Source organism: Dunckerocampus dactyliophorus, chromosome 16 (genome assembly GCF_027744805.1).
Source record: "Dunckerocampus dactyliophorus isolate RoL2022-P2 chromosome 16, RoL_Ddac_1.1, whole genome shotgun sequence".
Classification (NCBI taxonomy): domain Eukaryota; kingdom Metazoa; phylum Chordata; class Actinopteri; order Syngnathiformes; family Syngnathidae; genus Dunckerocampus; species Dunckerocampus dactyliophorus.
The window spans coordinates 2,366,831-2,477,213 of record NC_072834.1 but is presented as its reverse complement, the minus strand read 5'-3'; the positions used below and the strand labels follow the sequence as shown (position 1 = coordinate 2,477,213).

General features: G+C 41.9%; 8 protein-coding genes across 15 annotated transcripts; 6 read left to right on the top strand and 2 right to left on the bottom strand.

Annotated features, from left to right (window-relative positions):
* Positions 1-2,035: 2,035 nt before the first annotated feature.
* On the top strand, positions 2,036-7,239 carry LOC129169312 (collagenase 3-like). The gene is made up of 10 exons (XM_054755627.1): positions 2,036-2,135; positions 2,226-2,470; positions 2,553-2,701; positions 4,841-4,969; positions 5,049-5,210; positions 5,303-5,438; positions 5,514-5,647; positions 6,373-6,532; positions 6,604-6,707; positions 6,818-7,239. The coding sequence occupies exons 1-10, from the start codon at positions 2,037-2,039 to the stop codon at positions 6,925-6,927; spliced, it is 1,428 nt and encodes a 475-aa protein (XP_054611602.1). The 5' UTR covers position 2,036; the 3' UTR covers positions 6,928-7,239.
* Positions 7,240-8,883: 1,644 nt separating this feature from the next.
* Positions 8,884-23,359, top strand: LOC129169360 (uncharacterized). Its single transcript, XM_054755728.1, has 20 exons — positions 8,884-8,986; positions 9,061-9,308; positions 9,393-9,541; positions 10,893-11,021; positions 11,104-11,265; positions 11,333-11,456; positions 12,406-12,539; positions 12,616-12,775; positions 12,881-12,981; positions 13,252-13,347; positions 15,434-15,615; positions 16,724-16,977; positions 17,055-17,203; positions 17,279-17,404; positions 17,478-17,639; positions 18,946-19,102; positions 20,356-20,486; positions 20,595-20,754; positions 21,261-21,364; positions 21,444-23,359. Exons 1-20 carry the CDS (start codon positions 8,888-8,890, stop codon positions 21,545-21,547), a joined length of 2,931 nt encoding a protein of 976 aa, XP_054611703.1. The 5' UTR covers positions 8,884-8,887; the 3' UTR covers positions 21,548-23,359.
* A 2,612-nt stretch (positions 23,360-25,971) lies between these two features.
* On the bottom strand, positions 25,972-39,048 carry umodl1 (uromodulin-like 1). 2 transcript variants are annotated; one of them, XM_054755344.1, is made up of 17 exons: positions 38,907-39,048; positions 38,554-38,796; positions 38,266-38,424; positions 36,802-36,929; positions 36,542-36,722; positions 35,963-36,103; positions 35,433-35,633; positions 35,095-35,352; positions 34,538-34,650; positions 34,249-34,468; positions 32,853-32,990; positions 31,709-32,571; positions 31,453-31,613; positions 30,035-30,271; positions 28,540-28,696; positions 28,382-28,466; positions 25,972-26,470 (listed from the first exon to the last, which is right to left on the bottom strand). In XM_054755344.1, exons 1-17 carry the CDS (start codon positions 38,968-38,970, stop codon positions 26,289-26,291), a joined length of 3,531 nt encoding a protein of 1,176 aa, XP_054611319.1. In that variant the 5' UTR covers positions 38,971-39,048; the 3' UTR covers positions 25,972-26,288. The 2 variants fall into 2 exon arrangements, with proteins under 2 accessions (XP_054611319.1, XP_054611320.1); XM_054755345.1 differs by lacking the exons at positions 35,433-35,633; positions 35,963-36,103.
* Positions 39,049-41,815: 2,767 nt separating this feature from the next.
* On the top strand, positions 41,816-51,432 carry zbtb21 (zinc finger and BTB domain containing 21). Its single transcript, XM_054754770.1, has 2 exons — positions 41,816-41,964; positions 44,430-51,432. Exon 2 carries the CDS (start codon positions 44,432-44,434, stop codon positions 47,462-47,464), a length of 3,033 nt encoding a protein of 1,010 aa, XP_054610745.1. The 5' UTR covers positions 41,816-41,964; positions 44,430-44,431; the 3' UTR covers positions 47,465-51,432.
* On the bottom strand, positions 51,391-52,892 carry atg101 (autophagy related 101). Its single transcript, XM_054754773.1, has 2 exons — positions 52,262-52,892; positions 51,391-52,070 (listed from the first exon to the last, which is right to left on the bottom strand). Exons 1-2 carry the CDS (start codon positions 52,511-52,513, stop codon positions 51,666-51,668), a joined length of 657 nt encoding a protein of 218 aa, XP_054610748.1. The 5' UTR covers positions 52,514-52,892; the 3' UTR covers positions 51,391-51,665.
* LOC129168928 (C2 domain-containing protein 2) lies at positions 52,337-74,453 on the top strand. Of its 3 annotated transcripts, none has more exons than XM_054754772.1 (14): positions 52,337-53,883; positions 56,333-56,428; positions 57,652-57,771; positions 61,020-61,121; positions 61,291-61,407; positions 64,346-64,454; positions 66,735-66,843; positions 66,933-66,997; positions 67,401-67,516; positions 67,595-67,763; positions 70,037-70,278; positions 70,373-70,640; positions 71,991-72,027; positions 72,611-72,838. In XM_054754772.1, the coding sequence occupies exons 1-14, from the start codon at positions 53,599-53,601 to the stop codon at positions 72,693-72,695; spliced, it is 1,920 nt and encodes a 639-aa protein (XP_054610747.1). In that variant the 5' UTR covers positions 52,337-53,598; the 3' UTR covers positions 72,696-72,838. The 3 variants fall into 3 exon arrangements, 2 of the variants coding, with proteins under 2 accessions (XP_054610747.1, XP_054610746.1); XR_008566360.1 differs by lacking the exon at positions 71,991-72,027 and adding an exon at positions 72,981-74,453 and having other exon boundaries at positions 52,343-53,883; positions 72,611-72,898; XM_054754771.1 differs by lacking the exon at positions 71,991-72,027 and having other exon boundaries at positions 52,344-53,883; positions 72,611-74,452.
* Positions 73,908-94,463, top strand: prdm15 (PR domain containing 15). 5 transcript variants are annotated; one of them, XM_054754767.1, is made up of 24 exons: positions 73,908-73,990; positions 75,256-75,295; positions 75,381-75,474; positions 78,242-78,395; positions 78,587-78,739; positions 78,813-78,918; positions 78,995-79,048; positions 80,068-80,274; positions 81,520-81,741; positions 81,827-81,921; positions 82,016-82,103; positions 82,571-82,738; positions 84,430-84,524; positions 84,691-84,822; positions 85,584-85,727; positions 85,817-85,980; positions 86,676-86,755; positions 86,859-86,978; positions 87,499-87,630; positions 87,704-87,787; positions 88,362-88,537; positions 88,610-88,690; positions 90,160-90,381; positions 91,562-94,463. In XM_054754767.1, exons 2-24 carry the CDS (start codon positions 75,265-75,267, stop codon positions 92,096-92,098), a joined length of 3,339 nt encoding a protein of 1,112 aa, XP_054610742.1. In that variant the 5' UTR covers positions 73,908-73,990; positions 75,256-75,264; the 3' UTR covers positions 92,099-94,463. The 5 variants fall into 5 exon arrangements, with proteins under 5 accessions (XP_054610742.1, XP_054610741.1, XP_054610740.1 ...); XM_054754766.1 differs by lacking the exon at positions 73,908-73,990 and adding an exon at positions 74,626-74,760 and having other exon boundaries at positions 81,535-81,741; XM_054754765.1 differs by lacking the exon at positions 73,908-73,990 and adding an exon at positions 74,626-74,760.
* Positions 94,464-96,018: 1,555 nt separating this feature from the next.
* ripk4 (receptor-interacting serine-threonine kinase 4) lies at positions 96,019-110,158 on the top strand. The gene is made up of 8 exons (XM_054756042.1): positions 96,019-96,296; positions 102,539-102,830; positions 103,965-104,113; positions 105,246-105,295; positions 106,117-106,275; positions 106,733-106,848; positions 108,274-108,517; positions 108,605-110,158. Exons 1-8 carry the CDS (start codon positions 96,115-96,117, stop codon positions 109,798-109,800), a joined length of 2,388 nt encoding a protein of 795 aa, XP_054612017.1. The 5' UTR covers positions 96,019-96,114; the 3' UTR covers positions 109,801-110,158.
* The last annotated feature ends 225 nt before the right edge of the window (positions 110,159-110,383 follow it).

The window sequence follows — 110,383 nt, the reverse complement described above, 5'->3', positions numbered from 1 at the left end:
TGAAGACATGTGCAGCTCCACCTGTCTCGGTATGTGTTTACCTGCCTGTACGAGCATATTAGGAACCCACAGCAACAGTCCTTAGTGAATAACGGAGAACCCGCCCGTTGTGTTCTGCACCCTGATTGGCTGTAGATCATTGTCAATCAATCTCCTTTGTGCCGTTTCCTCTTGTGGTCAATAGTCGCTAGCAAACTACCTAACTGCGAGCTGCTTGCTAACTGCCAATAAGCAGTAGAAGAAGAAGAAGCAGCCAACCGGCTAAATGAATCTTTGGTTCAAGGAGTAGGACGACGGCAGGAGCAATATGTTTTCACAGGGACATAAAAACGCTACAGCCGAACGGCGCCAGGAAGAGGCACGGTCAGAGGAGTGAATACGCATGAGTCACTTAATAACTTCTTGTGTCCAACTGAGTGGATTGATCATTCAAATTTAGACAAAATTTGAACTTTGAGAGCGTTTTAAACAAGAGAGAAAAGTGTGAAAATGTTAATGCCTGTCTGAGAAAAGTGTATAAAGTTTATTGTGAAGGGTTTTACAGCATTAAAACATATAAAATAATTGCAAACAAATAAAGTTGGCTCCTTCGCAGTTTTCACTTACTGCGGGTTATTTTGGGAGCCTACCCTCGCGATAAACGAGGGAACTCTGTATTACGCTCAGTGTGTCCGTATTTGGCAAAAACTGTAAAAGCCGGAAAGGTGGAAATGCATGGCCAATGCAAGGGAGTGATTCAATGTTACGTATGTAAGACAATGTTGTCATAATGGCTTTTTTCTCCTCATAAAATATGAGTCATCTTGACCAGAACTGTTAACATTGTCACCGTGTGGAAAAGAACAAATCCTCTGCAGGCTTTTCTGGAGGCGGCTTCTGGTTGCTCAGGGCTAAAAATGTGATTCTTCCCAGGGTCTTTGTTGTCTCACTGGCAACGTCAGCAGCATGAGGAGCTAAAAGGGCCACAACATTAGGCACAGCTGCGCAAGGGCAATCAATGTGTTGATTTTGTTTGTCTTTTTTTGGTCGTTTTGGTTTCGAATGAAAATGATACAGCATGTTTATTTTGCATATAACAAAAAGACGCACTGGCTTCTTGTGTGAAATATAAACGTTCTCAAATAGTGGGGTGGGGGGGAGGTGTGAGAAGCAGGGGAGGCGTATACTAATAAAATTCTTCAAAGTGTGCGAGGTGGGGGGAGATTCTTCAAGGTGGTTTGGACAGATAAATAAAAAATACTACAGGCTCACAGTAGTATTTCAAATTGTGGAGGGGCGTGGGGGAAAAAAATTCTACCCCCTGGAAGGGCATGACAGAAAATGATTAAAAAACTTAATCAAATTAATCACAGCTTCCAAATGAATGAATCATGATTAAAGAACTTTTGCATTTATGTGCAAGATATGCACATCTTTTAACACACGGAAACCATTCAGCGTCTATGACACCATCAGCGGTCGACTCTGTCGTTCATGGCGAACTGAGACAGTCGAGCCACAAGTCTCGGCTTTTCTTTCGACCGTGGCCTCAAAATAACCCGCAATGCCGCCAGAGAAAGTTGCAAGTGCCAGCATTTGGATAAAGAAGGTGAGACACATGATCGAATTCAAGAAAGAACTCATGGCAAAACAACGAAGCTGTCGATCCCGCTGCCACATCGCAGTCTTTGTCAACAATCACGTCTTCGGTGAAGGTAAAAGAAGGTAAAAATTTCCTGTGGGAAAAATTGATTTGGTTAGCGTACGGGTTAATGACGCTAACCAAGGTTCCACTGTAATTGAGAGCCACTGCTATAAGTTCTGAATGTTTTTGTTTTGCTCTCCCGTGCAATAAAATGATGCAAACCCCTTCAGGAACATTTCAAATCTGTGTCACACAATTACGGCGTTGTTGTGCAAAACTTTGAAGTGTGTGTGAGTAATCAAGATCTGACTTCCTCTTCATCCATATTAGGGAAATTGTGTTTCTCAACCTGCGGACTTTTAGACTATATAACAGCCGACACAGAAACACAAGTTCAATACATCGGGGAAACATGGACACTCTCAACGTGTGCATTTTACTTTGCTTGGCAGCCGCAGTCGGCTGTGTGCCGACGGCCTATTTGACGCAACACGAAGGCAATTTTGCAGAGGTACGTTTTACTGCTTTGCCTCTGGAGCTCATGTTCATCTATAAATACGCAACCGATCTGTTCTTATGATAAAATTGCCTCGATTTACAGAGCTACCTGAAAAAATTCTACGACCTTCAGGAGAGCGGCCCATCGGTCAGACGGGGGATCAGTCCACTCAACCAGAAGCTGAGTGAGATGCAGAAATTCTTTGGTTTAGAAATCACAGGGACGCTGGATGATGACACCTTGGAGATGATGAAGAAGCCTCGCTGTGGCGTTCCAGACCATAAAATTTCTCGTTTCACCACTTTTGGAAACAACCTCAAGTGGGAGAAAAATAGTCTAACGTACAGGTACGTGATTTCATAATAGGACCTCGGTGACAAACTAACCAAGCATGAGCTTCATATTGTGTTTTGTTTTATTTATCTGCAGGATAGAGAACTACACACCAGACATGTCCCAGTCGGAGGTAGATGATTCCATCCAAAAAGCTCTGGACGTTTGGGCCAAAGTTACTCCTCTTCGATTCACTAGAATCTACAGCGGCACAGCAGACATCATGATCTCATTTGGTCGCCGATGTGAGTACAAAAAAAGTCTAAAATCTTGTTGGAACTTGTTTTAAACGTTCATTTATCCCTTTTATTCATCGTTTTGAGTTGTTTTCTTCATGCAAAACTAGAAGTGTAAAACTATAAAAACGTGTTTTGCGTTAACATTTTTGAGACCTGTGGCGTAACTTTGTTAGGTAGCAAAGAACTACAGAGTCAACCCCAGATGATGTCATAGACGGCAACGGAGCTGATTTCCGCTTCCTGTTTCCATGCAGCAGCAGGCTAATAGGCTGCTAACAAGGATGTTTTGTCATGAAAATACATAAAGAACACAGTTGCACTCACGTGGTTTATTAACAACACAAGACGGGCACCATATTGTAGACTAACTGGAACATGTACGCAAACCGAGACAAAATTTTGTGGTAAACTTTTGACGATAACTGAAAAACACGCTAACCGGGGTGTACGCTAAGCGAGGCCCCACTGTAATTGAATTAGGAATGAAATGACTCCTTCACAAAAGTTACCTGGTTAAGTAATTATTGCATTATTTTTTTGAAAAACCTTTGACAATCTGGCATGGAACGACGCGCTTGTGTTTTGCGTTCGGGGGTTCCGACGTCCGTGAGTGCACCTCGAAAAACACGCCACATTTCACCGTCGGTAATGGTAACGGCGTTGTCGTGTTTTAAATAGTAATTCATTAGGCTACACATTACTGGAAACGCTGAACACTGGTGACAAGCAACACAATTCATAACAGAAATAAAATACAAAGACTCAAAATAATTCAAAATAAGTCAAACCCACAACACGCTAGCTCGCCTGCAACTGCATTCCTGTGTGTAATAAAGACATGTCAGTGAATTCATGCGGTTGTTGCTCTCGCAAGTCGTTACTGAGCAGTCATCTCGCAAAATAAATAATTAATAAAGATTGGAAATATTCCACACAGTCAGGGAAACCGCAGTGAAACAGCAAAATAGAGTGTTGTGTTGGTTTTCGTGTTGGTTCCAACATTGCTGTTCCAAGTTGTGTGCAATGCTCTTCCTATCAAAGTTGTTCTAACTTGTTCTATGGGTGTTAACATCCCATATCATATCATACAGTATCGTGCTTTAGTGTCACTTGTTTTGTGAGTGGCACTCTTCATCCCTACGGCGGGATAGTTCACAGATTGTTGCCTTGTTACGTTGCCAGGTGCACATTTGAGTGACGTTTTTTTTTTGGTTTTTTTGCCAACTGCCAATGGGGTTGTTATACAATTCTTATATAACAATTATTGCTCAACACAAAAAAAAACAACAACTCCGGTGGCATGTTAGCGCAGGTAGCATCGGAAAGCTAACGGCTTTGCTTGTCTGATCTTGAGGACAAAGAGGGGAGGGGTCTTTAGCTCCGCTGATGAGGGTTGGAAAATTCCCGGAGAATCTCCCAAAGTGCTTAACGATATGTTCCAAAGTTTCGTACGTGACGATTGATGGGAATGAACTGGTCATTTGGGCTGACGTATACAGTATGAGGAGTTTTGGTCCGAAACTGTATTTTTTCCTCAGAGAATGTGCCATTTTTTCTGCAGAAAACACATCTCATTCACCATAAGTCGGTCACAATTGATAAATACCTGATATTAGGTGAAATGTACATCATACATGCACCACTGTTAGAAAGACCACAGTTTGTGTCTTTATGCTTCACTGATAATGTTGAGATTCCAGACTTTGTTCGCCCGTCCTTGAACGCACCATGGTGGTGTGCTGAAAACAAAAGTGAAACTTCTATAAAGTAAACCCTCGTTTATCGGCTAATTGGTTCCAGATCCGGCCGTGATAAGTGAATTTCCGCAAAGTAGGATTCCTTATTTATAAAGGAAATACTTTTGTAGTTAGTGCAGCCTTCTAAATACGTTTTAGCTTTGTTAGAGCCTTCTAGGCATGAACTAACACCCCTATAGCCACCTCTACTCTTGTATTACCCAGTATAGTCGACATAGTAAGAGTAAATAAGACATGAATAAGACAGGAGGGTGTCAAAAATAGAAATGTTTTGGGTGTATCGATTACTCGCCTCATTAGAAACCCGGCGAATCGTACGCATTTGGAGAGCCAATCTATTTGCTTATTGTGTTCGGCACCTCTGATGTGACGATGTTCTTGTTAACAGCACACGGTGATTTTTACCCCTTCGATGGTCCTGACGGAACTCTGGCCCATGCCTTCGCTCCATCCCCCGGCATCGGAGGAGACGCCCACTTTGATGACGACGAGACCTTCACATTCCGCTCAAATTCTGGTAAGTGTTTCCGCTTGCGTGTACATTCACATACAGCATTTGCTCAATTGATTAATTCTTCTGCCATCATGTGCTGCAGGATACGTTCTTTTCCTGGTAGCAGCCCATGAGTTTGGTCACTCCCTGGGCTTGTCCCATTCTCAAGACCCCGGTGCCCTCATGTACCCCATATACTCGTACACAAACCCAAACAGCTTTCGCCTGCCACAAGATGACGTCAACGGCATCCAATCTCTTTACGGTGTGTACCGCCTGGCTGCTTTATAGAGTCTTGGGAGTCCTGCACAGTCTTTTTCTTTTCTACCACAAATAACACCACTATTTACCAACCAGGTCAGAATCCTGATACGGATACTGATACAAATCCTGATAAGCCTCAACCCCCCACCACTCCCAATGCTTGTGACTCAAGCTTGGTGCTGGACGCTGTGGCCACCCTGCGTGGAGAGATGCTCTTCTTCAAAGACAGGTATGGCTGGAGCTGAAGAAAGCGTGTATTGCTGTACCAAAGACAGCTCTAATTCATGTTTTTGTGTGCTCGCAGGTTCTTCTGGAGAATCTATCCTCAGAGCAGGAAACCTCAGCAAAGCTTCATCACAAACCTGTGGTCCAATGCCCCCAACAGAGTCGATGCTGCTTACGAGAGCAAAGAGTCCGGGAATGTTTTCCTTTTTAAAGGTACAGTATACTGTATGTCACTGGTGTTAAACTGCCCTTAAAATCTCTTATATATAGTATAATCTTTGATGTGCCCTTAATCTCTTGACGGAACCCGTTTTCAATACATACCATCGCTGATGTGCCTTTAATCTCCCAACGGAAACTTTTTGCAATAAATGATATCATCTTTAATGTGCCTTTAATCTCCCGACTGAACCAATTTTTAATACTGTACATATCTCTGGTGCGCCCCCCATGGAACCCATTTTCAATGTATAATATCATCCATTTCTGGTGTGCCCATAATCTCATGACGGAAGCCATTTTCAGTACATAATATCATGATGTGCCTTTATTTTCCCGACAGAACCCATTTTCAATACATATCATATCTGATGTGCCCTTAATCTCCCGACGGAGCCCATCTTCACTACATAATATCATCTCTGATATGCTCTTAATCTTCAGGCGGAACCCATTTTTAAATACAGTACATATCATCTGTGATGTGCCCATAATCTCTCTACGGAACCCATTTTCAATAAATAATATCGTACCCTTCATTTCCCGACAAGCCATTTTCAATTCATAATATCATCTCTGTTGTGCGTTTCATCTCCCAACGAAACCCTTTTTCAATTCATACTGTATAATCTCCGAAGTGTCCATAATCTCCCAGTGGAACTCGTATTCAACATATCGTATCCCTGATGTGTATTCACTCAAAGCTTCTCTCCCCGCAGGTGGACGAGTGTGGGCTTTCCGAGGCTATGATCTCGTTCAAGGATATCCTAAGGCGATAACACATTTCGGTTTGCCCAAAAGTGTGAAAAAAATCGATGCAGCTCTGTACGATAAGGAATCTCGAAAGACTCTGTTCTTTGTTGGCAGATCCTACTACAGGTATGCTCTGATGGCAATGACGGCCCCTGGCTGGTTGGAAACAGGAACGTAATTGTTGTTTGTGTCTTAAGCTACGATGAGGCCAGGAAGACGATGGACGAGGGATTCCCCAAGCGTGTTTATGAGACCTTTTCTGGTCTGACCGGGAAGGTGACGGCAGCTTTCCAGTACAGAGGTGAGAAGGCAGTCCAACGTCAACCAACTTTTTTTTCGGGTCAAAACAGTTGTGTATCATTCCAATTTTGAAGTCAAACCAAATACTAAAACGAAGCCTCTGTTTCCCAGGTTTTACTTACATCTACAGCGGATCCCAAATGTTGGAGTACAGCCTAAGCACGGGGACGTTCTTCCGCGTGCTCGGGAACAACTACTTCTTGCCTTGCACTAACTTCTAACTTCTTCAGCTGATTGTATTTCTGTGAAGGACATTTTTCCAGCAATGCTGCAATTGTAAAGTGGAATACTTTCTAAGAACATCACATCACCCGAGGATGAATTATTTCATGTAGCCATAAGTTAACATATTTATCATGTGTAATATTCCTGATTGTTTTCTTTGTTAAACGGTGGATCACAGGAGATGACTTTGTACAAGCGTGTATCCCAGCCTAGCCAATTATTTATAAAGCACCTTAAACTGTATTCTATGTATATTTGCATTTACATATGCAAATATGGGACAAATAAAATATATTCATTTAAGTGTCCATTCCCTTGTTGTTGGCTCATTTTTACAAACCAAAGTGTCTCTCCATCGTTTGCTGTTCTGCGCCAATTTGGCCCAATTTTCAATCGACGTACTTTGCTGAGCCCAAGCTTTTAGGCCACCGCTATGTTGGAACTTTTTTGGGACCTCAGATTTTTGTTTCAATGTGGCCGTAGTACTCAGACATAAAAATATTCAAGAAAAAATACATTCTTTTTTTGTTGTTGTAACATTATGAGGAACCAAACAAAATAAAGTTGTCGTTTTTGGAAAATTAGCTTGCAGAAAAAATAATGTGGGAAAAAAGTCACAATATTACAAAAATAACACTTGCAAAGATTATTTAAGAAGAAAGCAAACATATTAAAAAAAAAAATCAACAGCAAAAATGGGCAAAAAGAGGGGAGTTGATACTAATAATAGGGTTTTTCACCTATATGTTTGAGGTGCCCTTAATCTCCCGACGGAAGCCATTTTCAATAGATACTATCGTCTCCGATGTGCCCTTACTTTTCCAACAGAATCCATTTTTAAATCCATAATATCCTCAGACAGAAACCATTTTTAAGAGATATCGTCGTCTTTGATGTGCCCTTAATCTTCCGAAGGAAAACATTTTTAAATACACAGCTCTGATATGCCCGTAATCTCTCGACGGAACCCATTTTCAATAAATAATATCATCTCTGATGTGCCCCGAATCTCCCGATGGAATCCATTTTCTATACATATCTCTGATTTTTTAAATATTCAAGAAAAAATACATTCTTTTTTGGGGATTTTTTAGCTGTAATATTTTGAGAAACAAAACAAAATCAAGTTGTCGTTTTTGGAAAATTACATTGCAGAAAAATAATATGGGAATAAAGTCACAATATTATGGGAATAAAGTCACAATATTACAAAAAGAAAATTAACAAAGATTATTTCAGAAGAAAGCAATAATATTTGGAAAATACAAAAAAAAGGTTTTTCACCTGCGGTATATCGCAAAGCGGAGATGCAGTTTTTCATTGAAATACACAATCATGGAAAAAATGATTAGAGCACCCTTGTTTCTTCAGTTTATTGTTCATTTTAATGACTGATACAACTAAAGGTGCCTTTGTTTGGGCAAATATAAAAATAGCTCATAAGAGTTCCATTTTTTGGCAGTACAATGCTAGCCATTCGTGTAAGAACTTAAGCGATTTTGGTTATTCTCCAGAAAACCATGGAAGTTGCCAGATATGAGCTCTTAAATGAAACTCTTATGAGCTATACTTGTTGTCATCATTATATTTGTCCAAACAAATGTTGGCATTAAAATGGATCAATAAACTGAAGAAACAAGGGATGTCTAATCATTTTTTCCATGACTGTATATGCTGTAACTTAGCATATCTCCAGGTACTGCTTTACAAAATATCAAAGGGGCAAAGGTCCTTTTATTGCCTGAATTATTGTATATTTTCTTCTCAGTATGCAGTTGCCATGCGTCACATCACGATAACATTTTGCTTGATGAGTAACCAAAGCTTGTCCTTTGGTCATCCATGACTCAAGGGCATTCTGTAGTTGCTCAACATGCTCCCCACTCCCCAGCTCCCCTCCTACTGTATATAAGAATGCCTGCCCTGCAGAGCCACACAACATTCATCAGAGCAAGCATGACATACTTCAGCCTATGCATTGTACTCCACCTGGCAGTTGCAGTGTACTGCGTTCCAGTGGCAGAGATTAGCATTCAAGATGAAAGCTTGGCAGAGGTGGGGTTGTTTTCAGTATCTTAGTCCATTTTTTTGCTGAGTGACCTCTATTACAATCAGTCAATCTTTTACAGAGTTACCTGAAGAAGTTCTTCAACCTGACGGAGGAGCGCGGCCCTCCTTCCAGACGGGGGATCAGTCCACTCAGCAAGAGGCTGAGTGAGATGCAGAGATTCTTTGGTTTACAAATCACAGGGACGCTGGATGCTGACACCTTGGTGATGATGAAGAAGCCTCGCTGTGGCGTTCCAGACAATGACTTTGCCCGTTTCTCCACTTTTGGAGGCAACCTGAAGTGGGAGAAAAACAGCCTGACATACCGGTAGATGATTTCAGCATAGGACCTCAGTGACAAACCAACGAGCAGGTGCTTCATATTCTGTGTGTTTGTTTTTTTTATCTGCAGGATAGAGAACTACACACCCGACATGTCCCAGTCGGAGGTAGATGATTCCATCCAAAAAGCTCTGGACGTTTGGGCCAAAGTTACTCCTCTTCGATTCACTAGAATCTACAGCGGCACAGCAGACATCATGATCTCATTTGGTCGCCGATGTGAGTACAAAAAAAAGTCTAAAATCTTTTTATGTATTTTATCCAGTGATCTATATTTAATACAGCATTAAAAAAAAACAGAATTCCCAAAACAGCATTCAAAAAACATCAGTCCAATGTCATTGGGCCTTCCTGTGTTAGCCCTGAGATTGGCTCTTCTCATTTCAAATCCTTCTTTTTTACATTAGAGGCGTGTTTTTCGACAACATTTTGGTTTAGCTCCAAACTGTACGGCCCGGGTGTCCGAAGTGCATCCCAGGGGCCATTTGAGGCCTTTCAACAAGAAAACTAAAAAAAAAACCAACACCAAAAACAGAGAAATCTGCAGTCATTTTACAAGAATAAAGTCAAAATATTATGAGAAAAAATTGTAATCTCACAGGAAAAAGTTGTAACTTTACGAGAATAACGTTGTAAGAAAATTAAGTTGCGGTAAAAGTTCTAATGTTACGAGAATAAAATACAAATATTACGGGAATAAAGTCACAGTTACAAAAATTTACTTTAAGAAGAAAGTTGAAATAGTTGGAACATTTTGAAAAAGCAGCTGCAAAAATTGAAAAAATACCCGTAATTTTACGAGAATCAAGTCCAAATATTAGGAGGAAAAAAAGTTGCACTTTTACCAGAATAAAGTTGTAATATTATGAGGAAAAAAACATCATTTCACGTTTTAATTGTATCATCACGTATTTATCAATCATTACCGACTTAGGGTGAACGAGATGCGGTTTCTGCGGACAAGGCGGTATATTTTCAGAGAAAACAATGAAGCAAAAATATATATTTTGGATCAAAAATCAGCAAATTTGCAGGCAGTGAATGCTGGATCGCAAATCCACTAAATAGAAAAAATGAATGTGCAAATTAGCTTTGTCCTTTATGATGCCAATTTGCGTCAACACAAAAAAGTCAGTGTTGACTACTGGCGCCTTTCCAGTTACGCGTTCAAAACTGCCGTCGCTACGTAACATTTGGCACCGAACAAAAACACTGGTGGCAAGTCAGTGCATGCGGCATCTAACAGATATTTACTTTTCTCCCCTCGAGGGAAAAGAGGTTGTTTACGCATTCCGCAAAGCATTTTGTCAGAGCGCTCGGGTCATGTTTTTGGGGTTATAGTGCGTGCAGTGCTGGGGTGCCCACACTTTTTCAGCCTGCAAGCCACTGAATGACCAAAGTCCAAAGATCTCCCTCCTACTTTAAACATAGTGGATATATACAGTATATTTATAAATAGGAGTATTTACAGTATGTACATTGTACATGTATATCAGGGGTGCACACACTTTTTCAGCATGCAAGTTACAAATCAAAATGATGTGTGACTTGATGACATTCTTGTTCACAGCGCATGGTGATTATTACCCCTTCGACGGCCCTGACGGAACTCTGGCCCACGCCTTCGCTCCAGCTCCTGGCATCGGAGGAGACGCCCACTTTGACGATGATGAGACCTTCACCTTCCGCTCAAATTCTGGTGAGTTACTCGGGTTTGGGTTTTTTGATGCCGTATTGGTGATTGAAAAGCTTTGAAAATGGAATTGTGTTTTTTGCTGCAGGATATGTTCTCTTTATGGTAGCAGCCCATGAGTTTGGTCACTCCCTGGGCTTGTCTCATTCCGATGACCCTGGTGCCCTCATGTACCCCATGTACTCGTACAGAAACCCCGACACTTTTCTTCTGCCCCGCGATGACGTCAAAGGCATCCAACATCTCTATGGTGCGTACTGACGTAACTACCTTCCTCAACCCACCGCCAAACCAACCGTAAATGATCCAACCTCCAGGTCCGAATACGGATCCGAATCAGCCTGGACCTACACCCCCCACGACTCCTGATGCATGTGACTCCACCATGGTTCTGGACGCTGTAGCCACCCTGCGTGGAGAGATGCTCTTCTTCAAAGACAGGTATCACCCAATAACAAAATGACAACGTTTCTACATCACATGACCAGTGTGTCCCGTACATTCATTTATTATTGGCGGTGCCTATTCGCCCTTGTTCACAAACACATTATAACTGCATTATAACTTTGTCACTATATTTAGAGAATATTCTGCATACCTGTCAACTCCTGGATTTTTACCTCTTCTTTCCTGGCACCTTTCCATTTTTTTCCCAGTATTTTAACATTCATGAAAAAAAATCTTCTCCGGCTCTTCTGGAGCAGCACAGCGTCCTGTAGCCACTAAAAGTAGGGATGGGTACCGAAAACTGTACTTTTATAGGCACTGACTGAATTTCGTCGGTACTACCGGGCACCGATTCACATAAAATCAAAAGGTACCGCGTTTCGGTTCGAAAGCGGTCTTCGTGGAGTGCCATGGCGCCGCTCCTAGCGCGTCCCGGTGCGTAGAAACCACCAAACAGCCATATTGGAACTAAACCAAACCATCAAAACTTCATTTTTCCATTAAAATAGACTGAAAATCAAACGTGGGAATTCAGTGAAAAGTATACAACAACAATAACAAGTCAGTAGATAGTATTACGAGTTAGCTCGCGGGCTTGTTAGCTCGTGAGCTAGCGTCCGTCTCGAGTTCCTACAGCGTAAGAGTTACAATGTGGCGTAAACAAAGAATAATAGCAGCATAAAGATGACTATAGGCGTGTCTAGAGGGCTATAATAATGTCATAAACAGGTTTTCTATGTTCTAACTGCAAAAATATTGAATTTGTATGGACATGGAACGACTGTACAACTATTTAGATGTCACTGACAATTAAAAATAATTTACTACACAGCACAAGCCCCTGGGCTTCGTAGCTATGCTGGCATTTCAGGTGGCTGATAAGGTTTGATGTGCTGAAGCACTGACTTGCGCTTTACAAATGACTCGGCTTGTGTGATCGCAGCTTCTTCTGGCGAAGCCACCCTCAGAGAAGGTCACCTCAGCAAAGTCTCATCACAAACTTTTGGCCCAACGCTCCAGCCAACATCGACGCTGCTTACGAGAGCCAGCATTCCGACAAAATCTTCATCTTCAAAGGTACATTTTATTTTTGATGTAGTAACACCAAGCCAGTCTTTTTTAGATATAATATTTTTGACTTTTCTATCCACAGGTCGTCGAGTGTGGGCTTTCTCTGGCTACAGTCTGGTCCGAGGCTATCCCAAAAAACTCAGCAGCTTTGGTCTGCCCAAAAGTGTGAGGAAAATCGATGCAGCTTTCTATGATGCGGAATCAAGAAAATCTCTGTTTTTTGTAGGTAGTTATTACTACAGGTGAGTTTGAAGTACAAATTACTAACAAGAGTAAATTAAAAAAAAGAATAACTTCTACGATTCTTTTATGAACTTCTCTCCACCTTCTTCTAATTACGTTTTTAGTTTTGATGAGGCTGTCAACAGAGTGGACAATGGGTTCCCCAAACGCATTGATCAGACCTTTTCGGGCCTGAGTCAAGTAACGGCAGCTTTCCAGTATAGAGGTGAGTAAAAAAAAAAAAACACATTTTCAACTTCGAGCGAAAAGATTGTGGTAAATTTTGACAGTTTTCCAGCCAACAAAACACACCATAAAGTTCCAAGAGGAAGTGATCAATAATACTGCAACATGGAGCTTCATCACAAGGATTGGGGATGATGGGCAAATTTTAAAAAAACAACAGTGTTTTCCTTTAAGCTGTATAGAAAATGGATGGATGGAGCAAAACAAATGCTGAAAAGTGAAATGAAAACAATGAACTTCTGGTTTCCAGGTTTTACTTACATCTACAGTGGACCCTACATGTTTGAGTACAGCTTGGGGAGCGGGAGATTGTTCCGTGTACTGAGGAACAGCTACTTCCTACGCTGCACCAACTTCTAGATCAGCTGTTTATATGTTGTATTTACATATTTATGCATGAAGAACAAGTGACAAAACTCTAAAATGTTTGTTCTCTGATGAATCCTGTTTTTAACATGAATTTTTACAAATAAAATGTGATGATTTGGATGCCGGCCTTCATTTTGGGGTGATACATCTTCAGGTTGTTCAATATCATCAGTGAGTGCATTCGTTTGCTTAGAAATGATATCACAGAGAAACATGATGTCACGCTCTGCATGACAGGCTGGAGTCTTGGTTTGCTTTTTCTCTCTTCCGCCATATAGTGTCTTATTTCTCTTTCCGGCCTGGCAATATATGCAGGACATTTTCCACCTCCCATGGTGTGTTTATGTTAGACCAAGCCGACTTTGTTATTTTGCTACTTTGCCGTTTCACACTGACTAAGCTGGGTTTTTTTTTTTTTTATAAAAGACTTCATTGAACCTCCCTGCCACCACGTCTCCTGCATTGTGGGATAACGCTCAATTGGATCAAAGCAGGACGTGACACCACCACAGTACAATTTGGCATTAACTGCCATTTTAGGCTCAGTACCTCAAATTCCAGAGGCTCAAAAGTATTCGGGCAATCGATTAACAAGAGTACAACTGAGCAGCTGTGGTCCATTCCCTTCTTACTTCAAGGCAAGTGAAGAAGTTGTTGATATCATGTCATGATATCAACAACATCACAGATGTTGGATGATCATACAAGCCCTTCCTTGGCTAAGAAAAAAAGCCTCAAACATATTGTGGAGAAGGTGTGCCTAAATCTACAATCAAGAGACCTTGAAATACAAAGAACCAGCGGTAACCTTCAAGAACAAGAAAGCCAGATTACATTTTGCAAGAAAGTCTGGAATCAAATTGTTTGGACAGATGAAACCAAGGTCGAGTTTTGTCAGAATGACAAAGAGAAACCATGGCAACCATTGAAAACCCAAGCCAAATGGCGTGGAGGTCAAAGGAGACCCCCCTTCTTGATCTGAGCAGGACAAGGACTATCGGTGGAAGCAAGAGACGGGTAGACCTCGATGCAACAAGATGTTCCTCCTTCTCCAGGAGGCCGCTCAACATTGTATGTTTTCGTACGCTCCCCTTTTTGTGTTGTTTATGTTGGTATAGTTGTTTAGATATTGGAGCTGTCACAAACGCAAAAAATGTTTGTGTCAAAGTGAAAGTTCTGCTTGAAATGTATCTTTTCACAAAAAGCAGTTTTTCTCCCTTTTCTAGTTGAGAACTGATATTTTCCTGAAACTTACCTGTGTTCTGCTGCTGATTACTAAAGAACGGAAAACGGTAGAACTTTTTTTTTCTGATGAAAGACGGGAGTCTAATCTTTCTTTTGGTAGGTTCCATGTTTATACAGCCATAGAACAAAATACTCAGTGTGCCTTGAAAGATCAGTCAAAATCGTCTAAAAATCATCTTTTGAAAAATGCCTGGGATTGAATGAGTTAATAATACACCTTTTCATTCATTCATTCATTTTCTATGCCGCTTGCCCTCACTAGGGTCACTGGGGTATACCCCAGGTGACTTTGGGAGCGAGGCAGGGTACAACCCGGACTGGTTCCGGAGTACGCGGAGAGCATGTAAACACAGAGATGCCCAAACGGAGATAGGAACCCAGATCTTCCGGATCTCCTGACTGCGTGGCCAACATGACAACCACTGGGCCCCCGTGTGGCCTCTTTGTCACCAAGACATCTAGATCTTTGCAAAATATTTTCCACAGAACCGCTTATGTAATCACACGAGCTGAAATACGTGTGTGTCAGAAAAAGACAACCCTAACAGTCGAAGGTAAACACAACCTTCTGTATTCAAAAACACGGTATTATGACCCCCTCCATCATTTTCACGCAGGTACAAGCGAGTTGAGCAATTGACCTCATTTTACCGATATTCCGTCCAAACATATCTCAGTGTTGATCTATCTGATGAGGAGTTGCATGCTCTTCCAAAGGGGGCCTGTTCCGACAACCGACGGAATGCTTCATGTCCAATCTTGCATCTTTCTCTGCTCTTAACCTCCTATCTCAAACGCTATTTCAGGAATGAACTAAGGGTGCTGCAAGCGTGCAGAGCCCAAGAGGAAGAATTTATACGTGCACCTATTCTCTATCGGCAGGACAATAATCATGGAAGGTCCACAGACTGCAAAAGTTGCGATTCTGATGGTGGCAATCGCACTCGGTGGAGCTGTGCCTGCCATCCCAGACAGCCAAGAAGAGCTCTCCAAAGCCCAGGTAACAACCCTACAACAATGCTGCGGCTGCGGCTGCTTTGGTTGACATGACGGGATTAGAGAGGGAATCAAATGGGATTCCAAGGTGTTGGTAATACACTATTATCAGCTTGCTTTTTGAGTTTTGTCTTTGCAGTGGTGATGAATTTCAGTTCATGATCCAACGCATACCACATCACGTGTCATGTTACGGCATGTATGGTGGTGAATGAACGATGACTTGTGAGGTGTATAGGTTATGGTCACTTCTCACATTCAGACAAATGCTGCAAAACTGGTTGTACAGCGCTTCACGCTGCAGATGAATAATGACCTGAACATAACGTTTGGAAAAAGACATGGAATATTCTTCACGGGCAAAGTCAGTCACACCCTGGACTGATCGCCAGCCAGTCGCAGTTCCCTCGTTATATTACAAGATTATTTTCATAAATGCTCTACTTTTTTTTTTTGTTAGAATATGACTTTTTCCTATTTATACTTTTACTTTATTCTCGTAAAATTACATATTGTGTTTTTTATTTTATTTTGTATTTCAACTTTCTTCTTGTAAATCTTCTTGTGATTATGACTTTATTCCCATAATATTTTATTATTTATCTCTCACTCTCTCACTCACTCATAATATGATGACTCTTTAGAAAAAGTCTTTTTTTCTTTAATATTTCACATTTATGCTACTAAAAATGACATCATTTTTCCTCGTAATATTACGACGTTATCTTTGTAAAATTACAACTTTTTCTTTGGTTAGATTACAACTTTTTTTCTGAACATTTTGACGTTATTCCTGTAAAATTACTGCAGGTTTTTCCGTTTTTGTTGTTGTTTTTTTTTTAAGTTTTGTGCTGAGGGGCAATTAAATAAAACAGCGGGCTGCACTTTGGACACCCCTGTCGTACAGTTTAAAGGCAACCCTATCAAATACTAAGCAAATGTATGTAAACGTTTGACTTTGAAGAAAGCAATTTAAAAAAATATTGTCTGTCTGATAATTGCAGCATTTAGCAAATAGAAATCATTTTGAGGAAATCTTTAGTCTGATTTAATTTAAGATGTTGAGAAAAAAAAAACCTTTATCGTATTGTGTTTTGGGTTTCCTCTCCTAGGATTACCTTTCCCAGTTTTTCTCTGAAGTGGGCGTGACGGCCGGTAGCGGCACGTGGCGTAGCGGCCTTGATTCCTTCACAGACACTCTCAAACTGATGCAAGAGTTTTTTGGCCTGGAGGTGACCGGAGAGCTGGACTCCAACACCAAGGAAGTGATGTCTCGCCCTCGATGCGGTTTCACAGACTTGGACAAATACAAGTACGGCCACTTTGACGGACAGCCCAAGTGGGACAAGAACGTGATCACGTACAGGTAGAACTCTTTCAAATCCCGTTTCTCCAAACAGCCGGTTGTACTCCAGTAAAGAGGCTTCTATCTGTTCTTGCCAGGATAACAGAATACACGCCGGACTTGAGTCAAACTTACGTGGATGCTGCCATTGGCAAGGCGCTAGAGGTCTACAGTGCGGTAATCCCGCTGGATTTCAAGAAGATTGACAGTGGCACGGCGGACATCATGATCAAGTTCAAGGGTCATAGTAAGGCTTCCTCCTTTTGAGAAACAGTCGTTCGCCTGGGACAGAACGCTAACTTCAATTCTCTTTCAAAACCAGATCATGGAGATTTTGCTCCCTTTGATGGTGAGGGTGGTGTCCTGGCTCACGCTTTTTCCCCCGGTGAGGGCAGAGGAGGTGACACTCATTTTGATGAAGATGAAAAGTGGACTCTAACCTCGTCAGGTGTGGCCATTATAATACTATTTATTTCTATTCTGTGAGATACCGTTTCAACATGAGCCTCCATTGTACGCAGGAGTCAACCTGTTCTTGGTGGCAGCCCATGAGTTCGGTCACGCGCTTGGATTGTCACACTCTAAGGTCAAAACAGCCCTCATGTACCCCACCTACCAGTACGCTGACACGGAGGGCTATGTGCTACCAGACGACGACAGGCAGGGAGTGCAGGCACTCTACGGTGAGAGTCAGCAGCGATGAAATCCACAAAACAACACTGCCTTTACAAATACATGCTTTACCGTTTATTTTGCGACTTTATTCTATCACCGATAGAATATGATTTACTCTATCAAAAATATATTAATACCGACCCTTCTAGACGATTTTGACTGATCTTTCAAGGCACGCAGAATATTGTGTTCTATGGCTATATAAACATGGAACCTAAAAAGAAAGATGAGACTCCCGTCTTTCATCAGGACAAAAAAATTGTTTTCACCTTTTTCCGTTCGTTAGTACTCAGCAGTAGAACATAGCTAAGTTTCAGGGAAATATCACTCCCCAGCTAGAAAAGGGAGAAAAACAGCTTTTTGCAAAAAGATACATTTCAAGCATTTTTTGCTTTTGTGACAGCTCAAGTAGCTGAACAACTATACCAACATAAACAACACAAAAAATTACAACATGTAACCTTCTGCGCGCTACACTCCTCCACGCTGTCCCACTTCCTCCTTCCTGTCATGTGTGTTTCTTACGTCCACATGATCTCTGCCGATCTCTGAGCAAATTCACTTCTGCCACCTAGTGGCCGTTTTTAGAGCTTCAACTTGCTCTGAAGGCAAATCCATTAGTGGGGAGTTGCGTCATCTCCTCTTGCGCTAAAAAAACATACAAATGTGTTGTTGGGGTTGGGCATTCGGGTTCATAAAAACATAAAAACTATGTCTTTGGTATTGAATGAGTTAATAAATCATGCAGTTTCATGGCTGAATGTGGCCTATTATTAGTCAAAATGCATCAATTAGAGATCCACAATTTTTTTTTTTCTAGCAGACACAATACCGATAACGTTCCGCTTCTCAAGACCGATACCAGTAACTTTTTTTGTATGTTTTTTTTTATTTAGAATGAACTGTAGTTAGTGCACATCTGGAGGTAAGAAGGACTGAAACATTTGGATTTGACAAACTGTACCTGTTTATTAGTCCTAATCAAATATCATGACATTACTTCTATCACAACACTACTACCAGGAGAACCAGAGTACAGAGCGGGAGGAGCCACGTGCGGTGGCCCAGCAAGGTGCACTGTATTCGGGCACATGCTTTGAGCAGCCGGTGTGCCGCCACGGAGGTCTCCGGCAAACCTTTTGCACTTTTTAAACACCACGGCACAACAAGCCCCAGGCGTCGTAGTGATGCTGGAGTTTCAGGTGGCTGATGAGGGACGGGAGGGATCACTGGTAGTATTTTGTGTATTTTATAAACGTTTTACCATAAGCAAGTTGTTTTAGCTGTGTTTTTTCTTTCATTTTCCTCTTGGAGGAGTGAGATCGTCACCTCAACCCACAGCTGCGCCACAACCAAAACCTGAACCCGAGCCTGAACCTACTTCAAAACCAGTTCCAGACAGGTGCAGCAGCAATTTTGTTTTTGATGCTGCAACCTCCATAAATAGTTACCTTTACTTCTTCAAAGACAGGTAAGTCAAAAATATTTCACAAAAACCTCTTTATGCACTCCAAGACGATTTTCAAATGGATTAATCATGATTGTCACCATGTCCCACTGTCTGAAATATGCCCATTTTTACTGTATTTTATTGAAAGAAAGGTAAATGACAGGGCAGGATTATATATTTTTGCATGTTTTAGCAGTGCCAAATTAACAGAAATTTTAAATCAAGTTAAGAGAGAGCACACATGTCTGAAAATCAATTTACACATTTACACTCGTTTCTTTAAAAGGAGAATATTAGAATCAGACTGTGTTACTGTGAGCAGTGAGGAGTTGCGTTCAAAGACACCACACCATTTAAGTTGAATTCACATGTTTTCAGTGAATTTTCTGGGATTTCCCAGCATACTTAAATGCAGCAAATTGTACTTCCGCATCAGCACCTACAGTACAAAGTGAGTCACAAGAATATCCACTTACTGCTTGTTTTTGCATTTGTGTTTATTTAGACCACAAGAGCAATTTACATCACCTAAATTACAACAATTTACATCACGTAATTTAAGGTGAATTCACATGTTTTTTTTAGTGAATTTTGTGAGCACACTGAAATACAGCAAATTGTACTTCCGCAATAAGCCTTCCGAAGTGAGTGATACGATTATCCACTGTTTGTCTTTCTGTTTATTTCGACCACACATACACGCATAATAAAGACATTGTTGTGATGTTCGGCGTGTCCATGAATGCATCTCGTGTTCGTGACAATGAGGAAGTGTCATTCCCAAGCCCAGCGGACGAGTGATGTTTCTGGGTAGGAGACAGTACAGTCTGGTTACAGTAGCTCAATTGCAGAAGGAAAAGAAAAACACTCTTAAATAACATGCAGGGCAATATGAATAAAATCTAATAAAGTAAAAAGGAATTAAGATCAACAACATTTGCATATTTACAAATATTGTGTAAAAATATAAGTAAATACAAGTAAATTTACACGTTATATGATGGAGGACAGACAGTACAGCGCAATAATGTTGTGAATGATTTTTTACAGACAGGTGAGGTATTGTAAAGCTGAAAGGCGTATGGAATGAATGTAGCGTTGACTGTGGGAACGGAACTGGAAGAGTCTGTTGTTATCACGTGTTTATAGACTATTACAGACTTAGGGTGAATGAGATGTGCTTTCTGCAGAAAAAAAATGGCCTATCTTTGGAGAGGCAAAAAAATAAAACTAAGAATTTTTGGGGGATCCACTGTCATTTCTTTATTTGCCAGCTATCTTTGGAAGAGAAGCAGCAACTGGGATGGCGTCGCCACAAGGAAAATTAATTCGATCTGGCCTGGAATCAACAAAGTCGATGCTGCTTACGAGTACAAGCGAGGCAACGTTGTCGTTTTATTTGAAGGTACGATGATCTTGTATGGATTATATGTTCTCACAGAGTCAGTTGTCAATATCATGTATGAAATAAGAGGTGGAAACCTGATATTAACTCGACCTTTTCATGACAAAGGGAACCGCTACTGGCAGGTCAGACGAAACACTGTCCTACCTGGTTATCCCAAACCTCTCAGCGACTTGGGCTTGCCTGCAGATGTCACCAAGGTCGATGCTGCCGTCCATGTAACATTTCTGGGAAGAACCCTCCTTTTTGTGAAAAACAAATACTGGAGGTGAGACCAATATGAACATAGCCACTAAAGCCTACGTCCCACTGGACTTACGACTTTTTGGCGGCGCGTTTTGTTGCGTTTGCCAAATCACTGCGTTTTTTTGCTCGTGGAGAACTTAGTTGTGGTGACCATGAAGGAGGAAGAATACCATATGAAAAAACATACGTTGGCCGTAGGGACGACATACGAAGTAAGTCTGAAGTACGTAAGTTTGTCTTGCAACCTGAAAAAAACAAGCACCCGTAGAGTTTGTTTGACGTGATAAAGATGGTTTGTGGCTCGTCCGTCCGTTTCTTGCGTTTTGTGCATGTGCGGTGATGGGAGCCGGTACGGCCGGTTGTGACCGAGGCTTAACAGCAACATTTGGTACACCTGCACAAAAAAGTGAATCAATTCAAGAGCTATCCAATAAAATGCCTGTACAAACATAAATATTGCGCAGTTTTCACTGACACTGTCAAGAAGGTACTGTAGTAATCAACCAATATGTTATATTATGCATATAGCTACAGTGAACGGCGGGGACGAATGGATCGCCGGAACCCAAAACTTATTCGCACAGAGCTCCCTGGGATTGGCTACAGAGTTGATGCTGCTTTTGAGAACAGAGGTGGGTCATGGTGAAAGAGGAAAGCCTCTGCGTCATTGTGTGTTGTTTGGATGTATGCTAGTAACGCCCCCTTTTGCAGGTTACCTGTACTTGTCGTATGGGCCGAGGCAGACGCAGTACGATTATGTCAGAAGAAGAGCGGTTGGCACTCTGAAAAACAACGACTGGATGGACTGCGATTAAATCTGAACGTATTAGCGTACGTCTACACCAGAGCTGGCCCTACCCAACGTGGCGCCCTTGGAGAGATTTTATTTGTATATGTTTTATAATGTAGCTTGAAAAGAAATTGAATGGCATTGTTTTTACCGTTGTCTTTCAGATATCATGTCACCCGGCTTACATCCCAAATAAATACAAAAAAATCTGAAAAAAACATGAATACCCTTCCCACAAAAGAAAAATCCTGTAAACAAGTGAAAAATACTAATCGGAATAATAACAATAATTCAATATATAAACTACATTTACACTACGCAATAACTATATACAAAAACAAAATAAAATAACTATACAAAAGCTATGTAAAATACCTATGTACAACTACAGTAATCCCTTGTTTATCGTGGTCAGTTGGCTCCAGAACCCAACCGTGATAAGTGAATTTCCGCAAAGTAGGATTCTTTTTTTATAGATTGAATTTTTTTATAGTTAGAGCATAGGAAAGCTGTTTACAGCCTTCTAAATACGGTTTTTAACATTATTAGACCCCTCTAGACATGAAATAAGACCCCTAAGGTCACCTTTACACTCATATTACCCAACATGGTAGACATAATGAGAGAAAATAAGACATAATGTAGGATACTACATATCATCACAACACATTCTGTACATACCCCTGGCCTACGGTTTGTTTCATTTGATATGCTTACGACACGCTCATATAGTAATAATACAAACATACTTGTACATTATAATTACACACGCACGCACACAGTTCTGACACACAACCACTAACGTGACGATGATACTACGTTGGACACCTGTACACAGGCCTTTGTCTTTGAATGCCTTACATTTGTTTTGTACTTCATTTAGCCTTTTTCATGCTTGAAAATACTTAATTTAGACCAAACATACATACAATTTGCTTAAACATGCATATCTCTTGCTAGTAATAAGCTGAAGTCAACCACAAAACAGCACTGATTTTTTAACACACACCTTCCAAAAAGTTCAACTTTTGTCTGGTCAGACCACAGAGTATATTCCCAAAGGTCTTGGAGATCATCAACGTGTTTTCTGGCAAAATTGATACGAGCCTTGATGTTTTTTTTGTTCAGCAGTGGTTTTGGTCTTGGAACTCTTCCATGCAGGCTGTTTTTGTCCAGTGTCTTTCTTATGGTGGAGTCATAAACACTGACCTTAACTGAGGCAAGTGAGGCCTGCACTGCTTTGGATGCAGTTGTGGGGTCTTTTGTGACCTCTTTGTGGATAATGACTCTCGCTGTGGTTCTCTGGAGTCCCAAAGCTTTAGAAATGGCTTCATAACCTTTTCCAAACTGATAGATGTCAATTAATTTCAGTTAAGTTATGTTGTAACAGGGGGGGAATCCCTTTTTCACACAGGACCATGTAGGTTTGGATTTTTGTTTCTCCACTAATAACATTTTCATTTAAAGACTGCATTTTGTGTTCATTTGTGTTGTCATTGACTAATATTTAAATTTGTTTGATAATCTCAAACATGTAAGTGTGACAAACATGCAAAATAATTAGAAATCGGAAAGTGAAAACACGTTTTCAAACCACTGTATATTGAACGTGAATTGTGAAGATCATGGCGCCGTTAGCAGCCGCCTATAATAATGCCTCATGGGCAGTTACACCGTAGTTACTGTTGACACCATCTCTCATCCAGTAGGTCCCAGGGGATTTTCTGTAAACGGCTTCATAAGCATGTGTAATCTTACAGTAGTTATTAGAATGACGTATAAAGCAGTGTAATGTCAGCGTCATCTGTAATAAAACCTTGCAAGTCAATGAAAACGACCTGTAGATCGTCAATGATTCTTTCACCAATAATAAAGACTTCCGTGACAATGTGTGTTTCACTCCAATCTTAACTCATCATTGCCAGATGGCAAAAATCTAACACTAGAATCCAATTTTTGACTTAGATTATTTTAGTGCACAGTTTCAGTGGCAGCAAGCATGCCCGGGGCGTCAAAAAGATTCATATTTGCGCATCAGTTCAGGACATGTGTGATGGATAGACAAACCTCTGCGGTCGTGACACCGGCGCCCCTGTACTGCTCGCATGAAGTGGATAAAACCAGAACGAGTCGTGAGGGGTTGAGTTCACTGCTGGACCTCAGCACTCAGGTTAGTTCGTGGGTAAAAACTACATCACAAATTGCTTTAAAAATAAAACAGATTTCATGTTTAATATTTTATAACATTGAATATATCACGGCGTTTACGCTCGCATGCATTTTGTCTCTGCATTGTCCCACAATTTGTTGTGACAAGACATGTCAGTTATGTAATTATGGCACGCCTGAAAAGCATGAAGACTAGTTGGCGTTCTCTTTAGGCATGAATGACTCACGTGGCACGCAATTTGGGACCACAAATGGTGAGCTTTGGCACAAAATGTACACCTTGTCAAGTATTGTTTAAAGTCTAGTGCACAACAATAGTTCTTGTGAAGCCCAATGCTCCCGCATGGGTATGCATTGTCGCCACCACTCCCCGCATCCATGAAGCAGTCATGGCATTATTTCTTCATTATTGTGGTGCTTTATACCCTTTTCTTACACTCCTCTGTTGCTGCCTTTGCAGATGCTGACACACCCTGAACTGGGCGGACCTACTGGACCCCGAAGCTGTCCCTCATTAGTCTACCCTTATAATCACCTCAGCTGCAGTTAGTTGGCACTGGACTATTTTCGATGGTAGCACGTTCAGGCAGTGTGTTTGTATATCGTCCGGCTCACATGGTAGTGCGTTTTTCTTCTTTATTATCTTTGTCTTTTTCCCACAGTGCTACCTTCAGTTTTTTGCACCATCACCCTTAGTTTTTTGGTTATTTTTCATTAAAGTACAGTATATAAAACTCCTTGAGCTGTCCTCGTCTCTGCATCCTGGGGTCCATCCACCTTTCTCTAAACCTTAGCGTGACATCATTAATTCCTCTATTCGCAAGGGACCTACAAGATAATCAACTCCAGAGAAGAAGCTCATGATGTCTATATTTTCTTGCAGCTGCAGATAGAAAAATGTGCAAAGAGCAGGAAGGAGGCAATAAACTAGAAAAAAAGAAGCAGCTGACAGTGTGGGAGAGGGAATTGCTGACTAGAAGACATCGCTGTGGACATTATGATCACTTATTAACAGAAAATTACACAGAAGATCAAAGATGCTACAGAAACTACTAATTTCCCCCCTGACTTGCTCCAAGAGGTGGTGGAAATGTTAACCCTTTCATGTGCATGAGACACGCTGAAAATCTATATGCAGGTATGTTTTATTGTAAGTGAAACCTCTCATATTAAAATGCCTATTTGACGTGACCCAGGCAGAACAAACGCCCCATATGTGAACAATTTACAATGACAGATGAACACACGACTCCTGGCCAACTAACAAAACGCGAGTCCAGACGCTCATTGAGTGATAGCGGGACGGCCAATCACACGTTAGCAAACAGCAATCACTTTATGGGCGTTCTAAAGGAAACAGCCGTTTTCCGCTTGGTCCTCGTGTCTCTCCATTTTTTTCTATAGGACAGTACAAAACTGTTTTTGGACGATAAAAACCGCAGAGGATCAAAACTGCCGTTTGAAAAAGTGCAGGTGCTTGGACGTACTGTAAAGCCCATCCCCGCTATGCAATACATTAGACAATACTGACCCATGCTGTAGAAAACAAGCACAATCAGACGGTGGGTCCTGTAAATTTAAATTACGGTGGAACCTTTGTCAGCCAGAAGGTCCGACTCTTAACCAAATCAAATTTTCTCATAAGAAACAATGTAAATCCAATTAATCAGTTGCCGAAAGCCAAAAATGTAAACACAAAACACATTTTTGTAGTTTTACAATTCTAGTTTTATATACCAATGATGAATGAAAGGGATAAATGAACATTTAAGGTTACTTTTATCTTCATTGAACACCTGTTTCTTGACGTGGCTGAAAACAGGAAGATGGTGGTGGTCGTTGATCTCGCTGCCACATTGTGTCTTTGAATAGTCACGTGTTCAATCAAGGTAAAAGTAACCTAAAATGTTCATTTATCCCTTTCAAGCATCATTTATTTGCACTTAGAATTGTTTTATGCATGTAAAACTACAACTGTAAAACTATAAAAACGTGTTTCGTGTTCACATTTTTGAGAGTTATAGACGGGGACGTTCAAAAACGTTGATGACATGTTCTTTAGCAGTCCACACTGGACGCTAGGTGTCAGTAATGTTACTGTCATGTTCAGTGAGACACACGATCACCAGACTTCATTGCCGGAACAACAGGCTTTTATTGCAGGTTTGAATTATCTCACAACAGGCACAATTATCCCTAAAAAAAACACGGCTACTGTTGCGGCCATCGCCTGCGGCAAGCTAAAATTCAACTCACTTCCTGTCCGTGACATTGGAACACATTTACAGCAACACACACGAGTACGAGTCTCATTTGGCTTATTTTTTGTTATTATGTCTACTATATTGGGTAACACCAGGTGACTGTAGGGGTGTTATTACGTGTATAGAGGGCTCTAGAATGTTTTTAAAAAAGCATTTGCAAGGTCATAAATAGACTTTCTATAATCTACAAAATATTTCACTGTACAAAACATTTTCTATATGTTCACCATCCCTCAGAATTCTGTTAGTGTTTCATATGAATGTAAAGTTTAGCTGTGAAATAATTCCTGAAGTGAAGCTTTTCAAACGGAATGAAGAACTGAAGTTGGAGGTTTAAGCCTGAAAGTCAATAGAGGTGAAGTTCTGCGGTTTGACAGTGAAGTTGTAATGTCCAATGCGATTCCTTTGATAGTAGAACAGGCAGGCGAAACCAAGGATTAAGAAGAGCACCAGAGCAACTCCAAGGCAGGATAGTCCAATGAGATGGATTTGATCATTTATATCCTCCAGAGGCACTGGTCAGAGAATTAGAAATTCAATTAATTAAAAAAAACAAGACATCATATCAGTGGTCAGTTGCAACATACAGTGGAACCTTGGTTAGCGTCATTAATTCGTTCCAGAAGGTTCCACTCTGACCAATTAATCCGTACAGTAAAACCAAAAATGTTCCAGTAGTTTGACATGCAGATAACAATTCAAAATGCATATCAATACATATAAATAACGAATGAAAAGGATAATTGAGCATTTCATGTTACTTGAAGATGTAATTTTTGATGTGACCGTTCCCAAAGACAGGATGTGATCAACACAGACACCACCTGTGTATTTTGCCATGAGTTGCTCCTTAAATTTCTCACCTCAGTAGCCCAAAATGAAACCACAGAAAGTTGCAAGTGCTGGCATTTTGATGAAAAAGGTGAGAAACACAACTGAATTCCAGAAATAATTCAAGAAAAAGGTGGTGCTCTCGCTGCCACATCTTGTCTTTGGGAACAGTCACGTCAAGATTTAATGTAAAAGTAACCTTAACAGTTCATATATCCCCTTAAAAACGTGTTTTTTTTTAACATGTTTGAGAGTCAACGGCTGATGACTAGGCATAGCTGACCTCCAGTTAGCTAGCTAATAGGATACTAACAAGGAAAGATGCTTTGCAATTAAAAACAACATTAACACAGTTGGACTTGCGCAATGTAGTAATAACATGTGAAGACGTGCACCATATTGTACGCTAATCAGAGAATGCATGCAAAATTGTGGCGGAAATAAAAAATCGTATGCAAAATGTGTGTTTTGAAGTTCGATTTATTAACATACAGTTTATAAAACTTTGCCAAAATATGGCGAATTAAAATTCAGTATAGAAAATTGCACAAAAATTCAGCGCAAATAAATCTGTTGCTTCAAAACTCAGAGACACTTCAGGTAACTTAACAATGACGCAATCGATCGTGTCTCAGAGCCGGCCAATGAGGTATGAGGTTTGTAGTCATGTGACCCAAATCTGACAAACCCGGAAGAGTATGTGTGTTTTGAAACAATGACTTTTAAACAATGAGTTTAGAGTATTTGCGCTACATTTCTTTAAATGCATTTTCATGCACGGTGGCCTAGTGGTTATCATGTTGGCCACAGAGTCAGCAGATCGGGAAGATCTGGGTTTGAATCTCCGTTGGGCATCTCTGTGTGGAGTTTGCATGTGCTCCCCGTGCGTGCGTCGGTTTACGCCGGTTTCCTCCCACATTCCAAAAACATGCATGTTAGGTTAATTGGCGGCTCGAAAATTGCCCGTAGGTATGAATGTGCGTGTGAATGGTTGTTTGTCCAGGGTGTACCCCGCCTCTTGCCTGACGTCAGCTGGGATCGCATACCCGCGACCATAGTGAGGATAAGCGGCATATAAAATGGATAGATGATGATGAAACATACACATTTGCTTATTAATTTTTAGTCATACAATCCACACTTTGACATTTAAAACATCAGTACAAATAAAGCCTATGCTTCAGAAACTCACAGAACCACTTCCGGTAAATTAAGACTGAAGCATATCGATTGTGCCTCACAGCCAGCCAATCAGGTATGAAGTGCGTCGTCACATGACACGGGTCTTACAAAAACCGGCTATCTGTGTTTTTTGAAACATCAAGTTTAGCGCTGTAGTGACGTGTGCCGTTAAGAGATGTTTCCAAAGATTAAGGCTGAAGGCTGTGCTTGTGACTTGCAATTCTCTACTAAAACGCTAGCGGGCAGTGTTTACCTGAGGGTGAGCAACCACAACTTTTGTTGACAAGCTATATAGCTGGCTGTGTAGTAGTAGTGTACAATGGCAACTGAAGCAACATCCAGGTCGTTGTTATAGATATCAGTGCAGAAGATAAAGTTGATCACCCCAACTCAACATGAAATCCTGCACTCACCCTCCTCAGACTTGAGCAAAGGCCCGCTAGAACCAAACGCTCTTCCTATGGTGTTTGAAGACCAAGCTGTTCTTTGCACACAGTCCTGAAACAACAGCGCAAGTGAAATGAGGTCTCAAACGACAAAAAAAGGCAAACTATAAATGCAAAACACTCACGGGAACGCAGGTGTCAGATCCTATCTGCATGCAAATTTGAACTTGGCAGTGCAGATATATCAAATTGACACTGACGAAGGAGAATATCCTCACAGACACGCGAGATGTACTGGAGTTCCCGTTCATCAACACGTCGGTGTACGTGTTGAGGGCACATCTGTAGAATACATGCATCTGATTAAACTATCCCATGTGGTCACTTTGCCTGTGCTATAATTAGGGATGTCCGATAATATCGGCCCACCGTTATTGCATAAAAATGCGATATCGGTAGACATCGGTATCATATTTTTTTCCCAATAATGAAAACGGATATTAAGAAGATTGACATTTTAATGTTCACATGGCCAGTATGATACCACAGTTTGTTCACATACGGTGCAAGCCCAGCTCCTTTACGCTTTCCGCAAGCTCTTGTTCCTGGCTGCTCTGACTGTCCTGAAGTCAGCTAGCTCCTCACGTCAGCCTCTGGGACGCAAGCGCTTAGCCATTCAGTGAAGCACAAATGTGAAGGTCTTGACGTTCTTGCCAGCTCGTCGATCTTGCTCAGTAGCAACTTCATGTTTCCCATGATAATAGAAGGTACCAAAGGCTTGAATCTCCACTTCTTTGCTAGCTGCTTGACTTTCATCTTAGCCCCGGCGTGGCCGCCTCGATATCAGTGGGTAGACAAGGAATCGCACCGATGCCAGACGTCGCTCTCATTGCACAAAAAAATGTGCTTGAATAAACAAACAGGGCTGCTTGAAAGGCAGCCACTCGTGGCGGCGGTGTTACTTGCATGACGTGCATACATACATAGATAGATACATAGGTAGATGGATAGATGGGAGATAAGAAAATAGAATAAGAACACATGAATATGGAACAGATCACATCAAATTTGTAGTGCACTATACATAATAGATAATAAAACATAATAATAATTATACATAATAACATAATAAGTCCAGTCCAGTCCTTCCACGACAGGAGATACAGTATGGGATGTTACACATATCGGTATCGGTTGATATCGGAATCGGAAATTGAGAGTTGGACAATATCTGCATATCGGTTATCGGCTAATTAAAAACATAATTTTGGTCCGTAAACATGAGCGCTCTGGCAGAAAAACACGCGCGGTGCGCAGCGCAAGAATCCAGTGTGGGCCTCGTGTTTGCCTGAGGAAGGATAACATCACTTCTTAGTTAACTTTTTACACTTCTTTATGTCTCCCAAGCGGCAGTGCGCCAAAGAAAAGGAAAGCCATCACCATTGAAGTGAAAATGAACATTCCTAAAAAGCTCAGAGGAGACACGGCCAGCCAATGTTGGCCCCTCTTTTGGTCCCAACCACTCTGCTAGAGGGGTCATGGGGTCCGTGCACTGTTACAAGTAGAAGAGGAGGTAAATATCCCAGAAATGTTCCCTTATTTTTGGTAAGACATTACTTGAAATGGTACGTGAGTGGTTAATGCCCAACATTCATTCATACACATTTCCACCTATCTTACCTGTTGTCTAGGAAGAAGTAGCGTTCATTGTCAGCCGGATTTGGAGTGGGGGTGGCCCAGCACGAGGAGATGACCACTTTGATCTGGTCTGCTGATGTATTCATGCTGACCTGCACCACCACAGCCTCCTCTGGTGATAAAGTGTAGTTGTAGGGTAAAGGCACAGTACCATTCAACAGCTGCACCGTCACCTGGAACAACCCGGAGCCTGTGATCACATCTTTGATCAGGTTGTACCTGGAATAGCAATGACAAATGAGACATCAAACAACTGCCCTGCAATACAAAAATAGGGTAACACTTTTCTGTATAATAAGATACACAAAATAGTAGTGAATGAGGAAAGAACCTACCTAACCCTAACCACTACTCATTAGTTACCAATTAGTTATTCATTAGTTCCTCAGTAACTAGTCTAAATTGATGTGCCTTAGTCATTAGTTCCCCGTTAGGTCTTCCGTAAGAACTGCATTTTTGTGTACCTTCTTGTAAAGTGTGACCCAAAAATAGTATTACAATATTGGTGTACAGGTTGACCATATTTTGATTACCAAAGCCAGAACCCTCGTCCTGGCAATTACATACTCAAATGATACTTGAAGTTTGAAGACTGATTTGACAATTTCAATACATTTCATGTATGCCCCCTCTGTATGCAGTTTTTTGTTATATTACAAAACTACAATCATAACCAAAGGCACAAATTCCAAAAGGGAGAACTTTCAAAAACCAGCACAAAAATCATTCCAAAAACAGAATGACACATCCTGAAGTCAAATGTTGACAAGGGAAAATGTGTCCTCAAAAGTCGAAAGAACTTGAATGGGCGTTGTGCATGATGACCCCAACTTTACAAGACTTCAACTCCGTTGCATGTTTTGCTTTTTCTTTGGCTTTTTGCAGCTTTTTGGCAACACTAATTCAAAACAAAGTCTACACTCTCGGCAGGGTCTTTGAAGGTGCATGGGAGTTTGCCCAACCAGTCCACGTGTTTCGTGGACTCGGAGAAGGCATTCAACTGTGTTCCTTGAGGAATCCTGTGGGGAGTACTGCGGGAGTATGGGGTACCAGGTCACCTAATTCAGGAGGTTCGCTCCCTGTATGAGTGATGTCAGAGCTTGATCCACTGGCTGGCTGGGATGAGAATGAGCACCTCCCTGGGGAGATGTTCAGGGCACATCCGACCTGCAGCTCGGGATCTGCCGGGAGGAGCTGGATGACGTAGCCAAGCAGAAGGAAGTCTGGGCTTCCCTGCTTAGGCTGCTGCCCCCCCGACCCGATCTCAAATAAGCAGTAGAAGATGGATGGATGGATGGACAAAACCTTTATAGCTTTGCTATGCACATCTTACAGGGAGTATTAGTAGTACAACTCGTTTGCAACAATGCAGAGTAATCATAAAAGTGAGGAAAGCATACCCCATGGAGCCAAAGTCAGGGGACATGAGCATGCTCCTCATGTACGTGCATATAATGGGAACCTCCAGGTGCAATGTGGGTGCCTCCAGTGTTCCGTTGGGTGTATTGTATGGCTCCATGGTGTTGAACAGGGTTACAGAGGCCATGTAGTAGGTGTCATTCTAAAATACAATAATAGCAGTCAGTCACTGTCATTACGTCAACCTCTTTAGCTCAGAGACAAAGCTACAGGCTGAAAACATGTCAGATAACTCACTTGGACAAAATTTGTGACACACATCATGTCATTCCACTCCACAGTCAGCTGAGCATGGCTGACATTGCCCCCGGTGTTCCTGCATTCCTGCTGGCCCAGGTACAGAGTGCTCTCCCTGATGTTGTTGTTAACTAGAAAGTCTCTAGCGACTGTCACTGTGATGCCAGTGACTTTGCAGTCCACTGAAATATCATCCAGCACTGAACTCATTATAGCATTGGTGGCTGGGTGTTCGGCAATGGCAGTTGTAGTGGTTGGCATTGAATGAGAGGTTGTTGCTGGTGCAGTAGTGGTTGTTGTTGGTAGACTGGTGGTAGTTGATTCAATGGTTGTGGGAGTTGATGCAGTAGTGCTCCTTGTTGGCGCACTGGTGGTAGTTGGTTCACTGGCTGTGGCCGTTAGTGCAATAGAATTAGATGTTGGTGTAGCGGATGTGGAAGCAATCATGGCCGATGCATTGGAGAGGGTTGTTGCTACATAAGTTGTTAGTGCAGGAGTTGTGGTCACTGAGGCAATAGAAGTGGTTGTTGGTGAAGCGGATGCGGGTGCCATTGCAGTTGTTGATTCAGTGGTGGTGATTGTCAATGCATTCATTGCTGGTGCACAAGTAGTAGTTGCCGGTGCTATGGTGGTTGTTATTGTTGGTGTATTAGTGGTATTAGTTGGTGCATTATTGGTGGCTGAGATTGCAGGGGAGGTTGCCGGTAGGATATTGACGGCAATTGCAGGAGCGTTGATTGCTGTGGTTGACTCTACAGTTGTGTCAATAGCTGGTGCTGGATCAGTTGAGGTAGTTATTTGAGATGATGTGCTAACTAGTACTAATGTGGAAGTCAATGGTAATGACGTTGTCTCCAAGGAAGCTGTACAAGACACAATGCAGTAGTTAAAAAAAGCAAAATACTTTAGATAGAACGTAATCAATCCTCTGTCAAATTCAGGTACATCTGTAGAAAAGATAATGAAAACATCATGAAAAAAAAATTCTAATGAAAATCAAATGCAACCATCAGTAAGAAACTATCCAAAAGCATATAACTATATCTGTTGGTAATCAACTAAAGAGTGACTTCATCAGAAGAAATACAGTGAATCTAATTGAAAGTGCGTGGGGGTCTAGCTCTAGCGCACAATGAGACACTACCTTGACAGGCTCTCCCAGGTCTTTGTGGATTTGTGTCCATAAATCCATCTAGACAAGTACATGAGTAGGAGCCCCAGGTGTTTGTACATGTAGCCCACTGGGAACAGTCATTTATTCCAGGAACACATTCATCAAAATCTACAAAAACAAGCAAACAAAAGTACAAAGTATTTTAATCAGGATTTACAGTACACATTTTGGTGTATGTTCTCTTATGCAGACAAATGCCAACCAAAAGGTGCTTTGGTTAGGTCTCTAGCTTGCTTGCTAGTGGCCGTCTCGACTACCTGCAGGGTAAGAGTTGTGCACTGCAGGGTAACCAATGAATAATAGGAATGTAATGGTGACTATGGTGTTCTTTTATTTGGTTCCTCTCACTGTCTACGCTTTTTGTTTCTGTTGCAAATAGTCTTACTTCCAGTGAGGCGCGGTACTGGGAGGCGCACTTGTAATGACTCGGCAATTAGTGGGACTCTTAAACACTGCAGCAACACCACAGGAGGATGCAGGATCATTACTTTCCAGTTCTACACCAAGACCTGGTCGAAGTCTGACGCCAAGACCGAGTCAGAATCCTACGCCAAGACCTAGTTGAAATCCTATGCCAAGACCTAGTTGAAGCCCTATACCAAGACCGAGTCAATGTCTTAGCCCAAGACCCAGTTGAAGTTCCAAGTTCCACACCAAGACCTAGTCGAAGTCTGACGCTAAGCGCTAATCAAAATCCTACGCCAAGACATAGTTGAAGCCCTACGCCAAGACCGAGTCAAAGTCTTAGCCCAAGACCCAGTTGAAGTTCTGCGCCTAGACCTTGTTGAAGTTCTACGCCAAGACCTAGTCAAAATCCTACACCAAGTTCTACGCCAAGACCTAGTCGACCTAGACAGCTGTGTGTTCGCTCAGGCTTGCAGTTTTCCTGTTCCAGTGCTACGTATCAGTTGTCAGTATTGTACTTGTTTTTTAATTACCCGGTTTCCTAAAGTGCCTCATGGTCCTGTCCCGGCAATCCTTTTGTTCTCCTTCTGTGGGTTTGCCATTTATTGTTGCTATTAGTGCCATCTATGGTTTTCACAGGGCTCTTTTTGCTTTTTTTTAACTTTTGTTAGTATACCCACCTTTTTGTTTTGTACTTTGTATCTGGTGATTTTTTTGGTCGCCCTACATAGACTTAAATTAAAAGACTCTTTCTTGCCATATACACTGTCTCTGACTCTGCATCCTGGGATCCAGCCTACACAAAATGTAAAAGTCGTGGTCAGAATTATCGCTGGTTGGTAGGGAATCGAATGCGCGGGCTGCAAACAAACCCCACTGTAGCCTTGTCAGGAAATGTTAATGTCCTGATGTGGACAGTCATTAATATTATTTTTGGACCGATAAAATATATCTAACATACCATTAATGCTTGTGTTGTTTTCATCCACAGTGTATAGGGAGCTGTTCATCAGGGCATAGAGCAGAGCTGTTGATGTAGTCGTGATGTCCTGGCTTGGACTGGGGCTGAAGATCATGGTAAAGTTGACCACCACGCTACCTGGAGAAAAGCTTCTAATCTCGATTCTCACTTCACTTGAATTCACCATGGCCTTCAGCTCAGGGCTGAGTGAGCGGTAAATCTGCAAGGGTGAAAATGTCGACTGTTACGGTGTTATCTTAGCATTTAAAGAAAACTTCCTCATCCACACCTCTTCTTTAAGGCTTGCAGTGAGGTTTTTGTAGGCCCGGCTGCTGGCGTTTTGCAGGTCAGGAGTGAACGCGATGTTGGTAATTCGAGCAGTGGCGTCAAGAGTTTGAGCTTCTACAGATGAAAAGAAATACAAGTAAATAATAGTTTACATTTCTTTTTAGAAAAGTGCAATGATGATCATTTGATTTTCTAGGAAATTAAAGTTCCTAAAGTGCAGCATCAATAGTTCCTTCTTGTAGCCCTGCTTCCAATCGCTACTGGACCATGCCGGCGTACTGCTTTTGTCTCATCCACTTGTCTTTGTCCTTTTCCGTATTTCCCAAACAGGAGACTTTAACGAGAGTTTTCAAGATAGCTAGCCAGATGCAAGGCTGCACTGTATTTGTCTATGGAGTAGATGCATGACTGTATCGTGAGGCAGTTATACTACCTGTCCCTCACTGAATGTGTTCCGTGTGGGAACTCTGTACGGTACAAATGCGTACACACTGAGTGTACCGTACCGAAAATACAATAAACTAAATAGTTAACTTTTGTTTTGTGATAACTGCTTACCAGTTTTTAGTGCAATATAAAGGACATCTCCTTGGCTTTCGTTTGAGTGGATCTTAACAGTGACGTTGTAGTAGACCCCAGGCTGCAGTTCCTTTATTTCCATCATGGTCTGCTCAGTCGTCCACGTGTCAATAATGTCTGACCCTTCACTGAGAACCACCAGGTAAGTCTGCTGTGTCGGGGTTAGGCTGGACCAATATACACAAAAAGAGGTCCCAGTGATGTTGGCAGACTGTAAGTTGATGATGCCAGGAAGGGCTGCAAAGGAGGAGGAAAGGAAGGATGCGTTATACTCCTGTTGCATTAGCACTGGCGGGTCCAAAACATATCTTACTGACAAATAGAGGTTGTTGGCAGAGGCGGCTCCTTAGTTGAAGTGGTTGGAGCAAAAGTTGTAGAAGGGACAGTGTGTGTGTTCCTCGGAGCGATGAAACTACGCACGGTGCTGTTGACTGTGGTCTGAAGTAAAGTTGAGTTCGCAGAAAAAGGGCAACACGCTGGGGCCTCAGTGGTGGATGACACGGTGATGTCATTTGGTGCTACAGGACAGATGTAAATATTGAAAATGTGAGTTTCTGATGCATGACTATAAATGTCAATTTTGCATATTTAAGCCATAAATGGCAGACAGATGCAGTTAGCAGGATTATAAAAAATTCCAAGAAGCTTTGCAGAGGGGAGGTACATGCCACTGATGTGCAATACCACTTTGATTTGTGCTTAGAAACTTTGACAACTATGCCAACATTGAAGGACTTGAAGGAAGCTGAGAGATTTGTCTGAAGGTGTGCGCCGCGTCGGGCAGCGTGAGCCTCATCCACCAGCCAGCGTCATCTGCCTGATTTTGATGCACATCAAACATCCTAACCTGCGCAATGAGTTCCAGGGTTGCTGGGGTCAACATCAATATAGCCTGTGCGGCAGGCGCACTGGTAGGACCCTGCTGTGTTGTTACATTGCGCCCGAGGAGAGCACTGATGAAGAGCAGGATGTGCACACTCATTCAAATCTACAATGACAAACACGAAGAGGTTAAGCTGGAATTAAAATTGCACGTGCATCCTGTTGGAATGAGCTTGCGTCGTGTTGCTGATTATTCTTTGAATGCCATCTTGTTGCAGACCACTAATTTCTTGAAAAATACTCACAATAAAATAAGACAGGTCATCCAAATGATTCTATAATTAGTAAATGTGTCTTCATGCACAATCAGTATGAATGAGTTGTGAGTAATATATAAGGGGAGGGGGGCGTATGTGTGACTAACTCAGATGTTATTTTCCACCATAGCAGGGACCATCCCAAAAAATAGATGTGGCGAGAGAAGGAAGCTGTGGTGCGACTGAGTCATATTTTCCTGAATGCTATGTTCTCTGCACAAATCACACGTTCAAACCTACACAACAGCTAAGTCATGAGCTGCCTCGCCGCTGCTTGTCCTCCTCACCTTCCACGGTCACATCCGACACCTCCTGTATGTGTTTGAGGAGGACGTGGAGCTTGGCTGTGACGTTGTGCAGTGAAAGATCAATGCAGTCTATCAGCATTGAGGTGGCAGTTCTATATGGATGCACAGGCCATGAGGAGAGGTAATAGACTGGCAGATCAGACTGCAGCGCTCCAGTTACCTGTTCGGGAATGAAGAAAGTGCATGTTAATGCAAAACTACACAACGATATTCTAATAGTGGTAGCAGGTGTGCGGTACCATTGCTTGGACTAATCTTGTGTGGTTGACAAGAGCTCCATCTTTGGATTTCAGTTTCTGGTAATCTGTCTTCACGGTCACTGTTGCATTGAAACGGCATCCACCATTCTCCACGTAATTAGCTGAACCTGAGGACAATTATATATTTTTCAAGTTTGAGTCCATACACTGACATAAAACACACACGGCTAACAAAAGTTCAAATGGGAATATATATATGTATACTATATATATATATATATATACACAGTATATAGAGTGGTGTGAAACAGTGTTCACCCCCTTCCTGATTTCTTTTTTTTTTTGTTCATCCAAGAGGTCATAAAAGAGCCCACAACAACATCCAAAGAACTGCGGGCCTCACTTGCCTCATTTAAGGTCAGTGTTCATGACTCCACCATAAGAAAGACACTGGGCAAAAATGGCCTGCATGGCAGAGTTCCAAGACCAAAACCACTGCTGAACAAAAAGAACATCAAAGCTCGTATCAATGTTGCCAGAAAATAACTTGATGATCCCAAACACCTTTGGGAAAATATTCTGTGATCTGACGAGACAAAAGTTGAACATTTTGGAAGGAGTGTGTCCCATTACATCTGGCGTAAAAGTAACACCGCATTTCAGAAAAAGAACATCCTACCAACAGTAAAATATGGCGGTGGCAGTGTGATGGTCTGAGGCTGTTTTGCTGCTTCAGGACCTGGAAGACTTGCTGTGATAAATGGAAGCATGGATTCTGCTGAAGGAGAATGTCCGGGCATCTGTTGGTGACCTCAAGCTGAAAGCAACTTGGGTTATGCAGCAGGACAATGATCCAAAACACACCAGCAAGTCCACCTCTGAATGGCTGAAGAAAAACTAAATGAAGACTTTGGAGTGGCCTAGTCAAGGTCCTGACCAGAATCCTATTGAGATGCTGTGGCATGACCGTAAAAAGGCGCTTCATGCTGGAAAACCTCCAATGTGGCTGAATGACAACAATTCTGCTAAATTCCTCCACAGCGCTGTAAGAGACTCACTGTAAGTTATCGCAAACGCTTGATTGCAGTTGTTCCTGCTAAGGGTGGCCCAACCAGTTATTAGGTTTTCCAGACAGGGACACATAGATTTGGATTTTGTTTCTCCTTTATCAATAAAAAGTTTCCTTTAAAAACTGCATTTTGTGTTGTCACTGACTTTAAATGTGTTTGATGATCTGAAACATTGAAGTGTGACAAACATGCAAAAAAATAAGAAATCAGGAAGGGAGAAACCACTTTTTCACACCACTGTGTGTATATCCTACAAATTAGCGCTAAATGATATTGTTTACAACTTGACAGCCCTACTTTTACATTTTCCACTAAAAGCAGGGGTCTACCGTAGCTACATCTCTTATGTTGCAGATATTACAATATATTTTAGCACTTTTTTGTTTTATGTATACAATAAAAGAAAGAAAAAAAACAAATACAGCATACTAACTTGCAGCGCCACTGCAGAGAAAGCGACCTGATTTCTCGCAGCATTTTTCCCAGCCTGGACAGTCTATGTCCCAGTCACAGTCATCGCCACTGGAATAAGATCCATTTGCTGCTGGGCAAGATCCAGGTTTAATTGTGAACTCCTCGCTCCGGTTTAAAGCTACAGTCAAAGAAAATAACATGTTACAAGTCACATACTTAGTAGCAACATGGAGATACTAAAAGGTCATTGTACATCAATTTGTACAATGTTCCCATCCTGAGGTGCTGTGATGTGTTGCACACGTACACAGGGCACAGTAGCTTCCAACTTGTACGTAACCATCGCAGCATCTGGTCACCGGCACTGTCACCATGCTGTATTCAGTTTGGTGAACTATTCTGTAAAGTGTCACTGGACATGTCATCCAAGAAAGCCAGCCTCCACAAGGCTTTGTCACAGTATAAGGAACCTTTCGCACGACCAGGGAACTCACAGTGCGGGTCTGATTGTACATACATAGATGGTAGCCAGATGGAGAGAGGATTTCTCCTTGAATGAAATACACAGTGTTAAGTCTCCTTTGGAGGATACCATTAGTGACAGCACAAATTATCCCTAGACATTTCTAGGTATAATATCAATTCTATGTTGAGCCATACCTGTTTGTCCGGTGCAAAGAGCCGGCAGGGCCCATAGCATTGCAGCGACGAGCATCCAAGGCATTTTGTCAGCTTTTAAGTCATTTATTTAACGGCGACATCGTAGGTGCATGTTTCTCATTAGGATTATGCCAACTCACCGTTAGGTGTACTCAAATCCTTAGGGGGTTTCTTAGCGCCCACCCCTCCCTTACCTCTCACTCAAGTATCACAAAAACACAACAGCCAGCAGGTTTTGAGTATATTGGAGTTTTATTAATCAGTGTAGTCGATTGATTTGTGCAAGAAAGGTACACTATATTTGCATATCTCATGGTACCTGTGTATTGTGCTCAAGCTTTTTTTTAGAGCTTTTTCTTATTCTAATAATAGCCGGGTCTTATTTTTATTTTTTTTTTTAGAATTGCAAAGTCTCTGCTTACAATTTTGGTAATGTTAGACAAGTAAGCATGTGTTAACACCCCGGGAGACAGTGTTGGGGAGAAACAAGTGTCCCCAAAGATGTGGTTTCCACGCAGGTAACCATGGCTACTTGCTCGACTACTGACACTAACAGCTTGCGTTCACCTTTAATGTCATGTGACATGTGACAAAACCTCCATGTGACTTTCCCATATACAGTTCAGTACATGTCATTCTAGCAAGACTTAAAATTAAACCCATAAAAACATCAGTGTCACAAATCCAATTCAAAAGGTTCATGGGCACTGTATTCTGAATCAGCATAATGATGAAACATAACAACGTTCTCTAAGATGTGCCTGATTAAACTTACTACTCTCATTAGGGCGATTTGACTTGCTGCAGCTGAAATCCGTAGTGTGTGTGGGAGGTGTGGGGATTCGAGATGGGGAAAAATTAGGTTACGGAGACGTCTTCATCAAATCAGAAGTCGACTGAAGTACAGTTTTATTATATGCAGCAAGTCATACATGAGAAAAATGAAGACTGTAAGCATTAGTCGTGGTGCAATCAGTGCAGCACCTTATTGCGTCACATGACGGTTGCCAAGTAATGCTGCTGACGGGAACAGGCCTGCAAGCGATGATAAACAAGTAACCATGTCCCCACTGATGTTATGACACAAGCCTACTGACATGTTTTTGTGACTATTAAAAAACTAAAAACTAACTTGAAACTAAGGGTGCACAATAATTATTGGACCAATAATTGATATGAGGGAATTTTGACATCGTACCAATAAATCCGATAACTTTAAAAATGCCGCAGAAAACACTCCAGTGAGGCACGATTACTCATACTGTGCGGGGGTTGAGCAAATCAAGCGCTCCAGTTTTCTGCTGCCTGTGACGTTAACGGCCTTTCGTAACCTCCCCTGAGCTCACTTGTAAACAAACGTTCACGTTTCAGACATCTTCTGTGGTAGTTGGACCAAATGCGCCTGGATGAGGGGAACAAACCCCATCGAGCACACAAAAAACCTTATCAGCCACCTGAAACACCACAGCACTACTCCGCCTGCATTGTTTGAAAAGTGCCAAAGGTTTGCCCGAGACCTCCGTGGCGTCACACCAGCTGCTCGGAGCAAGTGCCCGAATACAGCGGACCTTCCTGGGCCACGCCAGATGGCTCTTCCTGCTCTATACTCTGGTTCTCCTGATAGTAGTGATGTGGTAGTAGTAATGTCATGATATCTGATTACAACAAATCAATAGGTAAAGTGTGTCAAATCCAGATGTGCTTGAGTCCTTCTTACCTCCAGGTGTGCACAAACGCCAATTAAATCTAAATGTTAAAAAAGTAGATGTAAAAAAGGTATCTTTTATCGGTGTCATATCGGTCTTGAGAAGCAGAACATTATCGGTATCGGTTTGAAAAAAAAGATACAAGACACAAGACAACAACACGACAACTGGAAAAAAATCAGATTTGCTATTCTATAGTATTGTTTATTGTCTATTGTGCCATTACCCATCCATCTGTCTTCTAAGCCGCTTATCCTCACTAGTGCCATTATTTTTTCATTAAAAGGGGAAATTTAAATATGACGTGTTGACACAGAATAACTCCAAACCGCGGGACGCTGAAGGTACAGCCTGGGCAGTGACGTGCTGCCAGGGGTGCAGGTGAGGCTTTCCTGATCGGGAAGAAACCTAAGGGGAGGCCACCGTGAGCGTGGCTTCTCGGCTTATGCACAAGACCACTGCATCTTGAAGGGGTGTGGCGTGCATGAACTGGAAGGTGCTTGTCACTGCCGTCCTTCCACAGAGGAAAAGCCAACTGTTTTTTTTCTTCAATCAAATGCATTCAAAAGATTTTATGCTCTGCTGAATGAATACGTACCCCATGAACGTGATATAAACTGGTGGCTTCCCAGTGGGACAAAAACAAGCTCCTAACTAACCGTATTGCTTGTTTGTTTTAAAAACAAAATGGCACTGTGGTAAAAAGTCACGTTTGGAGTCCGAAGACCAGCAGCTAAGCGGATAACTCTAGCAAGCTAGCTTTAAACTTTGAAACTGTGAATGTGGAATACTAATCATTTAAGTAGTTTCCGGTTAGATTATACATATGCTATGTTTTATAGTAAGAGATAAATCATGTCGACTTGTAATTTACATGCTGAAAAAGTGTGCGCACCCCTGCCATACATGTACAACGTATGTAAATACTCATATTTATAGATATACTAAATATATACATGCACAACGTACATAAATACTCATATTATAAATATACTAAATATATTACACATTTATGTATTTATAAATATTTATATGTTTCTAGTAGGAGGTAGATCTTTGGGATTTTGACATTTTAAAAGTGTGAGCACCCCTGCAGAACTGTAATTGAAAATCATGGCGATACCACTTTAAATTAGCTCTAACGTCAGGTCCTCTCTTGGCCCCGCCTCGCACACCGTTTAGCCAATCCGAGCGCAGTGCACGTGACGAGCTTTCATTGCAATGACCTCATCCCTGGTGTGGGATGACGTCAAATTCAAGATGGATGGAATCACGACCAGTACGCAGAAATCCAAACAACACTGAATACAGTCCCTGTTGTTTGGATGAAAGAACTTAATCGCAAGGGTTGGGTAAGACGATAATTCTATTTTAAGTTGACTAAAAATGGACTAAAACATTGTTGGTAGAGTACCATCTAGGGGGAGCGTTTTTTCCCCCTTTTCCTCCCTGACGTAACTCAAAGGGGCAGTTGAGCTGTTGTAAAACCGGACCAGCTACAACCTGTTTAGCTCGGAGTTGCGCCTCGTCACACCGGGTTGTTCGCCGTCAACATTAAGACGCCAGCTCTGATAAAAACGGGTAGCGGACTTAATGTTTTGTAAGGTTTTCCTACCGACGGTGTATTCAATGGAGTCCAAAACGCGCCCAACTTTTCCCCTGGCGTCGCGCCATTCACCATTTAGCCTTTCGAGATCACAAACGTGCTGCCGCTGTCTTCAAGCATGGACGTGGTGTTTTGGTGCGATAACTTATGAATGTCGTGCGAGGCTGCGCCACGTCCCTTGAATGAGCTAATACCACAAAGCGTTACCGGACTTCCTCGTAGACGAACGACATGAGTGACGACTCATCAGTTGCTGTCTCGGGGGAGGTTAGCGGTTAGTTTTGCACGAATGAAAGGGGAACAAACTGTACCCTTGAAATGACGTGTCCAACTTGTCAACAACTTGTCTACTGCAGGAACTGCGTTCATCTCTTACATGAGAAGGAGTGCTCTTTCTCAGCCAAGTGAATGAATATATTAATTTGCGTAAACTTACATGCATGAAATGAAAGTCAACTCAAATCCAAGCAGTTGATAATATTAACACCAGTACGACGAATAGGGGTTGGGCATGGTTTAGACCAGGGGTGCTCACACTTTTTCAGCCTGCAACCTACTTTTAAAATGACCAAGTCCCAAAGATCTACCGCCTGCTATAATTAGAGATCATATTTATATTTTAGGGATGCTGCGATCAAGGTTTTATGTTGTTGATTCTGATACCGATCGGCCAATACCGACACTGATCACATGGATTTTTGTCTTTATTCGTGTGAAACGACTTTGTACCATCTGACGCAAACCTGAATTCAATCAGACCTCAAGATAACAAAATAAACTGAATAAAATGCAAAGATTATTAAATAGAAATCTGTCCTGCTTAACTTAAAATACAATAAATTCAGTGTCCAGGTTGCAGGGGTGTCCAACTCCCATCACTGTTATAGCTGTCAGCTATTTGTGTTTTATTTATGACAACTTTTAAATTGTACACAATTTTTCAAGCAGATCTCCATTCAAACAGTGTGGCCATCGTCTCTATGCTATTTTGTGCTCATTCGTCATTATATAAAGGCATGAAGTCTGAATTCAACAGAAAGCAAATATTCTTTTACCCTTTGGTGAGCTACTCAAAATCAGCTGGGGAGATATATTTTTCAAGCCACACAGAGTATTGTGTTCTATGGCTGTATAAACATGGAACCTACCAAAACAAGGATTAGACTCCCGTCTTTCATCAGGAAAAAAACAAAAGTTTGTTTCTACCTTTTTTCGTTCTTTAGTAATCAGCAATAGAACATAGGTGAGTTTTAGGAAAGTATCACTTCCCAGCCAAAGAAGGGAGAAAAGCAGCTTTTTGTGAAAAGATACAAGCATAACTTTCACTTTGATACAAATATTTTTTGCTTTTATGACAGCTCAAATATCTAAACAACTGCACCACAACATAAACAATCCCCCAAAAAAATCATTATTATTTAATTATAATTTTCACATTTGGAACTAAACTGAGTGTGTGCACACGTGCGTGTGCATGCGTTAAAATGTCTGTACAATGCGTAACCTTCTGCACGCTACACTACTCCATGCTCTCTCACTTCCACCTTGCTGTCGAGCATGTTAATACATGCAAAAGATCCATGCTGAGCTCTTATCAAATGCACTTCTGCCACCTTGTGGCCGTTTTTATGACTTAAACCGCTTGAAAAGTCACCTTTTTTATTGTGTGCGTGTGTCATCGCCTCTTGCCAAATAACGTAAAAAAACATATAAATACATCTTTGGGAGCGAGCATTTGGGTTAAAAAAAAGTATAAATATGTCTTTTGTATTGAATGAGTTCATTATGAAATAATAAACAGAGGTGTAGAAAGCACGCATTTCTGTAGTGGAGTTCTGGAAGCAAAGCCATCAAACCATGATTTTTTTTAACATAACTAGCCGCTACAAGCCGTCTAACTTTTGTTATAGATATAGGCATCTTAGAATAATAATGATGGAAGTTGCATCTCCGTGTGTCGCTTGAGACGTCAGTTCACCACTTAATGTTGGTCACGGGGGAGCAAGAGCGAAGCAGGAGAGGAGCTTAATGTCAGCCGGCTGATGTCCTACGACATCTACAAAGTGACGTTTATGCGATTCGACCCAAACTTCCTTGGCGATCCACCGGTAGCTCACGATCAACGTAATGGGCACCCCTGATGTATTACATTTGCATGTGCTTTTTTTTTTCCTTAAAAAAAACAAACATCCTTTTTGTGTCACCTTTCAGCAATGGAGAGCTTAGTGCACTACAGCAATCCTGCTCATACCCTCGCTGTGCTGGGGCTGCTCAATGAGCAGCGTCTGCGGGGCCTGATGTGCGACGTGGTCTTGGTTGTGGCGGATCAGAGGTACCAAGCCCATAAAAGTGTTCTGGCCGCCAGCAGTGAATATTTCCAGTCCCTCTTCACCAGAATGGATGACACATCGCCGAAGGTTGTAAACCTGGACTTCTGTGAGCCGGATGCCTTTGAGATAGTTCTGAATTATATTTACTCCTCCTCACTTTTTGTGGACAAAGGCAGTCTTTCAGCAATTCAAGAGCTGGGCTACAGCCTGGGAATTCCTTTCCTCACCAACATTGTGTCCACAAGGCCGCATGCGTCCTATTGCGTCTCTAGAAAAAGATTGTTTACAGAAGGGGAAGAGAATGACGCGCAGACGAGGAGTGTCATCGTGTGTCGTGTCCGGAATGACACATCCACACTCACCCATACAAACTATCAGGCAAAAACACCAGAGAGATCATCATCTCTCCTCACGGGTGAGTTGGCGGAGCCTCCATCAGAACATCAGAACTCCTGTAAGTCAGACAGAAACTCTGAACCAATCACAAGTAAATCACCTGAACTTTGTGAATCTTCTGAAAGGAGGTCCACCTATCCATACACCTCCATACTAAAAGGGAATCCATCATACAACTCTTCTATTAGGCCCCAACTGAAAACATCTGCATCCTTCGGTGATGCTGAAGTGCAGCATATTAGGCTGCCGTTTTCCTCTGACCAGGAAATGACAGAGGAGACTGGGGAACAGGAGCCTCACGATAACACCAAAGCGGCCCTTCAGGGTCACGCCTCTGAGCTGAGCCAGACCATTGACCGGAGTGGGCCACTCATAAAAAGCCTACTCCGAAGATCATTGTCCATGGACAGCCCCGTTCCGGTTTTCTCACCTACGCTGGAGCTCAAGGAGCTGCAAAATCATGAACGGTCACTTGTTAAGATGTCATCCGAGTCCGAAAGGTCCGCTCACAATGGAAACGCAAGAAAATCTCCTCTTGTTCTCAGGTCAAAGTACCCCAGCAGACGTGATGAACAAACTCAAGTAGACTCAAGAGAGCAGAGTGTGAAAGTGGAGCCCAGCAGTCCACTCGCGGACCCTCTTGATATTATCCGAATCACAGTTGGCGAAGCTTTGCCAGTCAATCTGAAAGACTTGCAGACGAATTACAATCAGTGTTCCAAGGCGAGCTTCACTCCTTTTGGAAAACGAAAGGAAAGGCCAGACAATAGACGGTACCCGTTCAAGAAGAACAAGATATTTAAGCCGCACCCCATCTCCTCTGATGAGAATGCGTCGTCGGTCGTATCTCGCAGCACCAGCGATGATCAGGAGAACAATATGGAGTCGCTCCCAAACAAGATTTTTACATGCTGGAACTGTTTCAAGGTTTTCAGGTCCAGCGCTGGACTACATCGCCATGTCAATATGTACCACAACCCCGAAAAACCGTACGCTTGTGACATCTGCCACAAGCGCTTTCACACCAACTACAAAGTGTGGACACACTGTCAAACTCAGCACGGCGTCCTGCAAAACCCAGCGTCGTCTTCCAGTTCCCCGGGGATGGACGATAGATTTCAAAAGAAACTCATAGACATTGTGCGAGATCGAGAAATAAAGAAAGCTTTACTCTGGAAGCTGAAAAGGAATAAACAAGCTTTGCAGTCTCCCACGCTAGCCAAGCAGCGATCACGGTCCAGCTTCATATGTCCTTACTGTGGGAAGGTGTTTGTGTTCCAGTCTCAGTACAGGCAGCATTTAAGGACACATCCTGCAGAGAAAGCTGACAAGGACACAGCAGGGGAGCACATCCTCTACCGGGAACAGGATGGGGTCATTCAGCAGAAGGATTCCGATAGCGGTGTTTACGCCTGTAGACTTTGTAACATGAAGTTGCCTTCACTCGTGGAGCAGGGGGATCACGAGAGAGGCTGTCGGCATTCGACTGTATGCCCGTACTGTGGCCTCAGATTTTCAAGTCCAATAGTCAAGAAAGACCACGAGGCGCACTGCAAGTACAAGAAACTGACATGCCTGGAATGCATGCGAACCTTCAAGTCCTCCTTCAGTATCTGGCGCCACCAGGTGGAGGTACACAACAACAACAACATGATGAATATTAAGGAACAGATGAATCTGAGGCAGCAAGAGCACAATGAAGGAATGCCAAGAATGCTCCAAGAGGAGCATTATACAAGTGAGCATCTTCCAACAGAGAGCAATAGTTACAATGACTCCTCAGGTACGACTATGTATGATTCCGAGGACTCTTCGTCCTTTGTGCCTGAGGACCTGAGCATGGGGCATCATGGGAAACTGGTGGTGAAGGAAGAGCCGCTAGAGGAGGCTGTGAGCGAGCGTGAAGAAATGGAGACTGGCCACACAGGACCGGAAGAACCTGGCGTCTGGCCGTGCGAGAAGTGCGGAAATCTCTTCAGCTCTCGCAAAGACCTGGAGCGCCATCAGGAGCTGCTGTGCCACATCAAGCCCTTCATTTGCCACATATGCAACAAAGCCTTCAGGACCAACTTCCGTCTTTGGAGCCACTTTCAGTCCCACATGTCAAGCGCAAGCGAGCCCCAACCTAAAGAAATGGACGGGCCCCCCCTGCCTCTGTCTCCCTCCCCGCCTGTGGCTTCTCAAAACTCCGAACGACCCTCCCCACAGGCCTCCGGGCTCACCCAGGCGACGCCAGTTGCAGTGGGCGACGAGTCCAGCAGCCCCGAACCTTCCATGTCATTGGTAAATAACACCAAGATAAGTCAACCTGAGCTGCCACCCGGCAGCCACAGCCCATTGTCAAGGTCAAACAGCATGGAAAGTACGGGCGGTGCTCAGAACTCAGACACCCTCTTTTATCACGCACCGTCTCTCTCTGCCTTGGCATTCAAGAGACAGTACGTGTGTAAACTTTGTCACAGAACCTTTAAAACAGCTTTCAGTCTCTGGAGCCATGAGCAGAGTCATGGCCACGTGTGAGCATCCCGCTGGTTCTAGCAGTGCATTTCCTTTGAGGGATCATGCGTATCGTAATCAAAAAAAAAAAAAAAGCAAGACTTTGAATGTATAGCTTACTCACTTGCCTTCAGTGTCCTATATTCAAGTGGCCATGTTGACTAGGGGTGTAAAACGTACAAAAGGACTATTAGGGACACGCTGAAACAGTCAAAATGTCACAAAGAAGTCATAATGAATGAGAATAATGTCAGAAGGTTACAAGAGAAAAGTAAAGTCTTGTAAAGTTAAAATGTTCTCATAATATTTCAGCTTTATTAAGTTTTTTTTTTTCTTTTACAGTGCAGCTCAAATAATCTAATATAAACATGAATGTGCAAACAAGTGCTAGATTATTTTTGTTGTTTTTAGAAGTGGTTTATTTTCAGTACCAAATGATAGTTGTATTAGTTGCCTAATTGTACTTGCATTTATGTGTTATAAGAGCGCAAGGTTGTGACCAATGTGACTTCAGGTGTACCACACGTGACTTTATCGAGCAAAGAAAGAGGTATTATCACATTTTTTTCCTTCGTAAGTGCTTTATTTTCGGAGGCCGCGGTTCAATTCTAGGCGAAAGCTTTTGCTGTGTTATTGTATCACATATCTTTCTTGGTGCAAGTGACTCTTCGGATAGCTACTACGCTTTGTTTTTGCCTTTTTTGTGTAAATAGGGAGATGTAGTTAAAAAAATTTGGATTGTGCAGTTGTGAGTTTAGAACTGATACATATGCCTAGGTTTCTTTTTATTATTTCTTAAATTGTAATTCATGTAACAGCAGCAGGTATTACACACATAGCATCTCAGGTTCAAAGCATTTGAGAACACTGACATAGGGGTTACATTCAGTACTGATTTGTTTTCCTTATTAGTCGGGTGATATGTTGCATTTGTACAATTTAAGTGATTTTGGTCATTGTACAAATTGGTCTCGCACAACTAAAATTGGAGGGTCTTGTTTTCTCTGTTTATGGTAGATGGCGTAGACCAAAATAAATCCAAGTGATTGTGGTATTTTGTTTTGCAGCTAGAATTGAGTCTGCAGCAAATGCATCTATAAAATGTGTTTCTATACAACTTATTATTATTTTTTTTATCTTGACTGATAAGTCACCATGGTCACAAATTGTCAAATGACAAAGGGCATCGCTCCATCCTCAGTTGCTCCTGATGCTGCCTCTGTTTTTGAATGGGAAGGTTACTTTCCTTTCATAACAACATCGTCCGTTATCATTGTATGAATACGCCGCCATTTTGAAAGTGGCGCTATTATAACGCCATACAAATTACAGTCCTGGAGATTTCTGTCTAAAATCATGGAGGAGGGGAGGAAAGTGGGCTTTATATTTCATTGATGGCTCTATGCGACTATAGGTGGTAACATCAGGATCAGCAAAGCACATGGAGGAAGAATTGTTTTAATGCGGGGGTGTTCCTTTTTGGACCGTAGTCAAATTATTCCACAGCTGTATTTTGCGGACTATTTAGAGGGAATTTTAATGTATCATTTGATTAAATTATGGCGACCCTATTAGAACTCGATGCAACAGTGGCGAGCTGGGGTGGTCTATGGGGTTAAAACTGGCGTTTTCAGGATGGAAGCACAAACACGTGTGAAGTGTACGTGTCCCAGAGTAAAGTGTGTGTCTGCGTCTGTTGTGAGTAACTCTAATCTCATTGAACCTCCTATCAATGGCACAACAAAGCTCAACCCCAATTCTCTGACATATTTGAATTTTTTTCATAAAGAAACTACTTTCCAGGATCACTAGCTGTTAGGGGTGTCACAAGATCTCACAACATTTCTCATTCACGAAAAGACTGTCCCGTGGACACGAGGCTTGGGACAATAATTAATGAATCACACAATAAATAAAAATTAGCTCAATAATCTCAATGTATCGCCATGTTCATGCGCGTCTGTTCTCATCATGTCTCGCCTCCAACAGGCAAGAAGAATCTTGTCTCGTCTCGTAGACCCAATCTCGTGTATCAACTCGTCTTGTGATATGAGTGTCTCTTGACACCCCTACTAACTATAACTGCTTTTTAAAAATAATTGGCCCAACATTGCCCATCATTGGGAAAAAAAAATTCATTATTTTTAACAAACATCATCCCCACTCTCAACAACAGAGGCGGAAACATTCTACTTTGTTTGCTAGGAGTACAAGAACAATTCATCTTAATCCCATAGAAACTCAAATACAAATCAATTTATGACCAATTTAATGGGTTTTTTTCTGGATTTTTTTTTTTTTTGTTGCGATTCTGTCTCCCTCTGTTAAACATATCATAAAAAAATGTGGAGTCAACGGGATGAAATAATATCTCCCACTGTACTTTTGCTTTTGCTTGGTCGTGAATACATTTGTATAAATTCTTGATGTTGCTACTATTTGGGAGCAGCACTGTGGCAACACGGGCTCTCTTGTGGTGTTAGATTCTTTTGAGAACTTTGCATTGTTAATAGTGCTCTTAAATTCTTTGTGAGAAACATTTTCTGTCATGTTCACAGATATGATTAGGACTGTGTACATGGAAGTGTTCTGAAGTTTTGTACCAATTTTATGGAGAAAAACACGTTTTAGTACACATGTTCTACTTGCAATAATATTTGTATCCGCAATGGTTGTTGTTATTGTTGCTTTTTTGCAGACGTTTTGTGTTTAGGTTTTTCCAAAGTTTGTGATTTTTGTCTGTTGTAAAGATCAATGTATACAGTGAGTAAAAAAAATAATAATTAAAAAAAATGTTTAATTGTATTTTATAGTTGGGGTATCAAAACATTTTGATGAAGATCACATTATGTTCATATTCTTAGGTGCTGCAATAATTCATGATTAATCAATTATTATTATTATTAATCAACCAACGTTTTATCATCCATAGATCATATGTATATTGTTGCCACTGGATTACCCATCATGCCTTGCGGGCACTTGTAAATAACAGTTAAAGGTGTGTGTTATATTTATCACTTAGTTGTTGTTTATTACCCACGTTGTAGTAGTAGTTGATTTATGTGATGTTAACTTGCTGTGGATGTGTTGTGTTATTTCGTTGCACCCTGAGTAGGTATGTCGTTCTGTTTGATGACCACCTTTACATAACTGGCCCCTTGGACAAATTTTGTGGCCCACAAGTCAAAAGGTTTGCCCACGACTGGTCTATGCCTAACCAATTACTCGATTAATCGACTAAGAAAAAAATATTTAGCTGCGGCCCTAGATCAAATGATTTTTGGTCAAAAATTGTATTTATTTTTTCCTTTCTCCAAAAATTCTGTTTCTTCCACAGAAAACACATCTCGTTCTCCCTAAATTGGTAATAATACGGGTAAAACACAAAGCATACATGCGCCACTGTTTAAAAAAAAAAAAAAATCCCACAATTTTTGCGTCACTGATGGTGTTTTTTTTAAGCATTGGCATTTCGCACTTTGTTCAGTCGTCCTTGAACTCACCATCGTTGCTGTGAGACACAAACGTGAAACTTATACAGAATATAACTTCTACATTGTGACATTTCATAGCGACAGGAAGTTAAAGGACTGAACAGAAGACGTGATTACGTTTAATTGGGAAAACGGTAAAGTGAAAATCCTGTTCCATCATATAAGATCATACTGCCCATGATTTGAATGTATGTTTTACATGTATGAGGTAATCAGGTATTTACAAGTATGAGGAAATCAATTAGGAAACTCACTTTTTAAGCACGGACATACAAGAAACATAAGAGCGGACATGAGAAAACACTTTTAAAAAAACAGCAATTGTCATGTCAGCTGGTTGAGCTGTTAATAAAAACATACATCTTGAGAGAAAGGTGGTATTTGCACTTACAACTAAGAATAAATAATTTGCAAAGCTTCTAACCGATACCCTTGTGACCGATTTATTAAAAAAAAAAAAAAAAAGTCCAGACTATCTGCTGGAAAGATGAGCGTCCTTTGAGGGGAGCTAGGCAAAAGCTGTGGCTGTGTCACTGTTCCATAAGGGAATGCCTATTCTAACATTTGTAAATAGCAGCAGCAGTTTTATCACGAAGCAAAATGTTTTCACTCCAGTGGTTTAAGCAAGAGACACCATCTACTCATCAATCAGTATTGCTGACAAGATTGGCCATAATGTAGGTGACAAGACAGCGTAGTATGAAAGCATCTGGCGTAGCAGGTTAACTTCACAGTGCCAGGGTGTCCTTTATCAGTCTCCTCATGGTGGTGCTCACAGACGTGCCCAGACAGTCAGTGATCTGGTATGTAATTTTGTACAGGTAAGGCTGCACATCTCTCAGGCTTGTGTCAAACACGTTGTCCACTTCAGACTGGGTGGGCATCTTCGGCAGGTACTCGTGGCGATTTATAACTTCGACAACATTGATCACCTTTTCGCCCAGTTTCTCACCCACTTTCTCCCGGCAGATCTGCCTTTCCTGCTCGTTCGCTAGGTTGACGACGTTGACTTTGATGCTCCACACTTCCCAGGGAATGCACTCGTCTGAAAAAGGCCAGCGGGACTTCTTCTTCTGGTAGAATTCCAGAGAAATTTGACCGATGCCATCGCTGCCAGAGTTGCTCAAAGCGTCCTGTAAACAAAATGTCATTCATATTTTTGTCAGATTTTGTTGCACTCAATCTATCTGTGGCCGTCCTACTTTATTAGTGGCGGCCGCCACAGATAAATATACAATTACAAAATAAGTTAGAAATATAAATATTTATAGCACAGTAGTAGTTCTTAAGGCACTCCTGATAATGAAACAAGGTGAAAGATTACCTTGAATTCAGACACAGCCTTTCTGATCACCCTGTCGAGTTCTTCTGAGGACACTCTGACAAAAGTGAAGTCGATGAAGTCGCAGTCGATGTCCAGGGTGCCCACGGTGCCAATCGAGTAGGTGCCTTCCTTTTTGTAGTGGAATTTCCCAGTGCTGCGGTGCAGCAAAATTGTGTGCAGCAAAGACAACATTGCTTCCTCAACCTGTCTTGCCTCCACCGTAACTTCAAGAAGCTCGGATCGACAATTCATTTCCAAGCCCGCTGTCAACCGATTAACGGCAATAACTCGAAGATGGTGGTGGTGATGGCGTCTGTTTACAAGCTAGTTAGCCACTGCTCAACGCGTCTGGTGTAGCCGCAAAGGACATGCGGGTCCAACCATTTGCGTAGTAGTATTTCAGGGATGAAACGTGTGTTGTGTGAAGACACCTATCCCTAAATTTTACAATGTAAATCGTTGTGTTTGTCTAGGACTGGTGTGTTACTAGCCGCAAGCTAGCTGGCTAAATGTTTGCTTCAAATGGGACCGGAAGGAGCAGTGATTACGTCAGTGGTACATTCTACGGCAAGTCCCGCAGTCCAAACACACCGGACAATAAACAGCCACAACAAATGTACATAAAACTTAGTTATAACGATTCCGTAGACACCCGATAGTGAGCTGAAGAGGTAACGACTCAGACTGTCACAATCGTATTTAGAAGTTTGTAGGTTATCATACGTACAAAAAAACAATCGTTGAACTGTATCTCGCGGTGCATTGTGGGAGTTACAGTTTGTGCCACATATCCTCTTCAGAAGAGTAACTTCTCGTACATTTGACTGCACATACAAACATAGTCCAGCGGCGCACTTTTCATTTTTTCGCCATGTTTTCCCGGGAACCTTCTTTCAAAATTGGAAATTATCTGGCAACTACGAACCGCGGGCTTCCGATACAATTCCTTTTTGGGGGAACTTTGTGAGCTCCCGCTGCCAGTGAGCTGGTTACGCGAGCCTCAGCAGGGATTAGCCAAATAAGCTAACGAACGATTTGAATGAAGGTGTATTATTATGCAGCCGAGTCTCACAAACTACCTTTAGATTTTCCGCAACTGTTCTGAAGAGCTGTCGTAAATTAAAGTTGGACAATTGTACACGGACTGATGTAGCTTCTGGGGGCAACATGGGCAAGGCGCATCATTTGTTTGGGGGGTTGAGGGCATTGTGGTCATTAGTTAAGACGAGTAATTGTCTCAATTGATTTATTTTAATTATATGGGTAAATCGAGACTCTGAGGATGCCAGGAACATTCTTACTGGAGTACTAGTAGTCTTTGCTTTCTTCGTCAAAACATGTCCGACGCGCAAAGTTCCAGTTCATATTTTGGTCTGGATGATCTACAGTGGCTATGTATGGTCACACTTTTTATCGCATCCCTGGTTACCCTGATACTGTATTTCGCACAGTATTTCCAACTAAGGGCAGCAGGATCGGAGAAGACGGTAGCAGAGGACAATGCGGCGAAGGAGGAAGCCGCCTCTCTGCTGGGATGGGCGCTGTCACTGAATAGCTGGAAAAGTCAGTGGAGGGGAGCATGGTGCAAAGCTTTGAATGCACAAGCGAGGGAGATATTTGGGGTAAGTCTCGTGACCGCCTTTTTACCACAATTTCATGGCCAGCAAACAAAGTAGAGGAAATTGTACCCATCAGTGTGACATTAACACATTTGCTGACATGTCATCTCTGAACCAGCAGCGCTTCATCTTGGACGGATCAAATAATACATTGTAGACATTTGTACAAAGAGTTGTCTCCAAAATTCAGCGTTTGCTCAGATATTAATGCTTAGACACGGTCAGAGACATTACAAGATGTTTATTACAATATGTGAATGCAGTTAGTATAATACATAAGCGGGAGAGTACACTTTAACAAACGTTATCCATCCATACGATTTCAATAGCGCTTGTCCTCATTAGGCTCACACACAACAAACCATTGACACCTATGGTTAATAATAAGTCAGATGAAATTAATGCACTGCACTTGACTGGCGACCAGTCCAGGGTGTACCCCGCCTCTTGCCTGAAGTCAGCTGGGATAGGCTCCAGCATACCCGCTACCCTAGTGAGGATAAGTGGCATAGAAGATGGATGGATAATACATCTGTGTCAATATAAAGGATTTATTATTGTAAAGGCAGACTTCACAAATGTAATTAATCATAGCCAATGTACTTAGAGTACAGTCATCCCTTGTTTATCACGGTTAATTGGTTCCAGACTGGTCTGTGATAAGTAAATTTCCATGAAGTAGGATTCCTTATTTATAAATGGAATATTTTTGTAGTCATCTTGCCATCTTGTAAATATGTTTTTTTTTTAAACATTATTTGAGCTGTTTTGACCTGAAATAACACCCCTATAGTCACCTTTACACTCATATTACCCAATACAGGAGACGTAGTATAGACTCTCACATGGTAGCATGTTAGTTACCATAATTCCCGAACTGAGTGCACCCGAATATAAGCCGCACTCACTAAATTTAAAGGGGAAAAATAGATTTGTACATACATAGACCGCATCTGTCTATAAGCAGCAGGTGTCCGTGTCGTAACATGGGATATCAGAAAGATGTTACACAGAAAGATTTTTTGAAACTTTTAATTAAATAAATGTTTTTTTCCAAACAGTGCGTGTAATACGACTGGCAACGCCTCGCTTTCGTTGTCGCTCTCCGTGTCACTTTCGTCTCGAGGCAAATTAGCCTTTTTAGCTTGTATTATCCTCCTCATCACGCAGTATTCCAACCTGTCGAAACCCGTTGGTGATAAGTGGATTTTTTTTTACACTCCTCCAGGCTGTCAGGATCCACTGGCAGAGTTGAGCAAAAGTTGCTGGATCCATCGTCTTTAACTTGAAAGCTGCATCATATGCATTTGTTTTGTTTGTTTTTGATGAGGGTGTGTGCATGACGCGCATGCTGGCTGTTCTGAACGTGACCATAAATTAGCTGCAGCACTGTGTAAGCCGCAGGGTTCAAAGCGTGAGAAGAAGTAGTGGCTTATTCACCGGAAATTACAGTAGTTCCTTCTTTTACCTCCAGGACTTCTTGTGGTGGCTAATGTGACATTAGTGATACATAGTGACCAGTGGAGAATACTACATATCAACGTGTCATTTCATGCGTTTTCTGATTGTCTTACATTTGTAGTTTTAGTTCATTTTGTCATTTTTATATTTGGAAAAATACAGAATTTAGGTCAAAAATACATGGAGTAATTACTGTATTTAACTACGAAACAGTATGATTTATCAATATATTTTGAAAAAACACGATAGAGTCCTCACCACATCGCGGTTCAAACATGCCCTCACTCTATCACGTTTTTTCAACAAATTATTAAAAGATTTCTGTTTTGTATTGATGGCCTAAATTAAGAATTTTCAAACATAAAAATGGCTAAAATTTAATACAGTGTCTGACTCGTGTGACATCAGCTAGCAAGAGTTGACTGTGAGCTGAGTGCTAGCAGCAGGTTAGCAGTGTAGAGAATGGCCGACAGCAGCTCCTGTGTCATGTGTGAGTCTCTCCTTAACCATAAACAGCAGCAGAAGAGTAGTATTCTACACTGGTCCCTACAGTAGATGTCATTAGTGTTACATTAATGGACAATAGCCACCAGGAAGTACGCTGTCAATGCTAACGTGTGAGTCTGTCTTATCTTATTTATGTCTAATATGGCTTATTTTCGATTATTATGTCCACTATATTGGGTAATACAAGTGTAAATGTGACTATATGGGTGTTATTTGTCGGCAATAATAATAATAATAATAATAATAATGGCATTAGAAAGTCAGAAACAGGTTTTCTATGCTCTAACTGCAAAAATATTCCATTTATTAATATTTAATCATACTTTGCGTAAATTCACTTATCGCAGTCGGGTCTGGAACCAATTAACCGTGATAAGCGAGGGATGACTGTGCTCGGTTTCTAGTTATGGTTACGCTGCTGGTTGGGCGGTAAAAAAAAAGAGTTTTGCTTATTATAAATGTTTCTTTTCTTTCACTTAATCAGAGTCCATGTCTTTTGACGTTTGATGAAAATGATCTTGAAGCATCAGAGTTTGTCGTCCGACAAGTGTTCCCCTGTGAGATGTCTGGCGGACATAAGGTATGCTGTTTTTTCCGAAACTTTCCGTAAATCTAGTCTGGTCCTGTGTTTCTCACAGGACCACAATCTATTTGCGGTGTCGGGGATGACGTAATCATTAATTTGCGTAATTAGCAGTGACGCATTTGCAAGAAGTGAGTAAAAAAACATAAAAAGCAAAGCAAATGTGAGTGTTTTCTTCTGTCGCTAAACAATCAAAAAGGAGCCGCCCGTGAGTGCTTTAGATGCAAATCAACAGTGGCACAAACAATGACTGATGGCATTTTGTTAAAAAAAAAAAAAAGTGCTTCAAAAACATGAACGAAAATCTTTGAGATGTTCCCAGCCATCTAGACTATGTGTTGTCGTATGTGCATTTAACAAACTCAAAACCACTGGGGGGAGCTTAGTCATCACCATAATATCAACCAACACACCCACTGAATGTCATGAACAGAGGCTCATTTTGACCTACCCACTGTGTCTTTATTTAAGAAGCTTACAAGGGCACAAAGATTGATAGTGACAAGGAGCGGACAGAGATGAATGCATGGGCAGCCATGTATTGTGTGTTTGCCTTTTCCCTTTTATTGTGGTTTAATAGCATACTTGGAGTCACAGACCAAAGAAAAGTCAAATAAAAGTTTGGGTTGGATTTACTCGGTTAAAGATACATTTATTTAGTGTAGGGTTGTCCATTGCGCGGCCATGCCGCCCTCGACACGTTTTAAAAATACAATTAATCCAAAAAAACTAACAACAACAACAACAAAAATGGAAAACTGTGCAGTAATTTTACAAGAATAAAGTAGAAATATTAGAATAAAGTCATTAATAAAAAAGGATTGTAACATTACGGCAAAAAAATTTAAGAACATAATGTTGTAATGCTATGAGAAAAAAAATATTAGTAAGCAAAAAAAGTAAATATTGACACTCTGAACCCAATTTGGATATTTCCATGAGGGGCGTACTCACTTTTGTTGCGGTTTGGACATTAATGGCTCTGTGTTGAGTTATTTTGAGGGTTGAGTAAATTGCCACTGTTATACAAGGTGTACCCTGACTACTTTAAGTAGTATCCAAGTAATGCAGTTTCTGTCAGTGTCATAGTTTAAGACCAAATACAATTTCCTCCATCCGAAGTTGCTTTTAATCTACATGGAATAACTGGGAGTTAAATTGAATGGAGCTTTCACAGTTGATGTGCATCCTTTCAGTGGCTTGCTGTGTTCTCCCAACAGGCTGCCTGCTGCAGCGTGGTCAGTGACAAGCTTCAGTTTACTCTCTACGCCTCCACAGCCACATCGTCATCTGCTGATCCTTGTAAATATGCAGTCTGCATATCACCACTGGAGCTGCAGGTAAATGTAGTGGATTTCACCTCCACAGCAAACGGAATGACACAGATTTGAACCATTTAGAACTGGAAAACAGAGGTGAGCCGCAGCGTCGTTGAATAGGACATGTTATTAAAAGTGACATGCCGCACAGAATTGGATCAGTGCCTTTCAGGGGCATGAGATTACATGGTTGAGGTGTCTTTCTGTGCGTGGCAAAAGACCCGAATGTCAAGCTCACAGCACTATGTAAATACAAATCTCTCATAGTAGATCCTCCGCTTTTCCAAGAGGTTACGTTCCAAGCCTTATTTTAACACTAATTTTAAGAAAAGTACAGTGGAAAAAATGTCTATTGTCTCACAAATTCACACTAAATGATATAATTGTCTACATTTTTCAGACCAATGTTATGCTAATATATAATAATGCATGATAATAAAAATACACAATAATAATGCAATATTTTCTTTAATATGTCATCTTTCACTCTGTAAAGTTGTGGAAATGGCATTAGTGACATGTATTTTGTCACAGGCAATTTGTGCTATCTGTCAAACGTTTGGAGCATTTCTTGAAATAAATTCCTTGAATCAATTTACGACTTTATTCTTGAAATCTCAGATTATTCTTTTTTAGGTCCAGTAAATATTTTATTGCAGCTGTTATTCACCTTGCTGACTGGCATTGAGCTCATGCAAGATGACATCTGGATGAGTCAGTCGCTACCAGTGGCATATTAGACAATATAAATGTGCAAATGTATAAGTTTAACCACCTCATTCAACTCAACAGCAAGGGGGGCAGTCTGCTTTTAGCTGCGCTAAGCTTTCATCCTGCATTTAGGTCCAGTGAGATTTTCTATGCAGGCTAACCCACTTGTATTAAGATTATTTTTAAACCAATAAGGTGCTTGTCACACCTCTGTGCTCCCTGAGCTCCTTGTACCATAAATACAACCTGAGCGAGTGGCCAGGAGAGCTAACGTGAGCTTTAGAGGTCGCAGGTCAGATGTTTGTTGGTGGTTGCTGTGTTTACTCTGACTGTTTCAGCCCGTTCTCAAAAGTCAGAACGCTTTTCATATCCACTAGAACTTTTGTCAGTGTTTTACGGCCATACAAACGAGAATGGTCTTGTCATGCCGAGTGCTCGTGTGAAGTGTGAAACATAAGCAGTGGCTGTTGACGGCAGAGAACACAATGATACACACAATACACAACGATTGAGGGCCTTTCAACCCTCTCTCGTACCGTGTGACCTCTTGCACGTGAGCACACCTGACACGCTTGCATAACCTCTGTTATACAAATACATAACACGCTGTTGCACGTAACACAGCAGCCTCTGTTGGACCAGCCAGTTAGGTGATGGGTGACGTGAACTCTTAAAACATTTTATAATATTATTTGATGAAGAGAAAACTTTTTTTCTTTTTTTTAAATAAAAAAAATAGGAATGCAGCTTTCATGCAGACTGGTCTGTAAGGCCGTGCAGACTGTGTTTGTCAGATCCAACTGGGCGTCCTCAGTGCTGTCTGATGTGGGTTTGTGTCTGGCATTACAACACAACCCAAAAACCTAGGCATGCTGGGACAGGCTCGCATGTTCCAGTTTTCAGTGTTCTCTTTGCTGTTCTTTTACTTCTCTCCGCTGACCTTAATTTTGAAGTACAACTTGTTTTTAGAGTCCCATTCCTCTCATACTTAGTAGACATAATAAATAAATGTGGTTTTGAGTTTGTGCTCAAATGATGAGATGTGGGTCAGTGGGATTCCTTAATCATAAATGGAATATTTTCCTAGTTAGAGCATAGAAATCTTTACGACCTTCTCAATATGTTTTAGAGCCCTTCAGACATGACATAACACCACTATTGTCACATTTGCACTCATGTTACCCAAAATAATAGTCATAATCAGAGAACAAAAGTCATTTAAGTAGGGTTGTCACGATAACAGATGTCAGTCGTCGATGCCAATACCTTTGAATTTCCACCATTCTCGATACTTCATTTCAAGATTCAAGATTCAAGATTCAAGAGAGTTTTATTGTCATGTGCATAGTAAAACAGCTCAATACTTCATTGAAAACGGTTTCAAACTGTCAAGTATTTAAGATCACTGTCCAAGAGGCAACTATACACTCAAAAAAGAACAGAAGTGGCCGATAGCCTCCTAGTATATAAAAACAAACAATACTGTGCTTACAAATATGTTCATAAATAACAATATAAACTATTTTACATGTGAAAAATAACAGTTCTTTTTGTATGGAATTTTTATATATTTACAGGCTCAACGCCACAGATGTTCTTTTTTTTTTCCTTTTCCGTTTTTGTGTTGACACCACGCTCATAGCGGGTCGTGTGGTGGGTTGCAGTGTGGGCCAGAAATGGCCCGTGGGCTGCGAGTTTGAGACCCCTGCTTCACAGAGTAAAGGGAAAAATAAAGTTTTAGTTGAAATAACACAGAAGACATAAATAAAACTCCTGGTCCTGTGCCTTGCTGTAAAATGTGTTCCTTCGGAGCAAGGGGAGCTGAGTGGGAGGAGGACAGGAAGTGACGTTGAGGGAGCCCGTGTTAGAGATTATTGTGCTTGTTGTGAGATAAATCAAACCTGCAATAAAATCCTGTTGTTCCGGCAATCGAGTCCGGTGCTTGTGTGTCTCACTGAACATTGCAGTCAAATTACTGACGCCTAGTGACCAGTGTACAATATCACATACCATCACGACGTCTTTAAATGCGTCTTCTGAATATTTGTATTTTAGTTCATTTAGACATTTTTATTCTTGAAAATGCTCAATTTAGGCAAAAGGCGGCTTAAATGTGCATGTTTTTGAGTAAAAGGCTGTATTCAACCGCATAACAGCAGGATTTATGAATGCATACAAAGCTGTGATGGAGTGAAGCTATGAAGTTTGAAGCGAGAAGTGGTTAGGGAGCAGTCAAAACAGCAAGCAGATGCTCTTGGAAATTAGTGAGAACATATTTGCACACGCTCCTGCTGGTGGTAATATGATGATGAGGTTGTCAAATAATTAAAACCTCAATTTTGCCCTTCAGCTCAACAAGTTGTGCAAAAAGTACTGAAACCGTTGGACGTGCATTCAAATGTTTAGAGAAGGTCAAATGAAGTTCACCTGTCACGGTTATGCAGCATTTAAGCTTCCTGCTGAAATTTCACCCTAACTTTTTATGACTAGCATACAATAATATAATAGCATTGTACAGTATGACATGTTATTAATATCCTCTCCTCTGTGTTCCTCAGCTTGATTTACTGATGCGGGAAGCTGACGATGAGGTCAAAGTGAGCTGGGGGGTTTCTCACCTGAAGATGGGCGTGCTGCAGGTGACACCCAGTTCATCCCAGGTATTCAAATGAACAAAATAACGTGCTGAAACGCCAGCCACAGACTGTCGCATTAGTTGAAAAATGGAAGTGATGTGGTGTGTACAGCGAGGAGGTCGTGCTTTCAGTTTGATGTAATCGACCGCTTCAAATTGCGATTTGTCTGCTCCCATTGTCTTGTCTTTATCAGGACAATGTCAGCACTTCCTGCATGGCGGCGGTGAGAGAGGAGTTGAAGCGAGTGCTGTGCGCGGCTCGTCCCTCCGTTTTACTGAGCTGCAAGCCTGCACAGGTCTCGGAGGTCAAGGTGGGTTTTCAAAGCACCTCAGAGGCTAAACCCTCTGCTTTTTTTCTGCTGCCCTTTCATTCATACCTATTTCATCTTTAGCCTCATGGTATGGTCAGATCCATTCATTTTTTTGCCTTTAAACAGTTGAAAAGAACCCCGCCCAAAGCCCCTGTTACATTTAATCAAGGCAGACACACAACTGCAACCCCAGTCCATGTATTAACCTAATGAATGCATCTCAAAATAAAGCCATATACAGTATTTGTTATTACCATGGCAACCCTGGCCCACGTTCACAGAAGACCACCAACAACGTTTGTTACTATATAGTGTAGGGCTGTCTTTGACTCAACACTTTCATAGTGGAATCAGATTTGTTAGATTTGGTCCATAGTCGAATAATCGTCAAATGTTTTTTAAGAGCAGAGCTAATGGTAATCCTGCAAAACAGATGTTATGTGCAACTTTTTCCACCTCAAAGAAAAAGGCTAAAACACTCAAGATAAACAAACATGGCAGGTGTGCAACAACAATACCAAAGACGTATTTAGACATTTTTATAATCACGAACGCCCGATGCCGACAACGTATTTATACGTCTTTGAGGGGTTTTTTTGTGCAAGAGGGGATGATGTTCTCCACTAATGAATTTCACTTCAGAGCACTTTTAAGGCATAAAAACGGCCACAAAGTGGCAGAAGTGCATTTGATGAGAGCTCGGCAGAGATCGAGTGAAAGGAAAAGTCACACATGACAGGAAGGAGGAAGTGAGTGAGCCGTGGCTGAGTGTAGCGTGCAGAAGGTTACGCAGTGTAGGGAAACTTTAATGCATGCACACACACAGTTCAGTTCCAAATGTGAAAGTTGTAAATAGTTCATGGTGTCGTAGTTGTAGATAAATTGTTATTTTAATGTAAAACAACCTCTTTTGTGTGTTGTTTTTGTTGGTACAGTATAGTTGTTGAGATATTTGAGCTGTCACAAAAGCAAAAAATATTTGTGTCGAAGTGAAATCGAAGTCGAAGTGAAATACATCAGCTGTTTTTCTCCCTTTTTTTAGTCGGGAACTGATATTTTCCTGCAACTTACTTATGTTCTACTGATGATTACTAAAGTTCGGAAAAAGGTAGACATTTTCTTTCCGATAAAAGAAGGGAGTCTGATATTTCTTTCAGTAGGTTCCATGTTTATATAGCCATAGAACACAACATTCTGTGTGCCTTGAAAGATCAGTGGGTGAAGGGCTTGAATTTTGAAAAATGGCTGGGATTGAATGAGTTAAACACACACGTCATTTTCAATTCTTCATTTGCACAATTTACAGTATAACAAAAACTGTATGCTCAGCAGTAGCCGTGGGCACCCCCGCGTAGTCAGAATCAAACAATCTTGATCACATGGTTATATGATGGCAAGATCGATATTCAAATCAGACTCCTCTGATTCCAATTGTCGACTGTTTTAAGACACCCCTAATATTGTGGCAGCCTTGAGTCACAGGAAATGGTCAGCGGGCTCTTTGGCTCGCTTTAAAGAAGTGCTCTTTATTTGAAAGCGATGAGCCAGCAACACACTCTGCCAACACAGCACAAACGGACGGGAGGTCATCAACACTGACGCCAAGCTAACTCACTGTGTGAACAAAACAAACAAGTCAACACAAACGGAACACACTGCACTACATGAACTATGCAGGTATCAAAATAACGTACACACTGAACATACAGTCGTCCCTCGCCACTTTGCGGCTTGAACGTCGCTCCTTCACTCTGTCGCGGCTTTTAAAAAATAAATGAATTGCTGTTGCGTGGTTGATGGCGTATTATCAGTCAAGTCATATGTACTATTCTGGTCACTAGGTGTCAGTAATGTTACATTGAAGACACATTACCTTCCATTACATTACCTTAACACTGCATGGAGTCAGCCATGGCATGTCTGACATGATAGAGTGGAAAATCTCCCATTCTGTGTGGAAGTGTGAGGTTTTTGGCTTCTTACTTTGTCCTTCTTCCCCACTTCGTTTGAAACCCTTTATTAAGTTTACAATAAATAAATTGGAGGCTAACCGCACAGCGACCATTAGTTACACGCACATGCGTCATGGCCAACTATGCAAATTAGAATATGATCAGTGAATTTCCACGATATAGGATTCCTTATTTATAAATTGAATATTTTCATAGAGCACAGAAAACCTGTTTACGAAATGCGGGTTTTAACATTATTAGAGCCCTCTATACATTAACAAAAACACCCCTATAGTCACCTTTACACTAGTATTACCCAACATAGTAGACCTTCATCCTCATTAGGGTGGAAGGGGTATGCTGGAGCCTGTCCCAGCTAACTTCGAGCGAGAGGCAGGGTACACCCTGGACGGGTCACCAGCCGATCGCAGGGCACATATAGACAAACAACCATTCACGCTCACATTCATACCAATGGACAATTTAGAGTCACCACTTAACCTAACATGCATGTTTTTCGAAACATGACTGTGTGGCCAACATGCTAACCACTCGGTCACCATGCGGCCCCCATAGTAGACATAATAAGAGAAAATAAGACATAATATAGACTCACACGTGTTAACATTGGGTTCCTTGTTGTTGTTCTAGTTTCTGAACAGTTCTTCCTTCTTGCATTGGAGTTCATTTAGTCATTTTTATGCTTGAAAGTGCTTAATTTAGGCCAGAAATATGTAAATTAGCTTAAATTCTTTTGCACATCTTTTGACTAATAATTGGCCCCAGTCAACCTTGAAACAGCATGCTTTGATTGATTGATATGTTTTTTTAAAAACCGTGCTAGAGCGAAGCTGCAAAATTCGAAGCTAGATGTGGCGAATGATAACTGTACTTAACTTAGCATGAAACAAAATCTCATTCTGAAATGTACTACATTAAATTAAAGCAAATTACTACAAACTTACTTGCACCAATTTGTCCTCCAGGAAACCTGCAATAGAGTGTTTTCACCCCCCAAACCTCCTCGCGCCCACGACTGGAAGCTGCTGGTGAAAAACATCCGTGTGGAGCTCAATCTACAGGAAGATGTTGCAGGTAGGATTATTTTCCCCAACAAACATAGTGGTTGTGTGTCGAGCTCAGAAACCAAACTATTTAGAATAAGAATAATGGCGAATAAAGAATAGCGCTTTTCAAGGAACACAGAGCACTTCACAATGAAGTCAACCCATTACTCATTCACTCCTCAGTCACACACTGGTGGTGATAATCTACATCTGTAGCTACAGCTTCCCTGGGGTAGTCTAGTAGTGACTGGGTAGAGAGAGTGAGGATCGTACCACCAACCTTCCGGTTTCTGGACGACATGCTCGACCTCCTGAGCCTCTGCAGCCATTTGACAAAGACTCAACAATTTACACTATATCACAGTGTCATGATGACTGACATTTACCACTTCATCCTCACTGGATCTTGCCTCCTCATAACCGTCTTTGTCAACAATCAAGTCTTCAGTCACGTTAAATTTTCCTTTATCCATTTCAGTCATTCATATGCATTTACAATAGTTTTTGGACATGTAAAACTATAAAAGAAAATGTTTTATGTTAACATTTTTGGCCGTCCGGAACAGATTAATTGGATTTGTATTATTTCTTATGAGGAAAAATTGATTCGGTTAGAGTAAGTTTGGGTTTGAATCAGACCTTCTGGAACGAATTATTGACCCTAACTGAGGTTTCACCGTATACAACACTGAACATCAAGAGTATCTGAAGGGCCATCTTTGTTTGCAACCTCCTGTTTTGCAAAACACAGAGGAACATGTAAACAAACACCCAAACATCCAATAAAAGATGACTTTTTTTTTTTTGCTGAACTTTGCAGAACAAAGCTTGTCTGTCTTGGTCACACTGGCTCACGCTGGCTGCGCTGTACCAGAACCCTCACCCACTCAGCTCTCTGTGGAAGCCTGGTCTTCCGGGAGCTGCTGTGACAAAGTCCCTGTGATTACTGTAATGACCCGCATATCACTGGAAAGCACATTATCTCGAGCTGCAGAAACCTTTGTAGTCATTTCGGTCGTTATAGAGACTTACAGTAATTTAAAAAGTACCATTGCAAATCCTATTGCCGGATACAGCGTCAATGTAAAAGGTATAAAAAAAATCAATTGGAAATGTTTAACGGGTCGCAGCGGTTTGTTGTAGAGTCTTTTTTGTTGTTGTTGTTATGTTGTTTTCGAGTGGAGATCCAACAATCGCGTATCGTGCTTATCACTGAAAACTCAACAGACGCAGCGTTAAGACTTCGTGTGGGTTAGAAGACACCGGCAGCTCCTCTGTTCTTCACAGGATTGGCTCATGGCTAGTAAATTTCCACTCTAAGCGCGCCATTATACAGCATCTCACTTTTGCCCCTTCATTCACGGGAAGTCTCCTGTAAGCATTATTGTAATTAACTCACGTATAATTCATATTCGATTAATCGACTAATCGTCATACATGTTCAAGTGCAGAGCAGGAAGTGACCACAGCAAATTTTTAGATTGTAACGGCACGTTTTATGTTCGGTCAGTTGTCAAAAGACTGTTAAATGGCATAGATGACGAAGACATCTTAAGACAGAGTGCTAATTTACTGATGTTTTCTATTACTATATTATTATCATTACCTAATTATTATACAGTTGTCTCTCGCCACATTGTGGTTTGTTGCAAAAGTATATTAATTCAGAATTCATGCTGTTTTGTGGGTGCATACAGCCTTTTATTAAGTGAAAATATGCTTACATTAAGCATTTTCAAGCATAAAAATGGCTAAATAAACAAACATACAAGTATAAGGCTTTCAGAAGACTCATTCAAAGACACTGGCACTTCTACACTGGTCACTGGTGTACTATAATGTTTGCTGAGGAATACAAACGCCGGACTTGATCACCGGAGCAACGGGCTTTCAGTGCAGGTTTGAATGATCTCACAACTGGCACAATTATCCCTAGTAAAATAAAAATCCGCAGTAAAGCTCAACTACGAATCCCCAAAGTCACTTCCTGTCCACCTGGCACTCAGCTCCCCTAGTGAAGACATTTATAGCAACACACACTAGCCTTAATTATGTCTTAAATGGCTTATTTACTCTGATTATGTCTGCTATATTGGGTAATAAAAACGTAAAGGTGACTGTAGGGGTGTTAGTTCATGTCTAGAGGGCTCTTATAATGTTAAAAACTGTATTTAGAAGGTCATAAACAGGTTTTCTATGCTCCAACTACGAAAATATACACGGAAATTCACTTATCACGGTCGGGTTTGGAACCAGTTAACCGAGATAAAGAAGGGATTACTGTATTGTGATATTTTTCTGATTGCAGGCAGCATCAACCCTGTGTGCGTCCTGCAGTTAGATGACCCTCCGCAGAAGTTTAACACGTCTGTTTTGAAGAACACAGCCAGTCCTGCCTGGGACCATCCTTTTGTTTTGTAAGTTTCACAGCAGAGCACCATAAATGCAGTCACACTCTCAAACACTGTAGTTTGTCACTTTTCCTACAATGTGTGTGTTCTTAAAGTGAACTGAATGGACGATCCAAAGAGCTCATTATCCAGTTGATGAATGATGGTAATCCGCAAGAGGGTGAGGAAGACTTTTTTTTCCCTGTTATGTTGAATCTACATTCATGGAAAAAAATGATTATAACACCCTTGTTTCTTCAGCTTATTGATCCATTGTAATGCCTGGTACAACTAAAAGTACATTAATGATGATAGCAAATATAGCTCATAAGAGTGGATTTTAAGAGCTGATATCTAGCAACTTCCATAGTTTTCTTGATAATAAGTTCCTACCTGAATAGCTATAGCGTTGTACTGCCAAAAAAATGTAACTCTTATGAGCTATTTTTGTTGTCATTGTTATATTTGTCCAAAAAAGGTACCTTTTAGTTGTATCAGGCATTAAAATGAACTAGAAGCTGAAGAAACAAGGGTGTCTAATCATTTTTTCCATGACTAAATGAACTGTTCCCTCTCATTTTCAGATAGCCTTCTGGGCCAGGTGTCGGTGCCTTTTGACCTTGTTAAGAAGCAGCCCAAGGGCCAGCAAACATTTTCCCTCATGACCAAAGATGCTGCGACTGGATCACTTACTACTGATGTAAGACCCACGTTTATTTTATCTGAGATTTTCCATCAACACTAATGTGCCATAACTGTGGGGTACTCCATTCTTCAGTTTACCTACTTGGACCCAAATGAGGTGCGGTCCTGGCAGCCCCCGACCCCGGCCTCCACCAAGCGGGTGGAGATGGACCGTACTGTCATGCCCTGTGGCACAGTGGTCACCACCATCACTGCAGTCAAGAGCAAACCGGGTCGACCACTCCCCCCTGGACTCAGCATAGGTATAGCTGCACAAAGTGATAGAAATAGTGATAGAAAGCCACACATTATAAACCATAACTAGAATGATTACCTGTTTACGTATCATTTAGATTCAGAAGCTATATTTCCCAATACGGAGGGCCACTTCACCATTCGAATTTAGCGGCTTCACTCTATTACGTTTTTTTCAGAAATATATTACTGTAAATTCCACAATTCTGCAATGACGTCAGCCTCCCTCTCAGCTCCGGGTCCTCTGGCTGCCTCTGGTGGACAGAGGCAGCAGTGTAGCGCCATCCACCATATTCTATACTGCTTGTCCTCCAATGAATTGCTCTTCTGGCAGTAATGCATTATGGGTAGATGTTAACAAAGGTGCTGTTTGTTATTTTAAACTCGTATTGGTACTTATAATGTATATTCCTAGGTATCTTTTCAGTGTTAAATTGCTGTGTGATGAGTTTAATGTTTGTGGATGACACTGTGAGTGTTTATTATTGAGTAATGACCTCCTGCAATTTTTGATGGGTTGACAAGCTCGTCGTGAGTTTTTTCAAGTTTTTTCAGAACAAATGTCTTCTAAATTTAGTGGGTACGACACTGGAATTCACAGTAATTAATAAATGATGCTGTTTCATGCTTGAATATGGGCTATTAGTAGTAAAAACATGTGCATATTGAAGCACATTTTACACATTTTTGCCCAAATTAAGCATTTTCAAGCATACAAATTGCTAAATGAACCAAAATACAGATATAAGGCATTCAGAAGATGCATTCAGAAGTGAATGATATGTAGTATTCTACACTGGTCACTCGGTGTCAGTCATTTTTCTGTAATGTTCGGTGAGACACACACATACACCGGGCTTTATCGCTGAAACAATTGGCTTTTATTGCAGGTTAGATATACTGTGTCTCAATTACAATAATCCCTAATAAAAAGCCTTAATAAAAAAGATGAGCTAACCCACGCCAAACTAAAACTCACTTCAGAACCCCTGACGTCACTTCCTGTCCTCCCACAAACACATTTGTAGCAACACACACAAGCACGAGTCTTATTTATGTCTTATTTTTTCTTATTGTGTCTACTATATAGGGTAATAACAGTGTAAAGGTGACTATAGGGGTGTTATTTCATGTCTAGATAGTTAAAAAACGTATTTATGGCATAAACCGGTTTTCGATGCTCTTACTACAAAAATATTACAGTTATAAATAAGGAAGCCTACCTTGCGGATTACTGCAGGGTTTCCCCTAGGAATTTTTGAAGCTGTGGTGGTGGGATGCGTGGGTGGTGGACTGCCGCCGTTGTGCCGTGCTGCTGCTGTGGCGGCAATTTTTTTATATATATATATTTAAATTTAGTGTCGATAATAATGTCAACGTTAGGGTAATTTTCACAGGCTTTAACAAGAAATGCATTAATTAACTTGAAATACCTTTCTGTCTTTTCTTCTTCTCCTTAACTGTCAAGTCCCAACAGGGCAGGTGATTCCGGGGCACGTTTTTATTTGAGATTTCACTTGATTTTTTATTTCAAACTAATTGTGGTCAATATGTAAATAATAGGCTTTCACATTCACAGTTTACATAAAAATAGTTGATATCATTCAATAATTCTCAATTCAGTATGGCAATAAAGATAATAACACATAATTCCTCAGTAGTTGTGTACATAACCTGGGGCTTAATGTCAGCTGACTGATGTCATATGACATCTACAAAGTGCCGTTTATGATGTGTGTGACACATCGACCCAGGCTACCTTCGCTACCCCTGATATAGCATATGTCCCTTCACACAATGTATTACTTAACATTGTTTTCACATGCAAATAACAACAGTTTTTTAAGGCGTCCCTTCTGCGCCAATTACAATTACGTGTAGCGGAAACCCTGCACTGTACACTACGCCGGCTCGTTCTTCCCCCCGCAAAATACTCTTGCATCTCATGCTGTGCGCCGCCCCAAAAAAAATGTAACTACCAGACCATACAGATTGTAACGGCTGTGTTTGGTCGGCTTGTTAACATTATTTCCTGTGCGTATAGCACCCCAACTTCGACTTTGACTTCGCCTTCACCTTCGATTTCCAATCAACATTTGCTATAAAAATTGAGTTTAGTACGGGTTTGGGTATAAGGTGGTAGCATCTGCAATACCTTCAAAAACATGTATTTTTTTTATCATGAGTAGCAAAAAAGCCACTGTGTTGTAATATTTCATTCATTTTGCACCACTCATGCTCTTAACTGAAGGATCTCATCTCAGCTGTCTTTACGTTTTAGATTCTTCACAAAAAGCACTGGCCAGCAAGCCCAAGCTTTCGGAGCGACGTGTTTCGGAGCAGACGTCTACGCTGGGAGCGACAGTCAGCAAGGTCTTGTCTTCGTCAGACACCGAGTTACTGATGCTTAACGGCACCGACCCAGTGGCTGAGGCCGCCATCAAACAACTCCACCAGTCTGCCAAGCAGAAGCTCAGGTCACCAGTGAAGAAGAGTACCATCATCATCTCTGGGATTACAAAAGTAAAGATGACCTTACTTACCAGCACTTGTACCACTTGATGATTTATCTCCAGGGCTGACTTGATTTCCATGTTGAATATGTTTATATTCCCAGACACCGCTGTCTCAGGACGATGAGCTGGCTCTGATGGCAGGCTACGCTGCTGCGATGGATGCCTCGATGTCGAATGGCAGCTCCACTCAGGACGTGACCACAGCGATCGTGTCAGGGACCAGCAGCCCCCCAGAGGTGTCTGAACACGAGGAAGGGGCCAGTGGATTGGGATGTCCCCCTGAAGACTGGGAGAGTCACACCGGAGAGGACTTGAACCATACCTCACTCTCCATGTGTGTATCAGAGGTCAGCTGCAAAAAGAGAAGAGGTAAGAGATGCCTCAGTTGGTGGGTTTGTTGTACAGTGGAACCTCGGTTTTCGTTATTAACCTGTTACAAAAGATCAGAAACGTACAATGCATTTTTCCCATAAGAAATCATGTAAATCCATTCAATCCGTTCCAGACAACCACATTACCTATTAATGCAAAACACGTTTTGCAGAGGATAATTACACTGTATAGTTTTACATGCAGGACACAAAGGGAAATACATATAAATGATGAATGAAATGGATAAATGAACATCACTTTTACCTTTATTGAAGACTGGTTGAGTGCCAAATTAAAAAAATTTATTGCAGTTATTTATTAATCATATTTAGTGCGTTAGTTTTTTTTTACGTGTTTAATCTCTACCTTTACCGTTTGTGTATGCGAGTTGTCTTTTTATAAAACCAGTTTTTATGCTTTTTGTGCTGGAGTTGTGGGGAGAAGAAAACAATAGTCTGTCACATCCCAACATCCATTGCATTTGGGATTGTTTAGCTTCAGCTGATAGGCTCCCATTGTAGTTGGGAGGGCAAGGTAAGGAGCGGCGAGTAGCGGAGAGGAGACGTGAAAGTGGAGGAGCATGTGAGAATTGTCCAACAAGTGGGAAATCTACATTTCAGAAATTGCCAGACGGCAAGGTTCTTACCGTTACATTGCACTCCTAATGTACAGTAACAGACACTACCTTTGTACGTTGCTACTTCTGTCTGGAATTTAATATTGTTTCTCGCCTTGTTGATCAAAGTTTTGGAACTCGTAACTTTTTTTGCAGCCGTTTAAAATAAATTTTTAAAAAAGCACAGATTAAACTAACACTCAGAAATACACAGTGCTCATGAATGCCTCATTGCCACACTGTCCGTATTCAGGGAAGGAAGGAGACAGATACCGATTTTTCCAATGTTCCGTGTGCCATCTCTGAACAGATAAACCGCCCATACACACATAATAAAGAAGATAAAATGGTTCCCTGGCTGGAGTCTGTCTATAGTGTCCCAACTCTAAAAGAACCACTATCCATTCTTCACAGACTGAGATTGAGTCACCAACTTGTGGATGCTTTGTTTGGGTACGCGATTCCGCTGACTAGTTTAGCCGTACGAAAGACCTATTTTTAGGAAAAATTGTCATTGTAAACCAATGTTTCACTGTACTACATTATGGCTTAAATGTCGCTCGTTCATTAGTGCTGAAAATCAGTAGCTCAGAAAGGGAGCAGTGGGCCACATTTCTCTGTTTGCCTGTTTTCATGTATGTCCTTTCTTGGTGATGCAGTCTGTATTCCTTTTTCTCTTTCCCCTCCTCTGCCTCAACTGTCTGTACTGTCTATCACCACTCTGATCTTAGAGGAAAGCAGTGCAAAGCGCACGTTAGATCCAGATGTGTAAGTTACCATTCATGAGTGGTATCTTCAGTACTGTAGTTTGTGTACTGTGTAGTTACTGTAGCTTTGAGTAGGCTAGATAACATTGGTCATTTCAACACATTTTCATTTCATGGAGTTCCTATAATCCTTTTTTTTTTAACTATGTTTAACTGGCCTGAGTGTACACATTGATCACCAGTTATTAAGAACAATGACTGTTCAACAAAGACAACCATTCTCACTCCCAACAGAATGTATCATGAATCAGGTGGTCCTCGGTCTACGAATGAGTTTTGTTCCTACGGCAACCGTGTCAGTCGTGTTTTGTGTAAGACACAATTTATATCAAAATTATACCTGAATGAAAACCGGAAAGTCTGAAAGTCTGGAGCCCTGAAGAGTGACATCCTTCTCCGGTGTAGCGACAAGCGACTCATTCTCCCGTGACTAGTTTTCTTTTTGTACTGTATTATTAATTTACGACCGCGCGTACGTAACCACGAAATGTCGGAGCATGAAACATTGTAACACGAGGACCGTCTGTGATCAGTACAACAAAATACAATTTAAAAATGACTTCCTTTCTGCTTCTGGGCTGCAGGCAGTTTCCTACAGAAGAGCGCCAAGCTCTTCTTCCGGCGGCGACACCAGCGCAAGGACCCCGGGATGAGCCAGTCGCACAATGACTTAGTTTACCTGGAATCTCCTGCCGTCGTGGAGCGGGCCAGCAAAACCGCCACGCTTAGCCGCATGCTGAGCCGCAAGAGTAAGAGCAAAGCCAACGGCTCTACCTCCAATGGACAACCAAATGTGTGATACTTCCACAACTACCACCTCAAATATGCTCTGTGGCTGACCTGCAGTCTATAGACAATAATAACTCCGCAGGGTATGATGGGTCTTTTATTGCGCATGAGTGGGTATATGACTTCATGGTATTTCAGAGGATTTTATTTTGCATGTCTCCTCAGTTTGGTTTGATGCAGCATTTTAAAAGTGGCCTTGATCCAGACTCGTGTGGTCCTGCATCTTTACCTCTCTGATGTTGAGTGTAAAGGGTAAACCATCCTTGCTGTGAACCATCGCTTTCCTACGGTGGATCAACAGGACCAAAGATGAAGAGAAGAGTGGTATTTGTATGGTTTGCACAATTTCAGTACCTTTTTCTATTTCCAGTGCAATGACAGGAGCTGCTCGTGTGATAGAGACTCTTCTGTTGTTCCAAATATTCAGAAAGGGAGATAATATGACTACTTCTGGACATGAACAATTTGAATTATGATATTTAAACAACCGTGTTTAATACTTTGTTTTATTTCCTTCAAGAACAATACATGAGATGTGTGTGTGTGTGTGTGTGTGTGTGTGTGTGTGTGTGTGTGTGTGTGTGTGTTTGATATGCACGTACAGTAAGAATATCAACAGCCATGCTGAATGAATGATAATGAAATGCATTATTAACAAAAAGTGTGTCAGAGATATCAAAGATAGAGACACTGTGGATAATGTGAGACTTTTAACAATGTGTGTGTTTGGAAATTGTATGCAGCTTTCATCTAAGTCTTCCTCAAAGATGTTTCAATGACCCTTGTTGACCTTTGTCACAATTAGTCACGCGTGTTGTGTTTTGCACAAAATAGTTGACTCTTCAGTTCTTCTGATTCGTGTATGTAACATTGCATTGTTTTTATTATCATGTGGCTTTGAACACGCGTGAACATACTCGAAAAAAAATCCAGCTGGTGATTGTAGTTTGTTGCCGGCACAACTACTGTACCTTCTGTTTCTTCATTCTGCATTACTACTATGGGATGATGTAAAACAGTGACATGTAGTGCTAAGATTGCCTTACAGTAGTTCTGTACCTGCTGCCACATGTGCTCTAGCCAGCTTTCGGGTCCACTGTCAGCGCACCAAAGGAACAGCTGAGAAAATCTGCTTTCCTACACCACCCAAATGCCTCACCTGAACGCCTGTACACGTAAGAAAACTGCTATTTCAGCGTTTACACTATTGGACATACTTGGGAAATCATTTGCTGCTCATGACGACACTCCTCTGCAGATACACCCTGGAGGGGACTTCTTTGGACCCCCCCCATTTACAGGCTCTTCTCTACCATCACTGACTGATGTTTATTGACAATAATAGGCTGTTAAGAAGTTTGCTCAGTTTGCAGTAAGGCATATTTACACTGTGCTACTCTAAAGTATTCAGTAAACTAAAGGGCTATTGAAGGTTTTTTTTGTTCTTGTTGGCTTTTTTAGCACAGAAACATTACAGGATTTACTTGAAGTATTGACAGTGTCACGTCATTTAATTTTAAGCAATAACTACTGAGATTGTGGCACGAATTTTTTTGTTCTTTTATTTTTGACAGCTGGGTAATTCTTACAATTTGTTTCATGAAACATGGTAACCTAGAGCCAATGATCTACTGTCATCTTTGACAAAGATACAGTACATGTATAATTAACATAAGGAATTAATTACTTGCTGTAGTTTTATAATTTATTATAAAATCATTTTAATTTATTTAAAAAATACAAATTGAAGACCTGACGCATGTTGCTTCCCCAGTTTCCTCCAACTTCGTAGTTACGGTTTGATTGCGGTAACGGCCTAAATTCAAATCTGCCTTCAACTCCCACAATGCACTCGGTGGGTCTGGCTTCCGGTCCTGCGCCCTTTCTGGAGCGGATTGTAACCCGGAGTCAGGATTCGATAAATGAAGTGTCTTTTGCAGGAAAGGTAAGATATATTCCCATTAATATACGTCAGATTCTGGCAATTTATCGCCACAGTGTAACAGAAAATGTGTAGCCGGTTTGTTTGGTCAGCTCCGAGTTTTCTCCTGCCGCCTCCATTGCTGTATGCTGGACGCCGAGGCGCTGCGACTCCGGTTTGGCTCTTTGCGTCTCCGGTCCATCCGCCATGCCGACTGTTCTTTGTTGCATTTTTGTTGGAGACCAGACGCTCAGATCGGAGTTAAAACCTGGCTACAGTTTGGGAACCACTGAAATCCTGGATCAACTCGGACTGCATACGTTCACACATTGGCTCCGAATATATAACCTGCTTCATGTTGACATACTGTTACCCTTCAGTTTTGTGCATTCAAAACAACACAAATGGCCACCATCTCAATAATATCACTCGATGAACGCTGTTCTTATTGCAAAATGTTTTATCTGCCAACCGTCCTGCTTCCAACCTGTTACAATGATCCCTTTCATCTGTTGGTAGGTTAACAGAATGGCAGCGCAGCCTCCAGACGAGTTCATCTGTGAGTATGGATCCTGAACTGTAAGGTGTCACATTAGTGTTTGTTTGTGTGTTTGATGCCGTGTTGTGTGATGTGTGTGACACAGGGTGTGAGGACTGTGGACAGTACCACGACTCTGAGTGCCCTGAACTTGGACCTGTGGTGACCGTCCAGGACTCTTTTGTCCTCAGCCGGGCCCGGTGAGCATGCACCTTAAAACATTTGGTTGCAGTTTATTTAAACAGAAGGCCAACAGTCTACGTACGTTTATGTCGAGTCGAGTTTTAGAGGAAGTCAGAACATACACCTATGTTGACACCAAAGTCACTCACACTGTACACAGAAGACATAAAGAAATATAGTAATTAAAAAATACAATAAGGAATTTAAAAAAAAAAAAATTCTTGTCTAATTTCACTTAACTTTTCACTTTTGCTTTCCTTTTCTTTGACGCACCGCCATCAGAAGTGTCTGCCTCACGCTGGGCAGACATAATGAAAGAGGAAAAAATCACTAAAAAGTACGGAAGTGACGCCCTTCCTCAGTGAGGTGACGCGCAACTATGTATCCTTCCGCTGCATGCATATAACGAGTTCTCTCTTTTTTGTTTCTACGTTATTGATCATTTATGGGAGTGTGTACGTACCCGTGAAACGTCGGAATACGAGGACCGCCTGTCTGAATGGGTCATACCAGAGGTGGGAGCAAGTCAGTGTTTTGCAAGTCTCGGGTGAAGTCTCAAGTAAAGACGTGCAAGTCCAAGTCGAGTCTCAAGGCAGACAAGACAGGTTGAGTCAGGTCCGAAGTCATAGGCTTGAAATTTTTGAGTCCTTCCAATTCATAAGCACTGTTTAGTGTCTCCAAAATAAAATTTGACTTTTGACAAATAAAATGAATGCCTGTTTAACTGCTTTATTGTGTAGCATTTAGCATTCAGGGTTTATGTAATCCACCCATTCATTGTTTGTTCTTAAAGGAAAACTTTGTCCATCATCCACAATCCTTATGTGAGACACGAACACACGCCTTTCTCTTTTCTGTGTGTTCTAAATATAGAAAACTGCTAAAAAGAGACGGCTAAGAATGCACGTAATGGGACGCAACTATTCCGCCTGTAAAGCCTTCTGGAAAAAAACTCCAAAAAGCGCCAACAACACTCCATTTACAAAATGTGACCTGCATAATAACCAAGCTACAGCGACATTGTTATTGTTATAGCTTTGTTTTTGTTTTTGAGTTTGGAAAAGTTAATGCTAGGTGTAGCGTTCCTTTCTAGTATGTTGCTGCTAGGTGAAATCAGTCCGCCCAGAAAGGACGTTCCTGTTAAAATGCCCAAAATATAGCAAAATACTGTAAGTATTACGGTACATGTTTTCATGAATGTTCCTGTTACTACATGCTCACAGCATGCATATAAAACCTGCAGTTTTCCTTTAAAGCTGATTGGACGTTAATCGATGCATTCAACAAGGCTGATTCAAAGGGAATCTATGTGGCCTTGCTGGAAATAACTTAATAACGATCACGTCGGTTGAATACTTGGAATGGGGAAACATTCACTGGAAAATCTCAAATATTTTCAAGTCATCAGAATGCAGTCCGAGTCAGGTCCTGACTCACTGATGTCAAAGTCAATGTGCAAGTCTTTGATGACATTGTCAAGTCAAGTTCAAAGTCATCAAAATTATCACTGAAGTCCACACCTTTGGGTCATACTTGAATTTGCTGTACAACTTGCTGGCCTTTTTTTTTATTATTTATTTTTTTTATTTTTTACGTATTTTACATAGAGTTTGCTGCAATTATGGGAGTAATAATGCTGCTCGGTGGATGTACATGTGTTAAAAGACATTGTACACTCACTGGACACTTCATTGTGTACCAAAATTTCCTGTGTGAATGACGCACCGGTGTTTACAAGCCGCACCCACTAAATTTAGAGAGAAAAACACATTTGTACATATATATAGATATATATATCTATATATCTATATATATATCTATATCACCGCACATGTCCATGTCATAAAATGGCAAATTGTGGCACGTGCGAGTCTGTGAGGACCAGGCAACTCTTTATTTAACAGGAGCCAATCATAAGCTATGAAAAACTCACAACGAGCTTGTAAACCCATTTAAATTTGTAGGAGGTCTGCCTCACGGTGTCATCTTACTGGAAATCGCAGGAGGTCATTACTCAATATTACTGTCTGACTCGTGGTGTCATCTTGGAAAGGATGCTAAAATCATCACACAGCAACTTAACGCTCAAAACGGTTGCTAAGGAATATACAAGTACCAATATGAGTTTAAAATAAAAAAAACCAACTATTTTAACGTTTTCCCATGATGAACTTTGTCCCAGCAAAGCATTTCATTGGTTATGCCTTCCCATGCGCTGCAATGCTATCTCTTCCACCAGAGGGAGGCTGACATCATTGCAGCACCCCAACAGGCATAACCAATGAAATGCTTGGCTGGGATGAAATGCATTATGGGAAAACGTCAAAATATTTGTTTTTGTTTTTTTAATTTTACACTCGTATCGGAACTTGTATATTTGTTAGCGACCTTTTGAGTGATAAGTTGCTGTGTGATGCGTTTAGCGTCCTTTCCAAGATGACACCACGAGTCAGACAGTAATATTGAGTAATGACCTCCTGCGATTTCCAGTGGGTTGATAAGCTCATCGTGAGTTCACTGATAGCTCGGGATTGACTCCTACGGTTTCCTCACTGACTTGCGAGCGGCACAGTATTTAAACCATTAGTAGCAGTTCTGAAGTAAAGGAGATGTCAAGAGATTAGAACATCGTCATTAATTAGACGCACCCGCTATACAAGCCGCAGGGTTCAAAGTTTAAGAAAAAATTAGCGGCTTATACACCGGAATTTACAGTATACTGTTGTGGCTGTCCAGGTGCAATTTCCATAACAAATTTGCCATGCTTCTCATGTCCTTGTTCAGTTCCTCACTTCCAAGTAGTCTGGAGATCAGGCCAGTGGCAGACCGTGGCGAAGGCGTCTTCGTCCAGCGTCAGCTGGTCAAAAGGACACGATTTGGGCCGTTTGAGGCGAAACGGGTCCCCGTTTTGGAGAAGGACGTTGCCTTCCCTTTGAAGGTGATTACACAGTTCAATGAGGGGACACATGAATGGCAACATGTGACATACTGAAGCAAAGCAACATCCACTCGCAAAGTGTCATTTCTTTAGTGTTGTCCCATGAAAAGATAAGATAAAATATTTGCAGAAACGTGGGCGGCCTGCAGTGTAACAGAAAATACACCCTCTGTCCACCTCCTGATGAACAGATCTTCCAAAAGGATGGCGTGGTGGTGTGTTTTGACTCCAGTAGCGAAGATGACTGCAACTGGATGATGCTGGTGCGACCTGCCACAGATCACCAACACCAGAATCTGACAGCATACCAGCAGGATGATGAGGTGTTCTTCAACACATCCCAGGTGAGTACGTATGCACTTATCCCAGGAGGCATTGTGCAACTCATCCTTTCTGCCTGTGCTGCTTGTTGAGCAGGATGTGCTCCCAGGAACAGAGCTGAGGGTCTGGTATGGAGCTTTCTACGCAAAAAAGATGGAGAAGCCAGTGCTCAGGTCTCCAGTTCAGCCACTGCTACCTCCAGGTAGATAACAATATCATCATATCTGTGTGTGTGAATGGCAACTTGGTCAGTGTGACACCTTCTTCTTTTGTAACAGAAGCCTCTGAGAAAATTGTCGTTATGCCCCCTGTGGTGAAAGACAACCATGCAGGTAAGCCGATTCATGGGACGCGTCGGTAACTTTTTGCTGACTTTATTACCCAGCATTAGGTAGGATCTGACTGCGAACCACGTGGTCATATCTAACATGAACATCTTTACCTTGGTCACTCGCCTGTAAAATTGAGACATTTTATTATGAGGCATTCAATAAATGTAGGAAGGTATGTTTATATCAGGGGTGTCCAAACCTTTTCCACCGACGGCCACATACTGAAAAATGAAAGCACGCCACTTTTATATTTTAGAAACCAACACGTGTAGATATGCTAAGAAATTATATATATTTAAAAAACTGCATCTGAGCTTTCTGAGGTTGTTTTCCCCATTTTTGCTGTTTTTCAAAAACAAAACTATATATTTTCCAAATATTTCAATTTTCTTCTTAAATAATCTTAGGACATTTTCTTCTCATAGTATTATGACTTCACTAATTTGACTTTATTCTTGCAAAATTACAGCTGTTTTTTTGTCATTTCTGCTGTAGTTTTATTTTTTAACTTGCATATTGTAAACTTTCTTGTAACTTTCCCCGCAACTTAATTTTCCAAAAATGAGGTAATATTATTACATACATAATATATTAGATAATATTATGACTTTAAAAATGTATTGTCTTTTTTCTTTAATATTTCAACTTTATGCTAAAATGTTATCGTAAAATTACGACTGGGTGTTGTAGTTGTTGTTGTTGGTTTTTTTTTTAACTTTTCTTGTTAAATTATATTTTTAGACTGTGCAGCGGGCCACAAATACTGTAGCTACGGACGTACTTTGGACACCACCCCTGCTTTATATAAACGATGTGGCATACTACTGTTTTGTAATTGAACTTATCTAAATCTGATCTGATAAATATTACCTTGAATGCACAAGAAAGAAATATGGTTTATGAATATGAAAACTGGAAGATATCAGTTTTTGCAAATTAAGTCTTCAAATACACAGTTTAACAGCTTTAGCTTTGCTGGAAATGCTTGACAGGACTTTCATTGCGTCTTCCGGTCACAGGTCACATGACAAGTGCTGTCAGTAAGGTGCTGACCACGACAGAGCTTCCAGAAGACTCACTGACATCGCGAGAGGAGAGCACAGTCGGGCAAGGTGAGGACGTTCACGAACCCGCTGCTCCGCCTCCTGTGAAGAGGGTGACCACACGTGGAAGAAAAGCTAAGGGCCGCAGACCTCGACCCGTTATTGCTGCAAGCAAAAGTAAAGGTGAGAAAAATCACAATTTTACGCTCTTAGCTGCTGCTGCAGTTATTTTGTTGTAAAGTCTTGACTACAATGACAGTAAAACTTTCATACATGCATATTATATTTTTTCCGGTGGCTAATAGTTTAAAAACAAAGACCGCATTTCAAGAAATGCTGCAAATGTTGGACAGAGTGTACGGATTGCCTGTGAGGAAAATACAGGTCACAACAGGCAAATGCACAACTTTACAGAGTGAAGCGATGGGTTTTGAGGCGAACGCCACAGCCGACAGCCACAATGTGGGAACATTTTGGTTTCAAACAGAATGAACATGGTGAGCACATGAACACCGACGACCGACACGGACAGTTTTCTCAACTGGGGGGAAAAAAAACTACAGATGCAGCGGAGCCTTCGTCCCGACAGTCAACGCTTACTGAGGCGTTTGGTCGGCAAATGTAAACAAATCTATGCAAAATGGTGCGCTCTCACAAACAGTGTCGCTGGCTACATTGCAAAAACATACATACAGGCAAAGTCGGTGTCAAGCTAATGTCTCACACAGGTGCGGCGTACACTATACTTGAGTACCATATAGTGGTTGAAATGTGCAATACACCTCATGACAATTAATGAAAAAAATGTTCTAAACAATGTTATTGCTTATCACACAACTGTAGCACAATTATCGACCAGCAAAATTTGTTATCGTGACAGGCCTACAACCTCCTAAATATGGTTAACATTATTAGAGCCCTCTAGACATTAACTAACACCCCTATAGTCACCTTTACACTCCTGTTACCCAATATAGTAGACTTAATACCAGAAAATAAGGCATATTAAACATAAATAGGACATAACATAGACTAACACATTAGCATTAGCACCTTGTTTTTGTTTTTTTTTTTGCTGGACAGCGCACTGCCTGTGGTGGCTATTGTCTCATCAATGTACCATAACTGACACCTAGTGACCAGTATAGAATACTACATGTTACATCTTTGAACGCGTCTTCTGAATGCCTATTGTTTGTGCTTTTGTTCATTTTGCCATTTTTGTGCTTGAAAATGCTTAATTTAGGCCAAGACTACATAAGATTGGCTTAAATATGCTTTTTTTTTTTTTTACTATTAATAGGCCGTAGGCAACCAAAAAACAGCAATACTTTATTCATCTATTTTGAAAAACTCTGAGAGCGCAGCCGTGAAATTTGAACCGCAAAGTGGTGAGGGATGACTCTACAGTACATGACGGTGTTGTAGTACGGATGTGCACAGATGTGAAGCAACCCACCGAGAGCACAAAGTCAGGTGCTTCAGAGGCAGCAGCTGCTGCAAAGACGAGCCACCAGCTCGGGGCTTCGGACGTCGGGGCCGTGCACAAGAGACCCCAAGGCCGAGAGCACAAGAAGGTGTACCGCTGCTCCCTCTGTAACAAGGTCTTCCAGAACAGCAGCAACCTGAACAGACACATTCGATCACACGGTACAAGGAGAAAGTCAATATGGCTTTGGAGTTTCTCCACTTTTTGGTGGTTAAATACACTCCACATCACGTTTCATCTCTCCAGGTGATAAACTGTTTAAGTGTGACGAATGTGACAAGTTGTTCAGCCGCAAAGAGAGTCTGAAGCAGCACATCTCCTACAAGCACAGCAAGAATGCGGTGGGTAATGATGCAGAGTTAACGCGCTGGATGCTTAGCTTCTCTAATGTATTTGTTGTGTCTTTTTTTTATGTACTGTATTTCCACCTCACAGCCTGACCTGGAATACAAATACAAATGCAACACATGTGACAAATCCTTCCGCCTGGAAAATGCCTTAAAATTCCACAACTGCAGGACAGGTAAGATGCCCTGTTCTTTCGGTTCAGTGGAAAGCGGACCCAGATTCTTCATTACACTACTTCAAGTGCTTTTGGACTGTGTCGGTGGGGAATGTTTGTCACCCCAAGTCAGCTGGAATAAGAAATAGATAAGAAATATGTAAAACGCTAGCATGGATAGAAGAATTGACATTGAAGGGCCACGAAGTTTCATTGTTTCATCATTGTTTAAGCCGCAGGGTTCAAAGATTGTCAAAAACGCAGCTGCTTATAGTCCGGAATTTAGGGTGATCACTGTGATAGGATGAAACTGAGTCAAATTTGAACCCGAGTTGTGTATCTGCCTGATCTGCGAACCATCATACGAGCACATACCCGTATGACAAACCCATCTAGTCACTGATTCCAGATCATACAGTCCAGGCCCTTACCGTTCACGCTTTGAGTTGCATTACCTTTTATCGTCATCATCATTTTCCTCTCTCCAGATGATAAGACGTTCCAGTGCGACATCTGCTCCCGCTTCTTCTCCACCAACAGCAACCTCTCAAAGCACAAGAAGAAGCATGGCGAAAAGCTATACTCCTGTGAGATCTGCAACAAGATGTTCTATCGCAAAGACGTCATGCAGGAGCACCACAGGAGACACAGCGTTGGTGAGAATCTGCTAAGTCTTTCTCAGAAATGCCGGAAGCTGCTGTTCTCATTTTCAAGGGGCATCATTCGTGTTGTGCAACATCAATGGGTACCTTATGTAATGGGCTGGGTGACTTTGCACACCTGTCTGCTCAAAAGGGCTGGGCCACCGCTGAACAATCACAATGAAGAATTTCAGAGCCTGGGAAATTCCTGTTCTTTTCTGGGTGCAGTGTTGTATTGTATGGATAACATGAACACACAAATGTTACTAACGTAAGAATAACACATTACTCGCATTTAATGAGAGTGTATATGATTCCATGGAAATGTGTTTTCATGGTTTGAAACCTGCTTTCAACATTTTTACTCCAGACAATGTCCTGTCTCACTAAATGGTTACATTTTTAGCATATACAGTATGTGCATAAATCTGTACATAAAAAAGGTTTTCGTTGAATTTAATTTAACTAGAAAAGTATGTTGAGAGACGTGCTCTCCACAGATGAAATTATACACCATTTTTCATCTATTTGATCCTTTACTACTTCTTATTCCACCTCATTTTTTTGTCCGCTAACTCCTCTCACACTTCCCAACCAATTCAAGCCAATCCAACGACAAAATTGTTCAGCTCATTCAGAACAAAAAAAATCCCAGAGTTACTGTAATTTCATATTTTCTATGACTGAAAACGAATGGGCTATTTATTTGGCGCCACCTGCTGGTGGAAAATCATTGTTGTCATTGTTTCCAACCCGATGGTTGCGTGTTTGACCCTCAGTCCCACTGTAACCATTATATGTGGTTTTTCAACATGCAATCTATTTTGCTTTTCTTTACTTTCCAACAATTTGCCAATTGAAAACAAATAGACAAATTGGAGAGACTCTCAACTGGCCTGGGAACACCTCGGGATCCGTCCGGAGCAGCTGGACGAAGCCTGGGCTTCCCTGCTTAAGCTGCTGCCCTCGCGACCCAACCTCGGATAAGCGATAGAAGATGAATGGATGGCTGCATAGACAAATTAAATGGTGCCCCTTATTGGTGGAAAATCATTTTAAATCTGCCATTACTGTAACATTCCAATTATTGGACAGGGTGACATGACTCAGGTGGCAGATTGGTACTGGTTCAATCCTCGGCCCTTGTGTAATCGTTCAACATATTTATATTTTTCAACAATCGCTCTCCATTTTTGCAGTCCCATCATTTCAAATTTAGCCGTTTTTTTCCTTCAGCACATGTTGGACACGTGGACTATCGATCAGGATTTTCCATAATATTAATTTCCAATATTTTCTGCAACATTCTTTCCATTGATAATGAATGGAAAAGTTAAATGTCGCCCCCTATTGGTGGAAATTTATTTTACATGAACATTCTTATGTCGCACGATGGCATGGCACAGTCTCCCAACTTGGTGGCTGCTGGTTCGATCCTCAGTCGGTGAGTCGATTACAACACATATTTAGAACCTTTCAACATTCATTCTACATCTCAGCCTTTACGCGCAATTTCTGCTGAAGGTGCTTCATCTAGTTATGTTTATTTGTAGCCTAATCTGTAATAATGGTCGGCATAAGTCATCATTGTCGTTATATTTAGCTCTGTGTGAACATGTAGGGTACCACGGGTGCTGGCAAGATATGAAATTGTTCTTGAACTTGCTTAAATGAGCCTAATACACGTAGCAATTACATTTGAACAGGACCGAAGCACATGAAGAGAGAGGAGCTGGAGGCCAACGGAGAAGAAGCTACCAAGTACCGGAAAGAACCATCACCGTGCCCAATCTGTGGGAAGGTGAGCTCCCCACCGCAGGTGCTCTCACACTTTTTGGGGCCACGGACCCCTTTCTGGAGAGGCCTCATATCCCTCATGCCTGTTGAACTTGACTGTAAATAGTCTTGCGAGGCCACTGCCTGCACAGATTCTTGGAGATGGCCATTATTCTTGTGTATGTGAACAGGTGTTCTCCTGCCGAAGTAATATGAACAAACACCTGCTGACTCACGGCGATAAGAAGTACACCTGCGAGATATGTGGCCGCAAGTTCTTCCGCGTGGACGTGCTTCGAGATCACATCCATGTTCACTTCAAGGTGAGACCAGGACGAGGATGGACATGGTCGAGACGAGCGATGTCAACAAAACAGCCGCGTGCCGCAGATGGCCTGCATTATGTGGCGCCAAATCCATTTCTGGCAGTCCAAATGTATGTGTGGCGTGCCGCTACAAATAAATGAATGTATTGGAAACACTGATCAGTGTTCGTCCTCAAAGAGATTATCTTGGATATTAGCATAAGAGCTTTTATTGCAATCAGAACTTTATTACGAAAAGAAGTAACGCTGGCTGCTTGTCAAGCTAACGATATGTATGGTAGTTTTCTCCAACGGCCAACCTGCCAAACAATCCTAATCATTTTCGTCTGACATGTTGATGGATGGAGTCCTACTGTAGTTGAGGCTCCATCTGCTGGATCTGGTTGGTCACCATCCCACTTGTCCCCAATGTGAATGAAATGTAACAGCAAATAGTGAAATGAGCTGTATCCTTAACAGTATTCTTTTCTTCATATTCTCTCCAGAATTTAATTGATTTTTAATTCACCACTGCCGCTTCTCTACCAATATATAGTAAATGGAATATTTTTGTAGTTATGGCATAGAAAACCTGTTTACGATCTTCTAAATACGCTTTTAACATTATTGGAGCCCTCTAGACATGAAAAAACAGTCACATAGTCACCTTTACACTCCTGTTACTCAATGAAGTAGATATAATCAGAGAAAATAAGACACATTAGACATAATGCGATGGCATGACTGTAGAGTGTTTAATTAGCCTGTTTTTGTTGCAGGATATCGCCTTAATGGATGAGCAGAAGAGGGAGGACTTCATCAAGAGGATCGGCATTTCAGTAGGCGACAGTGACGAAAAAGATGACGAGGAAGAAGAGGAAGATGACCCCGAGCGGCATAAGTACAACTGCAAGAAATGTCAGGTTAGCGCTGCGCTGGCCGGCCAAATGATCTGTTAGTGAAGTTTTGATCCTAGACTGACACGAGTGTGTCCTCGCTCCATGTCTTTCAGATGTCGTTTGGGAAGGGCCGGGAATACCTGAAGCATATCATGGAGCAGCACAAAGAGCGAGGCTACGGCTGCGGGATCTGCAATCGCCGATTCGCGCTGAAGGCCACGTACAATGCCCACCTGGTTATCCACAGGGAGCAGCTGCCGGACCCTGCTGTGCAGAAGTAAGACACAGGAAGACGGCATTGAACATCACAGCGGGTGTTTACTCCACTGAGTTGCTTCACTTCTGGCTGTCCTCCATTCGACATCGACTGTTGTGCCTTGGATAGCAGAGTTTCCCCAAGGAAGGATTTGGTGCTGTTTTTGGGGGTTGTATTTATTTATTTATTTTTTAGATTTGGTGCTCACCCTCGCTCACAATCACGTTATGACGACGGGTCTGAATGGCTTCTCGTTACAACTCCGTCCAACAGATGGCATCGTAACGCCGCATAGTTGGAGGAACGTCAGCCTTATAAGCAAGCGCTTTTGCAAGTAATCAGATACTATAGTCCTAAAAAGCGACTCAAGGGAAATGGAGTGAAGACACTTTTGGCGACCCTGACAAGCACGTATTGCTCTTCTCAACAAGCAGCTGCTGTGGGGCCCCACCCCCATTAAAAAGCTCCCGCAGGCGGCTCGGTCTTGTTTGTGACATTAAAAAGAAGTGACAGAAGAAAGTTCATTCGTAGTTTTTAATGTTTTTTACTCACTTTTTGCTAATGCTTCATGGTCAGCTATGCAAATTTGACCATTATGTGATGACATCAATGCCCCCCCCGCCACAAATAGATTACAGTCCTGCCGGAAACACTGCTGAGTTATGCTTAATGACCTGTATTTGTACAACATCTAATGATTGTGTAATCTCCTGAAGGTATATCCATCCCTGTGAAATTTGTGGCAGAATCTTCAATAGTATTGGTAACTTGGAGAGGCACAAGATCATCCACACTGGTGAGCTCATACTTATGGATCTTATTTGGTTTTGGTTTTTGTAGTGCCTGTAGTAAAAGCACATAAGCCAAAAGGGAGTTACGAGGTGTTGTGCATAACGCAGGGGTGAAGAGCCATAGCTGTGATAAGTGCGGCAAATCATTTGCAAGGAAGGACATGCTGAAGGAGCACCTGCGGGTCCATGACGACATCCGAGACTTCCTGTGTGCCGAGTGTGGTAAAGGTTAGGTTCTCTCTTCTAACTAACAACCGTAAATTCCAGACTTGCGCCTGAATATAAGCCACATCCGCCTAATTTAAAGAGAAAAATATTTAGTACATACTGTATATAGGCCGCACTTGTTGACTTTGTCACATGGGATATTTACAGAGAAAGACACACTAGAAACCTTGCAATCCTACCTACACTTGGTGTTCTCAGCGTCACCCGACTGAGACATGGGACGCTTTTTCCCCCCCTTGTTGGAGTTCAGCAGCTGCGCAGTCCAAGCAGAAGCTGTTGTAATTCTACACTTGATCAAACTTACTAAAGATTTGTCAGATCAAAACATGTCACTTCTTCCTGAATCTGCACTCTAAGCATCATGGGAATTTGTAGTTCTTTTACCATAAATTAGCCGCATCATTGTTTAAGCCGTAGGGTACAAAGCATGCAAAAAAAGTAGCGTCTTTTAGTGCAAAATTTACGGTAACTATGATATTTGTGTCGTTTCAACACGGAGCCACCTGTGTTCCCTGTGCAGGCATGAAGACCAAGCATGCTCTTCGGCACCACATGAAGCTACACAAGGGCATCAAAGAGTATGAATGCAAGGAGTGTAACCGCAAGTTTGCCCAGAAGGTCAACATGCTCAAACACTACAAAAGGCATACAGGTGAGTTTGTATTTGATAATGCTTAGGTTGAAATGTGCAATTTATTGCATCGCATCATTGATTGCGCCTGCAGGTATAAAGGACTTCATGTGTGAGCTGTGCGGGAAGACGTTCAGTGAAAGAACGACTCTAGAGACTCACAAGCTTATCCACACAGGCAAGTGTCTGCTGTTATGTAATATCAAACCTGACTGTGCACTCCGGGAAATACGGTACATAACAGTATGTGCCGTGTGTTTACACTATTTCACCTATATCACAAAGCTGTGGTGCAGTCTTTTCTTGAAATATATATACTGTATACTGTGCAAAATATCAAAGAGGCCCTTGCATCCTTTCATTGTTCAGTATGTGTCCCTTGGTGGAAAAAGTTTGGGCACCCCTGCTCTAGTCTCATAAAACCAATGTTCCTATATGGAAAGGTACAAACCAGAGACGGTAATCAAGTGTTTGCTTAAGGTCCACTGTGTTTGTTTTATCAATCTGCTTCAGGGCAAAATGGACCAGAAGACACATCAGGTTCTCAGAAGAAACTTGAGACTGTTTAAATATTTGGTTTATGTGGTTAAAACTCAGGATATTCCCATTGTGTGCACGCACGCCCCTGACTTCCAACACCTGCTATGAGGAAGAGGAGTAAACAACGCTGCTTTTGAAGAATGAGGAAAAAAGCAACGAGCAAAATAAAATGTGTTCCTTTTAATTCACCAATTCCACTATTTCCGTTGCAGTGGGGAAGACGTGGACGTGTGCAACCTGTGACAAAAAGTATCTGACCGAGTACATGCTGCAGAAGCACGTGCACCTGACCCATGAGAAGGTGGAGGCCCAGTCGTGTGTGCTGTGCGGCACCAAAGTGTCCACGCGGGCCTCAATGAACCGGCACCTGCGACGCAAACACGCCGACGTGAGCGGTGTTTAACTTCTTTACACAATGAGACACGTCAACTTCACTGTTATTTGCCTTTTGTGTCTTAAGGTGGTGCCTGTGAGAATCGACGACTTTGATGAGCTTCAGGAATGCCAGACGATCAACGACTCGTCCATCAGCATCGTGCAGGTTAGCTGGACGCCTGATAACGCTTTGGCAATGACGTTGCGCAGAATTATGTGCTAAATGTAGTTTGCAAACACAAATACAGTAATCCCTTGTTTGATAAGTGAATTTCCTTAGGATGTTTTCATAGTGAGAGCACAGAATTTTCTAAATCTTCTAATTACAATTTTTAGCATTATTAGAGCCTTTTAAACATGAAATTAGACCCCTATATTTTAGATTTGTACTACCCAATATATTAGATATAATAATCAGTGAAAATAAGCCATTTAAGACATAAATAAAACACGTCCTCATGTGTGTTGCAATAAATGTCTTCCGAGCGTGTAGCAGGAAGTGTCGTCGGAGGTTCTGAGTTGAGTTTTAGCCACTACAGTAGCCCGTGTTATTATTGTGATTATGATTGTTACAATAAAAGCCTGTTGTTCCGGCGATCAAGTCTGGTGCTTGTCTCACCCAACAATTGCTGACACCTAGTGACCAATGTAGAATACTACATTGACAATTTGAATGCGTCTTCTTCATTCCTTGTACTGTATTTGTATTTTAGTTCATGTAGCCATTTTTATGCTTGAAAATGCTTAATTTTGGCAACAAAAAAGGGCTAGAATTTTCTAATTTACTAATAGGCTATACTGTATTCAACCACAAAACAGCATGATTTATGAATGACTATACAGTCATCCCTGGCCACAATGCGGTTCCAACATCACGGCCTCACTCTATTGCTGTCAAAAAATCTATTAATAAATGGCTGCTGTTTTGTGGTTGACTACAGCCAATTACTTTAAAAAAAATGCATATTAAGCAAATTTTACATGTTCTCGGCCTAAATCAAGCATTTTCAAGCAGAAAAATGACTACATAAACTAAAATGCAAAGGATGCAAAGTTCAAAGGATTAAAGGATGTTGATGAACTGTAGTCTACACTGGCCAGTAGGTGTCACTAGTAACACCAGCTGTGATCGCTGTCAACAACAATTATCGCAGGTTTGAATTATCCCCTAACAGGCACATTAATAACAAAAATAATCATCACCATAATAAAACGGGGTACTCCAGCTAAAACTCAACTCTGAATCGCTGACATCACTTCCTGTCCACACGTCCGGAATACATTATTGAAACACACATGACCACGAGTCTTATTTCTGTCTTATTTACACTTATTATGTCTACTATATTGGGTAATGTGCCTGGAAAGGTGACTATAGGGGTGTTATTTTATGTCTAGAGGGCTCTAATAATATTTGAAAACATGTAGAAAGGTGTAAACAGGTTTTTTGTTCCACTTATAAAGACGGAATCCTAAATTGCGGGATTCATGTATCGTGGATGGGTCTGGAGCTAATGAACCACAATAAAGAGGGATTACTGTGTGTTTGGAAAAAAATGCGGAAGCTGCAAAATGTGAACCACTTCATCACAGTTGCTTCACTGATCGAATGTGATTTACCTCGCCTCCTCTTAGCCAACCCTGACGCTGGAAAAAGACAGCATGTCTCAGGAAAGACCCAGCCGCCCTACCCGCCTGGCCAAGAAGAAGCTAAGAGTTGCGAGCGAGCCAGAACTTTCCGGATCAGACGATTACGTCGATTTCACCGAGCCCAGACACGAGCCCCTGCCAGAATTCAACACGGTAGTCATTGGTGAGGAGATGGAGACCAGCTCTGCAGTGCAGAGTATCCAGCAGGTACAGTCGCAGATTGAACTAACATTGTCAGTGATTCTTTCCCTGTGCAAAAACTCTTTTTGAGTGAATATGTTAATATAAACGTCAGTACAGTATATTTACATGCAAAAGACTTTGGATCTTTAAGGGGTGTTCGTGGCTTTATTAAAAATCGGGTCCATGAGAGTGTCCAAACTTTTTCTACGTAGGGCTGAAAAATCAAAAGATGCGGAGGCCACTTTTACATTTTTTAAACCAACCCATGCAGATATGCAGAGACGTTTTTTTATATTTGAGGACAAAAACAGCTTGCCACTGTGTTATTGCTAACAAAGTGTTTTTGCATTTTTAGCATTTTTATTTTTACAAATGTTTCTACTTTCTCTTTATACATTTTTTCTCATCATATTATATTATGACTTTATTCTCATATTTTAACTTTAATATCGGAACATTATCATTTTTTCCCCCAACCTAATTTTCCAAAAATTGCAACTTTATTCTTTTTGTTTGTCATATTACGACTTTTTTTTTGCTTTTAATTTATCAACTTTATGCAATTTTTTCTCTTAATATTATGACTTTACTCTGTTAATATTTTGTCTTTATGCTTGTAAAATTACTGCCACTGTTTTTTTGTTGTTTTTTTTTTAAAGTTTTCTTGTTTCATTGTAGTTTTAGTACGTGCTGTAGGCCAATTTTTAAAAAAACAAAACAACCACAGGCCTTAAGTCCCCGGGCCACCCTTTGAACACCGCTGCCTTAGGACGTGTTTGAAATCAGTGTTTCCCATACATGAACTCATTCAATACCAAAGACGTATTTATACGTTTTTATAATCCCAGATTATAAAGATTCAAGAGTTTTATTGTCATATGCCAGACCGAGTGTCCTGGTTTTCCGCCATCAAAATATGGTCACCCTACGCAGCACGTTACCGCATACATCAGAAGCCAAAGGGAGGATCCTTTGTAACCTCCACCAGGTTTTGAAATGGTTCTATTACAATTTGTATGCCGAAGAATATATTGCGATATATATTGTTATTGCAAGAGGCTGCAGCATTTTAGGCTATTACCACCCATCCCGACATGAAAGCATGAATCGCTCTTCTCAACGAGCAGCGGGTCCTGTTATGAAACATGGACAGCAACAAAACTTTCTGCCTTTACTTTCTGCCCGTGTCCCGCTGCCATTTCAGGTGGTGGTCCTCACCGACCCCAACGCTCCGCCTGCCTCCTCCCCCCACAGCTCAGTGGGGTTGAGCAACATCACGGTCACGCCCATCACCAGCCCGCCTCCCGCTCAGTTCACCAGCCTGCAGCCCGTAGCCGTCGGCCAGCTGACAGCTGGCGACAGACCCCTCTCGCTTGACAACTCCATCCTCACCGTCACCTTTGACACGGTCAGCGGCTCGGCCTTGCTCCACAACAGGCCCGCCGACCTCGTCCCAGAAACTGCGGGTCCCACCGGAGGCCCGTCGGCCCAGTCGGTGGCGCACTTCATCAACCTCACCACTCTCGTCAACCCCATGAGCCACCAGCTTGAGGCCCCGACTCTGGCTTGGAGGCCTGTGTCAGCGGCAGAGGGCGGCCAGGTCACCCCTGTGGTCGAGGGGGTCCAGGGAGAGATTCACGAGGCCCAGAGTCACGGGACGGAAGTAGGCCGGCCCGGTCAGAGCCAACCACCCACTCCGCAGCCGCAGAACGGTGCCGCACAGCAGATGTTCAGCTACTAATGAGGAGTGGAGGTGCTGGCCACCTCGCTCTTTTCATATGTAAATGATGTACATTTGATAAAACTACATGGAGTTGATCATTTTCACCCAGATGCCTCTACAGCGCCTTTTGTCCCCTTTTTGTTGTCTGACAAGTCAAACTGTACGGTATGTATGCGCACATACACCACTCACTCAGAGGTTGAGAGATTGGGCTTCAGGGTGAAATTTGAGGCGCTGCATGTTAGAGAACAGCAAGTTGTGCAAAAAACACTGAAACTTTGAACAGTTGGACGTGTGTATTCAAAAGTTTTGACAAGGTCAAATGATGTTCACCTGTAAAAGGTTCTAACACCTAACACATCCTGAAATCTCACTAAGAAGCCCAATATTCCAAACTTTTTGTGAATAGTATACAGTACATAAATGGGTACACATACAGCAATCCCTCGCCACGTCACGCTTTGAATTTCATGTCTTCACTCTATCATGGCTTTTAAAAAATATCTGAATAAATCCTGCTGTTTTATGATTGAATATGGCCTATTATTAGTTGAAAATATGCGTATTTAAGCACATTTTACATATTTTTGCTTAAATTAAACATTTTCAAGCATAAAAATGGCTAAATGAACTAAAATACAACTATAAACCATTCAGAAGATGCATTCAAAGATGCTGGGATGATTTGTAGTATTCAACACTGGTCACTAGGTGTCAGTAATGTTACTGTGATGTTTGGTGAGACACACAAGCACCAGACTTGATCGCCAAAGCAGCAGGCTTTTATTGCAGGTTTAAATGATCTTACAACAAGCACAGTAATCCCTAATGCAATCTCTTGTTGCGGCAGTAACTCACGCCAAGCTAAAATTCAACTCTGAACCCTCAACATCACTTCCTGTCCGTGCTACCGCAACACATTTAAGGTAAAACACACACGAGCACGAGTCTTATGTATGTCTTAATTGGCTTATTTTCTGTTATTATGTCTACTGTATTGGGTAATACAAGCATAAAGGGGACTATAGGGATCTAATAATGTTAAAAGCCGTATTTAGAAGGCTGCAAACAGGTTTGCTCTAACGATGAAAATTTTCACTTCACGGAAATTCACTTACCAACAGTCGGTCTGGAACCAATTAACCGTGATAAACAAGGGATTACGGTACTTATATAAAGTACATCCTCACTTTTCGCAGGGATTCCACGCCTGCCAGTGAATGACGATAATCCGTGAGTAATTGATACAGTAGATATCTTTATGGGTGTATGTTTGACCTGCCAACAAAGTATGCATTTTTTGTACACGGCACATACCGTAAGTCCGTTTGAATGCTTCGCCACTGTCGGGTACGTATTTTGTTGCATTTTGCCGGTTTCGGTTTCCACGTCGCTTACGCCAGTGCCGTGATGCCAGAGCCTAACGAAGCCTTCAGTCTCGTAGCGTGAAGTGTACTTCCTTGAGCTGTGCCGACGCTGACCCGTTAAGACTGTGTGCATTATTTTCTATCTGTATACGACTCACTGTGGGGGCGGACAGCATACTGTAGCTCTACGAGCGCCTTGTCCTCTGATGTCGGGGCTACTGACAGTTGTCACGTTGTCATGCATCGATTATTTCCAGCTACAGTAACAAAATCCATCCTGATTGACGGTTGTCATTACGATCACACACTAACTTGTGTTCACCTCCCTGCGAGTTTTGAGGCACTTTCGCGTCTCACGGCAACTGTGGTGCGTTCAAGGACCGCCGAACAAAGTGCAAAATCTCAACACTTTCTGAAAAAGCATTACCAGTCAAGCACAAAGACATAAACATATGTGGTTATATAACAGTGGTACATGGATGCTGTACATTTGAACTGTATTGTCACGTATTTATAAATTATTACCCACTTAGGGTGAATGAGTAGAGTTTTGTTTTGTTTTGTTTTTTGGACCAAAAATCTGCAACTTCACGGGGCCGTGAAAGCTGAATCGGGAATGTGTGGGCACCCACTGCATACAGTCATGGCCAAAAACATTGGCAAATTGGCCAATACTTTTGGCCACATGCAAAGACACATGCATACATACAGCACACATACCCTAAACATCTGAGTTACATCTGAAACCAAAGGTTCACCAGCCTTTTAAAACATGCATGTTATTGAGTCTCTAAAAAACGAAGCTTGTCAAACTGAAAAAGAAGTCATGTGATAAGTTGAAGTTACATTTTAATGCTTTTTTCTTGTCTTAAAGTTAGTACTCATATCTTTATGAAGTAGTCTAAAGTGATTGATTTGTCTACCTGTAAAGAGGATTTGCATTGTAAACTGATTATGAGACTCACATTGAATTTTTTTTCCCGTTTGAATCATGAATAAAGCTTCAGTGTGTGTGTGATGGCAGCCGGCCTGCACATTGTCGCAGCACCTTTCGATCTGTTCCGCACGTCCTCCGGGGCTTGAATGAGCCACACACATTCTTCCATTCCGCTGTAAAATGTTGCCGTGCATCTGCAGCGATCAGGTTGGTGAAGGTTGCTGATCGCTGCAAGTGTGAAAGGGAAGTCAAGATCGTCATTGACAGTGGTGTCCAAAATGGGGCTGTTTTTTTATCCGCCCGCGCCACGTTCTAAGAATCTTAATTTAACAAGAAAACTTTAAAAAAATATATAACAGTAAAGTCAAAATATTCAAAGAAAAAAGTTATGTGATGAGAAATTTTGAGAATAATTTAATATGAGGAAAAATGTCATTTTAGTGACAGTTGAAATATTAAGGAAAAATTTAAAAAATTAAATTCATTTTAAAAAATCGGAATATTATGATAAAAACGAAACTTGTAATATTTGGGAAATTAGGTTGGATGCAATAGTTGGAAAATAAAAATAAAAAAAACCTGCAGAAATGAAAAAACAGCTGTAATTTTTATGAGAATAAAGACAAAATATTACGTAAAAAAAGTTGTATTCTGACAAGAAAAATCTCAATTTTCCGAGAATAAACTTCTAATATTATGAAGGAAAATAATCCCGTTTTAATAGCATAGAGCTGAAATATTAAAGAAAATGTTTTTTAAAGTCATAATATGAGAAACAAAATTAATTTATTTTTTGGAAAATTAAGGAGAAAGAGTTACAATATGGGAAGAAGGTCAAAATACGAAGGTCATTTACAAGAAAAAAAGTTGCAATAGTTGGACAATGTAAAAAAAAAAAGGAGAATAAAGTCTTTCTCACAAAAAACTTCTGAGAAGAAACTCGTAATATGAGGAGCTTCTTAGCATAATTACTAAATATCAAAGTGGCCTTTGCATCCTTTCATTTTTCAGTATGTGGCCCTCGCTGGAAAAAGGTTTGGACACCCCTGATCTACTTGTAGAATGAATGATATGGAAGTATTCTGCCAAGCGGAGTTTTATGATTTATATTCATTATTTGCTTACGTTTGGGGGCAGTAGTGAGCCACGTGGACTCATAGACAACCTCGTTCAGCTTGTGAAGAAGAGTCAATGACTGAACTCTGAAATGAATGCAGACTTGTCCATACTCAGAATAAACGTAGTGTATCATATACTAGCCATATTATTCTATTATTACAAATGTAACTTTCAAAATGATTATTTTTAATGTGTCTATTACATTTATTAGGCTGTGACATTCTGATTAAATCTTACATGACAACTTCGATCACCGTACGATTTAGTGTAAAAATATATAAACAATAATCCCTGCTTCGTGGACTCGTTACAAAGATTGTATTCTTTGTCCTGAAAAAATAGCCTTTTATTAATCAAAAGACGCCAGATGGCAACACAGCCTCGTGGAGCTGTTGGGAAATACTCCACTCTTGCACCCGCGCTGACTCACCAAATCCGGAAGTGACGTCATCGTCCGGGGACCAGCCCTCTACACCTGAGGAGAGGGAGGGGCCATTCCGGGTTATAGACTTGGGGGTGAAAACAAGGAAGGAATCACAAGCGGTCTGGTTGGCGTAAGAACACCTCCTGTACGGAGCTGATACAGCTGGCGGGTTTGTTCAGGTTCAGACATGGATGTTCCTGATTCACCGCATGGGAATATGGGACTACTTAGGACCTTTGACTCCTCTGAGTTCTGCACCTGGGAGAAAATTGGCTCAGGTGGATTTGGACAAGTGTACAAAGTGCGGCATGCTCAGTGGAAAACATGGCTGGCTATCAAGTGCCCTCCTTGCCTTCATGTGGATGACAAGTGAGTCTCTTAAACATGCATTCATTTTGTTTTCACGTTAAATCATCTGTTGTCCTTATTCCTTGCTAAAATCCTTACCTCACTCTTATCGGGTTTGCTATACGTTCACTGTTAGCTATGTTGGTAATGTTATGGCAACTTTGAGTACTTGAAGAGGGCGGACTCTTGAGAACGTGGGGCTCACCGATTGCATGATGTTACATGTCTACGGTGGCCGACAGGGGCGTTTAAACACGCTACGACATCCAAACTTTGAAACTCCATTAAAAAAAACATGCAAAATCTGCAAATCAGAAAAAAATTGCCAAAACAAAAACAAACCCCCCAAAAACACACGCTTGAAAGTTCAGGGAACAGAACGGAAGTTATCCAGACTACTAGGGGAACCAGACCCGAGTAGTGACATGAAAATCGATACTGAAATACCGATTCTTCCGATACCAGCTCTTCATGCTCTAAAATCGATTCTCAAATCAATCTATCAATACTTTCGATACTTCAGTCATTTGATGAAACGCTTCTGTTGAAACAATGACCGATCATAAACGGAGCTGTGAATAAAGTATTGATTCTCGCATTCAAACTTTGGCCAAAGCATGAAAGGAATGCAAATCACCAGCCTCCAATCAACATTGATGTAATCACCTAACAATGCAAGGGAGGGGTTGTTAAAGTAAAGAAAAAAAAGTTTTCCTCTAACCAATGACCGACTTTATGCAACAATTGTGAATAATAGATTTGAAAATCAGATCCAATTAATTATTATGTGTATAATGTGTGGAACTGGTCAACAAATGGAGTGCACTGCTTGGCACTACCAGCAGAGGCGCTGTTGTTTCGATCTGTCTGACAAAGAACAGTAGCAAAAGAAGCTATGACAAGTTGAGCTACAGCCATGTAGCTGTAGACTTGGACAGCATGATAGATAGATAGATAGATAGATACTTTATTAATCTCCAAGAGAAGTTCACTTTTTCCAGCAACTCTCCAAAAATATCAAAATGAATTTAATCACAAAATAAAACAACCAAGGCAAGAGATAAGATGAGATGTAAGATGAGAATAAGAATGAAAAAATAAATATATATGGAACAGATCACGTAAAATTTGTAGTGCAATAATACGCACATAATAAATAATAATAATAACAGTAGATAATAATTAAATAAATCCAGTCCCGTGTGTGTTTTTAATTGCTCCCCCTATGTGAGGTGGAAAAGCCGCATAGTGTGGGCGAGGAATGATCTGCTCAGTCTTTCGGTGGAGCAGGGCAGTGATAGTAATCTGCCACTGAAGCTGCTCTTCTGTCGGGAGATGATGCCGTGCATTGGATGATGCTGGTTGTCTGTGATGGAAAGAAGCCTCCTCGGTGTCCTTTGCACTGCCGTGGAAACGGGAGTTCAAAACATTAATGATAGCAATTGATAGATCAATTGATGGTTAATTTTGTCGGTAGCCAATCAAGGAAGTTTAGTCCAATGCTTGTGAAGCACAGCACGTGAAGCCAATTGTAGTTCTGGAGATATTCTAGTTGGTAGGAGACGCTTCATGACGTCATTGTCTAATTTGCATACTTGGCCATGACTCGTGTTGTCGGGGGGACAGAATATTAGCTAAAAAAACATATTTACAAATACACATGCATTTTGTTCTGTTTTGTTTTAAATATCACAAACAAGACTGAGCCTCCTGTGAGTGAGTAGCACTCACAGCAATTTTGCTGGTCAATAATTGTGCTATAAATTATAGGCGATAATCAATCATTTTGACCTTTGTTAGACCATACTATTAAGTTTATTATTCAATGATCACTTTGTCATGTCACAGTTGAGCCACTAGATGGTACTCAAGTGTAGTGTTTCTGTGCGAGGCACAGAAGACGCCTGCTATAGCACTTACGAATCGCAGGGCGTCACCACTTCACATACCCTGGGTATCGCGAGCTTGCGCCGCCCGGCACTATATGTTCACTTCGCCGATCAAACGCCCCAGCAAGCGGCAACCGCCGGGGCGAATGCCCCACAGCACATCCACACTGGAATGTGGCATTCGGCTTAAAAACAACCGTTTTTTTTGCTTCCGTTCATATTAGTGTTTGCTTGCTAACTGCGAGCTAGCACTCAGTGTATCCAATCACTACGTAGCTAGCCTACGTACATGTCGCACATGTCAATTTATCGAGGCGTCAAAATTATCGACCTCGTTTTATCGACTATCATGATAGGCCTAGTATCTGCTCTCTGAATATAATGACAAGGTCGCTAAATTGTCAGCACGGATCCCTCCTGCTACGTCTTCTTTTCCCTGGCAGACCAGTTGCGCGTGTGGTGTGTGAAGAAGCGGCGTTACAATGCCATCTATTGTACGCAGTTGGAACGACGAGCTACGTTCACAGACAGTCCCATTTTCATGTGTTTCTGAGCGAGGGCAAACAGGTGGGGTCAAATGTCTTTGCCAAAGATGCACGAATCCAGCTGATCACGTGAGAGCAGTCGTGTCGTCATCCAAACAGGACGTGACTGAGAAGAGCGCCGTCCTGCGACCCCCGGCTTGTGGCGCCATTCAAAGCATGCGCTGAACCCGAAGCGAAGATGTTATCGCGATCTACAAAGTACACATTCATGTCATTTCACCGCCACTCGGCTCAAAGGCGCCTTTGTGTTGCAGAGCTGCTGGCTGCCACTGTGTGGCACAGACCAGAATAGAAGCTGTAAAACCGGTTCTACCGGGTCTTGCGTTTAAAAGGGAAGGGACATTATTTGGTTCTAAACAACAGCTTGGAGGAAGTGTAGGATTAAGCAACAGGTCGTTCTCTAATATGCCGGTAATGTCTGCCGGTAATATGCAGTGGTTATGTCGCACCATTGGCGACTCAGTATGCATTTCACAGTATATCTAACACAAAGCAGTGATTAGGTTGCAGAATGTTGAAATGAACTCCTTTTTAGTGCTGATTTGGTGTAATTGCGTTGACGTGTGATTGGCTTCCTGTGGCACGCTGCCTTCCACATAACTGCTCAGCCCAAAATCAGCCATCATTACAAGTTATACTCATTTGTATTTGTCGTACGTGGAAATCGGTGTACTTATCGTCTACCATATCTTCTCTATGTGAAGTTGTTTGGTAGACACCAGGAGTGCAATCCATCCCCGGTGTTGGGTTGTGGGGATATTTGTCTCATTTGCATAATTGGCCGTGACGCAAAACTCCGACCAGAGTGAAGATTTCCAAACACGCTGACCCACAAAAACACACGCGACAGGAAGGAGGAAGTGAGAGAGCGTGCACAAGGTTACGCATTGTAGGGAAATTTTAACGCGTGCACACACGTGCACACACATTGTTGAGTTGGAAATATCATCTTTCATAAGCCATTTTTTAAATTGGCCTTGAGGGCGGTTGAGCGCTATGAACGCAAAGCAACAAGAAGCCGGGCATGACCAGGAAAAAGTTGTAGAATTAATCACAAGTTATTTTTGCTGTTGTGCAATGAATATCATTGTGGTAGAAAAAGAAAGAGAAAGTAAAGCCTGCATAGAGAGACGGTGGCGGTTTTAGTTACGGGCCACATGGACAATTGTGCCGCAAGGAATGGTGGGGGGTAGGACAATTCATATTAATTTATGCTTGGCACCCTCTTGAGTCAGATAAAAGCCCACCCAGTCTCTGCCCACACAGCACAAAAGAACAGAGGGTCATCAACATCACGACCTCACTCATGGCGTGATCGACACAAACACAAGGCGTGGTGGGAAGCCCACGTGCACACTTCCCCCTTAAAAGGAATCATCAGGAATTGATGAGGCGTAGTCACTCATTTGCCAGTCATGCTGACTCAGCCGTTCCCTCGGAGCTTACCAGGTAAAGGACAGGGAGATGCGGCAGGACAGGAACACCCTGAGGAAATCACTCCAAAAAATGAATACATTTTATTCATTCATTCAATACAAATCTCTACTCCAAACATAACAGACTTTTTCCACTCCGGTCTTAATGAACGACAAGTCATTCCTTTTTGCTTCCAGCGACACGCCTGCTCTGCTTGGCCTTTCCCACACATTCCTAAAACACAAGCGTTCACTTTATCTCAGCCCTCATTAAGAGCTTGTATTTTAAAGAAGCCGCTGTGAATGCGGTGATGTCAGCGGTGCCAGCGCACTGATAACGGCAGCTGTGCAAAGGTTTAGCAACAGAGAACAGGAGCTCTCACTCACCTGCTGCATTCCAGGCTCATCTGGAACGTCCTGGCATTCACCAGTCATTTGCATACATGATACATGATACGTGATACAGGATACATGATGCATGATACAGCATGGAATGGATGAATGAAGTCGACAAGGTCACACTTTGACGTTGTTTTCCATAGCTGGCCGCCCCGCCCGCTCATGATGACATGCGGGGTTGTGGCCTGAAATGATGTCAAATATTACAGCTCAGTGAGCAAAGCTTGGGGCCCCCAAATGATTTGGTTAATGTTTTCTGAGAGGGTGACTTCAATCCGTGGCTAAAAGCAATGCACGTTGCAGGTTTAGTTCAAGTACAAGTTGACCTAAATATCTCAAAACAATAACCGCATTATGCTCGCATGCATCGTTGATCATATGCACACCCCTACAAAAATACAATAAAAAAGAATGAAGAGCGTTTATCTAAATTTCCTTCACCTAATAAAACAACAATTTGCTAATTTTGCTAATTGATTTTAGGTACATCGATACAAAGTGACCAGATCTCATGCCACAACATTTCTCTCGCGGGCAACAGGACTGCGGCGATATTAAATAAATTAATCAATCACACAATAAACAAAAATGAAGTTGATCATTTTGCCGGCTTCGGTGCATGCGTGTCTGTTTTCCTCATCTCCCGCCTCCAAACAGGCAGCAAGAGGGTTCACTCTGCGCACTGGTTTCAGCACCTTGGCGCAGTCGTTCCGAAGAACAACGGCATGAATGGAGTGAGCCCTTTTGTCAGTCGCACCGTCTCTTTGTGTCGGTGGGTGGAGGCAAGGCCGCTAGCATACGCACCGACTGCAGAAGGTTGTATCCTCGTGAGGAGCAATGCAAGGTAACGTAGTAGAAATGAAATTAGTAGATTTTCCTTGGACTTTTCGTAAAAGTCATGTTAAAATCCCGTCTCGTTCTCGGAGACCCGATCTCGTGTATCGTCTCGTCTCGCGACACCTCTAGTCACTCACTAGTTTCAAGTAGAACGTATTTAGCACTACATTGAACAACTGCAGTATTACGTAGATTGTCAGTGCTTCCCACACATTCATTTCTTTGTGGCAGCCCGCCACCAATACATTTGGTCCGCCACAGATAGAGTTGGTGCTACCAGTGGTGGAGCTACGTGGTGGCCAATGGTGGCCTTGGCCATCTAGACATTTCAGGCATCAACTCATTCCCCCTCGCCCCCATGTGAGTAACAGTCTCAGTGCGGCTGTTGTTGTTTGTTGTCGCACTGTTGTTGTTTATACCCGCTGTTGTTTGTACTAGGGACCGTCCATAAATGACTTTTACACTCGAAGCCAGTTTGATTAAAAAAATGTCATATATTCCCAATCACACTACAACCTGATCTGTAACCATTTCAGATGATTAGTCCTACCCTAAAAGTATTTTAATTCTTTACTGGATGGACTTTTTTTTTTATTGGATGGATCTTTTATTGGATGAGTGACCTGACTCTCAGAGGTTTGTTACAAATATATAAGCCCAAATATTGTTGGTCATGCGGTGTAAATTCAGCAATACTTTAGTTTTATTATACATTATTTTTAATGCTTGGATGAGCTGTTTTCATAACCATATTCAATTCCACAAATTCATGCTTTTAACAAAAGCTTGTTGTTTTAAAAAAAAAAAAAAGGATTGGTATCGGATCGGCAAGGCTATTAAAAAAAAATCTGATCCGATTGGAAGCCAAAAAATGTGGATCAGGACATCCCTAGTTTGTAAAATTTACATTCATGAAGAAACCAAGTCCATTTTTCCAAGGCTTTGTATGCTTTCACATGTGAAGTAAGTGAGTACGGTAATGATATCCATTCACCTGTTTGCATGATGAACAGTTACTTGCTAATAGTTGTGGAAGAGAAGGCTTGCATGGTTCTTATTCTGGCTTTCTTGATGAATAACTTTGAGGCTGCTTCCGACATTTGCCTTTTTAGGTTTCATTAACCCAACAAAAATCTATTAAAAGTATGAATCAATAACGATAACGATTTTTGGCACAGAGAACGGTCGGAGCTGCTCGAGGAAGCCAAAAAAATGGAGGCGGCCAAGTTCCGATATATCCTGCCTGTTTATGGGATCTGCGAGGACCCCCAGGGCCTGGTCATGGAGTACATGGAGACCGGCTCACTGGAAAGCCTGCTGGCCACCGAACCGCTGCCTTGGGAGCTGCGCTTCCGCATCATCCACGAGACGGCCGTGGGGATGAACTTCTTACACTGCATGAACCCGCCCTTGCTGCACCTGGACTTGAAGCCTGCCAACATCCTGCTGGACGCACACTACCATGTCAAGGTAAGCGCTCTGCTGAATCCCAGCATGTCGGCCGAGAGGAGAAGAATGCAGATTTGCCCTGAACACGACTCGGGATTTACGGAGTATTTTATTAAAAGAGGCTTACTGTAGTGCCTCACTGGGATCCAATATCATTTTAAAAGCCCCTTTGACAATCATTTTTTACAAGAAATGAATACCCAAAATATTAAGAAGCAGAAGACTACCACATTCAAATAAGGAAGTATAATTAGGTACCATAAGGACATGCCTCTTTGTGATGTAGTCTTCTTTGCTTTGCTGTTTCAAACTACAAATGAGCTTTCTTGTCGTGTTTTTTTTTTTCAATGTCAAACAAGACGGAGCCACCTGTGAGGGAGGGGCCCACAGCGGCACCTGCTGCTTGTCGAGAGGAGCCATACGTGCTTTCATGTCAGAGTCTTCGCTAGATTTGTTGCTAGTTGCTTTTTCGAAGAAGGGTGTCTAAAGGGGTCTGAAATAAGTTGGCAACACGATCCCTCCTGCTACATCTTCTTATTATCTGACACACCACGTGTATACATTTATTTATTTTCCTCCAGCAATTGTAGCCTGTGTTATACTTTTTTCTTCAGTTAGTTTGTTTCCAGACAATACCAAATAGACTATCGTGGAGAGCTCGATGAAGTGCTGATAATGATGAAGTATAAGCCTGCATATCAACAAATGAATGATTATAAGGACCGTGATCGTTTTCTAAATACAGCACCTTGACCCCGCTTTAAAGCTCACTCAGAAAGCCAAAGTATGTTCTGGTTTGCCCGTCCTGGTCTTTGCCTTTACTTTAAGCAGATGTGGTCTTTAACTCCAAGCAGCAGCTCAACACAAATGAATGCCGTGGGTGGGAAGCATCCATTTAACTGGAATAGCTGGATGTAAACATCTCACCCTGGCGTGTCCCTACAAGATCATTCAGTTCCTGCTGCGTCTGAGTGTGGGTGTGCTCTGCAGGGCCTCTCTTGCCCTCGCTGCATGCTGGGACACGGCCCCTAGATCTTTCCTGCCACACTCGGCGGGTAAAGTTAGTCACTAGTCTCGAGGACACTCGCAGACAGGCTGCCAGGATTTCCTGTTTGAGGTCCTCATCTTCCCCGTCTCGCTCTCCGTGTGTCTCAGATATCCGATTTTGGCCTGGCTCGCTGGAACGGCCTGTCCCGGGCTGAAGACATCAGCAGAGATGGCTTCTGCGGGACCATTGCCTACCTGCCGCCTGAAAGCATCATTGAGAAGGACAGAGTGTCGAACACCAAACATGACGTATACAGGTTGGATTTGGGGTTTTTGGTTTTTTTTTTTTCCCTTCCCACCTTTACAGGTGAACTTAATTTGATCTTCTCTCAACTTTTGAATGTCCAACTCTTCAATGTTTCACTACTTCTTGTACAAATTGCTGTTCTGTATATCAACTTGTATATTTGATATAAAATGATAACATCTGCTATATTGAATAATTCTATATATATATAAAATATTTGTCATATACACCGTAAATTCCGGTGGATAAGCTGCACCCACTACATTCAGAAGAAAAAACAGATTTGTACATATACTGTATAAACCACACGGACTATAAGCCACGCATGTCCACGTCCTAAAATGGCATATTGTGGCACGCACAAATCCATGAGGACATCTTAGAAAGAATGCTAAATTCACATAGCAACTTAACACTCAAAAGGTATACCTAAGAAATATACAAACATGTACCAATATGAATTAAAAATGGAAAAAAAACAAATATTTTAACGTGTTCTCATAATGCATGACGTCTGAGCAAAGCATTTAATTGGAGGACAAGTGGCATAGAAAATGGATGGATGGACGGCTCGATGCTGCTGCAATGCTGCCTCTGTCCACCAGAGGGAGGCTGACATCATTGCAGGGCCCTGGCAGGTCACCAATGAGTGCTTTGCTCAGATGCAATGCATTATGGTGAAATGTTAAAATACTTGTTTTTTTCCCATTTTAAACTATTAAACATATTAAACTTTTAAACATATTGGTACTTGTTTATATATTTCTTAGGTATACCTTTTGAGTGTTAAGTTACTGTGTGATGGATTCTTTGTAAGATGACAGTGTGAGTCAGACTGACCTCCTGCAATTTCTGATGGGTTGTCAAGCTCGTTATGAGCTCACTAATAGCTCGTGATTGGCTCCTGCCAACGAAAGAGCTTCCGTTTCCTCACTGACTCGTGAGCGGCACAGTATTTAAACAGTTAATAGTAGCTTTCAAGTAAATGAGATGTCACGAGATTAGAACTTAGCCATAAACTAGCTGCGCCGCTGTATACGCTGCGGGGTTCAAAATTGAAGGAAAAAGTAGCGGCTTACACATCAGAAATTACGGTATACATGTTTTGAAAATTGCCTTGACCTTTCAGTGTTTTATTGCAGTTTTTCTATTGTCATCTGGGGCATCCTAACCCAAAAGAAACCCTACCAAGGTAAGGCCAATCTATTATTTATTCATACCGTAATGTAATAGGAGTAATAAAATAGGAATATATTGTGCACAATAAATACAAAATAAATAAGTTAGACAGTGAGAGCAAGTATATAAATACTGACGTTAGATTTGGATTGAATGACGCAATTTAGTAGTAATTTGTGGATATAAATGAAGCAGTAAGTTATACTAAAGTGTTACTTCCCAAGTCCTCATATTAACACAGGCACGTGTGTATGTTTCTCCAGTTATTCTCTTTTAATTTCATATTTTTACTCAATTATTCCAACTTCATCATCCGTTTTATTATGACTATCAGGATCATTGTTTTTTTCTTTTTCCGTGTAGCACTAATACTACTTTATAGCCCATCTTATTGCTGAAATGATTTCCAGTCAGGGCTTTAGGACACGTGTGTGTGCGTGTGTGTGCGTGTGTGTGCGTGTGTGCGTGTGTGTGTGTTTACTTAGTAAATTCCAGCACAAGTGGACAGGGCTAGTCGGGCAAGTAAAGTCTATTTTGTTTTCCCAGGCATCTCAGGTAGCAAAGCAATTGAAGTGGCTTTTTAAGACAACTGTTGTTTAGAGGGTGGCCAGGTTGCCATTTGTCTTAAGATGTGAAAATCGGCCTACTTATTTTCTTACTTACTTGGTCTGCCACCTTCACCTTTCCTCTTTATCCTTCCTGGAAACAGATGCGTAAGACAACTAAATGTAATGTAATTAAGTCAATTACGTTGTCATGTGTATGAATCAGTAGTCTCTGTTTAAAAGCATGAATTGTGACTGGTGTGTTTTGGCTTGACTGGCTTCCCTCTAGGAGAAAACAACATCTTGCAGATCATGGTGAAGGTGGTGAAAGGAGTGCGTCCGGATCTGGGGGCTGTGCCACGCAGTCGCCCTACCGCCTGCATGGGCTTCTTGAGTCTCATGCAGCGCTGCTGGGCAACAAACCCTGAGGTCAGACCCAGCTTCCAGGGTAAGTTGTGTCTCCCTGGTCAGTGTTTCCCAGAAGATGTAATTGTCTAATTTGCATAATTGGCTGGTGATGCATTTGCATATCTTTTTCAACTAATAATTAGGGCGATCACATTGCCATTTGTGACAGGCAATTCATAACGTCTGTCAAACGTTTGCAGCATTTCTGGAAATGCTGGCTCTTCAACTGTATTAAAGAGTAGCATTTCTTTGGCTATGTATTAAACTACTCTCTCTGTGAACGCACACCATTTTGCACTGTTCATTTGTATTTACTTCACCGACCAAACGTCTCAGTGAGTGTTAACTGTCGGGACGAAGGCTCTGCATCTCGATGTGCATTTTTTTGGTTTGGGTTTGCCCGAACAAGAAACCGTGTCACATTTTAAACTCTTAAGATCTCATGACACCCTTACCGACAATAAATTAACATTCCCTAATTCTGTCCCTTCTCCAAGACATCACATCCGAAGCTGAGGATCTGTGCTCGAAACCTCAAGCAGAGTCCAAGACTCCGACCTCATCTGTGTCCGAGTCGGAGCCTACTTCTTGCGACATGCTGTCCCTTCACCAGGTACGGAGACCGTGCTTGTGTCACGTTGATTGATTGGAAAACAACAAAACATCAACACATGCATGCAAAAGGGAAGAGTTGGCCTGCAAGTGCTGTCCTTTTGCTTAGTGTTCAGTACCTTGGCACTGCTCGGTAGTGAACATCTCTCTAGCAGGTCCCAAACAGTGGTGTTGATGTGTCAACAAACACGACCGCTACATACCTGACCTCTGCTGTCTCCACATGCTGCTTGGGGATCAAATACATATTTCACTCAGTCAAATAGAAAATCTTTGTATCAAATCAAATACTTATTTTCCCCAACTGTACATTCCGTTTATTTTGTATATTAGTGAAAAGATGTTTTTCAACACGTGATGCGACACTCGCCTCGAATGCAAACTCCAAACCTGGAAAGGATGTAACATAGTTTCTGGACTGTAAGTCCCACCAGTCAAAAAATGCATCATGAAGAGGAAAAAAACACGTGCACTCCGGATCAAAAGCCAAAATGTTGGCAAAAATGTGAGTTCAATGTCATTTCCTGTCTGGTATTCACACCGTCGCGATCTCGTGACGGCAAAGGCAAAAAAGCACGGTGGGATTGTTGAGCCGCATAAGCAAGGCCTCTCGCAGCGTCATTGCTGCTGAGGTTGGACGCAGTAAGACGGCCGTTTGAAACTTCTTCACACATCCTCCGATTGGCTGTCTGTCAAGACACGCGACAATCCTCAGCTCAATTGAAGGTTGTTACTGGTGGCATGTGCGAGGGAAGGCAAAGAACCGACATTTAACCTGGAAAGGCAAGTTATTGAACTCGGCAATAGCGCACACAACCACGGGCTGAAGAGGCGTGGGGGATGCTAACATAACACAGTAACAGTTATTCAGCAACACAACAGCTTCAAGATCATGCCTGGGAGGCTGAACGGGCTAAAATAACATAACAAGCCAGCGGGTCCGACAAGCGCGCAAGTTCACCGAGCTCCCGATCTCATTCCACATCACTGAATCCATTGAATTCTGCACCCTCGGTGCCTCCCTGGTTCATGTCGGTTAATATGAATGAAGATGTTTAATGATTTCTATAATTTAATAATACAAGTCGCAGGACAAGCCAAGGACAGGACATGCTCAAGACACATTTATTACTTTGTGTTCTCTTGTGAGTAAACACACTTTTTGGTCAGAACAACAATGCCATCACCAAAGAAGAATGTTGCCTGGTGGGATTGTTCAACCTGTGTGCTGTGTGACACCTCCACACGGCTCCTCCGGTGACGAGACATAAACGTGGTCCCCTGAGGGAAGTGGCGTCAGTTACTTAATAGTTCTGAGGTGGGGTCAGGAGGGTAGCAACGTGACAACTGTTACATGCTTTGGAATGTACACGCGCCGAAGAACATCTTGTCCATTACTCTAAAGTCACCTGTTTGCTTGCCACAGGTTCAAAACACGAAGCAACCCGTTCGTCCAAAATCGGCCATGTTGCCGGAAAAAGACTACAGTCTGTCTGAGCTGCTGACCCAGGTGGATTCTGGGATCTCGAGGAGCTTTGATCGGCTGAAGGAAGACAGCAGCTACAGCAAAGAGAACACTTGCAAAAGGCTCTCGGGCATGTCGTCTGCAGACTCTGCGTTCTCTTCGCAGGACTCTATAACGATGTCTTTTGAGAAAGAAAACACAATTGGTAAGCGTGAAGTCAAAGCTTGTGGTCGTGACCCCTGCAGATACAGTATGGGCGTTTATTAAATGGTTATGTCTTCCTACCGCACAGATTCTGCTGACGTCCACAAAAGGAAGTTATGTGATGCCATCAGAACCATGGACACAGCAAAGCTGATGAAGATCCTCCAGCCGCAGGATGTTGATCTCCTCCTGGAGGGAGGAGGCGGCCTCCTCCATCATGCCATCACCTTCACCAATGAGGAAGCCGTCAAGTTCCTCCTGCTGAACAACGCCGATCCCAACCTCGCCAACACCCGCGGCTCCACCCCTCTTCACCTGGCCACCGAGAAGCACTTGAAGCCCCTGGCCGAACTCCTGCTCGGCCGGCGCAGCACCAACGTTAACGCCAAGGATGAGGACCAGTACACGGCCTTGCACTGGGCAGCCCAGAACGGAGACGAGGCCATGACACGCCTGCTGCTCGACCGGGGGGCAGCCATCAACGAGACCGACGGTCAAGGGCGCACGCCTGCTCATGTGGCGTGCCAGCACGGCCAGGAGAACGTGGTCCGAGTGCTGCTGAGCCGCGGCGCTGATGTCCACATCAAGGGGAAGGACAACTGGACGGCGTTGCACTTGGCTGCCTGGCAGGGTCATCTGGGCATCGTCAAGCTGGTGGTCAAGCAGGCGGGTGCCGACGTCAATGCCCAGACGAAAGACGGCCGCACGGCACTGCATTTGGCATCCCAGAGGGGGCAGTATCGAGTGGCGCGAATCCTCATTGAACTGAGAGCAGATGTTCACATGACGGCCTCTGGCTTGAACACGCCACTCCATGTGGCGGCCGAGACGGGTCACACCAGCACGTCCCGCCTCCTTATTAAACACTGTGCGGAGATCCACGCCGAGAACAGCCAAGGATTCACCCCTCTCCACTTAGCCTCCCAGCGGGGCCACCTGGCCACCGTCAAGATGCTAATAGAGGAGGGGGCCGACCCTCAAAAACTCAACCTGGACCAACGCACCCCCTACCATTTGGCGGCAGAGTGCGGACACAGCGAAGTTCTGAAAAAGCTGCTCCTTCACTGTCCAGCCGGGGGCGCTCTGTCAGAGGAGCTCGGCCTTTTGCACGTGGCAGAGCGGGGGGAACGCTTGCCGGAGGACTCCCAGGACTTTCTTCGTGAGAGCTCGGCGCCATCTGAGTCCGAGCAGCTACCGGAGGCTAAGCCGCTCCAGAGGAGAGTTGTCATTCTCAAACTGACAGAGCACAACGACAATCCGCAGTGTGCACCAGCCTTGTGCTAACAGGAGAAAAGACACTGCCATGCCCACTTGGTGTCGGCAAATCGATGTAATATAATATGCTAAACACACGATTAGGATTTTACCATGTAAATATGTACACTGTAAATAGAGATGTATGTCAGCATATACAATTTTACTTTTGTACCCCATACCGTTTTTTGAACCGCATAAGCACATGTTGGTGGGATTCCATTTTGATTAGGAAGCATGGGATATTTGTGCACCTTTCTGATGTTGCAGCTGCCTGTAAGTAGTGGAACACCAGCGCTTTTTGTTGTTGTTGTGTCGGCCATTTTGGATTTCTAATTGGATTCGGCGGTGTTCTGAGCCTGTTAAAGCCATTAAAAAAAACCTTCAAACCTTTACTTGGTTTCAGGACTTCTTTTTTTTCCAAGTACAGTGGAGCCTTGCATAGCGTCATTAATTCCTTCCAGAAGGTCCGACTAACCGCAATGGACGCTAACCAAATCAAATTTTGTCATAAGAAATAATGTCAATCAAATCCATCTGTTCCAGAAAGCCAAAAATATTAACACAAAACTCATTTTTATACTTTTACATGCAGTAAACAACTCCAAATACA

Excerpts from the sequence above, each read along its gene's own strand:
- ripk4 (XM_054756042.1), top strand. The coding sequence starts at position 96,115 with ATGGATGTTCCTGATTCACCGCATGGGAATATGGGACTACTTAGGACC. Across the intron at positions 104,114-105,245 it reads ACCAAACATGACGTATACAG|TTTTTCTATTGTCATCTGGG; the intron begins GTTGGATTTGGG and ends GTTTTATTGCAG. Across the intron at positions 106,276-106,732 it reads GGTCAGACCCAGCTTCCAGG|ACATCACATCCGAAGCTGAG; the intron begins GTAAGTTGTGTC and ends CCCTTCTCCAAG.
- umodl1 (XM_054755344.1), bottom strand. The coding sequence starts at position 38,970 with ATGCCTTGGATGCTCGTCGCTGCAATGCTATGGGCCCTGCCGGCTCTT. Across the intron at positions 35,634-35,962 it reads CCCTGGAACTCATTGCGCAG|CACCAAATGACATCACCGTG; the intron begins GTTAGGATGTTT and ends TCTGTCCTGTAG. Across the intron at positions 34,469-34,537 it reads CTGCAAGCCTTAAAGAAGAG|ATTTACCGCTCACTCAGCCC; the intron begins GTGTGGATGAGG and ends TCACCCTTGCAG.
- LOC129169312 (XM_054755627.1), top strand. The coding sequence starts at position 2,037 with ATGGACACTCTCAACGTGTGCATTTTACTTTGCTTGGCAGCCGCAGTC. Across the intron at positions 5,211-5,302 it reads CGGCATCCAATCTCTTTACG|GTCAGAATCCTGATACGGAT; the intron begins GTGTGTACCGCC and ends TTTACCAACCAG. Across the intron at positions 6,708-6,817 it reads GGCAGCTTTCCAGTACAGAG|GTTTTACTTACATCTACAGC; the intron begins GTGAGAAGGCAG and ends TCTGTTTCCCAG.
- atg101 (XM_054754773.1), bottom strand. The coding sequence starts at position 52,513 with ATGAATTGTCGATCCGAGCTTCTTGAAGTTACGGTGGAGGCAAGACAG. Across the intron at positions 52,071-52,261 it reads AGGCTGTGTCTGAATTCAAG|GACGCTTTGAGCAACTCTGG; the intron begins GTAATCTTTCAC and ends TTTTGTTTACAG.
- prdm15 (XM_054754765.1), top strand. The coding sequence starts at position 74,662 with ATGCACTCGGTGGGTCTGGCTTCCGGTCCTGCGCCCTTTCTGGAGCGG. Across the intron at positions 82,104-82,570 it reads ATTCCACAACTGCAGGACAG|ATGATAAGACGTTCCAGTGC; the intron begins GTAAGATGCCCT and ends TCCTCTCTCCAG. Across the intron at positions 90,382-91,561 it reads CAGTGCAGAGTATCCAGCAG|GTGGTGGTCCTCACCGACCC; the intron begins GTACAGTCGCAG and ends CTGCCATTTCAG.
- zbtb21 (XM_054754770.1), top strand. The coding sequence starts at position 44,432 with ATGGAGAGCTTAGTGCACTACAGCAATCCTGCTCATACCCTCGCTGTG.
- LOC129168928 (XM_054754771.1), top strand. The coding sequence starts at position 53,599 with ATGTCCGACGCGCAAAGTTCCAGTTCATATTTTGGTCTGGATGATCTA. Across the intron at positions 66,844-66,932 it reads TGGGACCATCCTTTTGTTTT|TGAACTGAATGGACGATCCA; the intron begins GTAAGTTTCACA and ends GTGTTCTTAAAG. Across the intron at positions 67,764-70,036 it reads CCCCCCTGGACTCAGCATAG|ATTCTTCACAAAAAGCACTG; the intron begins GTATAGCTGCAC and ends TTTACGTTTTAG.
- LOC129169360 (XM_054755728.1), top strand. The coding sequence starts at position 8,888 with ATGACATACTTCAGCCTATGCATTGTACTCCACCTGGCAGTTGCAGTG. Across the intron at positions 15,616-16,723 it reads AAGAGCTCTCCAAAGCCCAG|GATTACCTTTCCCAGTTTTT; the intron begins GTAACAACCCTA and ends TTCCTCTCCTAG. Across the intron at positions 17,640-18,945 it reads GGGAGTGCAGGCACTCTACG|GAGTGAGATCGTCACCTCAA; the intron begins GTGAGAGTCAGC and ends TTCCTCTTGGAG.